Genomic DNA, 126,882 nt, shown 5'->3' with positions numbered 1-126,882 from the left:
TCTCTGATGCGTACCGCGCCCTCCTGTGCTCTTCTAACCACCCTGTTGTCTGGCTGCGCGTAACCAGCAGCCAGGCGATTCGCCTCAACCTCCCACCCCGCCATAAACGTCTCCCCCTTACTCTCACAGATATTGTGGAGCACACAGCAAGCAGTAATAACAGTGGGAATATTGGTTTCGCTGAGGTCTAAGCGAGTCAGTAAACTGCGCCAGCGCGCCTTTAAACGTCCAAATGCACATTCTACCACCATTCTGCACTTGCTCAGCCTGTAGTTGAACAGCTCCTGACTACTGTCCAGGCTGCCTGGGTATGGCTTCATGAGCCATGGCATTAAGGGGTAGGCTGTGTCCCTAAGGATACATATAGGCATTTCAACATCCCCAACAGTTATTTTCTGGTCTGGGAATAAAGTCCCTTCCTGCAGCTTTTGAAACAGACCAGAGTTCCTGAAGATGCGAGCGTCATGCACCTTTCCCGGCCATCCCACGTTGATGTTGGTGAAACGTCCCTTGTGATCCACCAGAGCTTGCAGCACTATCAAAAAGTGCCCCTTGCGGTTTATGTACTCGGCGGCTTGGTGCTCCGGTGCCAAGATAGGGATATGGGTTCCGTCTATGGCCCCACCACAGTTGGGGAATCCCATTGCAGCAAAGCCATCCACTATGACCTGCACATTTCCCAGGGTCACTACCCTTGATATCAGCAGATCTTTGATTGCGTGGGCTACTTGCATTACAGCAGCCCCCACAGTAGATTTGCCCACTCCAAATTGATTCCCAACTGACCGGTAGCTGTCTGGCGTTGCAAGCTTCCACAGGGCTATCGCCACTCGCTTCTCAACTGTGAGGGCTGCTCTCATCTTGGTATTCATGCGCCTCAGGGCAGGGGAAAGCAAGTCACAAAGTTCCATGAAAGTGCCCTTACGCATGCGAAAGTTTCGCAGCCACTGGGAATCGTCCCAGACCTGCAACACTATGCGGTCCCACCAGTCTGTGCTTGTTTCCCGAGCCCAGAATCGGCGTTCCACAGCATGAACCTGCCCCATTAGCACCATGATGCATGCATTGGCAGGGCCCATGCTTTCAGAGAAATCTGTGTCCATGTCCTGATCACTCACGTGACCGCGCTGACGTCACCTCCTCGCCCGGTATCGCTTTGCCAGGTTCTGGTGCTGCATATACTGCTGGATAATGCATGTGGTGTTTAATGTGCTCCTAATTGCCAAAGTGAGCTGAGCGGCCTCCATGCTTGCCTTGGTATGGCGTCTGCACAGAAAAAAGGCGCGGAACGATTGTCTGCCGTTGCTCTGACGGAGGGAGGGGCGACTGACGACACGGCTTACAGGGTTGGCTTCAGGGAGCTAAAATCAACAAAGGGGGCGTCTTTACATCAAGGAGTATTTCAGGCAGGACTTCACGGAGGGTTCCAATAAGAAATGGTGCACCTAAGTTATCGTTCTTATTGGAACAAGGAGGTTAGCCTGGCCTCTGATTGATACATGGCTAGATTTACCTCGCTGCACCTTCTCTGTGAGTGACTGCAGTGTGACCTAGAGGACTGAGTCCCCTAGACAGGGGAGGAGGCAAATGAGTACAAAACAAATCTGGTCTATTTCTTGTTTTGATCCACTCCATCTATCTTTTACATCTTTGGCTGGCAGCAGACGGTGCAGAAGGACTGCATGCCATCCACATCTCTTGCCTGCCTGGCAGAAGATGGTACAGTACGACGGCTAGCCATCCTCATCTCATGGCTGCTCGGCAGAAGATGGTACAGTACGACTGCTAGCAATCCGTATCGCCTGCCTGCTCACCATAAGACGGTTCAATAGGACTGACTGCAGGACTAAAGAGAATGACCTGGTCAAGTCACTCCAAATTTAGTCCCTGCGCCCATGTCTGCCCAGGGGCTCCCAGCCGACGTGGCCAGGAGCACCTCAGACACGACGAGGACAACTACCAGTCGTACTGCACCGTCTGCTGCCAGAAGGCAAGGGGTTGCTGCTACTGTGTAGCAAAGCCGTACCGCGTCTGCCAGCACCCAGGAGACAGAGGGTGACAGTTACCTGAGTGGGCTCCATGCTTGCCGTGATATGGCGTCTGCACAGGTAACTCAGGAAAAAAGGCACGAAACAATTGTCTGCCCTTGCTTTCACGGAGGGAGGGAGGGAACGGGGGCCTGACGATATGTACCCAGAACCACCCGCGACAATGTTTTAGCCCCATCAGGCATTGGGATCTCAACCCAGAATTCCAATGGGCAGCGGAGACTGCGGGAACTGTGGGAGAGCTATCCACAGTGCAAAGCTCCAGAAGTCGACTCTAGCCTCGGTACTGTGGAAGCACTCCGCCGAGTTAATGCACTTAATGCACTTAGAGCATTTTCTGTGGGGACACACACACTTGAATATATAAAACCGATTTCTAAAAAACTGACTTCTATAAATTTGACCTTATTCCGTAGTGTAGACATACCCTTAGAGAATGGGCAACCATGACTGTCCAAATTTGCATATTTATCTTGTGTTATCCAGAAGTGGGAGTTCCGCTGTCAAAACAAACTAAACCTACATTCCTGCAGTAAAATGGAATTATAGGGGGTACTTGTGTAATCAAAGTTTAGATGAATGTGTAACCCACTAATGAAGGCAAGAAGTGATCAATGTTCTGTTCTAACTGGATTTAATTATCTTGATGACCTGTCTTCCCCAAGTCAAAGCTTGGTTTTAAATCAAGAACGTTTTTTTGAATTACAGTTAAGAACAAATCAAAATTTCATCCAGAGCCACAACAAAAAATGGTGGAAAAGATTGATTCCTAGATCAATATTTGCACAAATATATTTTTGGAATGAAGTTCAAAAGGCCTATTTGGGGACAAGCATGCATGCAAGAATCTGCAAGACTCGTTCGTTGCCTCTCTCTCTCTCTCACACCTACACACACCCTATAATTCCACAACAGAACTTTCACTTCTAACACTAAACCTCTACAAATGTTCAAATCCAAATAATCAGGATCTCCCTCTCTGAATCCTCAACACAGCCCCACTCCCTTCCTCCCCACGGCACAGCTCTGTTCCAACAATATGCGCAGCACACAGCTAATCAGTCAGGTGGTATCAGAAAATGGAAGCAGCCTGTGAAACTCAGTTCTGTCACTTACTCTTGGCATACTAGAATAATTTATGCCAAATGAAGGAAATTTGAGAAATGGCCAACTTGTGAGATATTATCAGACTGTGAAGTCGAGTTCAGTTATTTAGCTAAAAAGGAAAAAAAAAGTGAGATTCGCCAAACCAAACTTTTAAAAGGGAGCATTTTAGATATTTTGTCAGCCAAAGTTAATCAGTTACTGGAAAAAGAGAGAATTTACTTGTCCTAGGAAGACCTAATCTGTAAAACTAAATTCAATCATTAAAATGTGAAAAGCAGGGATTTTAGTCCTGCTTCAAGTGTAAATCTCAAACTTAACTATGGAGTTACTACTGCCACGTCCATAACACTCCTCTAAATTATAGAACCTCAGAGGACTCAACTGTTAATCTTTTGTCCTGTGGAGTATTAGCCACAGGAGAATTATTCCTGTTTCTTCTGTCTTTTAGCCATTGCCTAACCCAGAACAGAATTTTCTTTTACTTCATGACCACTTAATTGTGTAATCTGTGTCTGTTTCAATTTGAAACACTCTTTACAGTATATATGTCAGAATCCTCTGTTTCATTTTTTGCCTTCCCTAATTTTGGGAAAATAAAATAATTTCATAGTTTCTGGGTGGAGGGGACGTTATATCTGTTAATCAAATGACAGTTCGCAAAGCTGTATTTTCAGATGGGCTCCTGCTAAAATAAGCAGATTAATGGAATCTGAAGAGTCACAAAACTGAAACACAACCAAATGCATTTTGGGGGCTTGATTTTTGCCATCCAGTATGTCATGCATCATTACATATTTTGGAAAGTCTATGTTGCAGAGACTGACATACTGTATGCCCCCAAGTTGTGCTCTCCGCAAGCCAGATTGGACTGGGATTCATCCTTTACCATACGTGATAATGTTGAATAAGGTATTTCATTCAAGTAACCCGCGGTAGCCATTGTTCAGTGTTATAATTAGTGCTATCCATGGTTTTATAGGGTGATATTTAGTAACATTATAAACTTAAGTCAAGATTCAGCAAAGCACTGAAGTATATGCTTTAGTGCTTTGCTGAATAGGGATGGGTTTATTCAGGCACTTAAAATTAAGCACATGCTTAAATGATTTGCTGATTTGGGGGCCTCACTGCAATCAAAATTCCTATATTCCCATCCTTGCTGTGCAGCAGAGGGAACAAAATTTCCTGTCTTCCACACAGTCAATTTACTGTCCTCCAGAATATATCAGCATGGCACATTAGCTGTTGAGAAAATATTCACGTATCAAGGATTGAGGAGCGGAGCCTGAATCAGCAGCATGCTCCATCCAGAACTGTGGAAAATCTGCTGTAAACTCAGATTTGCTGCTCTGCAGTTTCCCTCCAGAGGGGTCACAGAGCACAGGCATACCAATGGCAAGGTCAAGTGTTGAGGTTAAGCAAAAGGAGGCCTTCTGTAGCTGGCTCCCTCCACATCTCTGCCAGCATTTAGGCTCTATCTATTGTAGGAAACTGAACAAATATTGACGATGTTTGTCAGCAAAGGGTTGCCTCCATCTGGTATTGAAAATCATTTATCTAATAGTGTATATGGGATGTTAACACCATTATAAACTTGATGGAAGCAACTCTCATTAACACTTAATGTAGGTTCCCCCTCCCCATCTACATTAGAGGTTAACAATTTTCAGTATCAGTTGCTGAAGAAACCATTCTGAATCTCATTATCAGCAGTAGCACAATTTCATAGTGTAAACACGATATGAACAGTATTCCACAGGATTTCACTGGCCACTGGAGTCTAAGAGGTTTAGTTCCATCAGTCCAAATAAAATGTTTTCCCTGATTTCTAAGAACAAAACACAAAGATTGTGATTATCTAAATAATCAATGCTTTTCTATATCATGTCTAATGATCTGTATTCAGATTTTGAAGATTTATTGCTACGGAGTGCCCATGTGAATGTGTGACACCAGAGTGTTTCACTTACATACAGGTGACACTGAAGAAGCACATTAGATGGGTGTTTCTGGTACAGTGGTCAGCAGTGAAATGAGTAAGTATGTTGGCATTTAAGTGGCATAATTAGGCTTCAATATGTATCTCAAAGTGTTGCTAGCTGTGAAAAGTCACACTTATCTTGCTCCTATTGTTTTTTAGCCTACCTGGGGTATAAGGTCAACAAGACAACATAGGTCACAATATGGCTTTGAATGTGGATTGTCTAGAGATTTGTTCTGATTGGCGGTTTGGATATCTCTGGTGAGGTCTTGTACATTTATTGAATTCAGTTTATAAAATATATGTATCCCCAAATTCTAAGCATATATTCCCAGATTAAAAAAAAATACATAAATGTGGAGGTACTGTTGAGTACATATCAATAATTTAAGGGTAAAAATACAGGGAAGTTGTAATTATCCCACAAATAAGCATTATAAACCCAGAAAATTCAGCGTTTAAGGTTAAATTTAAAATAAATCCAAACAAGTTAAGATATGGAAATACCCAGTGAGGGCACCCAAACAACCTTAACTCTGCCTGGTATCGATGCTATGAAATAACTGTGTACAATTATGATTAGCACATAATGCAGAATCTAGTTCCAAATTAACTTAAACTTATCTTTAAAGACACATTAGATCTTTTTTTATTTGCTCATTTTCATTTTTCCTGAACAGGGGCTAATTAATATTCTTCAGAGATTTCCATGAAGAACTGCCCTCTTTCAAAATGGCTGCCATCGCCTATTGTTCTCAGTGGAAAGGAGGCTACATGCTGTCTTAACAAAGTGCTATTTTTCAACATGACCACAGTTTCCTCCTGTTCCCAGTGGTGGTAGTTTGAACATTAGACACCTTTTTAAAGGTGTCAAAATATAGATTTAAGTACCTAATTTTAAGCACCTAAATTTGAACACGTAAAGCCTCACCCCTCTCCACAATTATTCCAAATAGCTCTGAAAGGCACTAGCTTGGCCCTTCTATTCTAATCTTTTATGCACCTGTGGTTCCCAGAATCCCCTCCATGAATAAGAATATTCCTAGTTTGCAATTCATGCCTACATGATAGATTTATACTTCCAAGAACCCACAAATCTTAAATTAATTCTAGATTGTATGTCTCTGTGAATAGCAATATGCACAAAAAATATTCATGGGCAATAGGGTCAAGTTATGAATGTTAATTCAACTCCTAAAGATACTCATATTGATTACCTCTTATGAATTGGCATATATAGACAGAACTCTTCTGTAATTCCACACTCTCAGTGCCTTTCAACAGAATTTGAAGAGAGGCTTGAGAGCTGCTTGGATTCCAGGGAGGTTTCTTGCAGACTTAAGGACTTAGTTTTAAAATAATTTCTAATAAGTCACTAGAAGAGATTATGGGCTAAGGGTTTTTGCAGGATATTGAGAATTATACCATTTGTTCCACCGCTATCTGCGAATCCTGCTGATGTGATAAATATCTTTAGAGTTAACAAAAGATAGGGTGCAACACATGTCCTTGCAAATCAGAAGAGGTCTGTTTTCAAAACCGTGAGGTAGTGAGAGCTACAGTTGTTATAATGCTGTTAATGGGCAACAGTATGCTAATTAGTCAGATTAACTAAGCGGGTGAGTCATGCAGTAACTCTTCTTGAAAGAAAGTGCCCATTTTGAGATGCTAAATGAGAACATAAATGCAGTCAGGCATAGAATTCTTGAAAGATAAAAGGAGTGCAGACCTGCTTGTTAATGTAGCCAGCGAAATTAAATTTTTCTTTTTGGGAGAAGGGTGCATTTTTTCATATCCAGGGATCATTTTAATGGAGAAGGGTTCAAAACCTTCCAAGATAGACAATGTTTCATTCAAGTCTATGCAGTTTTAGTGATCTAATCTTGGAGCTATTTTTCTGGTACTCTTTGCTATGTTTGTACCTTAGGAAAGACTTTTTTAAATTAGAGGCATTCAAATATTTAAAGGAAGATCAAGCTATAATATACTGAAAATTATGGAGCATCTCATCTATATTTTGTGTAAAAAGATTACAAATGTTTACTGCAAATTCTGAAGTTGTCCTATTAAAATATTAGTCTCATATTTATAGAATGAGACTAATTTTTTAATAGGACAAGGATCACATCAGAAGGGCTCTCATTGGCACAGCACAGAGTAAGGAGAAGAGCTGAGATGGCACATGCCAGGTGGGACAGTGGGAGCTGTTTTGGGGAGCAAAGCTCTGCAATTTTTTTCAGTTCATTGATGGCTGCCTTCTTCGTACATTTTAATCTATTTTAAACCTCTTTCTCCTCAGGAGTTAGACGATATTGTATATTAGACAATATCCTTTATTAGTGAGGACTCTTATTTGTTCTATGCGCTCTCCCAAATTTATACAGTAGAAACCATTCTTAGGTCAAGGTAAAAAAAGAAAGCAATGAAAATAAATCCCAAGCCATGCAGTGGTTCCTTTGCACCACCAGAGTAGTGCAAAGGAGTCCTACAGGCTGCCAAACTGAGCAAGTGAGGATTCCCCTGGTGCTGAGGAATTCCCGAATGGTGTGGCTGGTTCTGCACAACCCTGGTGTAGGAAGCATGTTGGGGAAGTGTCTGGGAGAGGGGTTGTGGTTGGAGCACTGACATTCTTGCCACTCCTGGCTGGCCTAACAAGCCCAAAGGCTTCTCAAACTTTCACTGGGAATTGAATTGGTCCCTGGCAGTCCAAGGACCAGGGAAGTGCAAATGTGGTGGTATCACCCTTTCCACATCCTTCCCTCCAATTAGGGTCCTGTGCCAAATACAGCTTAGACAGGCTGCACAATCAGAGCCACAGTATGAAATATATAACATAGGGGCCAGCTCTCCAAGAACCCAAAGCTGATTTGCACCTGCAAAACATGCAGATGCACAAATACTTCTGTTAATACACATTAAGTAGAGAGACAATATATTTTATTGAACAAAAGATATTATCTCACCTGCCGTGTGTGTGTGTTCTCTTTTGGGACCAATGTGGCCACAAACACTACCATCCAGTAGTCACACACATAAATAATTGGCCTATGTCAGTACCTATGTGTACCTGTGCATACATAGCCTTGTGCACGCAGGGGCTTTTGCAGATCAGGGGTGCTGGAACAATTTGTACAGTGGGGGTGCTGAGAGCCATTGACCCAAACTGTAAACCCTGTATATGATGGAAACCAGTTCAAGCCAGGGGGTGTGGCAGCACCCTAGCACCCTGAGTTCCAGCCCCTTTCGTGATTAAAAATATGCCTGTGTATCCAGACAGTTAGACAATGACTCAAATGTTAGAGAATGCTATACAAATATGCAGAGATCTTGATAAGAGTGAAGCTTAAGAGGTTTACATCAGGATGCTGAGAAGAGGAATTTAGCCTTACTCACAGCTTTCATGTATATTGAATTCACAAAATATTCTTTTACATGCTTATATTTGGTTACATTCAATTTAGTCAACATTTGTACTAAACAGTCATTTTAAAAAACATGTTAATATACTTCCAGCTGATTCCAAGGCAGTTATGGAACAGCTCCTAGGTAGCAGGATTCTTAAAAGACAATGGATACAATATTCTTCATCACTTTCCGACCCTAAAGAGTTTTCAGTGGCATTTTATGGCTACCATGTCCAACCCAGAAGTGACTGCTTGTAGGCAGTGGGTGATGTGAACTGTATACATATATATAATTCATAATTCCGTAAAGTGCTTTGAAGCTTGCAAAAGGCACTCTATAAATCAAACAACAACAACATCAGAGGTCATTCAGCCAATCAGAATACAATTTAGTTTAATGAGAGATAAATAAAAGACAGAGAGAGCTATACACAGAGCCAGACTGTGAATGATATTTCTCAGGCTCATCAAAAGAATTTTCATAAACATAGAAAATAGTCGTGTCACTGCCATTTCTCAGGCCAGTGTAATATCTATTACTGGTTTTGATGTCTTACTTAGCTTTGTACCAGTATGATTTTAGGAAGAGTGTACCTTATTTTCATGAAAACAAATATGAGCATGAGGAAGCATTTTCCCCTTGCGTGCAATTCCTACTAAAGAATTTACATTCTTCTAATTTACTGGTTTACTGCACCACTTAGTACACTCCGAAGATGTGCAGAATGTCCTCGCAGTTAAGAATGTGAAGATGAAATTTACCCTTTTTGAACTGAATCACTCACTTTCCCTGAAGTCACCATGTTCTTTCTTCCCTCGAATTCTCCATTAGCCATTCCCATAAAATAGTTTTTTGAACACTTACAGAATGGATCAAGAACTGTTAGTTAAAATTTTGTTTTGAATGTACAACAGTTGTATATTTTAAATTAATTTGGTTAAAGTCTTGTACATTGTACTCAACCTCTTTCCCTTCACACTGATTTATACAGATAGGTAATGTCAAAATAGACTCGGGGGCTCAGAAACACAAACTGTGTGGCATCCTGCCTATGAAAAGTCACACTTCATAAGTTGTCAGAGGGAGAAGCAGGCCTGGCCAAAAGACCCACTAATCCAAGGGCCAGCTGTGCAGAGTATTATCTATGATAATATGCATCAGGGTGGAGAGAGGGGGTTTGTGTTCAACTACTACATGCACTCAAATTGCCAAGCCTACTGCTGTCCTAGATTAGCTGGTCACATAGATGGCGGAAGAGCGTGGTATGTATGTATCCAGAACAAAAGATTCTGGAATTGATCTTACCTGTAGGATTCCACATAAGCAGGCTGATCAGTGCTAGGGAATGTTGACTTGGTCACCATTAACTTGCACTCAAAGTCTAGCCTCAACTTATGCATCTTTCCATGAGGAACATGTCCCATACGGGGTTATTTTACCCTGTCCAAGCCCTCAGGGCAGCACTAGATGTGATATCTTCCTACATCTTGTGCTGCTGCCCTTTCATTTCATATTTAGCAACAGAAGTATGCCACTCAGGGGTTTCTGAGCCATGCCCTTAGAGGGATTGTGGTAATGGTCTATAGTAAATTTCTTCCTGCCATGGCAGGTAATAGAGGGAAGCAACTAGCCCTAAATATTTTGCTGGAATATTGAATAGTATGTGATTATTTGCAAACTACATTTGTTTTTATTCTTGTAAATGAAATACTACCTAACTGGCCCAGGGGTGAAAGTAAGTCAGGACACTTACTGGTACGGGGCTGGGGCAGGACCTCAGGCAGAAGGGGCAGGGCTGTGGGTCAGCATCCCCCAGCCAGCCCTTCCAGGCCGCCTAGCCTGTGCCGCCCGGGGCTCCTGTGTTGATTTAAAGGATGCAGGGCTCTGGGCGCCGCTGCTCCCTTTGCACCCCCTGGCCCATCAGCAGCTGGAGCGGGAGGCAAAAGGGGCAGGGACATTAAAGCGCTGCTGGGTCCTTTAACATTGCTGTGCCCCCCGCCCCCGCGCTTTAATGTCCCTGCCCCTTTTGCCTCCCCCGTCAGCAGCCCTGCCAGAACGGACCCTACCAGCAGGGGCGCCGACAGGGGAGGCAAAAGGGGCAGGGACATTAAAGTGCTGCTGTACATGGGCCATGCTATACAGCAGCAAGAAAAACACAAATGAAGAAACCATAACCATCCGGTCACAGCTCACCCATCAGCTGTACTTCCCTCAGGTGCTATGTTGAACTGGAGAATCTCCTCCATGTTTGGGCCTTCACCAGCTCCTCCCAGGCCAATGTGTCTGTGCTTCAGCCAAGCGGACTCTGGTTTCTGGGATCCTATGAGAGGGGCTGTCAACGCCAGGGGTGGCTCTAGTAATTTTGCCGCCCCAAGCAGCTGCCACCGAATTGCCACCGCGCCAAGAGCAGCAGAGCTGCTGCCCAAAAGCCACCGCAGCGGGAAAAGCGGCAGAGCTGCCGCTGAGGGACACGGGCGGCTGCCCCATTCTAATTGCCGCCCCAAGCACCTGCTTGGAAAGGTGGTACCTGGAGCCGGCCCTGCTCAATGCTTTCACCTGGCCTCAGGCCCCTTGAAAGTACACGGGCCTTTTAAGAGCTTGTTCTTTTAGCCTTTCCTTCAGCTCCTGCTGATCTCAAAACCTTATGTCAGACTCCTCACAGGCTTGGTAGAAGGATCCTAGGGAGTCCAGTCTTGCTCTACTCATGGAGAGTAGAAGGGAAACCTGTTTAGGATTTCCCCCCACAGCAATCTCACCTCACTCCTCAGGGAATTTTCGGTCCTGCTTCTTGAGCAGTTTGCTGCTGACACAGGGTATTCCTGCGCCTCTCTCTGCAGCGTCCCCTTCTCTCCTGGGCTACAGCTTCTCTTCTCAGCTCTTGCTGGTCAACCAATTAGCTGCAGCTGGGGAGGCAGCTACTCTGTCCCACAATCCCTTACTGGCTATTTATACACCCCATCACACATGCCTTTGGCCAGGTGGAGTTGACATCACTCCTCCCCCCAAATTCATAGGATAAAATAAGGGCTACAATATATGACTCTATATTTTCTGAAGGACTACAGCCTAGCCTTCCTTTTCGTGTGCAGTGTGACTCCCTTACAATTACATCTGTAATTAATTTGGCCAGGTGTATTTCTACCCTCTGTTATAGCTCTCACTGCAAATGAAATTAAGTATCATGTTGACCGCTCTCATGACAGAGATTGCGGGCTACCCCGAATTGTACATAATCAGTGTTTGTCGTCTTTTTTCAAAATGACAGTTGCAATACTGATCACTATGGTAATCTCCAATCACCTGATAAATCAATTAGAAATTAATCTTATCTGGGAAAAGCAGAGGACAGTTCATTCTCTAATTAGACCCACACAAGTAAGGCGACCAAATTAGGATTCTTTTTCAGTATGAGTTCCAGATATCAATCTGAAATTCTTCAGCCCTCTGCCCAGTAGAAAACGATGGAACTGTCACAGGTGAAATCTGAAACCTAGGCTCTGAAATGCAAGGTGCAGTTCAGGAATGAACTGACAACATAAACTGATCATAAGTAAAATTCTGGAAAGGTATGAGAGAAAACACTTGTGAATTCCCTCAGCCTCAATAGATTAGCTGAACTATCAGTTTTGTTGATGAGAACCTATGTTAGTTTGAGACTTCATTCTTCACCATTTTGGGGCTAGAATGTGTTTATGTGACATATGACTTATTTTTGCCTGGCCCCCTTTCAGGCCTTGAACCTTAGGACCATATTAACCTTTCACTTCTGCAGGCCTGGGACATAATCTTTTGGGTTGCAAGAGAAAAGGAGCTCATAGGTTCACCTTAGCACCACTTCCAAATGCCCAGCCAACACATCAGGCACTCTTTGCTCAAGAGAGGCTAAAGGCTGCAATAACAGAGTTTTGCAATTGAACTCTGGACTGCAGGGCCACTGATGTGTAGGAAGCTTGCACAGCCGCTAGCTTCATTAAACCTGTAGTAATTAATCCATGGCACTTGTCCTTCCCTTTCCTGGGCATGAAGCTCACCCCCAACAGTTTTTGCAAAGGAAGAGAAAACACAAACAAAGGTATTCCTCACGTGATGAGAACGCAACGTAGAAAATGGAAAAAACTGATACAACATTATGATTGAGAGATAGGAAATTCAGTTTTAATTCCCCCAGAAACTGTAACACAGCAGTGTGGGCCCGATCCAGCTCCCATTGAAGTCAATGGGCAAACTCCCTCTGACTGCAATGGTGCAGAATCATGCTTTATATTAACATAACAGGTCAGATTTACCCCCTGAACCAGAGACCCACTGTACCCTGAGGGACTCCACTGTTCCTGTCACTGCTCTCACTAAGGGACGGGAGGTCAGTGTAAGGTTTTGCTGGGGGCTGCATAGGAGGTCTGCCAAGGAAGGCTGCAGAATCAGCACATCTCCTGGCTACACATCCTTCCTAACTAACATTTCCCACTTGGTAGGGAGTGTGCTGGTCCCTGGTTGGCTGGTCCCAATGTAGAAGGAAGGTTGTGGATGCCTTGCGCCATTACAATCTCCTCCACTCTAATGTAAACCAAGGCTGAACTAAGCACAGCCCCTTAATCTATATGTGTGGAATATGGTTTATAGCCGGACATCCACATTTTGGTCTATTGTTAAAAGCAAGAGGGCACATGATTTTCAAATACATATTATTATTTCCCAGACAATTTTTTGATACCTTAAAAAAACATGAATTCCTCACTGAGAGCTGAGCTGCTCGCATGCCAAGTCCAGAACCTTTAAAATGAAACATTTCAGTGTTGTTGGAATACAAACATTTTTGAAAACTTTGAATTTATTTATTTATTTATTTTACATTTGGCTACTTCACAAACTGCAAGACAGACTTCTTCAGACTTTTCTAAAAATGTTTTCCATTGGTGGAGAATCAACATGTGACCTAGCAGAGCCCTCCTTCAATATTTATTTTGGAATGTTGCAAGCTCTTGATAATACATAGGGCCCTAGCCTGCAAACCTTTACTACTAGGGATAGTTGTATTAGATTCAAGAGAAGATACTGGATAGCGCCAATGCCTGAAATTAAAAGACAAAAATCATAACATTTATTTGTCTTTTCATTTCAGGGTATTGGGGCAATCCAGCAGCTCTTGAAATCGCTGGAATATGTGATGGCAAAGCAAAAGCGAATGCACAGAGCACATTTTAGTGACAGACATAACTATTCACAAATGTGCTTCATCTTACTCTAGTAAGAGAAGCAAAAGAGCTTAAATGCCCATGCACTGAAAAAACTGTCACTTTCTGACAACAGATCAGATCCGTATTCATTTGTGTGAATAAACACTATTGACATAAGTAAAGTTTGTGGGTCTGAGAATACTGGATATCTGGATTTCAGCTTTATTCCTCACCTTTGATGGGAAACCTGACATGCCTATTAAGAAGTGAATATATCACTTATTGAAAAATGCTGAAATATCTGTCCCAATCAGCTGTAGACTGGGCAAGTTATATGAAGACCTAAATAGGATGGAAATAAAGAACTTTAAATCTGAGTCTGAGGATTTAGTTCTTCCCTGAAGCTAATCATTCTATCATGATTTCAACCTACAGTGTAATGTGGTCTCCTACTATGGTTATATACAGCCTCCTTGTGGTTATGCTCGCAGCTGTGACTAATAGGAACTTCAGAAACTAGAGTGTGATTTCTCAGAAAGAGTTTCAAAGAGCTTCACTATAACCCATAAGTTTACAGTATTGAAAAAAATGGGTACAGTGGCCCTACAAACCTTATATATACAAAATAAAGCTCTATGCATCTTTGTTTGGTTATTCATACACCAATAGACCAGTATTTGGGATGTATGTAACCATAGTAGGATAGCACAAATACGCATGGACACACACACAAAATTTGGATACCCGTAATTACATCACAAGCAAAAAGAAAATTTGTTCCTTGAGCCAAGTGATACAGCTCAGCAGTCTAAGGAGTCAATGTTCACAATCCAAACAAGTTTGGTATGTATTTATTCAGTTAACGTGAAGTGTCCTTAATTGGCCAAAGGTTTTTTTGAAAAAGAGTTCTATGGAATTACTTTGCACAAATGTAAACGAAAACTGAAGCAAATGGCAAACCATTAGAAACTGCACAAAACACACACAAATGAGATGCAAAGCAAGAGAGCCATGAGTGCAATTCTTCCAGTGTGTTTATTCTAGATTATATTTGTTTTTATTTTTTGCTGTGAATTTAGTGCTAATGAAATGGACTGAATGAAGGAGAAGTTGTGTTGTCCACTGAATATGCAAACATGGGCAGCTGGAGCTGCCCTATGCTGCATCATCAGTGTTACTCAGCACTTTTTAGAGGAAGTCACTTCTAGAGGAGAAGGGAGTGTTCCATCTCTATGCCCATTCAAACCTTGGCTGTGATGGTTGATTTATTAGTACTAGCAATGACGGTGGTTTCTGTGAGGTGGCTACCTCTCCTCTGGAAACTGAATGGAAAACACCAAACTCAATGCACATTGTGCACCGAACAGCTACCAGATAAGAATGTTGTTATTGCCAATCTGTTTGGGGACGGGGTGTTGGAACAATTTGTACAGTGGGGGTGCTGAAAGCCATTGAACAAAACTGCAAACCCTGTATAATATGGAAACCACTTCAAGTTGGGGGTGCTGTTGCAGCCTCCAGCATCCCTAGTTCCAGCACCTATGTTTGGGGACCTAAGATGCTACTGCAATAATAACCACCAGTGTCCAAGAAGCAAAAGGCTCCACAGTCCATTACCAATCTGATGTAGACTGTCCTATGTAAATTGTAATGATATGCATTACATGGGTAATTTCTTGGTGAAAGTAGCTCTGGATTTGCACAATCCTGAGTACACTGACAGTGCTTAACAACAATAACTATCCCTTGAAGCGAGGAGTTTCTGGTTTTCCAGGTTTTTGCTTTACTTATGACAGACTACAGATAATTACTGCTGTCATTGCCTTAAGAAATATCAACATGTATTTCCTTTGAATTCTTGCATTTTTAAAGCCACAGTTATTGTGAACTCCTCAAACAGGTAAAAATAACTTTGGAATTGCCCCATATTAGGTTTGTGGGATTCTGACACATTTATAATAGCATGGGAAAGAAAATAAGGCAATTCAAAATTGAAGGAGTTAGAGAGAAATTTGCAAGATTCTTGTAGCTAATTCACCTCAGCCATTAATAAACATTTCTTCTGTTACCATTGTGATGATTAATTGCAGTTTTCTGAACCGAAGAACAGAATCCCAAGTCTGATGATGCTACTTTCCATAAATCCAACTGATTGCTCTTTCAATGTTGATGGAGAACAATAATTTGAAAGAGAGAAAGCAAAATTTGTTAAAAAACAACTAAGTAGTTTCCCCTGTATCTGTTCATATCCATTTGGTTTTATTTCTAAGGCCATTCAAATACAAGATCAATGAATCCTAAGTGAATGGTGCTAGTAGAACAAGAATTCTAATATGGGTCCAAGCACAGCGAGGTAGAATATACTAACAACAAAGAAATCTGGGTTAGCTAAGGGTTAGGCTCCTGCATTCATTGCCAGTGATCCCATAGAGGTGATGAGTGGAGTCACTGTTGGAAGCATGCTAGTGACTCTGTACTTAGTCACCATATTGGCTGGTAAGACGGTGACTTTCTTTGTTCTTCAAAGAAGCAGTAAAGTGATACAATAATAGATTGCAGTTGAAGGGGAAAACAGAACAATTAGGAAATCAGTATTTGTATTCAGTCCCTTACAATTAAAATAACACATTGGTTGACCACATCTCTTCTAAGTGTACACACTTGCCTTTAGCGTCAGTAAGGGATACAAATATAACAGCCCCACAAGTCTCCTCTAGTTTTATTTTGTAATTCATTGATGCTTTATTAATCAACATAAGATGCATTCATTGAACTGGATTAATCCTGCATAAGTAATTTTGAAATTTCCTGCTGAAGTTATTTTTCATTTCTGTGAACAAATCATTTATTTGGATTTTCATATATCAGGATCACAGAGATTTGCCACAGTCAGATTTTAATTTTAGCTACATCTGAGCTGGCTTATATATTAGGGCACATAGTTTTGCATGAGAGCATCTTCTAAAATCTGTAATTGGTGTGGAACGCTGACATGCACAGAATACATCTGACAAGGTCCAGGGAGTTAGGTTCAGTTCCACTGATCAACATCTATGCTGCAGATTAACTGAATCTTTTATGGCATTACAAGCCCTCTAGAATTCATTATTGTAGTTTCCCTTACCACTAATCACTCTGACCTCCAGCTACTTCTTTGGTCCGACTGTTAAAGGCTTAAACACACCAGAGGGCAAACCATCTCCTCTTCTATTGCTGGTATATATTAGAAAACAGGATCTGTATCTTCAATTGTACAGCAGAATATATTTTGATAACTTAAGGCGAGTGCTCTTTTATTGCCACTTGTTTGCAGTTTCTGTCTCCACTCACATTCACCCAGCATGCTCAGTTTAAGGAGGGTCTGTAAAATGAACTGACCCTTTCAACAAAGAGAACTACAGTACTAACATTGGTGAGTCAGTCAGATTCAATCCTTTGTGAGGTAGTGCATGAATTTTCCTCATAGGTTGGCCCTGAGAGCCAGGTAGACCATTCAGGCCTGCATTTTAATAGCAGGAATATACAAAATAAATAAATGCTAATAATAGCCTTACATTCGGCTTCCTACACAAAACTTCAGGGTTTCATTTTTCAGTGGAAGTTGTGGGTGCTTAGCACCTTTCAGGATGCCAATTAGCTGGTGGAAGACATGTCCCCGAAAGAGCAGATCACGTCCCCTTTCAGGATATGTGTGTGGGCTGACAGGTTAGCAAGCCTCTCCTCTTGTGCTTCCTGAGCACCATGGAAAGATACTACCCTGCTTGCACACAGAGGGGAAAAACTCTCAACTTCCCTTCTCTGCCCCCCCCCCCACTATGGTACAGGATTTTGTCCTTTTGTGACTCATAGCTATAGCTTTTTAAATGAATTGGCTTTGGAAAGCAGAACGGCAGCTGTCACAATCTGCTCAGATTACTTCATTTCTCTCCTTTTCCCTTTGCTTCTCCTCCACTCTGTTCTTCATTCCTCGTATCCTCCAGTTTGTAACTTGGAACCCCAATCCCCTTCCTTTCTTGTCATCCCATCTCATCAGTTTCTCCTCTGACCCTGATCCAGGAGACCCTGTCCCCTTCTAAACCTCCCTTCTTACTTTTCCTCTGACTAGTGTCTTTCTCCTCTCTCAGGACTTTCTATTTTTTCCTTTCATTCCTATGTGCTCCTCCTAGCCCGTTCCTTCTTTTCTGTGTCTGTCCCATCTCTCCTCTTTGTTTCCAGTTTCTCTTATGTTTTGCTTTTTCTCCCACATAAAATATAAGAATAAAATCACCTCCTCACTCTCCTTTTTCTTCCCTTCTCCTTTGTCACATTCTCTACTCAACATATACACTTAAAAAAAATCCTCCCCATTGTGTCTTTCAGTCCATCTTCTTGGCTGCCACCTCTCTTCCCTTCTGTGCTGAAGATTTTTACAGGCTTCCACCTCCTCTTTAGAATAGGGATTTAAAAATCTCACTGTGCCCCTCAGCCCTCTAACAACACCACGATTGCTGCTGATTCGATAGCACCACGCACGGCAAGATCCATCCCTTCCCTCCTCCTACCAGCCCAAGGCTATCACCTGTCCCAGCTCCTTAACCTCTCACCTTCATTAGTGCTTCTAGGCTAATGACTGAAATACACATAATCAGAAGTCTGTTGGCACCTTAAAGACTAACAGATTTATTTGGGCATAAGCTTTCGTGGGTAAAAAATATGTCAGTGTCATCTGTCAGTATAATAATGCCAGCATCTGTAATTTTCACTCCATGCATCTGAACAAGTGGGCTTTTTACCCATGAAAGCTTATGCCCAAATAAATCTGTTAGTCTTTAAGTCTTGTTGTTGTTTTTGTGGATACAGACTAACACAGCTACCCCATGGTACTTGATAATCAAAAGTATTAATCACAGTTTTAGGGAAATTTTGAAGAGGGACAAAAAAATCCCCATGAGTACAAATGAGAGTTTGAATTTAATTTAATGAGGCTCATAGAATCATAGAATATCAGGGTTGGAAGGAACCTCAGGAGGTCATCGAGTCCAACCCCCTGCTCAAAGCAGGACCAATCCCCGACTAAATCATCCTAGCCAGGGCTTTGTCAAGATTCCACCACCTCCCTAGGTAACCCATTCCAGTGCTTCACCACCCTCCTAGTGAAATAGTGTTTCCTAATATCCAACCTAACCCTCCCCCACTGCAACTTGAGACCATTACTCCTTATTCTGTCATCTGGTACCACTGAGAACAGTCTGCATCCATCCTCTTTGGAACCCCCTTTCAGGTAGTTGAAAGCAGCTATCAAATCCCCTCTCATTCTTCTCTTCTGCAGATTAAACAATCCCAGTTCCCTCAGCCTCTCCTCATAAATCATGTGCTCCAGCCCCCTAATTATTTTTGTTGCCCTCCGCTGGACTCTTTCCAATTTTTTCACATCCTTCTTGTAGTGTGGGGCCCAAAACTGGACACAGTACTCCAGATGAGGCCTCACCAATGCAGAATAGAGGGGAATGATCACGTCCCTCGATCTGCTGGCAGTGCTCTTACTTATACAGCCCAAAATGTCATTAGCCTTCTTGGCAACAAGGGCACACTGACTCATATCCAGCTTCTGGTCCACTGTAACCTCTACGCCCTCTTCTGCTAGAACTGCTGCCTAGTCACTTGGTCCCTATTCTGTAGCGGTGCATGGGATTCTTCCGTCCTAAGTGCAGGACTCTGCACTTGTCCTTGTTGAACCTCATCAGATTTCTTTTGGCCCAATCCTCTAATTTGTCTTGGTCCCTCTGTATCCTATCCCTACCCTCCAGTGTATCTACCACTCCTCCCAGTTTAGTATCATCTGCAAACTTGCTAAGGGTGCAGTCCACGGCATCCTCCAGATCATTAATGAAGATATTGAACAAAACTGGCCCCACGACCGACCCTCGGGGCACTCCGCTTGATACTGGCTTGCCAACTAGACATCGAGCCACTGATCACTACCTGTTGAGCCCGATGATCTAGCCAGCTTTCTATCCACCTTATAGTCCATTCATCCAGCCCATACTTCTTTAACTTGCTGGCAAGAATACTGTGGGAGACCATACCAAAAGCTTTGCTAAAGTCAAGGAATAACACGTCCACTGCTTTCCCCTCATCCACAGAGCCAGTTGTCTCATCATAGAAGGCAATTAGGTTAGTCAGGCATGACTTGCCCTTGGTGAATCCATACTGTCTGTTCCTGATCACTTTCCTCTCTAAGGGCTTCAGAATTGATTCCTTGAGGACCTGCTCCATGATTTTTCCAGGGACTGAGGTGAGGCTGACTGGCCTGTAGTTCCCTGGATCCCCCTTCTTCCCTTTTTTGAAGATGGGCACTACATTAACCTTTTTCCAGTCGTCCGGGACCTCCCCCGATCGCCATGAGTTTTCAGAGATAATGGCCAATGGCTCTGCCAACTCCTTTAGCACCCTTGGATGCGGCACATCCGGCCCCATGGCTTTGTGCTCGTCCAGCTTTTCTAAATAGTCCCGAACCATTTCTTTCTCAGCAGAGGGCTGGTCACCTCCTCCCCATGCTGTGCTGTCCAGTGCAGTAGTCTGGGAGCTGACCTTGTTCGTGAAGACAGAGGCAAAAAACAGCATTGAGTACATTAGCTTTTTCCACATCCTCTGACACTAGGTTGCCTCCCTCATTCAGTAAGGGGCCCCCACTTTCTGTGACCTTCTTGTTGCTAACGTACCTGAAGAAACCCTTCTTGTTACTCTTAACATCTCTTGCTAGCTGCAACTCCAAGTGTGATTTGGCCTTCCTGATTTCACTCCTGCACGCCTGAGTAATATTTTTATGCTCCTCCCTGGTCATTTGTCCAATCTTCCACTTCTTGTAAGCTTCTTTTTTGTGTTTAAGATCAGCGAGGATTTCACTGTTAAGCCAAGGTGGTCGCCTGCCATATTTACCATTCTTTCTACACATCGGGATGGTTTGTTCCTGCAACCTCAATAAGGATTCTTTAAAATACAGCCAACTCTCCTGGACTCCTTTCCCCTTCATGTTTTTCTCCCAGGGGATCCTGCCCATCGGTTCCCTGAGGGAGTCAAAGTCTGCTTTTCTGAAGTCCAGGGTCCGTATTCTGCTGCTCTCCTTTCTTCCTTGTGTCAGGATCCTAAATTCAATTATCTCATGGTCACTGCCTCCCACTACCTCCTTTTCATTTAATTTATTATGAAATGGATGATAGTTAATTTTTCCTTTCCCAATGGGCAGAGTAAGTGACTCTCAAAGACCTGAAGAAGTGTATTTCAGAAATGTGCAATAGAATTTGTATTTTCCTGGGGTCAAATTCTGCCCTCAGACATGAATGTGGGGCTTTCACTGAATTAAACATAGGCCAAGCATGTCCATTCAAGGGAAGAATTTGATTAATTACATTTACAGCATAGAGTATATTGCTTTTGGAGAACAGTGAAACAGTTATGCATATCTGCAAAATAAAAATGTTTACGCATCTACGTGATAAAAAACTTCCAAAGAATTTAATGTAGATATTATTTATACATATACTTTATAAGTAGGAATATGGCAGACAGCTGAATTAGTACATAAAGTTTTATTTAAAGTTTTCGCCCTACAAGCAAGCTTCATTTACACATTCTAATATTGTACAAAATTTACATTCTTTTTGACTTATTCAGTTAGCACTTTCCTTGGTCATGCCTTTCTGAAACGTAAAGATTTACATACAAGCCTCATAAATCTTTAAATTATCTTGGTAAAAAAAGAACCATTTAAAAGGACAACAAATACCCTTTTAAAATGGTACATTTTAGTAGAGACAGGTAACAGTCAGTGGTTTATGGCAGACCTTATCCTGATCTTAAATGTCATTCTAGGTTTCCTCGTTTAATATTGTAACATGTTTCCTTTTCATATATATTTATATACTTTAAACAGAAAAGAAAAAAGTCATGATTGCACCAAATATATTTTACAAGGGATCCCTTGGATATGAACAATACAAATAAATACAAAACCAACTAAAATTGCACTATACAGTAGAAATGGTTTGAGATTTCAGGGTATACACTCTACCTTTATGAGTTCCTTAATGATGCTATCTGTGGCTTTCGAAAATAATTTGTTTAAACAACTTTTTCTGCATGGGCAGCTGCCTCACCAATTCCTTTATTGCATTTGTACAGCCTCAGTCTCTACTGAATTACTCCAGTTTTACTTCAGTGTAATTCTGTTACATGCAAGAGAGTTACACTGTCATAAAACTGGAGTGATGCCATGGAAAAACAGTCCCACGGTATTTATTCTCCATTGTTTATATCACTCTCTTGGAAGCCTGAATGTATAGTTTAATTTCCAACCAAATTCGTTCTTTTTCTATTTCTATATCTGTAAAAAACACAATGATTTCCCCCCTCTGTCTATTCCTACTGCAGCAGAAGCTAACATACAGTGGCTGTTTGCTTCTTGTTTATGTATCATCATCATCAATTTATATCAACAGAAATATGCACAGCTTTGGAAATACTCAGCCCGATCCCTACTGCCTTTCACAGTGTAAACATTTACAACTTTACAAATGAAGGGCCAGATCTTCAGCTGGTGTAAACTGGAGTGCCTTAACTGATTTTCATGGAACAAAGCCAATTTACATCGGCCGAGGAGCTGGCCTGAGTGCAAAGTGGACGTAAAACACCAGTGATCCAGACTGGAAAAAAGATTACTAACTTCCCATAACTGTTGTTCTTTGAGATGTGTTGCTCATGTCCATTCCATTGCAGGTGTGTGTGCTCACCACATGCACTGGTGCTGGAAGTATTTTTCCCTCACTGGTATCTGTAGGGGACTGGCTCTGGTGCCCTCTGGAGTGGCGTGCCAGGATAAGGGATACCGCCGGTTCCTCCCCGCCTCAGTTCCTTCTTGCTGGAACTCCAACAGAGGGGAAGGAGGGCGGGTCATGGAATAGACATGAGAAACGCATCTCGAAGAACAACTGTTACGGAAGGTTAGTAACCATTTTTAATTCTTCTTCAAGTGCTTGCTCATGTCCATGTTAGGTGACTCCCAAGCAGTATCTCCGGAGGCAGGTAGGAGTTCATGGATGTGTTGATTGCAACACAGTTCTGCCAAAGCCAGCATCATCTCTGGCCTGCTGGGTAATGGCGTAGTGGGTTGTGAAGGTGTGTACCGATGACCATGTTGCAGCCCTGCAGATATCCTGTATAGGGACTTGTGCCAGGAAGGCTGCTGAGATGCCTGAGCTCTAGCTGAATGGACCGTCACTATCGGTGGAGGTACAACCTGCGCCAGCTCATAGCAAGTATGGATGCAGGTAGTAATCCAAGATGAAAGCCTCTGAGAAGACACTGGGAAACCTTTCATCCTATCAGCTACTGCGACAAAGAGTTGAGTCAATCTGCGAAAGGGCTTGGTATGCTCTAAGTAGAACACCAGAGCCCGTCTGATATCCAGGGTGTGCAAATGCTTCTCCTCATTGGATGCGTGAGACTTCAGGCAGAACACCGGGAGGAAAATGTCCTGGTTAACGTGGAAAGGCAACACCACCTTTGGCAGGAAGGCAGGGTGGGGACGCAACTGAACCGTGTCCTTGTAGAACATTGTACATGGGAGCTCTGACATAAGGGCTTTAATCTTGGAGACTTGCCTCACTGAAGTGATATCCACAAGGAACACAACCTTCCATGACAGATGCAAAAGAGAACAGGAGGCCAGAGGTTCAAAGGGAGGGCCAGTGAGCCTAGAGAGGACTAGGTTAAGGTCCCAGAGGGGCACCAGGCCCCAGACTGGTGGAAAAAGCCTTTCAAGGTTCTTAAGAAACCTGATAGTCATCTCATGCACGAATACTGATCTGTCCTGGACGTGGGGATGGAAGGCTGAGATGGCTGCCAGGTGCACCTTGATTGAGGAGAAAGCTAGGCCCTGATGTTTCAAGTCAAGCAGGTAGTCCATAATGGACTGCAGAGAATACTGAGTAGGGGTGATCCCCTGCTCCAACACCCAGCAGGAGAAGCGCTTCCACTTTGCCATGTAAGTCGCTCTAGTGGAGGGTTTTCTACTCTCCAACAGAATACGCTGGACTTGACTGGAGCAGGCCTGGTCCTCTGGGTTCAGACGTGCAGCGTCCATGCTGTGAGGTGGAGAGAGGTGAGGTTTGGGTGCAGCAACCTCCCGTGATCCTGAGAGAGTAGATCTGAGTGGTTGGGAAGTGTCCATGGGGGTGATGTTGCCAAGTCCAGGAGCATGCTGAACAAATGCCGGTGTGGCCATGCTGGGGTGATCATGATGACCTTGGCTTTGTCCCTTTTGATTTTTAGGAGGGTTCTGCTGATAAGTGGGATCGGAAGGAAGGGTACATCATGTCACGTGCCCAAGAAATGAGAAAAGTGTCGGAGAGTGATCTGCTGTTGAGCCCTTGGAGGGAGCAGAACCAATGGCACTTCCTGTTTCATCTGGTGGCAAACAGGTCCACTTGGGGAGTTCCCCATGTGAGCAGAGTCAGGATGAGCTCTACCCTGACATCTGGTTGTGAGTTGTGGAAAAGAACTTCAGGGGCTGATCTCATTTGCATAGGCACACCTACCCTGCCTAGATGGTCACTTTGGCTGCTGTGGGATCCCCAGTTTCTCTGTTACTGGGGCAGGAAGAATAAAGTGTTATTATCCTGATTATGTGAATCAAGGACAGTGGAACTGTACTTGGCTTTTTGTTATGATGGAGGGACTTGCCATCAACTAAGTACCACTTGCTAGGCAAGGGATATGGGTTCCAGTGAAAGGAGAGAGATTGGGCATAGGCATTTGTACCTTGCGGTATTGGGCCCCTTCTGAGGGTCCTAAATGCCAACTGCACCTCCTTCTCTCCTCACTGTGTAGTAGCAGAGCTAATTTTGATTCCATTAGGAGTCTGGTTACAGATTGCAGAATTGACTTCACTTTAGGCTAATGGTGCACCAGCACTGGGGCTCCCCTACTATGAGCTGAAATCACTAAAGAGCTGAAATCACTGAGTACTGTGTTAGGTATCAGGGAACCTGAAGATATATTGGTGAACGGCTTGCAGGATGGCTACCGGAGACGAGCAGCTGGTGGAGCAGGCTCACAGGCCGGCTATCAGGGAGGAGCAGCTGGCGGAGTGGCTTGCAGGACGTCTACTGGAGAGGAGCGGCTGGCGGTGAAGGCTACAGCAGAAACCCACGGAGATGAGGGGCAGTCGGAGCACATAAGGTGCCCCTTTACTCTTCCCCCCCCATTTCCACACAGGCTGGGCGGGGTTAAAACTCTGCAGATGAACTTTTGAACTCTGGACTCACCAAGGACAGAGACAGAGACTTTTGGGGTTTTGGGTGACTTTTGGGTTGCTGGACTCAAGAACCAAAGGGAAAGGACAGGCCCAATTTGCTTGGGGTGAGTTTTTGCTCATGGTTTGTGTTATGAATCCTGTTGGTGGTGTTTCCCCAACATAATGCCACATTGTTTCTCTCTGTTATTAAAAGGCTTTTGCTACACTCAGATTCTGTGCTTGTGAGAGGGGAAGTATTGCCTTTTAGAGGCGCCTGGGGGGGTGTGGTATATATTTGTCCCAGGTCACTGGGTGTGGGCTCGAGCCAGTTTTGCATTGTGTTATTGGAACGGAACCCCTAGATACTGAACCCAGCCCTTGTTGCTGCCCACTCTGATGGGCAGAAGGGTTACATTTTCCTCTGGAAGATCATTCTGGCAATCTCCAAGTGGAGGCACCACTCATGGTGAGAACAGAACGACCTGCTGAGGTGGTCTGCCAGCGTGTATCGGATGCTGGGAAGATGTAGAGCCTCGATGTGTATGACATGCTGGATATAGAATTCCCACAGTTGGAGGGCTTCTTGACAGAGAACTGAGGACCGTGCGCCTCCTTCCCTGTTGACATAGAACATGGAGGCTGTATTGTCCATCAACACCTGAACTGCCTGATGGGATAGTTGCAGGAGGAACACTTCACAAGCCGAACAGATGGCCCTGAGCTCCCTGACATTAATGTGCAGTGACAACTCTTCCTGGGACAACTCCTGGGTCCTTAGCAATCCGAGGTAGGCTCCCCAGCCAAGATTGGACACGTTTGACACTGGCACCAGTGTGGTTTTCAGGGTTGCAAAGGGTATTCCTTCAGACATGTTTACTGGGTTGGACCACCATTCCAGAGCAGTAAGTACTCACGGCAGAATCGTAAGGATTCTGTCCAGGTGGTGCCTGGGAGGGGTGTAGACTGACGCCAGCCACATCTGGAGGGGTCTGAGCCTCAATTGCGTGTCTCAAACTACATAAGGGCACGCTGCCATGTGCCCTAGCAGTCTGAGGCATACCCTGGCTGTGGTGATAGGATGGCTCGTGAGTTGAGCGATGAGACCAGACATTGTCTTGAATCTGGGTTCCGAGAGAGAGGCCTTGATTCGGATAGTGTCCAGAACTGCCCCAATGAACTCTATTCTTTGCACTGGGACCAATGCGTATTTTTGTTCGTTTATCAAGGCACCCAGTGCTTGGCACGTGGCTTGCACCACCTGAACGCTGCGATGGACTCGTACCTGTGAACAACCCTTGATGAGCCAATTGTTGAGGTGTGGGTAGATTTGAATGCCCTGGCACCTGTGGTAGGCTGCAACCATTACCATGCATTTTGTGAACACTCATGAGGCTTTCGCCAGGCTGAATGGAAGCACCATGAACTGGTAGTGGGATTGCCCCACACAAACTGCAGGAACCTTCTGTGCCCTTGGAAAACGGCAATACGCGTCCTTCAAGTCGAGGGCGGTGTACCAGTCTCCAGGATCCAGGGAGGGGATAATGGAGGCCGAGGGACCATGCAGAACTTCAACTTCTTGAGATACTTGGGGAGGCCTTGCAGGTCCAATATGGGGCACAGATGTCCCTTGGCCTTCGGAATGAGAAAATACCAAAAGTAAAACACTTTCCTTCTTAGGTGTAAGGGGTCTTCTACGGCCCCAACTTGCAGGAGGCTTGCACCTCTTGGGCAAGAAGTTGCTCGTGAGAAGGGTCCCTGAAGAGGGACAGGGAAGAGGGATGGTAGTGGGGGGTAGAAATAAATTGTAGGGTATACCCCCCTGCCACAGTGTTGAGGACCCACCGGTCCAATATTATAGCAGCCCAAATGGAGAGGAAAGGAAAAAGGCGGTTTGAAAACAAGAAGGGTGCAGGATCCTGGCTGCAGACTGGGAGATCGCCCTTGGGCATACCCTCAAAATGCCTGCTTGTTATCAGGCGGGTAGTGGGAGAAGCCCGAGTGGGAAGAAGGGGCTGGTTGTTGGCCTTGACTGCACTTATAGCCCTTGCCCTTCCTATGGTAGGGCTCCGGTCAGGCCCGACCGCTTGGTCTTTGAGGTTGCAGTTGTCTGAACTTCTTTCTAGCGGGGGTCGGTGTTTAGAGACCCAGGGAATGTAGAGTAGCCCTAGAGTCCATGTAATCTCGTGTCTCTTTGTTCTGCAAACAGGGCTAGGCCATCAAAGGGGAGGTTGTGGATTGATTGCTGAGCCTCTGTCGATAGCCCGGAAGACATCAACCACGATGCTCGTCTCATTGACATGGCCATTGTGATGGACCTGGCAGCTGAGTCCACCGCATTGGAGGCAGCCCGAAGGGAGGCCTTTGCCACATTTCTCCCTTCATCCAAAATGGCCAGGAACTCTTGACTGGTGTCTTCCGGCAACGAGTCTGCAAACTTGGCCACAGACTGCCACACATTGAAATCATACCTCCCGAGTAAGGCCTGGTGGTTTGCCATCATAATTGGAGGTTGGCAGATGAATAATTTTTCTGCCAATTAAGTCCAGCCTCTTGCCATCCTTGTTTTTGGGAATTGGGCTGGGTTTCCCCTGCCTGTTCCTCTTCGTTGGCTGCAGAGACCACTAAAGAGTTTGGGTCTGGGTGGGAATACAGGTATTCAAACCCTTTAGCAGGGACACAATACTTTCTCTCTGCCTGCTTGGAAATGGGCAGGAGAGAAGACTGGGTCTGCCGTAAGGCTTTTACCAGCCTTACTACCCCTTCATGTACCGGGAGCGCCACTCTAGATGGGGCTACTGCAGCCAGAATGTTGAATAAAGTGTCAGAGCATTCTGCCAACTCCTCTGCTTCCAATCCCAAGTTTGCTGCCACCCTCTTCAGCAGCTCCTGGTGTGCCTTGGCATCATCCTGTGGCACTGTCTTGGACAGTCCTGCCACTGCCTTGTCGGGTGAGGATGACGAGGAGGCGAGGGTGGGAGAGGGGCTTCCTCAGGGTCCCTTGCATGTGTGGTCTCCACTGAGACCGGAGGGTGCTTCTGGGCCCCTTGATCAGACCCCTTTTCTGATTCCAGGGGAGGGCGGGAGACTGTTCCCGACCTCCTCTCTGATGCCCCTGATACTGAGCGTTGCATCTGAGTCTCTGATGCTTGCGGGACCCCGCATGGGTTCCAAAAGTACCATGGGGCTGGCCATTGGCCCTGAGGCCATGCACTGGCTGGTGGTGTGGGAGGAGCCCCCCCGAGATCTGGTTGTGTGCAGCGGGACTGAGGGACCCGCTATCTCCTCAGCCTCTGAGCCCGAGGAGGAAAGTTTCTGCCGCGGGGACCAATGTAGTGCCGATGCTGCATCCATGACCCCTCCATGCCTGCTATCCCGGTGACTGTGGCTGGAGGACAGGTACTGGGGTTCCGGGTCCTGGTGCCATCTCTCCGGGGACTGACAGCGGAGCTTGGCAGATTGGCAACAGTACACCAGCAATCGACGTCTAGAGCGCTGGGACCACAGAGATAAGTGCTGTGAGTCCAGCGATCTGTGTCTCGGTGCCAGGGACCGGTCTTATGGTCCCGGCGATTGGCGTCACGGTCCTGGTGGACTTCATTGCCCTGAGGAGTGATGCCCACGCTCCAGCGACCGGTGCCAGGATTCCAGGTACTGGTGGCATGCTACGGATCTGCATCGACCATAAGGCAAGCAATGCCACACTTTAGGGAACCACTGCTGAGAGTCCAGCGACCAGTGCTAGGAACTCTGGTCCATATAAGCAGGTTGGAAGCGCCTCCTGGGGGATCCCTGCTTCAGTGTCGCCACGGTGCTGTGGAGAAATGCCGCACATATGGAGACAATTGCACAGACCCCAGTGCCAGCTTCACTCTAAAGCAGGGGTTCCCAAACTTGGTGCGCAGCTTGTTCAGGGTAAGCCCCTGGCAGGCCACGAGACACTTTGTTAACCTGACCATCCGCAGGTAGGACCGCTCGCAGCTCCCAGTGACCGCGATTTGCCGTTCCCAGCCAATGGGAGCTGCGGAAAATGGTGGCCCGGCCTGTGCTGCTTCCTGCAGCTCCCATTGGCCGGGAACGGCAAACCGCGGCCACTGGGAGCTGCGAACGCCCATACCTGAGGATGGTCAGGCAAACAAAGCGTTTTGCGGCCTGCCAGGGGCTTACCCTGAACAAGCCACGAACCAAGTTTGGGAATCCCTGCTCTAGAGACAACTAAGTCTTGATGGGGCATAGGTGGCACCAGCAAAGACATGATATCTTTTGCAGCCTGGAAGGCCTCCGGCACGGATGGAACCTCCAGGTGCCGGGAACCTCTGCCACTACCTGGGATGGCTCCCTAGGAGGGCTGGGTTGCCTAGCCAGCAATGTAGGTGCCTGGCTGGGCTCCAGAGACATGCTGTCCCTTACGGGCCTACGCTCCTCTCCGGACTTTTCCTTTTCAGTATGGGATGTCGGGGAACGCCCTATCCCGGTGTGCTTCCTTTACATTTTAGTAGGTACTGGGGACTGGGACCGGCATTGGGATACTGGTGCTGGTGGCACACTTCACACTGATGATGCTGTGCTCGGAGCGGAGTCTGATCTCAGTGGCTTGGAAACCGGCGCGAGGGCCGACTCCTTGAGGAGCGCTCTCAGTCTTATATCCCGCTCCTTTTTAGTTCTTCGCTTGACACTCTTGCAAATGCGACACTTATCGCTAACATGGGTTTCCCCCAGACATTTCAAGCAGCTTTGATGAGGGTTGCTGATCGGCATAGGCTTTTTGCAGCAATCACAATGCTTGAAGCCCGGAGACCGAGGCATGCCCCATCCCTGGGCTAAGTCCCTTTAACTACAGTACTATTAAGAGAACAAAATAACTACTTATCTAAGAACTATTTACGTACTAAACAATAGGAAGAACATTGGGTAAGAGTGCTTGCCGAAGAAAGGAGATGTTCCAGCACCCTCACTGGCAGTAAGAAGGAACTGAGGGGGCCGGTGGTGCCCCTTATACCACCATACGCACGCCACTCCAGAGGGCACCAAAGCTGGTCCCCTACAGATACCACTGAGGGAAAAACTTCCGGCACTGGTGCATGTGGTGAGCACGCACACCATGAGCAAGCACTCAAAGAAGAAGTATTTTATATGCATTGTGTACAGGTCAAAATCCTTATGCAAGCCAAGAGGAAGTAGAGAACCAGGCACAGTGTTTGTAAGTCAATTACTGCTGCAAAAGGAAGACATAAGCATAAAAACACATAGGGCCTGATTTGCCACTGCCTTGCACCCCATCAAGTACAACTGTGTAAAGTGGGTGTAACATGTGACTGTTCTGATCTGGTAGCATTTTGCACTCACTTTACCAGATGTAAACAACTAAACAAGGTATAAGGCAGTGGAAAATCCAGCCCTGTATTCTTCTGGATCAACAGGGAAAACCTTTCAAATTATGAACATCTGAAGGTAAATCAGAGACGAGGATTTTAGCCACTTACCAGAGTCCCTGCAAATCTATGCATACTAATTTAAAAGTCCAAAGAGGTACCATTATGCTTAAATTCAGTGTTCTTGTCTTTGAAAGCAAATAGCAAGTGTGTTCACTTCTAATGTTAGTGAAAATGAAGAAGAATTCTTGTATGTTTACTGTATCAATGGACTGTGTTGTCTTTTAACTGCTTATGAGAAAAACTTACTTCGTAAACCCAGAATTTGAGGTTTAGGCCAAGATTTTAGTCACACTAGCTATAAAAACATTCATTCCATTGATTTTAGTGGCATGCCTCTGCAGTGTAACTAAGAGCAGAATTTGTTCCTAATCCTTAAAACCACTATTGCAAGAAGTGCTCTGTAAAGCATCACTTTCATTGTAGTCTGCTCTTCACTACACTTACATAATGGGGACTTTGAAGGCAGAGTGTAAGAGAAGCCAAGTTGTGCAAAAATGGAATGACATTTCTTTACCTTTTATGATCTTTTGATGCTGTGTTGCTTGCAGAGCATATGAAGTAGCTGTAGGTTAGGATTACATAGGAGGAGACAGTTCTGCAATGCAGAGTGAGCTTTTCGGTATCTAGGTTTTGAAGCATTCATGAACACAACATCCTCATGACTTCACATAGATCACATGCAGGTAGAATACAATGCACAAAACTGATCTTGTCTTTTCAGGCTGTATTTGGACATTTAGCCTTCATTTTTAAAAGTTAAAATCCATGTGAAGAATATTTCTGTAGCGGGAAAAAAGTTAAAATCAGTCTGAAATGGCGGTCTGTCAGCATGTAATGTTCGGTGTGTTCTAGCTACTTGCTTCACAAGACACCGGAATCTATCTGAGATGAGACTTTTTGTTCCTAGTTTGCTTTTAAAGCATAAATCTGAAATAAGGGGTCAATTACGGTAGTTTTATTTTGCCAGGAATTCTGTTCTATTAAAATATTTACGTCACCCGTCATTACTTTCCAGAATGTAATATTGTTCATTTCAGTGCTTCTGGAATATTATTTGTTGTACGGTACACAGGCTGGCAGTATGACAGTCGAACATGCAGGACCTGCAAGTGGCTCAGCTACATCTCCTTCTAGTTCTGTCCAGGTTCCTTTCTCAGGACTGTAGCAAATAGTAGAAGATTTGTAGGCTCCCTAGAATAGAACAAAATCTTATTGGAACATTGTGAGAGTAAAACTCAAATGGCAAATTTGATGTAAAGATAAAAGGCCAAGATTTTCAAAAACGAGTGATTTTTGGATGCCCAACTTGAGACACATTAAAGAGGCTCAATTGTCATAAAGTGCTGAACACTCACCCTCTCAAAATCAAGTTCCTCTAAAGTATCAGAGGGGTAGCCATGTTAATCCACAAAAACAACTCCTCATTGTTCCTCTAAAAGTGTCTTTGGTGAGTTATACAAGTATTGAGGGACACAAAATCACTACTCAATTTTTCCAAACTACACCCTTCTTTTGTACCACTGCACCTCGTACAAATTAAAATAATTTATTCTAAACTATCTTATCTTAAAAGGAAATTGAAATAATGAAAAAATGCTAAAAGTTCCCTACAAATGACTGATGCTCAGATTTAAAAAAACCTGAAGCTGTCTTAAACCCATCCATGTCCTCTTCCCCAACTTCATTAGTGCATATACTCATGTACATCATGCAAATAACATTACCAAAGTTTTGCTTCATTTTTTCTAAAGTCAACTATAGAGGGGCTGATCTTCCTCTTACCTGGCAGTAAATCAGAGGTCAACAGAGCTACCGTGCTGTACAGCTAGTGTAAGTTTGAGGAGAACCAGGCTCAATGTGTTCGTAAAAATATTTCAGTCCAAGTCAATGGGACTATTCATGTAAGTAAGGGAAGCAAGGTCTCAAACATACGTTAAAATTATGCTTGTTTAATAATGTCAAAATGTACATGTAGGGCTACATTTTCAAAACAATTGCATGTACTGTAACTTATAAAAACGTACATGGGTGCCAAAAGGCAATTGTGCAGGCAGATACACACTTGCAAATAGGCACTTTACACAGAAAGTTCAATCAATAACACTTAATTTTATGTAGTACTTTATGGTACTGTACCACTGACATCAATCCTGACTTCAAAACACTGTATGACATCAATTAAACCACACAATAACAGAATAAAACAGGTAGGTAAGTACTAATAGTCCCCTTTGGGGAACTTAGAATGTGAAGTGACTTGTGCCATGCCAGGCCATGCAGGGAGCCAGCAGAAGAGCTGAGATTATAACCCCAGACCTTTTGATACCTGACAAGTGTGCTAAATCCTTTAGACTACAATATTTCACAGCTCCTGTTTTGCATGCCCAATCCCCAGGGGTCAGTGCAGCTTCTTGTTTTAAATGTATGTGTGTATTTTATGGATGTAACGTAAGCAACTGCCTTTGCAGGCTAAGGCCCAGAGTTTTAAAGCGATTTAAGCCTTGCTGCTCTCAGCGTTGCAACGCCTAATTGATTTAAGAGCTTAAGTCCCATTTTCAAAAGTGAGTTAGGCACTTAGTCATTGAAATCCCACTGTTGGTTAATGTCCTAATTGCCTAAATCACTTCTGTAAATGAGGCGTAGGCTCCTAAGTCAGTTTGGCAGTGCAACACTAAGTGGAGCAAAACCTATATAACTTTAAAAATCTGGGACTCAGCCCTTAATCTATATTTTCATAATAAAATAAAATTGGAAATGAAATAAGATTATTTCCATCAGAAAATCAATAAGTAATGCCAGCTTTACTAACCAAGCTGTAAATCAGCCTTAAGAACATTTTCAATGCATCCAAGATTCTGACAGCCCTTGATTTATATTTTCAGCATTTTTTAGAAGAAAAAAAGAACAGGCACAACTTTTTTCAGACAGTAACTAAAAACTGCCTCAGGAGCCATTTTCAGAAAACAGGTACACACCATACTCCAGCTGTAGCCTCCAACAAGGTAAATACTGTCATCAAGAACTGCGCATCCAGGGCCACTGCGACCTTCCAAAATAGGAGTCTGAAGAATATTCCACTGGTCACCTTTTGGATCATAGCATTCCACAAGCATGACATCAAGATGGGAGAAACCTGAATAAAATATTTAAAAAATAACTTAAAGCAGGCTTCTTTAAGTTTCTAGATCCTTTTTAAAAGGCACATTTATTTATAAAGAACAACTGCAGCCACCTCTAATAGGTACCTGATGAATGGTAATAGTTAATAGGAATTTTCTAAAAAATATGAAAGTCATATTTTTGAAATATATATATGAAAGATATATGCCTGAGGTGCAAAGTCTGGATCTGAAATTCTGCGGTGAATTTGTATGCAGTGTTTTGGTTTGGGCCCATACCTATTTTTAAAAAGTGTGAAAATACACAGTAACAGTTCCAATACCAGCCTTAACTCTCCAACCACTATCCTGCATTTAATTTCCACGATCACCTACTATCCAGGAATAAAGATACCGTACTGGCCTATGAGTTACAAAACTATCCACTCCCCATCACAGAGATCTCCCATAGGCCTGCGACCGCATTGTCTTACATTACCCTCCACCAATAGGCCACGCACAACAACTATAGATGGAGCCCAATTTTACGCTATTAACCTTACTTATATAGTTCAGAAGCCCCATGCCACCAAAACCAGAGGTCAGCTTTTTCCACATCCACCCTGATTGTATGATGAAAGACTCCAAATAGCCTACCCTTACAATAAAAGCCTAAAATATACCTATACTTGATACAGGCCAGCAGGATACCTGCAGATGCTATCATAATGCAACAATCTAAGTTATTCAGGGAAAACTGGCATTTATTCCATATGGCCACTAGTGAGGGTCTTCCACCTATAACTGGAGGAGTGAGGGTAAAGGGACAGAAAGATAAAGCTAGTGATGGAAAATGTTCTGAGTATTTTGAGACTTTCCAGTGTTTAGGTTTTTGAAAAACTAAAATTTCTTAATTTTCAGTTGTTTGTTTTTAAACCTTAACTTAGAACTTCCTGACTTCAGATGTTTGGAGTTTTTGCTTTTTAAAAATATTTTATTTACAACAACTGTTTTAAATTAATAAATATTTAGATAGAGCCTTAGCACTTTCTCAATAAATCTTTTTAATGAGGAAATTTCTCTATTATTAAAAAAAAATAAAAATAAAATTTTTCTATTTCTTCCTAACACTAGTAAGTTTAGAAAAAGTCATTTTAGAAAAGAATGATGAAAAATCTTACCCCAATATACAGATATGTAAGCAAACTCCTCCAATGTTTATTTCTTTAACTATTTCAATTTATACTAACTCTTTAAAAAGCACCTAACCCAAGGACTCCCGGGCCTCTGTCATGAATCAAAAATACAACTGCATAACAAACAGAACCAAACCAGAGGCTTCTCTTCATCCCAAACTAGAAAGTAACTAAGAAATGATGAAAGCAGACCCCAAGTTAAGAAATGATGAAAGCAGACCCCCAAGCAATATTCCTCCTCACTAACCAATTATCCTACCCCAGAAGTGGGGGCAGTGTTCCCTGAAGATCAACAGATCCAAGCTATTCTGGACAAACATGGGATGGGGAATAAGTTTCAAAGTTTAGATTTCCTCAAGTAGAATGTCTTGCTAGTAGCTACTATTTTATATAGATGGGGTTCCAGCTTGCGCATCAATGCTGACTTCTTCTGCAGCAATAATGCATGGTGAGAAGCTATCCCTAAAGTAGACAGGTTCCAAGCCATTTAGGATTCTGTCATTCATAATCAACATCTTAAACCTCACCCAGAAACCACAGATAGGCAATGCAGAAGCACTGGTGTCATATGCTTCCAGAATGATATTCTGCTTAATAAGCAGGCTGCCATATTCTGAACAAGCTTCAGTTTCCCGCTGATTTAAGGTGTAGCCTCATTAGTGCATTGCAGCAGTCATGAAGGGACAAAGACATGGATTATGGTGACACAGACCAAATCCACAAAAAGAATGGTCACCCTCTCCTGACTGAGATGGAAAAAAGCCATCCTGGTCACTGCTGCTATAAAATCATTAAACAGCAGCTGGGATGCAACGACGCCCCCAGATTGTGAAAAGGTGGGTACAAGTCTTCCAAGCAAGAGGTAGATATAAACGCGCGTTCTCTCTCTCTCTCTCTCTCTCGTTGCTTCCTGCAACCAACCAGTATCACCTCAGTCTTATCGGCATTGATCTCAGCCAGTGAGACCTCATCCATGCCCCAATCTCACCCAGACATTGAGTAAAGCATGCAATAGCACTGGCTGGATCAGACAAGATAGCGAAGGAGAGATGGGTATCATCAACAAAATGAACATACTGCAGCCCATGCCTCCTCATTAACCCTCCTACTGGCCCCATACACAAGAATGGAAACAGGGAGGGAGACAAGATGGAGCCCTGTGGAACACCACATATGAGCTCCCTTAGAGATGATGAGTAATTGCTTGAAGTTACCATCAGGGAATGCTCAGTAAGGAAAGAATGAAGAAGCCACATAAGAGAAGTCTTATGATACCGCTCTTGTCAAGAGAAGAACACCTACCAATGCCACCACCACTGTTGTACTTGTGCCAATTGCAGGTCTGTATCCAGATTGTCAAGGAGATCTGAGGCATCTAGGTTCTCTGAGATTGATTCTCCACTGCCTTGTGGAATCATTTACAATTGTGCAAAGTAGATGCAAAGATATTGTAAAACTCCATCAAATCGGAATGGTAGCACAAAGATACAAGCACAATGGGAGAATTAAGATCCGTATGTGGAAGCCTACGGACAATATATATGTAAACAAAGAATTAGGTACTCAAAAAAGGCAAAACTAGATCTGTGCTCCAGCTTTCATTGCGGCTCAATGCATCACACAATTCTGAGATCTTCACGTTAAGCCATTTTGAGTTATGAGTGGACAAAAGAAGTTAGAATAATTTTTTTAAAGTGTAAATCCACTCTTTTTTGATAACAGCTTGTTAGACTGGCAACAATAACTTCTCTTCTTTCAGAGATCAAGTCTGAATTTTTTAGAAGGGGTCAAAATGTGGTTTAGAATTGGCACCATCTTACAGTCTAGATTGTGGAGTCTATTATGATTCTATCATTCTCATAATGCCCCTCTGAGGTAAACTGTATTACTGCCACTTTACAGATGGGTAAATTGAGGCCCAGAGACATTAAATGATTTGCCAAGTTCACACAGGTATTGAGTTGATCAGCTAGAAATAGAAAACAGGAGTCCATGCTCCCATTACATGTGCTATCCTTTAGACAACATTTCCTCTTATCAAATACCTTAAATCTCAAGAGAGCCCAAACAATTTTGTTCTTAGGAACATTGCAATAAAATTACAGCAAGATGATCTGTTTTATATTTCTATCTTCTTTCTCATCAAAGGGAACAGAAAACAGAAAAGAGAAGGAGAATTTAAGACTTTCTGTGAAAGGGCATTTGGTGATATGGGTAGCCCATAACAATGATGCTTGCAAAATTATTAGTTTATGTCAGGAACGAACAGGTGTGATGAAATGATTTTGTATCACAGCAGAATTTTCAAGGGACCATAATGAGGCCAATCCAGTGCGCGCAGAATCTGTCAAAGATCCCCACCCCTAAAAATTGTAGTTATACCCACAATTAGTTATGATGAGGTAAAGACACTGACATTAGTAGAGATCCAGCTTCATAAAAGAGTTCTTTACTACCCCAAGTCAATGCAGTATTTGTTGAAGAATCCACACTACAATCCACTCTCCCATCCCTTCGCTTACAGTTCTTCTTTGAGCTCCTCATCACAGGGCAAATAAGAAGAAATGTTTTCCAAAGAATTCTTTCTCAAAACAACAGACTGCATTTTGGTAGCAAAGATGGCAAATACCCCACAACAGAGAGCAACTCAGCCATGGCTGAAGCATGTGACCAGAACTCTGGTCACAACTTCCTGAGTAAAGAGACCTTACTAAACTGTGTATTACAGTTCCATTTAATTTTAATCAGCACATGTTCAAATGTACTTTAATCAACATTTAATATACTTTAATATACATTTAATCAACTTTAATATACTTTAATCAACATTTTGCTACTATATGGAACATATGAGTCAGGGAACACAAAGCACGTTGTTTACAACCCCCACATTGAGTAGGCCAGATCTTAAGGCCGAATCCTTAGCTGGTATATATCCGTGCTAGTCTAATGGTACCCTCTATTTATTAAACTGAGGATCTGACCCTCTATTTATAAAACATTAAGAGTCCAATGCAGAAGGACTTCTGGGAGCAATATGAAAAATATGGAAATGCACTCTCTTTAGTTAAATGTACATAGTGTTGCAGTAAATAAGATGCAGTAAATAAGTCCCTTTACTTATTGCTTTTCTCTGTTGCAGGGAAGGACAAAATAGAGCCTAGAAGAAGAAATGAAGAGGAGAACATTTCCAGTTTTTACATACCTCTTAATTTTGTTATTCCAATAGAAAAAAGAATGGTGGAGCTCTGTGGGAATAAGACTAAGATGAGCAGCTTCAGCGCTTGTGTAGACATGACAGCGACAGCACGGATGCTCCCATCACTGTAGTTAATCCACCTCCCTGAGAGGCAGTAGCTAGATTGGCAGAAGACTTCTTCCATCAACCTAGTGCTGTCTACACCAGGGGTTAGATTGGCTTAACTACGTCTCTCAGGGTCTCACATCCCCGACAAAAGTAGCAGGGTCAACCTCACTTTTTAGTGTAGAACTGTTTCAAAGAGCAACATTTCAAAGAACTCAAAAGACTAATATTTTCAAACTTGGCACCTAAAAGTGGCCTTTTCAGGCGTGCAGTATACAGATAGCTTCTACTCCTTCTTTCTTTTGGCCTGTCCCACCTTGAAATGCTCCTGTAGGCTGCACAAAACTGGCTAAACCAGTTCTGCACTTGGCATAGAGGCACTATCTGCCACAATGCTATTTACTGAGAGGACTTTATGCTTCCCTATGGTCCCTATATGTACCAGCTAAGGTGCTTCAGCCAACTATGAATACAGGGGAAAATTTTCCAAAGTGCATGAGGCTATGTTTACAAACAAAGATATGATTGTATCACAGGTAGTCATACCCTTGTTGACATTAATCTAGCTAGCACATGTAACAATAGCAGTGTAGATGGAGTGGCATGGGCCTTAGCACAGGCTAGCAACCAGAGTATGTACCCAAGCTCCCTACAGGGACTGTACTCTTGTTGCTAGCCATGCTGAAGCTTGCGTCATCATAACAGGGTTGTCCATAACCGGGTCATAGCAGTACAGCCAGGGGACATATGCTCAATCATGAACTCCCCTTACAAAGGAAATATACCTTCATTAATGAAATGTAAATGAAGATATCGCCTTGCAACAGCAATTTGCCTGTGAAATTTTGTATGTCTACACTGTTATGCTACATTTACACTACAACCTAGTGATGCAATTCCCCTGCTCATATACACATGCTAAAACGGGTGGGTATGTAGTTGGCATGGCTCAGCTGTGCTTCTGCAGCCCATGCTATTGTGGCTATATTGCTATTTTATACTCACACTATTTCGATGACAGGTAACTTGAGTATGTGTAAACAAGCAGGGGAATCCCACTCCTCGCTCATAGTGTACACATAGCTCTATTTTTTCCATATTAGCTTGATTAAAGCTATGCATGCTACAATCATACCTTCACTTGTAATGCAGACATACCCCAAGTGTCTCATTGGGACTTAGGCTCCTAAGTCATTTAGGCACTTTTGAAAATTTTACCCATAGTCATTTTCATTGCTTCTCCTGCATTGTCAGTTAGTTTCCCCTTTTGTCTGTGTGGCTCTTTCATGCTGCAACAGGGGAGACAAAACAAACACATTTGATTATAAAATGACAGACATTGTCAGGCAGACACAGGGGCAGGAGAGGTGCATGAAACTTCTTTAAACTCATTTTTTAAACTGTCTAGATTAGACAGCATCCTTTTAACATTAATGGGAGTGGCATGTATGTATTGAAAAAAGAACACTGGATGCCTATACACTAGTCATTAAAGAAAAGCTTTTAAAAGATGAAAACAAGAAACCTTTAAATAGAATTAATAAAGAATTAAAATTCACAGGCTACATTTAATATTAAAAAGGGATTTTAAGTCTCTAGTCCTAATAGTTAATGGATGGTTTTTCATTAAACCAAGGGTTTGTTTCTCTGTGCAGCTCTGAATAAAACTCTTACTTCACATCTTAGAAAATGATTAGGAGGGAAATATTGCTGTTACATTTGGGCCAAAGAATAGTCTGTTTGTTTCACTGAATTCATGGTAATGACAAATTGTCCATGCTTTTGAGTAATGGAAGCTCCTGTTTTTTTTTATTATCCAAAGCATTCATTACTCATATATTTAATGTACTGTTATAATTTTGAAATAATTTGCATAAGATGTTTTTAAAACTGCTGGCTCAAGCATCCCGTTAAATTGTGTTTCAGGGTTTTTAAACTTAGTTTAACAATGACTAGCTAACAGAAATGCCCTCTGTCCAGAGACAGGACATTGAAATGTTGTTTTGCTATAAAAAGGTGACCTTTCAAATGGTTTCCTCCAATTGCATACAGTCGATCATTCATTACAGCCAAAGTGTGGATAGCTCGCTTTGTGTTCATGTCTTGTTTTCGGGCCCAGACGTCCATTACAGGGTCATAGCAGTACAGCCAGGGGACATATTCTCCATTATGAACACCCCCTACAAAGGAAAAATACCTTCATTAATTAAATGTAAATAAAGATGTTGCCTTGCAACAAGAATTTGCCTGTGAAGTTTTGTATGTAGCAGTAATTGGAAAAGAGACTTGCCTGAAATATATATCTTGCCATTGTGCACTGCTCCTGCATGCGCTGCTAAAGGTTGCGGTAAAGAAGATACATAACGCCATTCGTTTGTCTCTAAATTATAGCATTCCACGCTGGACAAGTAGCCAGCTTCATTTCTTCCACCAATCACATACAAGTTCTTATCAAGCCGACATGCATAGAAACTGGCTCTCCTAGAGTAAATAAATCAATAAATAAAAATCATAATCCAATTAGTTACTAAGACAATTCTTTCGTTCTACTCTTTGAACTAAATTAGCTGCTACTTCAAGTTCTACTTCAAAAAGGAGTGTCTGTAGGTTTCAAATGTTTAGGGCCATTTAAAGATTGGATCTGGTTTGCTATGAAATATGTGCTCTGCATCAAATGAATACTTTGTTTTTCGTGTCAAAACAATTAACACACATACATCTGGTGAGGAATACCTTTTTCTCCAAAGCTGTTTGTTGCTTTTAACGCCACGGAAGGATAAAAAGGTGCTTATTAATGTTTGGGGCATTTGGTACTTTGTAAGGATATAACAACTTAGTAAGACAAAGTGAAAAATGAGGTAGATAATGTAACAATAATAAATTATCTTGACATTCACTTTCTTTATGGTCCTTCAAGGGTCATTGTTCCCAATTTACTAAGAGAACCACATCATCAAAATTTTTCTTCAATTATCCTTTTTTTCTTCTTTCTGCAGTACTGCAAATAGAACAACTTTCCTTAAGCTAGGCACGGTATTACATTTCTGCCCTTTAACTCACAAAGATCCAAGTAACTAACTCCGAACAAGTTTTAGCTATCTGTGTGGAATCACATGCAACTCAGGTACACAGGAAGCTAATCATTGTTTCTGGTCAGGGCTGTGTGCTGACAGAACTTTTCCTACAGTTTGCTTTCCTGGGTCCTTCAAAATTAATGTTAAGTGTTTACCACAGAAATAAAAATAGAGTATTGGAGGTCTTTTGAGATTTTCCTAGTTTGGGCCAATCCTTACTTATGGAAGACTCTCCTGATGTTAATGGGAGATTTCCCAGAGTAAGAATGGCAACATCAGGCCCTTTAGTTGTAAAAAGCATCAGTATGAGGAAGAAAAAAGCAGCGCTGAATAGCTGTACATTAGGACTAGCACATAGTTTAGATGATAAGACTTAGAGGGCCCAATCCTCCAATCTTTACTTTTGCAACGTTCCCAAGGGAATCCCCCAGACTGATACTGGTGTTTTAGACACTACAAGGTACAGTTCTAATTACTCAGGATAACTGACATACTATATCCAATTCATAACTTGCGAGTGTAGCATCTATAGAAAGCAACTGGACAAATTTTTCAAATTTGCGTAGCTAATATAAGACACCTAAATTGATATCTAAGCAACCAAGTTTGAAAAGGGGAGCCTTTGTCTATTACACAGCCAGTCTTCTGAATCACAAAATAAAGTTCCTTAAGGCATCACACGGATTGTCAAGTTTTACTTAGGCCTTGATCCTGCAAGTCTTTGCAAGGAGCAAAGCAGTGAGCACAAGATGAGCTGAGGCTATGTGTGGATGTTAGTAAGGCTAAACAGTAGGCATAATACTCCACACTGAACTGAAATGTTAAATCATGTGTTGCCACTCCCTTGCAGAGTCGGTCAAGGGAGTAGAATGACCAAGTCTGATGCGGTCTAGCTGCTTCCAACCATGACCTTATTCTTACTATGAGGCAGGAGAGATTTGGTGCCCAGGAAGCAGGGCTCTTGCTTATGAGGAATTGGGTTGTTCTAAACTTTCTGTGCTGCCTTTTATTTTTATCTTGTGGGTACATGGGCAACCTCAAACATACAGGATCAAGCTCTTAGGTGCAAGACCTAAATACTACAGGAATGGCAATGCTATCAGAGGGAACAAGGCTCACAGCTAATACCAAAAGAGAACACAGCAGAAGATGGCTGAGGAATGGCTCTGGACATAGCTCCTGGCCTCAGCAAGAGCTGTTAAAATAAATTATGACCATTTCATCCATCAATCAGTGGTCAGCTAGAAGTTGCTGCCATGTATCCTCTGCATTATCAGGTAGCACATCATACACATTTTGTACCCTATCAGTTTATTCTCAGACCGGTTAACTAAACATTTATAAACTTGACTCTCCCGTCTTTTCTTAGTACTGGCTATTTACAGGACATTTTAATAAAATCTACGTCCCCTATTGTTTTCCTACATAGCTACATTCAGCTAAGACACTTTTTTTGTGAGTATGGTCGGACTGTATGGTGGGGGGTGGGTTATTGAGGGTTTGTTGCCAGTTTTGGAGTTTATGGAAATTTATTGGGCCATGTTGCCTTTTGGTATATATTTAATATTTTGTTAATAATCATAGCCATTTTAGTATGTGGCAACTTATAAATTATATGTTTTTGTTGCCAAAAATATTTTACATCCTCCTTCTATATGATAGCTTTGGTGGCCTGCACAATATTTACTAGATGTAGGAGGCATGTGATTGTCCAATAAAATGTAAAGTATATCTTAATGAACAACTTTCTTTGTGCAAAAGTGTGTATGTGAATTAGTTATTTACATAGTGTCAGCAAAACACAAGGTGCTTAGACATTACAATTTGACATCAATAATATAAACATCTACATAATTGGCAGTCTCTTTAACTTTTGTTCAGTCTCAATATACAGCACTAGTTACAAGTGGCAGATCTTACTATTTTAACAAAAAATAAATAAATCTTAATATTGTCCTGTATGTGTACTCCTAGTTTCATCCACAGAGTGTCACTGTTAGGAGCAAAAATAAAAACGCGTGCTTCAGTCTTCTGATTAAATGTGTGTGTGTTTGTGTGTGTGTGTATATATATATATATATATATATGCAGAAACTCCAACGGCAAGGATTTCAAGTTTCCCTCATCTTTTTTCTCCACAAAATACTTTATAAGAGCACTGTGTAAAAGCAGTGCATAGTTAAAAGTCTTTTAATTGCTGTAAAATGTGCTCCAGACTACAATATAATATGAAAAGTCTCAGCCGTAGGAATTTCCCCCCAGCAAAACTGGGAAGAGACTGTCCACTCTAGTAAGAAAAATTATACTGGACTCTTTTTGTGGATCAGAGTATTGGTCCTGCATTTTGCCACCAGCAGTAGCCAATACCTGATGCTTCAGTAGACAGTGAAAAAGACCCCATAATGAACTTAGCTACATTTTACAATGCTGTACATGAGAAAGGAGGACAAAATTCCTTCCTGATCCTCACAGGCAATGAAACATTAAATCTGATAACCAATCTTAGGTTGAATAGCTACTAATGTTATTAGTGGTCATAAGAAAGTCTGGATCTTTTAAAAGAATACTATCAGATTATTTTTGGAGGAAAAGGTTTTTTTTTCTTACGTTTAGTTTACTTACTAATAAATCCATAGATTAAAATTATTTTTAAATTACTTTATTTGTCTCCAAAATACTGTTTACTTTCTCATTTCACTTGGCTTTGGACAGTAAAACAAGGCTGGCAGTTTCCAGACAGCTTCACTTTCTGTTTCTCAAGCACTGGTACAATGTTGTATTTTTTAGGTTATAAACAATGCAGAGGAATCTTTAAATAAAAGCTTTTAACTGAAAAAATTCAAATATCATGGAAATGTTTTGAATGATACAAGTTTTGTAACCTGTAATTCTGGACTGAAACTACTCGATGGTTTCTCTTCAGATCTAGGAATATCATTTGAGTCTGACATTTAGCAGCAGTGAATTCCATAGGTTGGGCAATATGACTGCTATAATGATATTTCCTTTTAATGGCCTTATTAGTTTAAATGCAATGCTCTTCAAAAAGTACCCCATTGTGCTTGGACCAGAATATTGGTTCATCTACCGTTACTGGATGGAGTAAGAAGGCAGGACTGATCAATTTTTACTTAATGTAATATCTAACAAGTTATTTAATATTCTCATAAAGTGTTATACACAATAAATATTAAGTATTAACTCAAGCAAACTGCACAAAATAATTGGCTTTAAAGAAAAAGCAAAACATGCTGCTGTGGCATTGAGTCCACAACGGGAATTAGATATTTGAATATTTTTTTATAACTCAAAAATAAAATCAGTCTAATATGGATTTCAGCATATGAGATAAAAGTTCATCTGTCACAGATTTTACACAGATTTTTAATTTAAGAATTTACTGCATGTGCACAAGACCCACATTTACCAGACAGGCATTTTAAAGGAACCATTATAGTTAATCTGGTTGATTAGTCTCAGACTAAAATCCCTTCATAGGTCTTGACTTTATGGACCATAATGAGTCAAAAGGATCCACTAAACAGACTGTATTGTCAATGGTGCCTGCATTGTGCCAACAGACATAGGGCTTAATCCTGCACTCCTTACTTGGGAAAAAAAGCGTATTGACTTTGAAGAAGAGCACTGTGTAAGCTCAAAAGCTCTCTCACCAGCAGAAGTTGGTCCAATAAAAAGTATTACCTCACCCACCTAGTCTGTCTGTTGACTTTACCAGGCATTTTGTATGAGTAAGGAGTGGAGGTGGGATTGCTTTACAGTTTTGTAATTAGATATATTGTCTCCTAAAAACTGTCATGTTAGACCTTGATGCAAAATGCTGTAACACCTCTGAGGAAGTCATTACAGGCTAGGAAGTAACATTACACATTTTAAAGAAATTCCTAATCACATTTTTCAGCAAATTCCCCATCCTTAGAGGCTCTATCCAGAGATAACTGACCACTGCCTGAATTATGTATCCTGAGTAGAAGGGGTGAAGGTTAATTGTCTCATTCTAAAGCCCCCCAGCAAAAGGAACTATTATGATTAGAACATTACAACAAAATTTTGTAATATTTTAAGTTACTAACCATTTTGAACAGTGATTTATCACCAGGCAGAGTAATGGGGAAATGCTGAGCAGTCACAAGGCTTCAGAGGATTTCTAGTTCTTGGTAGAAACCCACCAGATACTAAAGCTGACTTTCACTAGGGGCTTTGATCCAATGCCCATTGAAGCAAATGGCAGTCTTCCAAATGACTTCCATGGATGCTGTATCAGGCCCTAAAAGCATCTATAGTATGTTAGGTTTCAGAGTAGCAGCCGTGTTAGTCTGTATCCGCAAAAAGAACAGGAGTACTTGTGGCACCTTAGAGACTACCAAATTTATTTGAGCATGAGCTTTTGTGAGCTACAGCCCACTTCGTCAGATGCATACAATGGAACACATAGTAAGAAGATATATATACATACAGAGAACATGAAAAGGTGGAATATATATATCTTCTTACTATATGTTCCATTCTATGCATCTGATGAAGTGGGCTGTAGCCCACGAAAGCTCATGCTCAGATAAATTTGTTAGTCTCTAAGGTGCCACAAGTACTCTTGTTCTTTTTGTAGTATGGAATTACTACACTCTACCACTGGGATAACTAGCAAAGAAAATACTCTCCGGGTTTGTTGAAGAGATGGGTCAAATCCAGAATCTTGAGGCCAAGGAACAGCTTCAAGTTTTCAGATGGTTCAAATCTGAAACCCATACCTAATCGAGATCCAAACATCACCTCTTCTGATCATCTGTAGTTTATTTCACTCTCTTCTATATCACAAATAAAATGAGTATAGCACAGACCCACCAGGCATATTGTTTGACACAACACACAAAGTGAAGGTCACACTAATGCACACACAAATATAAACTTTCTCCACTGTTTCTAGTGCTACTGAGCTGGCCATCACATGTCCTACTATTGTCTCCCTTCCCCCCTCCACCCTTCTTCTTTCTGAGTTGTGAGGAGCCTCTTTTCTAATCGAAATAAGCCTCACTTGCTGCCATTCCTTAAGTCTGGATAAGCATGTAAGAGAGGACATCCTGCCCATCCTCTTTACAGGGCTTTTGCTCCCGTAAGATCTAGTGAGGATTTAGATCAGACTTACTTCAAATTCCCTAAGAATAGTAGCCAATTTCTAAGTTCACTGGCTGATCTACATACACCCAAGCACTTCTTACATGACTATTATGGTGTTAGCTGCAGTGTATGAGGTGTTTCTGCCAAAAAAGTATCCTTGCTGATCCCATAAAGTGTTTATACACCCCATCACATAATTGTTAGTTTGTCTGTATTAAATTTCATACAATTCCCAGAAACCAAACCCTTATTAAAGTAGAGTTAAAGTTGAAAATATAGTATGTGTAAAAATAGCTTAAGAGGGAAGCCCTTAATAGAACACGGCTGTTCTAATAACCTTAAAGGCAGAAAAAAGAATCCCAGATATTTGTAAGCATGGAAATGCAGTGTTAAGGTACTCCAGAACAGTCCAGATTCTGTCCTTACATCCTGACAAACTACAGTGTATTTGGCTATGACAAGTATGATACCCACTGGAGCTGGGTGAAATTTTTTGACCAAAACTTTTCGTCTAAAAATGCAGATTCATGTTGATTTCACTTGATTGTTTTGATTGAAAACAAACAAAATTTCCAAAAATACTGAAATGTTTCATTTCAACCTTTTCAAAACAAAACTTTTTGTTTTTTCAATTAGAGATGACTTTCCATTTTGAAATTTCCTTTTATTTTATTTTTTAAAAAATTAAAAATACACAAATTGCTGGAAATGAGTGCAAAATGTTTTGTTTGATCTGAAATGATTCCGTCCACCTGAATTTTCGTTTTGATGAAAAGTTTTAAAAGAATTTTATTTCAGGTGGACCCAGAAAAACTACATTAAAAAAAATTTTTTTTTAATTGCCAGCAACCAAACAATCCATCATTCACGCAGCTCTAAGTGTCACTATTAGCAAATTGGTTAGAAGCCCTTACAGCTGGAGCTCTCTTAAAACCTATATTGTTTGACGTTTCACCTGTGGCCATCTTAATGTCCATAGTGATGGTATACACTGCCTAGCAGAGTTTAAGGTGTCCATAGAGGCAGGGAGCCTGACTGCAGCAGATAGTTAAGAGTAAACAGAGTTGTAACATTTCCAGCACCTGGAATTAGGGAATTCTCTTAGGAAGGTGGAATGGTAGCTGGTCAGGTCTTTGTACAAAGTGTAAGAGGAGAGATTTTGGTGAACTGGAGGATACTCTTTTGAATTTTTTTCATAAAACGTAAGTATAAACTTAGATTTCCTGGCTTTCAGATATTTATTTTCAAACCTACAACATTCCACTGAGGTTTCCCCCCCTAGGGATAGGATGCAGGGGTATGGTGCAGAGGTAGGTTTAAGGAACCTTTACATTCCTCTGATCCTGGTGCTGTTCTGGTGCCAGGCCATTCTCCAGTACAAAAGAAGAGTAGCACAAATGCTGCTCTAATTTGTGCAGCCTGCCAGCAACTCCTGCTGGCAGACCAAGATCACAGAGTGGGACTGCTCTGGCCAGCTAAGTCAAGTTTAGAATATCTTTGAACTGCTGCAGTGGCAAAAAAATATATCCTCACAGAGGAGGACTGGGGTCTCAATGTTTCTGTTGTTTATAACTGACACTACTGTAACTGTCCTGTCCCTACTGCACACTCTCTGTGACGTTCGGCTCATGCAACATGCCTTGGAGGTGACAACCAAACATTAAGAAAATGAAAAAGACAAACTCTGCAGCACATTTTGGAGACTTCAGAAAAGGACGCAACCCTGCAGTCCTTACTTAGGCAACCCTCCCCCATGAAGTTAATCGGAATTTTGCAAGAGTTAGCACTACAGGATTTGGCCCCTCGATTTTTGAATTTGGAATGCTTCAAAAAAAAATTAGAAGCATAAAGAGAAACAACAGTACACTGAGATTTTATCTTCAACATCTTTACTAATTCTACAGCATTCCCTTTTCCCAGAATTAAGCCAACCCTCAGCTCCTCTTAGGACAACAAAAGAAATAGTGAAAAATTTGTAGCAGGTTTTTACCTCTCTTGCATGGGTGGAAGTTGTATCCAGCTGTTAAACCTGGGATCATATCGGCTGACAAAGTTTGTACTGTGTTTCCCTGTAAAGATAGATTATTTTGACACTCAACTTTTATTTCATGTACTTAACATCACCATTTAATATATCAAATATATTTCACATGTTGGCAATTTTTATAAAGAGTCCCCTTTTTATAACAATGTATGAACTCAGCACATGTTGTTATTCAATAAATGGGGCACTACAGTATTTGAGTTAGCAAATATCAATGGTATAAATAAAAACATAAGGAATATTATTTTCTTCTGTCATAAGAACTTGGAAATTTGTATTTAAAAACAGAAGTCCTGGTATTTTCAAATCCACCATAAATAAATTTGTCATGACACAACAGAAAATTATTGCTCAAGATGGGGCTTCTTCATGGCATTTTTATGACTAGAGTACTTTGTGGCAGTTTGAAAAATCACAGGAATAACATGTACTTTCCTTCCTCTCCACTTCATTTCTGTTTGGAGCAGGGTGAGAAAGATTGTTTAAATAACCAGGAGTTACACAGACCATTAACACATGTTGTGCGACCGCTACACTATTTTATTTTTATTCTACTATTCACCTTCGGTGTAAGTTAGCAGGAGTTATACGTGTGCACTGGGGGGAGAATATACTCTTAGAGTCTTATTCCAAGTGTGTTAGCTAAAATGAGAAACATGAACAACATAAGCTAGTTAACTAGCTTATCCCTGCTGTCAAACCCCAGAACTGTATGCATGCCTTCATGATATTAAGACTGCACCTTATTTTACATACAGATTGACATCAAAGCAAGAAGACTGAAGCAAAAGAGTGTATTGCAATTTCTGTGTAACACCTGAGACTTCAACACATGAGGGTCTCTGAAAAAGAAACCTTTGTTTATGTATGTGTGACTAAAAAATTGAATTAGAGGCTCCAAAAGACAGCAGGATAACCCAACCGTATACGTCACAGTTAAATAAATGATCAGAGCGTATTCTGCAAGGTGAATATTTGACATTGTCAGAGCATCTAAAGGATTGGTCCCCCTTGCCTCTTGTTTTGTACACAAACCCCAGGATGCATTTGTAAACATCAAACTCATAGATAAGAACAATGGTCCAGCCATAGTTTTTATCTGTAATTTAAGAACGTGTTCTACAAGGATTTAGAGAAAGGAACATGTTGTTTTCTACTTCTGGAGGTAAATTTATCCTCTGTACTCTGTGTGAGCATGTTGCTTGCAGAGTTGGATGTGGTAGGTGACTGCTGAAAAGTGCAGTATTTTCTGCCACATCCAGCATATCCCTAAATCAGGATTGAGGCCCCATTTTGCTGGGTACTACACAAATATATCTGAAAAGAGAGAGTGAGATGCTGCCCTGTTGAAGGCAATGGGAGTTCAGCCATTGACTTCAGTGAGGCCAGGATTTCACCCATGGTCCCTGCCTCAAAGAGATTACAATCTGTAAAAACGATGAAGATTGGGGCAACAGATACAACATACAAGAAAAGCAATTGGGTTGGCAGTAGGCAGGCACACATCATGTTAATTCCAGGTCTTTTTTAAAATCTGTTTATATATATTTATATTATAAAAAGTAGATTTACAGAACAGTTCATGGGCAAGTACTGAATACAAGCTTGAATTCTGGGATGGTTCTAATGCTGCTATTGATACTACACACCAAAGATCTCACAGTTTATTATGCCCTCAGAACTCCTTGGCGGTATAACAGCTTTTTAACTGTTGTTACTCTACACACCTCTGATTTTGTGGTCCTACACTTCATAACACATTATGCATTGGTGCTAGCACAGGAGTTTCCAAACTGCCCAGCACAACAGGCTTTAATGTGGATCCTCCAATTTATTCTTGGAATTCAGTTTGAAAGAAAATTGCATGCACCACTTTGCTTGCACATCAGCCTGGAAGTGCACGTGAGGAAGTATTTCTCACTATGTAGATACTTTGACCGTCATTTGAAAATAAAGGGGCTGCTGTTCCTGTCCAGTGAAGTGAGCACAGGGGGAGTCAGATTAGGCAAATCTGTGCAAGGTGAATGGGAGCTGTAGCTTGTTCCCCCTCCCCCAAATCCTGCAAGAAGACCTTCTGCCTCAATTCTGCAGAGTCAGGGCTCTGCGAGGCAGTGCTAGGTGTTGCCAGGGAGTAGCTGCATTCTGCAATGTACTCCCTTACAGATCCCACAGATATCCAGTGCTGCTCTTGGCAGCATTCACCCCCACCGAGTCCCTTTCATGGCTGGTACTGCATAGCCATGAGAGGAGGCAGCAAACGACACAATGGCTCTCAGGCTGCCAGGGTAGATAAGAAGTCCAAAATATGTCCTGGAGGGTCCAGGTGCTCTCTCTAGAGGTTCCAAGTTGTATGCCCCTTACCCCTAGTTTCTCTCATCCCTATGAGAACCTCCATCCAATGAACATAGAAGCAGCAATAAAGGCCCGATTTTGATTCACATAAACAAAGAAACGAACAATGAATTCTCATTTACACTACACACCATTTACACTGCTCTGACAGGTCAGTTACATTCACACCCATTTTAGCCCCCACTCTCCTTTAAACTGCCAGAGTTGTATAAAAGGGCCTTAATGTAAATGATATTGGGCCTAGTGCGTGTTGTGATGACATGCTTTATTTAGTCTAAATAGAGTATAGAGGAAGTCCAGAAATAAGTGGACAACGTATAGTGGATGATATTCATGTCCAATTTTTTGTAATGTATCAGATCCATCTCTATTGTGGTATATGTGTACAGTGATGACCAATATCAGTAGTGCTCCTGTCCCAGATCCATTCTGTTCACACACTGCTTTTATCTGGTATTTACAAAATTTGAAAAACTTGATCCAGTGAGCCAGTTTCTTACATGGAAGTTGTTTTACTCCTAGGGGGAGTGTGTTCAACTAACAGAATGAACTTCAGTCTCTAATAGTTGATTTGGATGCCTTTGCACTTAAGATATTAAGAAGGATGGACTGGTGGACCATCTGGTCAGGAAAGCTGGGTTCAATTCCTGCCACTGCCACAGACTTCCTGTAGGACCTTGCTCAAATCACTTAATCCCAGTTTCCCCATCTGTAAAATGTGAATACTTATACTTCCTTTCTCAAACCTTTAGTCTGTCTTGACTACTTAACTGTAAACACTTTGGTGTAGGGTCTGTTTCTTACTTTGTGTATGTACATCGCCTAGCACAATGGAGCACCAAACAACACCCGGGGAGCCTGGGAACTACCCAATACTAATAATAATCATAATGAAACAACATGTACAAGCTCCTGCTTAGAATATCGGAGATTCAACAACAGAGATGAAGGGTTTATCTCTCAAGACATTTAGTGATGTTTTGAACTGCGCCGGAAATATGCTTATAGAGTGGACTGGATTGTTTGTCTCAGATTTTAGGAAGTGAACAGATGTAACAATTTTCTATAATTTGGTTTAGTGCAGATGCTGAAATGGGCCATTCACAATAAAATATATGCAGTATATGTAATTTCAGCTGGATCTTCTGGTGTTTTAAAGTAAAAATGTGTACCTGCAAGCTGTTTTATGGTTTCTCAGTCATAATTATCTCTGTTACACAGACTGCTACAACTACAACTCGTCCTTCATGTGCAAGCTTTCTAACAATGTCTTGACAATTTTGTGAATTTTGCAAAGCACAGTGTTCTCCTTTTGCTTTGCTCAGAAGCCTGTTAAATTGTTTAATTTCTCTTTGCAGTAAATTTATGAAGTAATCAAATCAAAAGAAGGTAGCAGCACATAATCTATATGGAAAGCTTTTGTACGAGACTAGAAAAAGGACCAGTTTAAGAGTCTTGAGACTCTAGATAATTAACACATTAACAACTTTAGCTGCAAGTGTCTGGTTAGACATTGGAAAGAGAGCATTCATTGACTGCAACAGCATTATTGTATTATGACTGGAAGGAAACCGGAAACGAGGGTTAAAATTTTTAACTGCTGCTGCCTGATGCCTTCACTTGAAAGAGTCTGTTCTGATGCCTGTGGCATTTCCCAAGGGACGGGACCTGAGGAGTGGTGGAGAAACTAAAGCTCCAGATATTTATTATGTCACTGCTAGGACATAAGTGATCTTAACCAGTTCAATAACTCGATCAGAATCATTCACTGCCTACTGCATCACTTGAAGTGATAGATTAGAATCTGTGCATGCTCTCTTTTAATGTTGTGTACATACCATTCGGGTTCCACTGGTCTTCTCCTCCCAAAACAAACAAGAAGTTTTCTACTTCCACAACACAGTGATGGGCACTATTATATGGCATAACTGCAAATAAAACAAAGTATTCTTTATCAATCTCTATCTTAGCACTCTGGTTATTTAAAAATATTTACTTTAGCAAAGTTACAAAACATGACTCTACAAAATCTGGAACTGGATATGTAGGTAATGCATAGCTCTAAAATGTATGTGCAGTGAATTAGCAACAGCCAAAATCCAATCGATTAGCAATAATTTCAAATAAGAGTATCCTGCAAATTACTGAAGACTAACCATGTTACATGAATTATGGTTACTAAGACCACCCACACCTGTCTGATTGACATCTATGGGCATTCTAAAAATAAGAGACACACGAAAATGGATCAAGATGTCTGATATTTCTCCAAAAATAAGACAGAAAATGCTAGGACACATTAAAAAAGCCTCATCCCAGCTTTGTTCTGTTGGCAATGCTTCCACAGCAAGAGTCAGTGTGTTCAGTAGCTTTCTATTACACAGCAATGAACAAGCTGCATTTCCATACAGTTTTAAGTTTTTAAATTAAGGTCCTGCTGATTTAATGCTTTCTCCAAATGTATACGCTTAATTTCCTGTACAATGTCATTAGCAGACAACCACACATTTTCTATTCATCTAATCAGGAAGTCCTTCATTAACAAAGATCAAAACTGTGGTATTAGGTTTGCAATATCCTTTTTTTGGAGGTGTTTTTAGGATTGGGTAAAACCATCAGATTGGCTAAAACCATCAGACTCTATTTTTCTTTTCATTTACATTTTCCACAGCAAGAGCTAAGGTATAAAACCAGAATGCTTATAGACCATAACGTGTGCTGATCTGTGCTATACAGCACTATTGTAATATCGTAAGGTAAATGTAAACTAACATGGTATTAGTTATCATACCACATGCAGTAGTTTTGGCCCAGTGACACCAGTAGGAAAAATGATGTCCTTGTTCAGCTCATCATATGGGCACCTTAAATCTAGGTGAGGACAAATGGGGAGGTGATGTGCATGTACAGGCAGGGAACTTATTGCTTGACACGGATCAACAGAGCACTTAGGAAACCACTGTAGTGGGAAATCAATATGACTCAGGGCCAGCTCTTACTTTGTGCTCTTTTGCCAATGCAAAAAAAAAAAAAAAAAGCAGCCTATCTCACACTTGGATTATTTTGGGTGATATATCTCTCATTTCATTTGTTTTATTATCTTTTATTTTTCTCAGAATGCAGTTGTGCAGTATAGCATATGCAAATAATAATAAGAAGAAATATGCATAGCTTTGTTATTTAGGACACATTTTCTTAAAGATCAAGTGGGCTCATTTAAGCTTCTTACTTGAGGTTTTTGCAAGGCAATGATGAATATGCAAGGTGCATTTTTAGTTTTTAGTAAAGGTCGAATATTGTTTTCATAGTCTGTGCTCTTACAAGCCATATAAGTGAAGCAATTCTTAAATTACGCAGCCTGGTTTAGTGGAAATGCATTAATGAAGGTTATTTGCTACTGGTAAATTTTATACAACCATGAAGTAACTGGGACTAGACACTCTATAGGGCTTTTTACTATATATAGGTTGCTAGCATGCTGAACAAATTTAAACACCAGAGGTTTTGATATCTTATTAGTCAATGCACAGTGTTTCTCCCAAATGCAAAATATTTTTCCCATTCTTTAAATCTCAGTCGCTTTTCCCATTTTGTAAACCTTATCTTATAAACTGGACCTTAGCTATTTTTAATGTAGCTTGCGTTGCAAGATGAGATGGTATTCCATAGGACAACAGTGTTTCTTTCTCTACTTGCCAGTAAGGGACTCTCCAGCCCCAGCAATCAGAGCCACCAACTAATATCTACACAGCTACTCTGTTATTTTGTAAAATTAGGATCAAGCCAATGACTTGTACCCATATCCAATCTCAGTCTTGTTCTCCTTTAGTCAATTCCTGAAAGATCTTGCATTTACCAAAAAACAAAATGCACACGATACATCACACACAAATATTTGTTCCCCATTGTGTTTGCATTACTTTGTTTACTCCCCCACATTGGTACAGAAAGAGTCAACAGAGGAAGAAATTATATTTTAAGTTTTTCAGCCACTGCCATGCACATAAATGATCATGTATCCAAGAGTCCCATGCTTATGAAGACAACTAAACCTTGAAAACTAAGGGCTTAATCCTGCTCCCACTGAACTAAATGCCAAAATTCTCACTGACTTAATTGGTGCAGGATTGGACTTTAATGGCCCAAACCTTTAGTTGTTGCTCAGGTAGAACGCCTAATAAAGTTAATGGGAAGTATACCTAAGTAAGGGCTGTAGGATTGGGCCTTAAGAGAAGAGGTGACTATGACATGAGTCTACACTAGCTTTGCTTAGTTTCCTGTAACATTATAGGCAACATTTTCTACTCAGCGCTACATGAATCTCAACTGTGATATTGTGCTCTGCAAGCTCTGAAGGAGGCAGAATATCAGTTAGTATCTGAGAGGACCTTCTTGCCCTGAAATTGCAATATCCCAAAAGCTACATTTTTAACACCTAAGCATTTTCAGTGTCCTTCATAATTCTGAATGAGTTATGAATGAAAATTATGAGAATGCACGGATTTTATAGCTCTAAAAATGCCCTTTAAAAGAGAAAAACCCTCTAGTTCTAAAATGTAACTTTTTGAAAACAGGTGTCTTAGTTTTGCACACAGCCTAACTTTTCATACTGTATAATCAAAATGTATGGGTGGGACAAACCAAAAGATAAATTCAGGCTCCAATAGCATTGGTGGAATCTATTGATGTCATTCACGTTACAAGGGTGTAACTGGAGCAGAATTTGGCCACCACATGGTCTGGCCGTACAGACCAACACTCTCATTAATGTTCTATCTGTCCCTTTGTCTGCTGATTTATTTTAATAACATGAATCTCAGACTCTCATTTTTAGATTTCAACTCAGGTGAACACCTGCCTGCCCCACGAAAAAGGTATTTGAAGAGAAGTTTGTATGCCATGCTCAAACACAGCCCAGTGTGAGTTTTTAGCGTGTCAGTCAGTGAGTTAGAGGGAAAGGGTAAAGAGAAGCTAATCAGGATGAAATGAGATTAAAGGCTGTCTAATTTTACAGCAACTGTGATCCATCAGCCACTGTGAAAGTGACAGTGGAAATGAATGATGGAGACAGACAGGTGGGGCTGTACATTTCACTGATTTATCCTCAAATGCACTGGGCCTTATTTTATTGAGTGAACATGACCGCATTTATCATGACTGTCATCTAAACCCACTTCCCTCCATTTAAAAAGGTCACTTTACTAGGAAGGAGTAGGATAGAGGCACTTTCAAAACAGATTTAAAATCTAATAACACATGTTTATAAAGCCCTGTGCAAGAATTTTCAACTTTATTAAATGAACTAGTAGAGTTAAAAGAAAGGGAAAAAGACCACTAAGTAAAAAAAGAAGAAGGGCCCTGGTTATTTGAGGAATACTAAGGTGATAAATGCCTTAGAAATACTCTAGACAGACAGACAGATACAGATTATATAAAATAAGCAGACATCACCGCTTCCAATCCTCCCTCTCTTCAAAACTCTTGGAGCCTAAGATCTAACAACTCAGGCTCCATTAGACCAAAAGTGGAACCCAGGAGGCTAAGCTGGCCTGAAGGGTGAATGACAACTTCTCAGGTAGTTAGGTACTGAGCTTTTTAGGTCAAAACCAATACCTTGAATTATAACAGAAAGTGACCCGGGAATCAGTGTAGATACTTGTGGAATGAGCTGCCTGCGAAACACCCCACTAAACAAATGATCTGCTGCATTCTGCTTGAGCTGATGCTCCTGGATGCTCTTCTGCTATAGGCCCATGTAGAAGACATTCCAGGAATATACACATGTAGTAATGTGTCCCCTGCAGAACTCATTAGAGAAGGCCATATTTGAGATGACAAAAGGCATAGATAACTGTACCAACGCCTACATCCAAAAACAAAGGCTACAACCTTATAGCCAAGGACTAATAGAAAAAAAAAAAGCACTTCTTGGTCAATACTGCTACATGTCTATCCAGAAGCAGTGGGGATCCAACAGCACACCCAGTCTCCAAACCTGTGTCACAGCGGGCATACTCCCCTGGTACACAGCTGGCCAGGCTTTGCACTGCTCCCACAATTCAGTTTTGTTAGATTAAGTCTCAGCCAACTCTCTCTGTAATCCTAGGCACAATCTCTGATGGGCCCCAGAAAGTCCCCAGCCATACAAAAACTCCTCTTGCTTCTCCCACTCCAGATATCCCCTGGCTGGCTTGTCCTCATTTCAGCACCAACCAATGAGCATGTGGAAAGAACAGGTGTGGCACGCCCCACGTCATGGGGGACTACAATGGGGATCTTTCTTCCTGCTTCCACCAAAGGAGGAGAGCTGTGACAGAGACGCACATGCCTCCCTCGCTTTTACCCCTCCTCAGCTACCAAGAGCTCAGACAACACAGCCTGAATCTGAGCAATCTTATCTGCCAAAAATCATCTGAAAAACTATACCCGACTCTGGTCTTTGATGTAAACAAATTAGATAAGTAGATTTTTCACTGCCTAGAACAGTTTATCTGACTGGGATTTTGCAGGGGCTGTGCGGGAGGTAAAGAAACCTTTCTTCACTGCCCAGCCACAGCATAGCATTTCAAAACTCTATATGCCCCAGTCATGCTTGTCATCTGTTGTAGATCCTCAGTATACCATCATGACCTGTGAAGATGAAGTAGGGCAAGAGAGTGTTTTAATGGTCACTATGTCAATAAGAGAGGACAAAAGGAGAGGATAATGCCTTTTCGGGATGTCAATATTGTGGTCTCGGGGCTGGATAATTTTCATTTCCTGAGTAACCTGAATCCAGATAGTTCCATTAGCCTTGGAGAAGCAGACCAATAAAGTAGGCCCTTTAGTCCAACAAGTCAGGTACCTGCAAACTCAAAAATGCAGGAGACTGTGGTTATCTCATCGCAAAGATATAATATTCATCCCCCTGACCTGCAAACCTACCCCCAAAACAAGATCCAGAGTTCAGCTGGTTGAATTATTTGTTGCGAATAAATGACCAGATATGGTTAACCTTTTCTTCTGTTCACAAATCATTTACATAAAGACGGTTTTTACTAATGTATTTGCTATTTGTTTTTATTCAACAAAGAGTTTATACAAATAAATGCCAACTTAGGAGTTTTTGGTGAACTGTTCACTTTGAAGGTTAACTATTTATTATTTGTGGTGCATGACTGATCATGTAAAGCACCTGGTGTGAAATTCTAGCCCAGTGAAGTCTGAAGTCAATGAGAGTTTTACCATTGACTTCAATGGAGCAAGGATTTCACCCATTAGCATTTTCTGATCATCAGAAGATGAATGAAACTTCAACCAGGAGAATAATGAATGGCAAACAGTGAATAACAAAGACCTTTGTTCTCATGTAGGTGTGGTCGAACTGATCAGCTATTTCAAATTTGAGCAAATATTTGTGAACTCTGTTTTTCCAGTATTAGAACAGCTCCAATATAGAGTGTGGATGAGCTGAGCCAGAAACCACTTGGGACAGTCCAATACTAATCGCACCAGGTCCTAAATTGATCAAGACAAGTCCCTGTTCCCATAGATGTTGAAGTCATCTACTAGGCTAAGTCTCAGAGACTCCAGCAACAAATAACTCTATCAGCTCAGCTAATGACTCAGCAGTCTCTCCGCTACTTGGTGGCCTCTACATCATCACCAGCCCTGTCTTACCTCCATTATAACACTCACACACAAGATGGACACACGCTATTAAATCTACATTGGGGTAGAGGTCCTCATTCAACTGAGGTTGGAAGTAACCAACATAACTTCACCTCTCAACATGTCCCCTCAATTCAATCTAAACAGAGTATCAAGTAGGAGGCATCTGGGCAAATAAAAGTCATAGGAGTCACCCAACGCATATTATATTATAGAATAATATATTATATATTTTGTTTTCTATTTAGTAACATACTCTATTTTAATGAAAATATAAACAATAGTCAGCATTTAAAAGTAAGTTACTAACGGTTGTTAATTATTTTGTTTCTCTTTTTGGAATAATACTAGCAAGATTTGTCCAGCATGGTTCTCAGTTTAAAAAAATCTCCACTGATTAAATTTTTCAAGAGTGAATGCCTAAAATAAACACCTAAATCCAATTTAAGCACCTAAACAGGCGATTTGATTTTCAAAGGTATCAAGCACCGATAGCTCTCACTGAAATCAAGTACTTTAAAGTGCTTCGAATGTGAGTTCTTCAGGGCAGAGACCTGTCTTCTTACATGGGTGAAATTTTCCCCTGTGCAGAAAGCGTTAGTGGAAACGTAAGTGGTGATAAGCCTTGTGATGGCTGTTTTGCCCATATATTTGTAAAGGTCCTAGCATACTTTTTGGCCCAACATAAATAACAAAATACAGTTATACACCTGGACTTACATCTGCAGTGCCCAGATACAGCAGGAGGATGCTGAGTTTACATTCTTGTACTTACTGGCTCCTGTGCATCTACATGCTGACGTTATTGTAGTCAGATACTGCTCGGAAAGCACCCGTGGACTTCTCTTTGCACTCCTTAAAGAGATTTTATTCAGTGCGCCAAACTGCCACTACATTTTCTGAGATGCGAAGGTACAGAAATGTGCCAATCTTATTGTTATGAAGTACAGTAGTGAGATTTAATGTACATTATTATGGAAATGTTAATAGTGACTCCTTTGGGACCCAGGAATATTTTCTCTTGTGTTGTTTTTCTCTACTTACACATGCCACCTGCCATCACTGCCAAAAACTCTTTACTGAGTCCATACCATCTAGAGGCCGACAGTTCATCAGGCAACATTTTGTTCACAACAGTGAACTATGCAATATTACATCAGTGATGTTTTGTCCCCAATAGCATGTACTGTATACACACTCAGGCCTGGATTTATGATCTCTAAATTAGAGCCCAACATATATTACTAGGGATGACATCTCGTCACAACTAATAGTCTTATGATGAAACACTCATGCGCGACATTTTGCACAATAAAATCTCATCATAGAAGAAATGATGAATGGTCCCTGACGAGATGAAGCCACAGCAAAACCACCAAAGCTCCAGAAAGAAATACTGTGCCATCCCATGAGAGGCGGCTGGATCCTCCAAGATAGCTGTTTGAGGACAAACATTCCCTCTTCTAGTGGCACTGAATCAAAAGCAGACGCCCCACACCCATGACAAGCAATTAACGCCCAATTGCTTGCTCTCAGTAGATCTCTTTTCTGTGTCTGTTCTTGGCTCCATCTCTGCCTGAGAATAAGATTCACTGACTTCAAAGGTCACCGTGCTGTTCCCTGAAGCACACCTTTCCAACCCAAACCAACCACAAACTTTACCTTGTGGCTCCCCAGCAATCTCAGATCCCTAACAGATCCTATCCCAGCCCCAGTGATTAAAAAGTTTCCACAGGAAGGCTAAACTAAGAGTCTTCTTTCATTGAGTCCCCGTTTCTCGCAAGGCTTGGTCTTTCATCCGCTTAACTCTCAATCCTGTAGTTTCAAACCGTGGCCTCTACTTACCTCCTGACTCCTAGTAACAAGTTTTCTCCAGAGGAACCCAATGCTGCTATTTCTCCCATCAGCACTGAAATCTTTCTAGGAGAGGCCAAAAATGTGACTTTTGCACTAAGGAGGATCTTCATGGGGATGGCAGGTGCCAGAACTCCATCACATAGTGAAAGCATATTTTGAGAGTGGTCTTTATAAAGATATATGACATTATATATTACAGTATTCTTCTGTTATGTTCCAAAATACAACTTTTATAATTGTGTTGCTATGACGTTTTGGACTATTATCACTGAATACTGTAGTATTTTTAATAAAAGGGAATCTTCCAGCATGGCTCTACTCCACCAGCAGCAGAAACACAGCAGAGGGGAGAGGAAGAAACCCAGTAATGGCTTACTTTCTCCCCCAGTAAAGGTACACCATGGAAAGAAGCCTGATGCAATTTCTGAGTGTCCAAAACTTCCAGTGTGATCAAGAACACGGAGTGGGCCCATGGACGTGCATTTTCTGGCATAGTTACACTGATGTGCCTATATTGCCTAAATATTGTTTGAGTTGCTGAGGGTCCCTGACAGTGGAAAGTCCATCAAGGCAAATTTCAGTGGCACAAGATGGCCACAAGTTTCTCCTGAGGGCAACCCACATGCAGTCAACACAGCTCCCAAAGGGAGTGGTGCTGGCTGAGAAGATCCTGTGGCCAGGGCTTCCAGGTGATTCACTGATTTATCACATCCCTACTGCAGCCTTTACAGATGGGGCTCCTACAGATACCATGGCATGTAACAGGATGGTCTGCCCCGTTAAAGACCACAGGCCTGGGGCCAGCCAGCCCTATTCATTAATCTGGCACATCTGAGGAGAGGAGAGATGTTCCCTATAAAAAGCAAGCTATCAGTAAGGAAGGGGGCCAGGAGCAGTAGGGGCAGTAAATTGCCTGGGAGAGGCTGCCAGAGTCCACTGGGAGGGGAGGCATAGATTCATAGATATCAAGGTCAGAAGGGACCATTATGATCATCTAGTATGACCTCCTGCACAATGCAGGCCACAGAAATTCACCCACCCACTTCTGCAATAAACCTCTCACCTATGTCTGAGCTATTGAAGTCCTCTAATCATGGTTTAAAGACTTCAAGGAGCAGAGAATCCTCCAGCAAGTGACCCGTGCCCCATGCTACAGAGGAAGGCGAAAAACCTCCAGGGCCTCTTCCAATCTGCCCTGGAGGAAAATTCCTTCCCAACCCCAAATATGGTGATCAGCTGAACCTTGAGCATATGGGCAAGATTCACCAGCCAGATACCCAGGAAAGAATTCTCTGTAGTAACTCAGATCCCACCCCATCTAACATCCCATCACAGGCCATTGGGCCTATTTACCATGCATATTTAAAGATCAAGGCAGTGGGAACCTGAGGGGAAAAGTGCCTTCAAGAGCCCTGGGAGGTGATGGCCGGTTAAAATAGCCAAGAAGAGTCCTGCAGTAGTCCCTGAAGCAGGAGGGACTGAAAAAGACAAAGGGGAAAATCTCCTTGGAGCTGTAGCACTGGGTGAGCTAAGGAACTATTTTTATGTTTCCCCTATGTTTGGAAAATAAAACTGTGCCTGGAAAGAGACTCTGGATGTAACAGTGGGTCCTCTGTAGACTAGGCACAAGACAGCACCTTACACAGAGCTTGAAACGTCCTCTCCTGGAATTCCTTAGAGGAGTGGTGGTGCTGCAAATAACAGCTACCAGGGCTTGTGTACATGGCATCTCTCTGAGCCAGGCTGAGTGAATCTGGCCCAACAGTTTGTTCCCACACAAAATGGACAATAAAAGTGAATTTTGAAAATGTGCTAGCTACGGTGCAAACTCTTATAGAATTCAACGTTCTGAGTGAGACTTTAGGGCAGGTCGACACCAAAAATGCTGCATTGGCACAGCTGCACTGATACAACTGTGCTGCTATAGCACTTAGGGATATGGGGGGAGGGATAGCTCAGTGGGTTGAGCATTGGCCTGCTAAACTCAGGGTTGTGAGTTCAATCCTTGAGGGGGCCATTTAGGGATCTGGGGCAAAAACTGGGGATTGGCCCTGCTTTGAGCAGGGGGTTGGACTAGATGACCTCCTGAGAGTCTATGATTAAGTGAAGATGCTCCTATGCTGATAGGAGAGAGCTCTCTCACTGATGTAGTTAATTCATCTCTGCAAGGTAGCTATGTGGATGGGAGACTCTCTCTTGCAGACATAGTGCTACCTACAAGGGTGGGTTACGGTTGGTACAACGACATCATTCAGGGGTGTGGATTTTTCACACCCTGAACGACGCAATTATACCGACATAGTGTAGACCTGGCCTTACTCACTCATAAGCTAGGGAATGCAAAATTCAGTTTCCCAGAAGGAAACTCCAGAAGGAGGAAGTGGGACAGGTGGCAGTTCTCTTAGTACCCATTCTAGAAATGGGCTCACTGGGCAGGGAAATGGACTGTCCCATAGGCACTTCCTCAAGCTTTGGGGAAAGAAATTTGATATGTTCAGCACAATAGATGACTTATGCAAAACCTGCCTGAATTACTTACTGAGTGGATCTACACATAGGGGTAATTTGAGGACATTTGTTTGAATAAAAACCACAAATCCGTTTTGACAATATTTGCATCCCCTTTTATTTGCTTTCTATGAATAATGGTATGAGAAAGTGTCACAAACACTGAGGCAAATATGTATTCACATGAGCATTCATGCCGGAAGTTTTGCATTACCATCTTGAAAACTCTTTGTGGGTTTGGGACTCATCCAGTCAGGAAACAAACAATGCCATGTTTCTTAAGTGAGCAATCACACAGCATAAGTATCAAACTACAGATAGTTATTACTTGATAACAGTTTCTCAGCAATACACAGGCTGACATAGTCCATATAAAATCTTTCATGAATAATTTCAAATAATTAACTCATTCATAAACATTAATGTCTGTTCATAGATAACTCACAAGCAGAATAAAGAGCTAAATTTATGGAAATCAATGTCCATGGTGGTTCACCCAACTGTTGAACATGCGCAGTATCTCCCCCAAATTAGTAACTTACAGTTATCTGTTACATTTATGCACAAGCTTGTAACTTCAACAGCTAGTACTTTACATATGTAACTGTTTTTTCCCAAAATTGTCTTATTGAACATTCCTTCCTGAAAATCACTATTATGCCAAAAATGAAGTTTATAATGTTATCGGTCTGATTTATCAAAGTGTACAAAAAGTTACTTATCAAAATTTAAAGCAGTTATATTTTATGTTTATTTACTGTAACTGAAAAACTACTCAACAAATTTCGCCCCACAAAATGAAAAACAACTTTGTCCTTTGAGACAGTTATGGGTATAGTTGTGTGAACTCTTTTCAAAGAAATTCAGCATATGCAAAATATGAACACTTTCACAATTCATTATGAATTCAAGTTCAAAACTGAGTCCTGTTTTAGCAAACTGTTGATACCAAAGTATACCTACATCTGAGCAAATCTGTTTTCATTATAGCAACATGCAACACTGAAACGATTTGACGTGTTTTCAAAGTAAATTAACATTTTTGAGAAACTCAATGAAAACTTAAAATTTCAGGGCATGTAAGTGAATAAAACAAATCTGGAAAATTTCACAAAAAAGGCCACAGATTTATGCAGCCCCAACTGTCAATGACTGCAAGTACGAGTTGAGAGTGGAAGTGCGTTTATAACCTTAACTACAGCGCTCATTACAATGCATTTATACAAAACAACAGAATGAGTTTTACTAAGAATGGAATTAATTTAATGTGTCTTTAATTTTGATAGATAGCTAGTGATCTCCGTATCCATGTTTGTGGCCACATACTGCATTTATTTTGGCGTTTCTTGATCATCCACATAAATGCTGTAGGAACTCCAAAGTCTGTCAAGTTAATTGCAATAGTTGCGGTAGCCTGTTGTCGCATTCCTTTCTTACCATTCTTCATAAATTGCAGTTCCATACTAAGCCACTAGATGGTGCACATTGTTCTCAGCTCCCTCCCACCCCCCTCTCAGAAAATCATTTAAATTATACTTAAGCTTTGTTTTTGGTTGGCTGCAAAAGGAAAAGAGGTAAAATGCAACATAAAAAAAGACAAAACCAGTTTCTTCCCAAGCAGTTCACTTCTGTTTGTTCCTCATGTTCAGTTTGAAAGGAGAGAAATCAAACGTAGTGCACAAAAAACAAAAGCACTAGGCACAAATCCTGAGAGGTGCAAAGCCAAAGCCCCTATAATTTCCTTTGAGAAACTGCCCACTGACTGCAGTGGGAGTTGCAAGTGCTCAGCAATGCTCAGGATTTGGCACAGTATCAGTTATACCTGCTTTGTCTTATCTGGTCTCAGTTCCCCGAACCCAAACTGCACAAGAATCAGTCAGTGATTCCTCTGGCAGTCCACACACATCTACTTTTCTACTCCACACTTCAGTCCCAGTGAAATATATCAGGCACAGTTCCCTTCCTCACCAATACATGGCAAAAACTCCCTCTTATAATAATGTTGAGGAACCTGGATAAAAACAATGTGCCTGTCTTTGTCAAGGAGAGTAGTTCATCATTATGGGAATCAGGATGGGTAGGGAGGATCTGAGGGAACTGTGGTAAAAAACAGAAACTTCCAGAAAAAGTATTCTAAAATACCCACTTCTTTTCAAAGGAAACACTGTACTTTACTCAGCGTTAGTGAACTTGCTGGATGGAATAAGGTCAGACATATTACAGCTGTCTTCTTCCTCTTTCCCTGAAGAAAGTCATCATGGCTAAGGCAGTAGAGTCTTGGAAGCATGCCCAGGCTTTCAGAAGTATACAAGGGATTTACTACTGCTGACTTCTCCATTCTCAAACCTCTTCCCTTTTCCCACCACTTCAGGCCCAGGGTCACAGCCGGAGGAAGGATGCAATGTTAGATCAGTTGGAGCAGGAGATTTTGGAGCTGGAAAGGTGACTGGCATCTTGCCCTGGGGATCCATCCCTCTGCAGAGTGTCAGGAGAAGCAGAACATGCTCTGGGCTCTCTATCACCATCAGGCCCAGGGAACTTTCGTTCGATCCTGCATCCATCTCCTTTGGGAGATGGATTGCGGTCCCTCATTCTTTGAACCCAGAGAAATATAGGAGTGCCAAATGTGTATTACATGTTTCCTTGTGGAGGACAGCACTCCTCTCGTAAATCTGGTGGAGATGTGGGGAAGGGACAGGGCCTGGATCCGACTGACCATGATTCCTGTGGGGTCCTGTGGGATGAACTCACTACAATCAGCAAGGGCGACCAGGAAAGAGTAGAGCAACCCCTCACTCTGGCTGAGTTCTTGGAAGCCCTCTGTCTGATGCCCACCAACAAATCTCAGGGCATCAAAGGGCTGATCATGGAGTTCGACTGTGCATTGTCCTTAGCCCAGACCGTGCCACCGTGGGCCAAGTCCAGGGGGAGCAGGGTTCTCCCCCATCACTCAGGTTGGCAATGCTTGCCCTGCTGCCTAAAAACAGGGACCTCTGTGACCTAAAGAATTGGTGCCCCATTTTGCCCTTCAGCATGGACAACAAAGTCATTGCAAAAGCCATCTCACTGCAGCCTGTGCTGGTGGACATGATCCATCCCGACCAGACCACTCCATCCAGGGCCGGACCATCTTCGATAACCTCTATCTGGTCCATCTAGCATTTAGGGAGGGTCTGTCATTCAGTCTCCTGTCCCTGCAGCAGGAAAATGTGTTTGACAGGATGGATTACAGGTATTTCATGGGCACCCTGTGGGCTTTTGGCTTCAGGGTTTCTCCAGGTGGTCTATGGGGTGGTCAAGCTCAACTGGGCCTTGACCAAACCTGTCACTTTCAGTCAAGGGGTTCATCAGGGCTGCCCATTGTCTGGACAGCCCTATATCATCATTATCAAGCCCTTTCTTTGTCTCCTTCACAAGAGGAGGGTTGGTGCTTCAGGAACCAGACTTGTGGATGGTCCTGTTGGTGTACGCTGATGACATGTTCCTTGTGGCCCAGGACCTGAGAGACCTGGTGCAGATGGAGGCTTGCCAAGCCTTCTATTTGATGGTTTCCTCCACTGCAGTCAACTGGGTCAAGAGCTCTCACCTGATGTGAGGTCAGTTGGCAAGCAGGCTCCCTTCCACCTGCTTTATCTGGGCATGTACCTTTCTGCCATTGATCTCTCCCTCCTGGAGAATTACATCAATCTAGAGGCCAGGGTGTCTGACTGGTTTCGGAAGTGGATGGGGCTGCTCCGGTACCTTTCCCTTTGGGGGAGGGCACCGGTGTCAACCAGCTGGTCCTGTCCATGCTCTGGCACTATTCAACACCCTGAGCCCATCCCGGGGACCCTGGACAGCCTCCAGAAGATCCTGGAATTTTTCTGGCCAGGACTGCACTTGGTCTCTGAGGATGTCCTGAGCTGTCCCCGAGGGAGGCGGGACAAGGACTGGTCCATGCCTTCCACCTTCTGCGCTGCAGAGACTCCTTTACAGTGCAGATAATCCGGCATGCAGCATGCTAGCACATACCTTCCTCCACTGCCTACAATACAACCAGCAGCTCTTTTATCTTCACCCAAGAGGTCTTCTCCAAACCCCTCTGAGCTGCTGTTCTTTTACCAGGACCTCTTCAGGACCTGGAAGGTAGTTTCAGTTACCAGGTCCGTAGCAGCCGCTGACTACATGAACCTCCTCGCAGAACCCCTACGTGTGAAGGTGGTGGTGTCCCCCTTATTGCTCCGGAGGTTGATCCTGGCTGGTGCTACAAGACTCAGAGACCTCCTGGACTATGATCAGAGGTACTGGGTGGATGCCACAGTGCTCTGCCCTGTTGTGTGCTCCAGGAGGTGAGGGCAGCCTTGCCTCCCGCTTCTCCCCAGCTGCTCCTAACATGCCAGTCGAGCTGGCTGCACAATATCCAGCTGGTCTGCCTCCAAACCAGGCCCAGAGAACATCTGTACATGATCATGGTTCATACCATCCATTTCCTTGCCTTTGTGTCCCACCCTGACACTAAGTGGCAGAACTTGTTGCCACCCCAGGAAAGCGAATAATCCTGATGGGCCAGCCTGTATTCCACTCTGGCTCCACAGCCCACCAGGAATATTAGCTGGCCACTCCTCCCTGGAGCCATGAGCATGGGAATATACCTGGTGTGGCTCAAAACTCCCCTTACACCTGTTCCTTTTGCAGTCAGAAGGAGAAGCTGTCGTATATCTATGTAGAGTGCGTCACATTGTAACCCCTCTTCCGGATCCTCCAGAACCTCTTACTGAGGTTCTGGCTGCACTAGTTCCCGCACCTCCTCATTTATGCACACCCCATCTGTGGCCCCACAAAGCCTCAGGTCCTCCTCGTCAGCCTCTTCCTGGTGCTGGCCAAGATGGCCATCCATCATTCTAGGAGGAGGAAGCTGGATGGGGGGGTGCTCTGCAACTGTGGGTTTATTTCCGTTCCCTTGTTCAGTCATGTTTCCAGGCAAAGTTCCTTTGTGCAGTACCCACTGACTGCCTAGACACCTTTGAGGAGCATGGGTACTGTTGGGGTTTCTCTGCTCAGTGTGCCCTACTGATTCCCTGATTTTTTTACCTTTGACCTCACTCCTGTACCTTTTTTTCATTTGTTGGCCCCAGAAATCAATTGTAGCCTGGTCTTAGTGGTTCTTCCCCCTTAATTGAGGGTGCAGGCTTGTAGTTACGGGTGGGCCTAGACTCACCTGCCCTAGAGCTACAAATAGATAGATAGATAGATAGATAGATAGATAGATAGATAGATAGATAGATAGATAGATATAAAGTATGTATAGAAAGATACATATAGATATATAAAACAATTTTGCACCCTCACTCAAAACATGGTCTCACCCAGCCTCCCTATTACACACATATCTCACCTGAGGCCCACATCCAGATTGCTCTCTCTGCAGACACTGTGGGATTCTCTTCCTCTCTCAATTGGCCCAGGGAGGGAAGGAGAGAGCAGCAGCAAGGGATCTTTTCCTCTGGTCCCCTTTTTGAGAGCAGGGCTGCTTCCTTTCCTCTTGGCTGGCAGTGGGGACGAAGCACTGTCCTCCTGCCTTTTCTGTCTCCCAAAGAGGTAGATTTAGAGGTTCTGCAGGTGCCAGAAAGGGAGCACTTCAGCGCAGATGCAGCCTGGGTCTTTCTCTCTCTCTGCCTGAGACCAAGGCTCCCCCCTGCCAACCGGTATCATGCTGGGTGGCAAGGGGGAACAACATAGGATGGGAATTTCAGGTGCCCCCTGCTGCTGCTGTGTGGAAACACCAGGAACAGTTTTAAACAGCTGCTCAGGCAGCTTAGTCAGCCAGCTCCTGGCTTTGTTTCCACCTATCCTCCCTGAGCAGCATCCCTGTCCATGAGACAGAGATGGATGCTCCACTTATGCTGATGCCTAATGTGGTGTGCAAAGGAGGAGTAAGGAGTGGACTAAGCACGCACACAACTCCTCTCCCAGCACAGGGTCTCCTGCCACCCTGGTTCTGCAGCCTGTCAGAAATGGCCCTACCCCTTGTATGGAGGGAGGACCAAACCATAACAATGGAGTCTGATCTAGGAATGAACAAAGTAGGATTGGCTAATAACAAACACTCCCACACAGCCTGTATTTGAAACTTAACATAAGCTTCCTTGTTACTGAGTTTGAATTCTAGTTAGAAAGGAATGAAAAAAGGGCAGAAAGGGAAGAGAAAAAAAATCTAGTGAAAAGAAGGTGAGAAATGGAATAGAGAAAATCATGGAGAATGTGATAAAAGCTGCACAGAGGTAGAGAAAATTATTTTCTTTATTATGTATAAAGCACAGACAATTTGCTCAGTGCCATACAAAACACAAAATACAAACTGTCCCTCCCTGAAGAACTTACAGTCTTGCAAATGAAAAAAATAAACACAGGACACAGATATCTAATCCAGGGTACTTGGTCAGCACAGATTTATTCTAACACATAGCACAGCTCTGCATATAGCTAGAAGAAAAATATTTAAAAAAATAAATTGCCCTTGAAAACAATTTAAGTTTAAATTACAGGTAAATAAAATCTCAAAATTCAAACAAATTCTGCAAATGCCAAAAATGCAGTAACCTGAGATATTTGCAAAGTCAAACCACAAGGTTAGATCACTCCTCATATGACTGTACTTTGCATGTGCAACACAGCTGCACTGAGTATTTTGCACTTACTGTGCATAGCCTAACAACTGCAGTCTGTTCTTTCTAGTAGAGAAATGCTTCATTAAAAGAACAAACTCCTTGTAGCTACACCCTTAGATACCTGGTCTGGACAGATAGCTGCACTATATGAGAGACCTGGAGTCAATTTCAAATAATATCTCTTCTGATTTAATACGTTTTCTGACATTTAGAAGTGGTTTTTAGTGTTAAAGCATTCCCCGCAATTGCTAGAATATGTAACTGATCACAAAATCTGTTTAGAACAATTGCTGAGGTCAGTATCACTTCCAGGTTTCAAAAATATATTCATTCACATCATATACGTACGCTGAAAATAGGTATAATTTTCATAAATATGTATACTAACCATTTGTATAGCAGTTTTCATCTCCTAAATTAAGGGCCTAATTACAAACACTAAGGGCCTAATAATTCACTCAGAGTGCATGACTGCCAACCTCAAGTGTTCAGACCCCAAAAGATCATCTGATTTGCTTAAAAAAATTATATTAAAACATAAAAAAAGGAGCCTGGCGTTCTTGTATTAGCCTTCAGGTGTACACGTGGGCAACAATTTCAACAAGCTTTTCTCTCAACGAGGGCTAGAAACTTATTTTTTTATAAATGAAAGTAATTACTTTGGCGTAGGAGTGGGAGGAACTTTTAGTAAAACGTCAAATGTAGTGGGAGGTGAGATAAAATCACAACAGCAATCAAAATCAGGGACTAACTAAGGGCTAAATTGTGAGTTTACTCCCAGACCCATGGCAAGGGGAAGCTTGTCGCTACGTTGCCCCAGGACTTGGAGCAGACCGGGGATGGAACTATGACTCAGAGACACAATTCCCTCCCTGGCTTCCCCTTTCCTCCAGAGGAAAAGCAATCTGCTGCTGGTCTACCACAGTAACTGATTACTTCTTCTGCCGCACTGACTCAGCTGTGATGGCCAGCATGTTGGAAGGGTAGAGTTGAGGCCATTCTCTGCCTCTACATGTCCATTCTCCACTGAAGAGGCTGCTCTCCCCATGACAGTGTCATGTGATGCCAGCGAGTGAGGCACAATCTTACCCTAATTAAGTCTCTCACACAATCCTGGGGTGTTATTCTCATAAGAGTAAACCTCATTAATTCCGATGGGAGTTACTTGTATAGTAAGTTCAACTGCAGTAGAGCCCAGAGGCCCCCCATAAGGAGCAGGGCCCTATGCAGCTGGGCAGTGAGGGATGGTTCTGTATCAAAATGCTTACGGACAAAGTAAAAACAAAGGGAGAGTACTACTTGGAACTGTGTCCCTTTCACTTGCATATACACACTCTCTCTCACTCTCTTTTTTCCAAGGCCAGAGAAAGGGAGCTAGTAGAGGAGTTTTCCCTACAACAGAAGGACTAAGGTCAAGTCTCACTGAAAATAACAAAGAAACGATTTTGGGCAGAAATAGTCAAAACAAACCAGTCTGATGAAAGTTAGAACAAAGATACAAGGCATGAGCATGCTTTCAAAACTGGAAATCTCCTTTGTCATTTTCAGTGAGACAATGAAGTCAGATTCTCTCTCTTTATGCTGGCTAGCCGGGAAAGCACCCCTCTCCCCTGCCTTCCGGTGCTGGCTTGTGTGTGTGTGAGTGAGAGAGAAACAAGGCAGGTGAAGTAATATATTTTACTGAACTTACTCCTGTTGGTGAGAGAGACAAGCTTTCATGCTTACCGAGAGCTCTTGAGAGATAGACAGAGACAGGGAGCTTCCATGTAGATAAAGGGTAAGTAATTTAGAAAGGCACTTTCTGAGAGAGAATGCAGGGCTGCATACAATCTAACTTAATATACTAACACCAGACTCACTTCAATGCACTAACTTCAGCCTATCAAACTGAACTTCCTTCTCATCGCTAATGGCTACTTCATAACAGGGAGATGGTACATTTACAGGGAGGTTTGAAAAAGTTTTCTGGAAGTAAATTAGTATCTACTATCTTTGATTATTAACCCAGAAGGAGTCCCTGGTGCAGTGGAGTCTAATACCTGAAGTGAACTGTGAAGAAACTGAAGACACTCCTTTGTTACAAAATTTGGTTCATCTATACTACACAAAAACAGTCCCAAGACTTCCAGAAGATTGATATGAATGTCCATGGTATATGGAGAGGCAGGCAAAGTGCTGGATCATCAGCTTCAGGACTTCAAGAATGCCACTAATGTAAAGTAGTGTTGAATAGGAACCATTCAGGTTTCTAATAGACTGAAGTTGCCCTTTGCACATTGATTTCAATGCAGTGACACCAGGGGTAACTGTCTCTCATTAAACTGAATATAGTTCCATTAACCCTTTCAGTCATGGGTGGCGGGTGAAGCGTCCCCTGGGGGAAGCTAGCTCCCTGTCCCGCCTCCTCCACCCTTGGTCCTGCCCAGACTCCACCCCTGCCCTGCCTCCGCTTGGCTCCCGCCCCACTCAGCCCCCCCGCTGCCAAGTCCCTCCTCATCCCCCCGACCCATGGCAAGACTCCCCCGCCTCATCCTCCTCAGGTCCCCGCGCCACGAGACGCCCCTTCCTGCCATTTTCTGCGTCCCTCCTCACTCCCCCGACAGATATGCCCCCCGCTGCAAGACCCCCTTGCCTGCCACTGGCTCACTGGATCCCTCTTCACTCCCCCACTGGCTTTGAGACCCCCACCCACCGCCTCACCCCCCTGCCCTCCTGCTGCTCGCCTCCTCACCCCGGCGGTTGCCCACTGCTTGCCTCCTCACCCTCCGCCAGACCTCCCCCGCCTCCAGCAAGACCCCCACCAGCCCACCACTTGCCTCCTTACCCCCCAACCCACCCACCACTCCCCTCCTCACCCCCGCGCCTGCCCGTCGCTTGGCTCCTCACTCCCATGCCTGCCCGTCGCTCAGCTCCTCCCCCGCCTGTCCGCCGCTCGCCTCCTCACCCCCTGCCAGACCTCCCTTGCCTGCAGTGAGACTCCCGCCAGCCGCCACTCGCCTCCTCACCCCCCTGCCCACCCACCACTCACCTCCTCACCCCCGCGCCTGCCTGCCGCTTGCCTCCTCACTCCCACACCTGCCCGCCGCTCGCCTCTTCATCCCTCCACCCGCAGCAAGACCCACGCCGCTTGCCTCCTCACCCCCCCGCCCGCTGCTGGCTCGCCACGTCAGTCCTCAGCCCTCCACCCCCACGGGGAAGCGGAGTGAGGAGGGACACTGCAAGCGGCTGGAACCTCTGGAGTGAAGGGGGTGGAGTGGAGGAGAGGAGGAAGACTTACTAAGCAGGCAGCAGCAGCAGGTGGTGGGGACCTTGGGGAAAGGGCGGAACAGGGAGGGGAAGAAGCGGGGCCACCACAGCCCAGGTGTCCGGTTGCGAGTCAGCGGCAGCTTAGCCTTCCCTGGTCTGTTATACCTGCCGCCCATCCTTTCAGTGCTTATCAGTAAATGAAGTCTATTTTCAGCACATCAGCCTTTCCAACTGGTGAAGAATACAGCCTTTCTGGGTTTAAACTATGTACTCACAAACAGTAACTCTCTTTTGTTATAATGGCTCTGATCAAGACCAGGACTCAGCTATGCTAGGTGCTGTACGAACACATAGCAAGAGACAGTCCCGGTTCCAAAGGCTTTACAAAACATCCTCCAAAACTGTTAGTCAAAGTGGCTCTTTCCAGGCCTCCAGCTATTTATCCTGGTGAAACTCCCATGAATCATCAGAAAGCACTGCTAAGTTGCATAGGGTCAAACGCTTCCCCTCTCTTACCAACGAAGGGCTTTGTTTTACTCCGACTGAAGTAACTGAGAGTCTTGCTCTAGTGCAGTATTCGTTAGCTAATATTTTCTACTGTGACACTCATATTCTGGATCAGCATTTCCTGCCTACTCAGAATTAATTCTAGCTGTTGCCTTGCAAAGAAAGGGGTAACTTTCACTTCTTTCAGTTTTTCATATCTCCCTTAGACATTCAAAAACCAGACACAAGTTTATTATAACTGAATGTGTCATGTAATTCTGAGTCATATTTAGACCCTTTACTGTGTTGGTGTGGTGTTACAGCTTTGCTTACACAATACGGGTACTTTAGGCTTAGTCAGAGAGATCATGTTCGCCCTGCCCTCAGATCCACAGGTACTGGAATCGGAGCCACTGATGGCATAGGGTCCCTACATGGACAGCTCCAGCATCCCACTGATCCCAGAGGAACTGCACCCCACAACTCCATGTAATGACTGGGGAACTCTGCAATGATCCTCCCCCTCCCATGCTATCCAGTCTTTTATATGACTAAAGCATTCTATATTTGACAAAGGGTAACGGATGACTTTGCGTGACAAACACAAGCAAATACCCTCAGTGCTATATGATTAAGGGACCAACCCTTAGGGAAAATTTCTATAGAAATTACTAGAAGATGAGGATTTTTCTATAGAAAATTGTTTTCTATTAAATTCTATAGGATGATTAAAAATCTATGGAAAGATTAGCATTATCTAATCAATTCTGTAATTTTTTTAAAGAACTATTCTAATTTCTACAGAACATTATTGATTTTATGCCTATGTAATTCTGCAGGACTTTTCCATAAGAGATTATAGATTATCATTGTGTTTCCTATATTAAAAATCTCAAGTGAGAGCTCTTAAACAGCTGCCACCATTTCAAGCAGGCTGTATTATAGGAAGAAAGCCTACCATAGCGGTCCTTTCTCTGTGAGCGAAGGCCTGGCTGTGGAAATGAAGCAGCTGGGGTGAAGCCAAACAATTCCCCCAGACAAGGGGACACTAAGGAAGGGCTTTATTGCCATTACAAATCTCTGAGTTAAGCAAAATCTAATTTCAGAACATTTAAATGTTCATTCTTGGGAGTTCTGTGGCTTGGCTAAAAACATTCTGTGAACAGAGGGGAGAATGATTGCTGCTGCTGCTTCTATTATGGTGGTTTTCTTAACCTGGGGATAAGCAGAGATCTTCCGGGGGTGGGGGTGGGGGGGGGACATCAACTCATCTAGATATCTCCCTAGTTTTACAAGACATAAAAAGCACTAGTGAAATCGATACAAACAAAAATTTCATACAGACAATAAGTTGTTTATACTGCTCTATATACTATACACTGAAATGTTAGTATAATATTTATATTCCAATTGATTTATAATTATATGGTAAAAATGAGTAAGTAAGCCATTTTTCAGTAATAGTGTGCTGTGACATTTTGGATTTTTATGTTTGATTTTGTAAGCAAGTAGTTTTTAAGTGAGGTGAAACTGGGGGTATGCAAGACAAATCAGACTCCAGAAAGTGGTATAGTAGTCTGGAAAGGCTGAGAGCCACTGTTCTATCTGTTTTCAATCGATGAAATTCCCCCCCCCCCCCTGCAAAAGGCCCACAAAACACTAAAGGCTTAAGTGCTACACAGGGCCTTGTATGGGCCTTTTGCAAAGGGGTGTAAGTTCTCTGCTCAAGCAGAAATTGATGGGCGCCAGTAACAGCACTATTTATTCCAACAATTATAATTCTGCTGAATAAAATGAAGTTTAAATGAGCTTGTGCATACATCAGGGGTAATATAGCTGGGAGACAGTGCTGTAGCATTGGCTACCATGTCGTTTTTTAAAAAACAATTTCAGTCATCTGGGGGTAATGCAGATAAACTCTGTCCTATCTAAATGCACAATGGCATACATACAATTATAGACCTCTATTTAGCGAAGTACTTAAGCTGTGTTTAAGTAGCCATGGACTGAGGCACAACTGGGGCCATCGTGCACAAACATTTTTCTGCTCTCACACCTTTTGGTTATATATGGTTTTATGTTTTAGTAATAAAGATTTCCTTTCAATTTTACCTCAACCATAAGATAAGCTCATGAGTCAAATTCTGCCATCAGTTACATGCACACAATGCCATTGACTTCAGTGAGGTTGCATGGGTATGACTGAGGACAGAAAATGGTTCCATGGCCTTTGGATATTTTTTCCAATAGTCCGTAGCTATTCAACCAGAAAGCCAATCTTTTTGGATCTGGCAAAGGTCTGAAGTCATGTAAAATAACTTTCATGTTTTTCAATGGGAAATGAAAAGCACATTTTAAATAATAGCATCTGAATATATTTTAACAAACTATTCCTGGACATCATCCTCTGAACCTGCTGATCCAGAAACAGTGCTCTTCCAACTTCCTCCTTTCTTGCTTGACCCAAATCAGGGCATTTGCAATTTTTCCAGTTTACTTTTTTGAAGAAAAACCATTTGAACATTCTAAATAAAGGTTTAGGTGTAGGTGAGAAGCTATTGGAAGCTGCAGCCATCTCAATATTTTCACTTAAAATATTCACTTTTTTACCTTACAATACTATAAATGCGATTTGCTTAATAGTGCTTAACCCTTACCCATCTCACGTTTACTTTTTCAATGAAAGCCAAAGCATGTGAATTAAATATTTTATTTGTTATAAAAAGGGAAATTTTAGAACACTGCATTCATAGATAAATGGCTACTGAAAGCTGAAGCCACACAGAAAGTCATTAGTAGTTTATGGCTATTTGGTGGGCTAAGTGAAACATGTTGGTATTCTAAGGCTAATTCCTAGTGGTCAGGAGTTCACATAACCCTCTCCCCTCCTCTTCTCCCTTCCCCCCCAAATACCACAATTATCCTTAATTGGCATTCTTGTTGACAGACTCAGACAAACCCCAAGGACTGATGGCCTAGCCAGGGGTAATCAATTATTTTTTTGTCAAGGTCCAAATTTCTTGGTCAAGGTACAGTCAAGGTCCAGACTCCAAAGAAACATTTTTCACACCACAATAACAATAATGATAAGAATAAGTAAATAAAAAGACTTTGTAGTTCATTCAAAAGCATCTGGCAGTCCAGATTTGTCCCATGGTCTACTTATTGACTACCCCTTGCCTAATCCAAAGGCTGCTGAAGTCAATGAAAAGACTCCCAAATGACTTCAGTGGACACTTTGGCCAGCACAGCATGTCTGACTTGGGAGGAACTGGAATAAACTATACTGGCAAAAGCACAGCTTTGCCCATATAAGTTGCATCCACATTGGGGGGCTTTACATTGGCAAAGCGCTTCTATTGTATACCTGGGCCTATTCACAAAGAAGGTGAGTCACATTACAAGGACAGCGTAGGAAGCTTGCACTCCAACCACCTTTGCTATTTCTGTTCTGTGCATGAAATGAGGACTTCAGTCTCCTATGCAGTCAGGCTGGCACATTTCCAAAGCAATGGGGAAAAAAAGAAAAAAAAAGAAAAAAAGACTGTGGTCAGGCCAACAGCTGGACCTTTTCTAGTGGTCTGGCTGGTTTTAAACAACTAAAGTCATGGGACTTCCATTATTTCCCAAGGGAAACGATTCTACAATCTAATAGATATCAGTGTCAGAGTGATCTTCCTGATATTCAGATGTAATTCATATACATGAATTATGAGCTCCTGTCGACATCACATCCATTGTGGCATTCTTAGGGCCTGGCTCGTTTAAAATTATATGCTCTAGTTATGCAGGGTTTCTGTGCGCTAGGGCAAAATGCCTTTTTAAGGTTAATACATTATAATTCAGTTCATTAACACTTTTTTCTCAGTGAGAGTGGACACCTCTCAGTTACACACCCCACAGGTGCACAATCCCAAATGGGAGTGGAGTCAGAAAAAGAATGATGAGTACACGAAAATAAAGCTGCCCGGAGAAAAACAGGTTAACTCTTTTATGCAGATATTTACACTGGTATTCAGATAAAAAAGTAATAATTGATATAACATTTGGTACAACACATTATGCTTATGACGTCATTCTTCTTATAGAAATAAACCCTCACACGTGTATTTTTAAGGCTTTTGTTTTCAGTTTTTACTGATTTTTACAAAAAAATGCTGGGGTTTTAAAAAAGCTATTATTCATTTTATACTGATTTTCACCTGAATTTTGGACCACTCAAATACATGAAAATACTGATTATGTTAAGAAAATCCAATATATTAATAGACAGATGTGTTTACGTTAATAAATTAATCTAACTGCAAATGTGAGGCTGTCTCTTTAAGTAAGACAATACAGTTGAATACACACACACACCAATGCATGTACATAATAATGTTAATGTACAGTTCATGAAATAAACCACAGCATTAAATTGCTTTTACTTTCAATACTTTTACTTTTCCCTATTTGTGGCTTTTTTTCTGTCCTCTGGTCTCTCAATATTTATTTACGCAGAAAACTGTGAAGTTAATTTCTGGTACTGATTTTCACCTGTTTTTTTAATGTTTGTAATAAACACCAATAAGTTCCCTGGAAATTTTAAAACAAAATGATAATCAAAAACAAAGGGCCTTGTATATTTGATAACATTTCAGACCTGACCTAAATAGAAATCAACAAAATAAAAATATGAATCTTAACAAAAATGATCCTGAACAAGAAAAAGAAGAGAGCTACATTCCACATATGATAACCCAGCAGAGTCAAACAAGGAACAGGACCAATGAAGAAGACAACAATGGCTGGGAATTTAATATTTTCACCTTTCACCATTAATGCTATCTGTGAAACTAAAAAAAGCTAAGACAAGTTATCAAAATCCACTTTGCAAATGTTGTGTATTAAAATGACAGTTTCCCACCCTTCAAAAGGAAGCTGTCTTTTGTTTTATGAAAAAAATGTTGAAAAAAGTCTGAATAGTGTTTCACTGTCTTGAAAAAATGTGATTATTTTGGTGAGAGTTTCTTGTGATGAAAATATTTTTGCTCAGCTACAGGAACTTCACCATCCTGTCTGTAACCCATTTGTACAAAATCAAAAATATCACAATAGATACAGAAACAAAAGGAATACTTTTTGAAGCAAACAACCAGAAACACACTAGAGTTCATTTTCATCTCAATACATGCCTCACTCCCATTAATGCTACGTGAATTCCAGTGCAACTAGATAAGAATAAACACATTAATTTTACCTGAAGTCATGCAAGAAACCAAAAACCATGTTTGCAGTGAGGATACTATTCATTCAATACAACACAATTTTGCAAGAAGGCTGTTCCAGATAGCTGGAACTGCAGAGAAGATGCTCCCACAAGCAGCATCCAGACTGTTAAAGAGAACCGAGTGCTAGATGAGTAAATGGAGTTGGAAGCATATCAGGTCTGTGAGGCTGGAGATAGTCCAAGAAGGATTTTACAACAAGGGTCTTGATTTACTTCCAGGCAGATAGCAGTACCTCCAGGAGTCAGCAGCTTTAAATTTTGAACAAGGCTCCATAGAAGCCTGCCAACAGAGCCTACCGTGGAAACATGCTAAATAAGCATACCTCCTGATTGTCTAAGACCCATCCACCTACCAGCTGGATCACCTCACTTTCTGGGCTGCGCCAGTCATCTCTGAGTTCCTCGTCTCTACCAATTAAGGAAAGATTGCAAGCAGATTGTGTCCTTAACTCTGCTCCAGATTGACTTTCCACCACTCAGGGCTTGACAATTCATGGCTGAGCGTAGGCAGTGCGTCTGACCCAAGGATAGTCATTTTGAATTATATCTTGAAATGATGAGATGGCAGGGGAATTTCTGCGTATGGAGGTGGTTCACACTTCTTTGTACATCTGAGAAGGAAAGCAGCAGCATTCCATACATGCTGGAGTCTGGAGGGCTAGGAGTTCAGAAGGCAATAGAGAAGGGGGATATAGTAATCAAGAGGAGATGAAACCATAGATAGAGATGGAGTTGCAGCAATGGTATATATAGGCAATGTTGTAGAGGTGGTGACAGCAAGATATGATGACACATGGAATATGGGAAGAGATGGAAAGTCCAGAGTCAAGGATAGTGCCAAGATTATGAATAGGGGAGACAAACAGAAGGTCTGAGTCAAGAAGATAAGTAGAGGGAACTGAGTTATTGGAGGATGCTTTGCTTGCCTAAGAGAAGCATTTTTGTCTTTGAGGCTTTTAGCTGACAGAAGATGAAATGAAGCCACAAGGTTACTTGGTCAAGCCAGGCACTATCTGTTCAAGATAAGAACAGGTGAATACCATCAGTGTAAAAGTGGTAGCTAAGAATAGTATAATCAAAAAGACAAATACCTAGGCTGAAGGAAGAGTGCTGACATTTCTTGGAAATTATTTCAAATGGTACTGCAGGAGAGAAAAATATTTAATATACAAATAGAGCATGCATTTTGACAACTTGCTGTATTTTCACTCATTCTCAGAGCTCCATATTGCTCTTAGATATGCAGGCATGCATCATTAATGGGAGTTGCATGGTTGAATTCCCATGCATCATGCTCAGAATGAGAGTTGTGTGGCTAACCTATCACACAAAAAAATTACTCCTGACTGTCTTCATGCTTCTCACAGCTATATTGTCACTTGCCCATGTGGTATAAACCTCTCACCTGTTGGAAATTTGCTTGGTCACATTAAATAAGACTCCCAAATTCAGACATATTACTATACATTTGTTCCCCTCATATGAGCTTTTCTAAGTATTTGTGTCTCTTCTTTCATGTTTGTGCTCTGCTGTTTTGAACCTTTTAAAAATGAGCTAAATATATGAATGGAACAAACAGAAGGAATTTATACTAAAACAGTGGCATTTAATGTAATTATTGCATTTATTTATTGAGGAGAGACAGTGTGTGTGTGTTTGTGGAAGGATGGTCACTACGTCTATAGATCTCCAAAGCATTTATTAAATCCATCGAGCAGGGAGTGTCAAGGCTTCTGCCTTCGTAATGTGCCAATGCTTGCTCAAGCTTTTCAATGCAGTGCTGAAACCAACCTCGACACAGCACTGAAGCAGAAGCCCTGGTGCCTGAGACTACGGAATGAATGGAGTAAGGTATTTGAAATTTATCAGGGCTGCCAAGAATTGCTCAGCAAGCTAAATTTTTGATGTACACATGTGTATGATTTACGCATGTAAATGATAAATACAAACTTGAGGACATGTCAAGAGATTTAGTTCATCCCCGCTCCCCACCACCTTTTATTGTTTTTTTTCAATTATAAATCAAGTGGGGGGGGGGCCCTCTGGCAAAAAGAAGTCCTCAAAACTGCTCTAATCTTATTTTTTAAAAAGCAAAACCTCTATAGTGGATGAATTCATTTATTTATGGGGTGGGGGCTTAAAGGCACAAATGGCATTTCAACAATTAAAAATGTCTCCCAAGAATCTTAAATGAAGAGACAAATGCACAACTGATGTTATAGAAGTGATCAACATGGGCAAGGAAAAACAAAAGAGGGGTTTTCAGGAATGGATAAGAAAAGGTGGCCAAATGTTTACAAATATGTCAAGGGCCAAGAAACTCTTTTAGTGACCCCTCAGATAGAAGGCTTACCATGGGAATCAACACTTCAAATCCACTCCAAAAGAGTAGAAGGCTGGAGAATGCCGTGCTTAGTGAGTCCAGGAAGGAAAAAATACTGTCATGAGTGGGAAAAGTTGGTGCAACGAAATATCTGTGAGCTGCCATGGAACATAGAAGGGAAGGGAAAGCAGCACAGTCCAACGGACATGGCACAGGTTGGGGAGTGAGGAGACCTGGGTTCTCTAATGCTGACTTTTGCCGTGTGAACTTGGGCAAGTCATTTAACTGCCCTTTGCCTCAGCTTCCCTCTTCATAAAATAGAGAAATAATAATGCTCGTGCAGCTTTAAAAAGTGGATTTAGAACCACTGACATGGACTAAAAGAGGCTATATAATTGCAAAGTACTATTATTTAAGATCCAAGGAGGTTTATAGTAAAGGAGACATATTTAAATTATATTCTGAATGAGCCAGAGTGGCAGATGCAAAAAGGGGTTGGACTGTGGAGGCAAATGGCCAAGGAGAGCCTGCTAGGTCAAAATATGGTAAAAACCCATACCATATTACTTGAAGCATGGGTTACCTCACTGATGACATAACCTGGAGTGGAATTGAAAACAGCAGAGTGGAATTGATCTGGTGAAAGATGGAGAAGAAAGGCTACTTTTATATGAGTACACAGAATGAACTAAGTGATTAGTTGTGTATCATTATCAGTGAGTCATAGACATAGAGGAGAACAAATGTACAACACCCTCTAGATGTTGTGTGATTGGCTGTTGGAATAAGGGAGAGTGGGTTCAGTCAGCACAGAGCAGGATATTCAAAAGTTCCCAGTCCATCACTTCTCTGTGTATAATGGTCCAAACATTGCAACCCTAAACAAGTAAGTCTATCAAACGGTAGGGCAGAAAACAGAAGGGTAATTAAAATAAGGATGAGGTAATAAGAAAGAAAGGACTGGTCCTTTCGAAAAAGAGAGAGAAATAAAACTCTCCAATCCAATGTCTTTCTGAATACTTCACTGTCACCCTTTCTTACATTCACCTACGTTACTACTCTGGTTGGACAAAGGATGTTGGTTATTAAATTGTTTTAAAACCCAAACTGGTATACTTATTGAGCACAAATGTTTTATCGCCCACAGATGTATTTGCCACTACTTTCAGTGCTTATCAAATCCCCTTTGTGATTTTAACTGTATGATGTGTTCCTATGAAAGTTCCAGTTAGCATGCTATTGAAGAAAGAAGTACTGATGTGAAAGAAAGACCTGCTGCAGTTTAATACCGAATGGAATATGCCCTCTAAGCTTTCAGAAACATTTGCTAATATTGTAGCCATTCATGTTTTAAAGAAGAAAATCCTGCATTGAAAGGGAGGATTCACTGTATATCCAGAAATCTGTAAGATACCATCTTCTCATCACTTCTCATCATGCAGATGAATATATTGCTATTCAAGAAATACCGAAAGTAAAAATAAAAACAATGACTGCATCATTTTTTAATCTCTTATAGTCTATGTTCAGGTAGCAAGAAATTTAATTCCAGTTGGACCAGAGTCTTGTGATCTTTTTTTCTTTCATCTAAGATTTTTTTTTAAATGCTAAGCGGTATTACAATAGAAAAGCATGTATTTTTGCCCTGGTTTACACCCATCATCCTTACCATTACAACAAGACAAAAGCATTAAAGAAAAATTAATCATGTCAAAAGATTTTAGCAAAAACAAGTGAGACCATGCATAAAGCATCGCTTTGTCTAGTGTGAAGTCACGCTCTGATTAAAAACATATAATGAAAGTGAAAGTAATACATCATTGCCTTAGCAGTAGGGTTTTTTGGAAGTGCTATGCAAGTCTGAACACAAAAAAATCTTTATAGATTCTGGCTTTTGAAACTTAAAATTAAACTACAATAATTGTAACAAATGAAACATTGGATATTTTTAAAAATTCAATCAATCTTAAATGTTACAGTTACAAAGAAAAAGTAAGGTGTTAGGCTTAAACAAGGGGACTCCTGGCAGGTTTTATGGTTGATAATTAAAATATAAGCAGCAGCCGCAGCAGGCATGGGGATGTGATACTGAAAGAATCATCTTCAGTGCCCACCAGGTAGTTTACTCAGTTTAAAGGAGTATTGAGAGGGTAGTAAGTGATGAAGCACAAGCAGCAGGGCAATGCTTCTGTTGCTAATTGGGGCCACCGAACACCTGTCAGTTCCAGATTAACTAGAGCTACTGGCAGCAGTAGTAGCCTATTGCATGTGAGAATCTGGGTGACTCAGCAAAGAATAGTTTAGTGTATTAAATGTGTTCACTACACATTATCATGTAGCTTGTAAAATCTTTTACTGTGCTTGGACACGAATGTGCAATAACAAATACTTCAAGATATATAGCATTGTGCATCCATTTATCTCAAATTAGAATTGAGCCCATTGAAGGTAAAATTCGATGCCAATATATTCTTTTAAAACGCCACACTTCCCTCTCTCTCCTTTGTTCCTAAGCCTAAGAAACAGCCACTCTGAGAAGAGTACAAGCAGGGAAAGGAGGAAAATACACAATAATACTGGACTGTAAAAAGTCTAATGAGCCCATGAGCCATAACATTCTTGCTTATAAAGGATGACATTAAAATGGGAAATGGGTGCATGTCTCCCCTCCTTTTCTGGTCCTATGAAAAAGGTAAGTTATTTTCCTGATACCTTCAGAATTACTCCCATTAGTCCTGATGCATTAGTTGCTTTGCGAAGCTGGGAACAGACAAGAGGGCAGAATCCTTGCCAACAGATCTAGTCATCTAGCGTGAACAAAGCAAAATTTTTATTTTGCAAAGCTCTCATGCTCAACACCTGTGGTGCTCAACCTGCAACTCTTTTCATACCCCTGAGTATCATGGTTTTTGTGTGGTCTGTGGTTTCCAATGGGTGATATTCTTGCTCTACTTGTATCTCACATAAGGCATCTCATGGAGCACTGAGCAAATGGACTGGTGCAAAAGCCACTCAGTGTCTGAGAGGTAAGGGTAACCACCTCTCTCTAACGGGTTAACAGGCCCAGTTCAAGAATATCTGGGGCTCCTTCCTGAGTCATTTGATATAGTCTCCCAGTTGCAGGATTTCATTTGCTATCTTCTCTTCCCACCCTCACCTGCCCCATGCTCCGATGACACACCACCTGTAGGAGTGAAGGGAGAGGAGGGGAGAATAAGTAATATGGACAAACCAGGGTCCAGATTCTGTGCATATTTATAGCAGTGTAAATCCAAAGTGACTCTACAGAAGTCAGTGGCATTTCTTAAGATTTACACTGGTGTAAATGAGCATGGAATTTGGCCTCTGGTGAGTGGATGAGGGATGTTAGGAAAACCGCTGATGGGGTTTTCTGTTAAGGAAGAACATCCATTGTATCTCAGTCATTGATGAGATAAACAGGTAGAAATCCTGAATCTCCATGAGGCTTATCACAGCACTCTGTCAGCATGATGCAGCTCATGCTCCACCCTATGGTTCACTGCAGAATGAGCAGTAAATTTTTCACTTCAATTGATGGTGTCATGACTTGGGGGTGCCCTGTAGCTCTGGGATGGGCAGCATTGTCTGAACTGGTCCTGTTGGTAAGACAGAAACAGAAGAGGACTCTCTCCTCCCTCCCTAACAGTCAGGAATTGGGGTAAAAATAGGAAAACTTTTTTTCAGACACTATGCACTAGGACGGGGTGGGAGAGAGAGCCAGAGAAATATTTCGTTTTTAAGAACCCAGATTATGGGTTACGAATAAAAGACATATTACAACAGAAAATAAAGATGGCACAGTGTACTGGAACTGCACTGCAATATTTGTCTCCTGCTACTTCTGCAACAAATATAGGTTGGCACTATCTTGTGATAACTAAACACCCCGACACATGCTGATGCAATGCCATGACTGCAATGCAATGTCAGGGTGCTGTGCTGTGATTACTTTCTGATTCTCTCTAAATCCATTCACTGGTGATATTCCTCTCCTGCTCTTCAAGTTTATGTACCACTGTTCTGTAGTGTTAGTTTGTGTTTTAATGGAGAGAACTGGAAAAAAATTCTACTCACATTTCCTTGTTTCCCTGGGTTCCTGTGTTGCTTTGTGGTGAACTAGGTAATGGTGGTGTTGGTGGTGGGTTATAGAATTTTAAACAGCTTAATGGCTATTTCAACCTTTCAAAAGGGTTTTAAATTGTTACCTTTCATTATTTAGGGGGTATGTGTAATATGTTCTAAGAAGATATCCCTGTTGCATTTGAATGTTTCCACTGTGCAAATATTGATTTTTGTGTGTGTCCCCAATATGACAGAAGGTGTGTCTTCACAGCACAGTTAGCTTGAGTTATAACTTGAGTGTTACCCCTAATTTGACACCTGTCCACATACACAAATCTCTACCTCAAGTTAAGTAGTGCTTTAAAGCTCAAGGTAGATCAGTTGCTGGGGGATGTGGGGAGGGGGGGAACAGGACTGATGCTTGAGCTAGCAACGCAGTGGGGATGCAACAGCTGAGTTACAACTCATCAGTAGTAATCCAATCACTCTGCTAATCCGATCACTCTGTGTTGCTAATCAAATCACTCTGTGTAACTCCAGTTTTGTTTTACAGTCTGGTTGCTCTCACCAAACTAGATTTCAGAAAGTACTAGGCGAGCATGCACTAGGGAACTTTGAATTCACACCAGCAGGGTCTACACAGACCAGTTATTGTGGATCACATGAGTACGCACTGCTACTCCATGTAGACAAGCCCTCAGATAACTGCTTGCTAGAGGGCAATGGAAAGAATATGCTTTATTTTGGTAAGATGCACAAAAATACTCTTTAAAAACTTCTTGAAGTTCAGAATGATACTTTTTTTAAAAATAGATACTAGTCCAAATTCATCCATGGCGTAACTCAAATTCAGTCATTTCAATTACATTGTGTGTGAACTGGGGCCAATTAATTTAGAATCTGAACAATGTTCTTTACCGGAACATACATATAATGTTAGTATGGTTCAATTTTCCCCCAAAACTAATGGATAGTATCCATTTAAATAATCAGCTGTCAAATTTCATTCCTATAAAAAGAAAAGGAGTACTTGTGGCACCTTAGAGACTAACAAATTTATTTGAGCATAAGCTTTTGTGAGCTACAGCTCACTTCATCGGATGCATTCAGTCCATCCATTATCGGGGATAGTGTTCTTGACAGCTTATAGTAATGTCACGGCTAACCTGGTGGCTGAACTTTGTGACTTTGTCCTTACCCATAACTATTTTACATTTGGGGACAATGTATACCTTCAGATCAGCGGCACTGCTATGGGTACCCGCATGGCCCCACAGTATGCCAACATTTTTATGGCTGATTTAGAACAACGCTTCCTCAGCTCTCGTCTCCTAACGCCCCTACTCTACTTGTGCTATATTGATGACATCTTCATCATCTGGACCCATGGAAAAGAAGTCCTTGAGGAATTCCACCATGATTTCAACAATTTCCATCCCACCATCAACCTCAGCCTGGTCCAGTCCACACAAGAGATCCACTTCCTGGACACTACAGTGCTAATAAACAATGGTCACATAAACACCACCCTATACCGGAAACCTACTGACCGCTATTCCTACCTACATGCCTCCAGCTTTCACCCTGACCACACCACACGATCCATTGTCTACAGCCAAGCTCTGCGATACAACCGCATTTGCTCCAACCCCTCAGACAGAGACAAACACCTACAAGATCTCTATCAAGCATTCTTACAACTACAATACCCACCTGCAGAAGTGAAGAAACAGATTGATAGAGCCAGAAGAGTTCCCAGAAGTCACCTATTACAGGACAGGCCTAACAAAGAAAATAACAGAACGCCACTAGCCATCACCTTCAGCCCTCAACTAAAACCCCTCCAACGCATTATTAAGGATCTACAACCTATCCTGAAGGATGACCCAACACTCTCACAAATCTTGGGAGACAGGCAGTCCTTGCCTACAGACAGCCCCCCAACCTGAAGCAAATACTCACCAGCAACCACATACCACACAACAGAACCACTAACCCAGGAACCTATCCTTGCAACAAAGCCCGTTGCCAACTGTGCCCACATATCTATTCAGGGGACACCATCACAGGGCCTAATAACATCAGCCACACTAGCAGAGGCTCGTTCACCTGCACATCCACCAATGTGATATATGCCATCATGTGCCAGCAATGCCCCTCTACCATGTACATTGGTCAAACTGGACAGTCTCTACGTAAAAGAATAAATGGACACAAATCAGATGTCAAGAATTATAACATTCATAAACCAGTCGGAGAACACTTCAATCTCTCTGGTCACGCAATTACAGACATGAAGGTCGCTATCTTAAGACAAAAAAACTTCAAATCCAGACTCCAGCGAGAAACTGCTGAATTGGAATTCATTTGCAAATTGGATACTATTAATTTAGGCTTAAATAGAGACTGGGAGTGGCTAAGCCATTATGCAAGGTAGTCTATTTCTCCTTGTTTTTTCCTACCCCCCCGCAGACGTTCTGGTTAAACTTGAATTTATGCTGGAAATGGCTCACCTTGATTTTCATACACATTGTAAGGAGAATGGTCACTTTGGATAAGCTATTACCAGCAGGAGAGTGAGTTTGTGTGTGTGGTTTTTGGAAAAAAAAAAAGGGGGGTGGGGTGAGAAAACCTGGATATGTGCTGGAAATGGCCCACCTTGATTATCATATACATTGTAAAGAGAGTGGTCACTTTGGATGAGCTATTACCAGCAGGAGAGTGAGTTTGTGTGTGGGGGCCGGAGGGTGAGAAAACCTGGATTTGTGCTGGAAATGGCCCAACTTGATTATCATACACATTGTAAGGAGAGTGATCACTTTAGATAAGCTATTACCAGCAGGAGAGTGGGGTGGGAGGAGGTATTGTTTCATGGTCTCTGTGTATATAATGTCTTCTGCAGTTTCCACAGTATGCATCCGATGAAGTGAGCTGTAGCTCACGAAAGCTTATGCTCAAATAAATTGGTTAGTCTCTAAGGTGCCACAAGTACTCCTTTTCTTTTTGTGAACACAGACTAACACGGCTCTTACTCTGAAACCTGATTTGATTCCATGACCAAGTTAGTTTGGGAATTGTAACCAATATAACAATACATTCCAAATCTCAATGCTCAAGGCAAACACTTGTGGGGTGAAAAATTCTGTATATAAAGCCTCTAAGCACTATTTACTGTAGCTGATACATACCACTAATATGCTATAAGCAATGGATGTAGAGGACAATGGGGGAAACTACCTTTAATGACAATGGACAAGACATAAAGGCTGAAGAGGGAAACAAAAGTGCAAAACACAACAGAAAATGTGTTCTAAAAGGCCAGAGATCTGAATCTGAGAAATTGCCTCCAACTTCACATTATTTTTTAAAAATACGAGCTTATATGTGTCGCGATATGAAAGCTTTGCAAGTTTACTTTAAAAACTTACAGGAATGATTTTAAGCCAGTTTTAATTTAGGCCTATTCCATTACAAAATTAGCATCTTCTGCAATCTCAATTTATTGCTCCATTGTGAAACCTCTTGTGATACATAAACAAATCTCTGAAGGGAAACAAATCAATAAAATGTCTAATTTAATTAACCATGGTTTTAGATTCATCAAGACAACTCTACAAAAAATAAACCGCTTACTTGTCAGTATTTTCCATGTCTTCTTTTCATCATCATAATACTGAACCAAATTGCTGGGTAGCCGGTCAGGTCCGGGAGGCAATCCTCCGACTAATAACAGCATTTTCTTATTGGAGCGAATTCTTCACCCAAAACAAGAGAAAAGATGAATAACTATATTATTGTAGAGTATTTTTAGTGGCAACAAAATCACAACCATCAAAAGAATGTTCACTGCTTGCAGTTTTCTATTTCATTTTTTGCATTTCTTTCCCCAATCATGTCTCAACAATTTTTGAACCAAGCAGAAAAATGATCAGAAAAGCTGCATATCCCTCTACTCATGGAATAAGCAGCTTCCTTTATGCAATTTGTTAGAGGTTCATTCTAGAACGACCTTTTTCTTATATTATCCCTTTAAATCATCACTCTTTACAGCTGAATACACATGAAATGCTCTGGAGTTGTACTAAGGTTAAGCATTAAAGTTGCATGTCAAAAATCGTATTACTCAAAATCATTATTATAAGCCATTCTACACTCAAAGAACCTTGAAAAAATTAAGGTTATGCAGAGAGTTTGTGAGCCAACTCTTTAATCACACACTGAACTTCCAGTACTACAGTTTAGTACAATTAGTAGCACCAGGCAAACTGTTATGGGTTAAACGCTAACTTACAAGTACTTTTTTGTTTGTTTAATTTAGCCCAGACTCCTGCTTTCCCATTCCCTCCTCTCCATCCCCCCATTTTCTTTGCTCTCCCCCTGTGCACCACTGGCTATAGCAACACCAATTGGTAAAAATGAGACTGTGATGTTGTTGTGAGCCTCCCCAGAGTGGAGCCCTGCCAATGCTTGCTACTGATCCAGCGGCATGAACCTGCTCGACTGTGCAAAGTCACTCTAATTCCCTCTCTCTGTTTTTCTACCTTCTCCCCCAGGGGGCAACCACTGAAAGGAGTGACTACCCACCCATCAAGAACTGGCAATTCGCTGCTATTAACCGTGACCGTGATTCCCAATCTGCTTGGCAGTTCTTAAGAATAGGACTGCAATGTCTCATATGCAGTAAAAGCGGTTATATGCACCCTGGACTCCACCACTATACCTGATGAACGTACATTTCTTTGCAATGTTAATGGATTTAGCACAATTGTATGTGAAGAGGGGAAGGAAGTCCTAGACCCCCAGATGAGTCCTGATGCTTTAATAGAAATTCAAGTATATGTTAAGTGACTATCAGTCACCCTAAGCCTGAAAATGATAAATAAAGAACCCTGATATAACAATTCATTCTATATATGATGGTGATATAGCATTTTAAAATACATCCATACTATTTATTGTCCATAAGGGACAGCATGTTTGCCATAATACACCCTTGCTATACACCAGTGCTTTGTTGAGTAGAATGGTGTTATTGGCACTAATTTAGATATTTTTAATGAACATTCCTTGCAAGGAAAGCCAGAGAACTCCATTAATCAAGCTCCATTATCACTAAATTTTGTACTCACAACAACAGGGTGAACTCTCTGCACAGAAACCCCATTATCAGTAATACACTCCAGTAGAGGGAGCCTTATCACTGATGTCCATAGACTATTTTTTTAAAATACAGTTTACATTATTATTTGGCAAGACTGTGATTGTCTGAGAGACTAATTTACACTTATGTTCATACTGCACCCTATTTAAAATTTGTGCACAATAAACTCTAGCAAGTTTTGATTTTCTTTCAATATTCGTTGCCTTTAGATATGTGCTATCCCACCTGATCTTAATCAGAGAGAGAATGTACAATGGGAGATTCCATCTACTTTAAGGTTACGAATCAAACCTTTCGGATGGTACTGTGATATGTTGCTACACAGAGTACAATTATAGTTCTAGATATTTGGGAAATACAACAACATCAGAAAGACAGATAGGGGATGCTATAACAGATAAATTAATTTCAGAATAAATAAAGCTAAGGCTTTTGTAAATTGCCGAACTGACAGCTTAGGAAATGGAAACCCTCATTTTATGTACAGAATTTATATAGCAGGGACAGTGACAGAGCAAGATTCTCCACTGTCTTACCAATGTGCCTGAACCCTGATTTGGAGGGAGTCATTCCGTCTTCCTGACGATTCAGTCTTTGGCCTATGCGCCAAAACTTCTATTTATTGTCAGATGATGGTTGTTACCAGTCTGCTAGACTCCATATGTAAGTAAGATCAGAAGTTGGCTCACAGTCATTGCCAGAATGGACCGGATTCAAACTATAACTTAGCTGTCAAAGCTTCCATATATATTACTAATTCCTTGAGATATTCAGTTCTTCCAAAGAAAGATGTTTAATGAAAGTATGGTAGACAGAAAATATGCAACATAAGAGAATGCTAAACTCTTTTTTTTTGTGACTGCACATGTAACTAGTGGCACAGAAAACTGGAGACATAAGTTAGTTATGCATGATCATCCCTAATGATAGAGAATAAATTGTTTATTCCAACCCTCTTGTGTTATATGTTATAGTTATCTCACGATCAATTCTACTTGTATTATAAAAATTTGAATGCTCTTGTAAGATCTAGTTGATAAAGGAACATATTTCAGTTTTCAACTTTCATCTAATAAACTCCTTTCTCCTCAAAGCATGGTGAAAATCCAATGAACAAATAAGGCTTAATGGCTAAGGTGCAAAATGAAATCACAGAATCACAGAATATGTCAGACTTAACTTTGAATTTCAAGACTTTGGCACCATGCAATCCACCCTCAATTTTATTTAAACAAAACCCAACTTGTATATTTACAGTATCCTGAAGAGGGAGTGACACATCTATAAAAGAAATGTTTTTTTAAAATGTTTTAGTCAATGAGGTAAATAAGAATAGCTTTATAAAAGTTCGTATGAATTCAGTAGCCATGATCTTTTTGAGGGAAAGCATCTGGATCTTTCAGATAATTACTATGTTTTTTATCTAAAACGTGCACTATTTAATTGATTTATGTTCAGAAACATTCCAATGTATCGGGTAAATACAAGTGTCGATATTTCTTTATAAAGCATGCTTTATTGGCTTGGTAGACTAGATCCAAAGGTGCTTTTCTTATCTTTGGAGTAAATGCATCTAGTCTAGGTTTTGAAATATGTATTTTTATTTACTGGATCATACTTTAACTGTGTTTGATATTACATCCAGTGACAGTACTACAGCAGAATGTTAACCTACACGCACATGAGACGTGAAACATCTCACTGTTCATAGGCAGTAACCTATTTTCAAACATTAATGTAATTAAATAAAAACAGGAAGATAAAAGCAGAGTCTAAAGCTCATGTGATTGCTAGCAGAACCCTAAGAGAGATATTTTCCCTATTACATTGCTACTGATTTGTTATTTTGATAATATGCAATTATCATCTGAAACACTTCAGGTTGCAACTGAAACTTTCTTTTTATAGTCTATATTTCATAGTATTGTATGTCACATGACATATTAATAGGATGTGATTCACATTCACACTCATATGGCTATTTATATTCGCTGATACTTAGTTAATACTAGTAGATCCCAACCTGGGGCCGTTGAAATGTTGTTGACCGTAGCAGACATGCTTGTGTAGTATTAAAAGCTGATATGTGCTACTCTAAGTAACTTTTCCTGTAAACGGTTTTTTGATACCCAGGCTCCACGGGGTCTATTCCACCCAATGCAGACACATACTCCTGTTAATTATTATTATTATTATTATTATTTTCACAGAGATGGCTGCTTCTATATGAAAATCTCAAAAAAATTAATAAACCTTAATTAAGACTCACCGAACCCCAAGCCATGTGGAATTTATTTTACCTATTTCAGGGTGTGTAAAGTCTAGCAAAAATATTTTAAGGCCAAAATTTTAAAACTTGGATGTCTCAAGTCAGGCACAAAAACCTATATCTTTAAACACCTATATGAGTGGACTGATTTTCAAAGATGCTGAATTCCCGTAACTCCTACTGACGTCAAAGGAAGCTGTAAGTGCTCAGCATCTCTGAAAACCTGGCCACTGATTTAGTAGTCTAAGCTAACTTTACGTTCACGGGTTGAAAATTTTAGCCGAAAGGCATGCCTACACGGCATTCTTCTTTTGGCGGCGTGTTCCGTAGCCACCCTAGCACAGGTATAACTGCAGTGGAGCTGGTGACACACAACTTAGGCGAGTACAACCAAGACACGCCTGATGGGTGTGGATATGCACATGAGTACATACCCTTCATGGCTCAACTAAGCCATACCTTCCCATCTACACTGCTATTTTTAGCAGTGTAGTGTCCTGCTGCCTCCTTGCTGCTAGAACCTTTCCCCTCCACAGGAACAGACTTCACCAGTAGGGAAAGACTGTGGCAGGAGGAAGGCAGGGAAAAAGGCTCAGTAGCTCCCTGCTACTGAGCCTTTCCTTGATGCAGGTAAAGACTCTGGCAGCAGTGAAAAGCTTTGGCAGGGGGGTTTCCCCAGTGCCTCCTCCCTGCCAGACCGTTTCCTTGCTGCAGTGAAAGATTTTGCCAGCAGGAAGCTACTGAAGCCTTTCCCTGCTGCCTGAGTATTTCACTGACACGTGTAGCTATCCACCGCATTGTGGACGCTTCTTGCTTTTCACAACAGCATGAAGTTTCACATATCCTACATGCTGCCCTGCCAGTGGTGTGTAAAATAGATATAGTCTAAATGACTTGCTCATCATTATGCAGTGGTAGAGACAGGCACAGAACTCAGAAGTCCTGACATAAAGTCCCCATCCAAAGCAAGTATGCAGTCCTGCCATCCCCATGTTAAAGTAAAACAATACCAGGGAAAATATCTTCCTTGCTGATTTAATTTTTTCTGATTAACCACCCCCTGCTGGGCTTTCCTCATCTCTGTAGCTACTCATAGCAGTTCAGAAGCCTCTCTGTTGGGGAAGGAAGGAAAACCCCACCTATTCCAGGTCTGAAAGATTCCAAACTGAATATGAAAACATCATATTAATGTTTAAAGAATAGATTGGAATAAAATCCAGAAATATCAATCTTAACTCTTTACACATATTTTATATGCTATTAAAAGTAATTAAGAAAAATGCAGTTTAGGGGGGATCCAGATTGGTGGTTATGTCAATCAAAGAACAGAAATTAGTAGCTAAAAAATGTGACCCCCAGTTCAGTAAGCCACGATCACCTTTTTGCACATGTTTAAATGCCATTGAAGTCAATTATGTACTTTTCTGAATGGGGCCTATATAGGCCAACCTAGCACTGTTCAAAATAATAAGTAGTAAGAGTCCTAAGAAATGATACTGGCAGAATGAGCTGGGTTAGTTACCAGTATAAACAAATAATTGCTTTAAGGCTCAGATTTGACCTAAAAGTTAAAAATACAGCCTCATTCAGCCCATGTGTTATTAGTCCATTAGTTTAAATGAAGTCACACCAGGGTTTAGTTTGGCCCACTGTGTCCATGACAGTTCTTGGAAAACTTTTTTCCCAAAAGATGCATCTGAATGGAACAGTGTCCAGTTCATAGTGCCTAACAAAAGTCCGAACAGAGAATCAGATTGCTGCACTGCAAATTTCTTCTGCTGCTGTGGCCATCCTCTTGGATGAGGGTATTGGTCTTGCAGAATTTGCTATAAATCCCTAAAGAACCACCTTGCCAAGTTCTATACAGCCTCTTTTAATGCAAGATATGAGCCATCTGAAGATTGTTTACTTTGATGCTTTTTGTCTTTTGCAGTTTAGATACAAAACCAAAATAAGTTCAGAGGCTTCATCCATCTCTTTTTTACTCTTTATGGGCATTTTGAGAACTCTTTTCACAGCACATTTACACCACAGCTTTCCTTTTTCATGCTCCGGTTTAGGGCTGAAATTTGGGAAGACAGTCTCTTGTGGCTGGTGAATTGACATTGGACATAAGTGGCGGGGATGTTTTAAGAACTACCTTAATGCTGTGGGAATGCAATATAAGGTCTTCTAAGGCTAACATACCCCGTGCTGACCCTCTCATTTCACAGGTAAACATGACTAGAAACATTCATTTAACAGACAGAAGATACCAGGATACAGAGGTTCAAATGTGGGCTTACTGACGGTTTGGAACACCAAATTTAAGTTTCGGTTTGGACACAATTTTATTGATAGGCTTTATTAGATTCAGAAACTAACTGGGGATGTATATGTATCTAGGATCTTTTATCTGACCCTAACATAACTGAGAGACAAGGTGGGCGAGGTAATATCTTTTATTGGACCAACTTCTGTCGGTAAGATAGACAAGCTTTGGAGCTACACAGAGCTCTTCTTCAACTGGCAGAGCAAGGGTCTAAACTTTTAGAGTACTCAAAGTGTGCCCTAAGGGCACGCCCTTCTGTAGGAAGTCTGGGATGTGGGGAATATTTTTTTCTTAGGGTCACAGTTCTTGTCTCAATACCAATATATGAATTTTAGTCAAATCCTGAAGTGTGCTCTATAGGTTCCTTACACAACAATATCCCATAAATGATTTGGTTAGAACAATTTTTTTTTCCAACATATTCCTTTCCTTAGGAGGAGGCATCTATGAGGAACTGAATGGTGGTCCCACTGATGTCATCACTGAGTCTAAGAAACAGAGTCTTCTCATTCAGTTTGATGCCATGAAGATGGTAGATATTCTTTCTGATTTTATTCTCTGTATAGGCCTGCTTAGCAGAGTACCCAGAGACAATATACCGTATATACTGTAGTAGAATTAATAGCTACATCTGTCTAAGCCTGCATTTGATGACTCCAAGAAATAACCTTTTCGCCATTCATTTCCTTGGGAGAGGAAGGGTTGATTGGGGATTGACCTGCAGACTATTTGAGGGCTTGGGGATCTGGGACAGGAAATGGTGTATGACATTGGGTAGAGGTTGGGGGCAGTTAAGAACAACAAGCTGGGGGAGTAAACTGTTGTGGGGACTGATGTCTGTTTGTGATCCTCTTGATCTATTGAAATGATTTCATTTTTGTCCAGCACACAGAGCACTGGATAAGTACTTCATAAATAAATAAGAGATAAGATACTCATTCCTAGAAAAAAAAATTAATCTTTGTCTTGTGATTGACCTTGGAAGCAGAAGTCTAACTTGAGGTTGACTGTATCAATGAGAAATATGATTGAAGATTTCATGATTAAAGCACTGTTGATGAGGTTGCCTGCTAACCAGTATGCTTTTTTAAAATGTTTGTTTTCTTTTATGTACATTTCCTATATGATTGTCAATATGGAATTTCCACCCAGTCTATTAAGACTAATGATTCCTGAGGTGACCCGGAGTTCTGAATACCTTTCAGACTTTTTTACTAATGCAATCACTGCTTGGTTTCATGTTGTTACTAACTTGTGATGGTTTCTGAGTTGATTCTGAAAAGTTAAGATAGCAGGCTTCTCTGTTCTTAGTTCCAGGACACTCAGATTGAATATCTTCTCATTTGGCGGCTAGATCCCCTGTGTTGTTATATGAACTAAGTATGGGCTGCTGTCCTTGAAGGTTGGCCTCCATTATTACTGTTTCTGTCAGAGGAACATCCAATAATGACCTTTTCATCATTGTCTCCTTGCATTACTAGCTTATTATTCATGTTGACTAGAGATTGGTACCAGCTCTTCATAAAGAATCTTTGTAGTTATCGCATATGGAATCTTGCCAAGGTTGTTATATCAGTACCTGAAACCACTGTTCCTTGTAGCTTGAGACAGACACTAATATATGCTTTCTTTGCCCGTGTTCCATTGTGAATGGCCAGCCAAACTTATCTTCTTGAATCTTTTCTCTGTCAAAGGCATCTCTCATCTTGTGTCAATGACTATGTTGAAACCAGCTTCTTTTTGTGGAAATGTATTATGAATCCATGTTTCTGTATTTCTGTCGCTGCTGAGTTAGTCACTTCCTATACTTGCTCCTATACTCCTATGATTATATCCACACTAGAAAGTCATCCAAGCACCAGTATCTGTAAATTCACTGAGACCTGAGCTTTGCAACCGTGTCTACTAACAACCCAATGAATCCCTGAGGAACTCAATCTGATCTCAGTGGAAGGAACTTATACTCACAATGTTTAGCTTAGTAAGTGAATAATAGAATCCTTCCGTGCCAGTCTTATTGGCATGTAGACCTTTAAAAGATCTATCAATGTTATTAAGTTTCCTGATGATATGGGCCTTTGCTTGATTACAATGTTGGAAGTATGTGTCAGGGTCCCCACAGCTGAACCCAGACCCAGCTCATTGCCTTCAGACACACCCTTAAACCCTGCAGCAGGGGAGGGTCCCTGGCTGCTTAATAGTGTTCCATGCCTGCAGCCATTTTTCTGGTCCTGCTCCCTACTCTCAGCTCCTTCCCTGCTCCTGCCTCTTGCTCTGTGTTCCTAGATCCACCCCTGGTTTTCTCCCCCTGGCTCAGAGTTCCAGATTCCTGCTCCTGTACCTGCTCCAGCTAATAATCTGGTTCTGATGCTTGACTACTGATTCCTAGCTCTTGACAATGGTTCACTACCTGGACTTGGTATCTCAGCTCCTGATTTGGGCTCTTGCCACTAGACTTGGTCACCTCTCCTCCACTAGGCCAATCTCCTGCCCTGACCATTAAGTAAGACTGACTACAGCCTGATTCATAACAGTATGTGGCTGTTGGGGTACTCTACCTCAATTTATTCTTTCTTGCTATCTATGGTTCCTTTTCATTAGGAAGCTGGTCTTAGGAAATGAGAATTACTGCTGTTATCTGAGTAGAAGTGATCTTGGCTTGATTTGTCTCCTCCATTGCCTCTGATCCTAAACGTGTTTCTCTTGTATCCTGAGCTCTTTCTAAAATTTCTCCCCGAGTCCCACAGGAGCTCTAAAAGAGCTGTCTGTTCCTTTAAGGTTAGTTATCTACTTTTCCTCTCAGGTTTCTGAAGGAAAGACATTTTTATTTATTTATATTTTTTTGTCTGCTGCATCAGCTTCTACTTTTCCCAGCTTCTCCCTGAACAGTCTGCTTCTTTCAAACTTGGCAGGTGATAATATTTCTTCAAAGTTGGCTGTCTGCCTTCCAAGGACACAGCAAGAGATATCTACTAGCGACAATACTGGGTGCTATGGTCCTTAAGGGAAGTTACAGGATCCAGTGATTATCTCAGCTACGAAAAATGATGCCAAGAAGTATTTTGGATGATAGATTTTAACTTCCTATCCTTTGAAACTTCTATATATTTTATTTTGTTACAGGAGCTGGATGGGCAAAGCCAGTGGTGGATGTAAGAAGGAGCTGGATGGGCAAAGCCAGTGGTGAGTAGAGCTAGATGGGAAATGGCTTACCAGACAGATTTCAAGATTGTTCCCACCCTGAATATGGACAAAAAGTCAAACTTGAAATTTTTTAGTGAGTTATAAATAATAAATTATTATTAGTTATTAGTTTTATAATAATAAATTATAAATTAGTTATAAAATAAATAATGTAATAATAAAAAAATCGGTTCAGGTCAATTGAAACATTTCATTTTGATCTTTTTGAAATCTTTGTTTAGAGAATATCAAAATATTTTGTTTTGATAAATTCTGATTTTAAGTGAAGTTGCCTTAAATGGAGTGGATTTATGAGTGACGAAATTAATTGAAACTAACCCACTCCTGCAAAAAGTTTTGGTTTCAACAAATTAGCATTTTTCAGAGAAAAAACATTTTGCTGAAAAATTCCCAACCAGCTCTACAGTGGACTCCAGCCCAAAATTTCTCCTAAGGGGCCCCTCTAACTTCCCATATGTTTCTTCTTTTGGGAGAATATCTTGCTGTGCAAGAATAATCATGACTTTTGTCAGGGATGAAGCTGCATTCACTTTTTGGGATAGAGAGGGACTTCACTCCATTTTCTAAGACTTATCTGAACTATCAAATAGTGATCTTATTTTTACTGGGATTTTCCCTCAATGTGTGTTTTACAGAACTCAGATCTCTTTCTTGGGGAAAAAAACATTAGATGTTGATTTTATTTTCTATCTTCAGCTTTTCCTCACAAATATCCAGGCTGGTTATCACTCTTGAATATGGAGTTGAATGATTCTACTGAGGCAGACTTTTCATTTACAATAGCCAATAATTACAGATTCAGAATTTCAGAGTTCTCCTTCCTTCCTTGAGGAACTTCTCTGCCTTCAAGATCCATGTGCAGGAAGAAACACGTGCATGAGGCTATCCTCCTTCAGCCATCCTTACCTCTACCCTCCATGGGATTGGGATGCATGTTGGGGAAAGGGCAGCAGAAGAATGGATTTCGGGGGGATTCCCACTCAGAACACCAGTACAACTGGGAGACATGCATAGCCTCCTCCCTCTGGCTCCATAGTACTAACATGTAAAAGATAATACAGCCTGCCTCTGCTTGTTCCATGAAGCCTCCTTACTGATGGGGCTCCTCCTTTAGGTGAATTTCTGGGGCAACTGCAGTTAGAGCAGTGTTCTGAAGGAGTGGGCCACTGTGGGGAGAAGGTCTCATTGAATGCTCAGGTGGATCTCCTAGGAATCCCCAAAGTTTGTGAGCGGGCCTGTAGCCCATAGAGCACTCACCGCTGTGGTGCCTCCTGCTGGTTGTCCAAGAATTAACTCAATTCCAGCACTTGGAGCGCCTCCTCCTGGCCAGTGTCTCTCCTACCTCAGGCCCTGTGTCCATCCCAGACCCCAGTGCCCCATTCCTTGGGGTGCTGCCTACACCAGTACCCCCACACTCTGGGTCTCCCCTTCCAAGGGAACTCCAAACCCCTATATCCACCTTGCCTCAGTGGCTACTGCCAGTCATCATCTAGCCCCCTTTCTCTGAGGCAGACTAAAGTTTGTAATGGCCACTCGTCACCAGCAAGGGGGTTGGACTTGCTGCCCTTCTTGGCCCAGCTGTCTCCCTGCAGCCCCAGTACCTCCTTTGGCCTTCAGCAAGGCCTCAGCCTGGGGACTCACCAGGCCAGAGCTGAGCTGAGCTGAGCTCTGCTCTGCTCTGCTCTGCTCTGCTCTGCTCTGCTCTGCTCTGCTCCCAGGCAGCTACATACTCCCCACTCCAAGGCTGGAGTGAGACTTACCCAGCTACTCCCTAGAAGCCCTTCTTATACTGGCCCAGCTAGGCCCTGATTGGCTGCCTCAAGCCTTGGCTGCTGGTGGGTGCAGAGCACCCACTAATTTTTTCCCTTAAGTACCTGCCTGAACCAGGGCCTACATCAGGAGCAAAGAAGTCAGAGAAGTGACCAGCGCAAAATCAGTAAAAGGGATATCAGAATAAAGTTAAGCATGTGCTTAAGTGCTCTGCTGAATCACAGCCTGATTATTCAGCACCTTGCAGGATCAAGCCTCTGGCATACCACAGTGTTTAATGGGAATATTACTCTTAAACTTTCTTTAAAATTACAGTTTAGTTGTAGTCTGAAAGGTAACTTTGGAAAAAAGTCATTATGGGAGGTTCCATCTTTATTGTCTCTGTGGCTTCCAGAAAGAATCTGCTTGGTTTATAGGTGGAAATCTGTTTTCTTTTACTAACTGAGACTCCTGAAAATCCAACATGAATGTCAAACTGGACTCATTCCCTTTTCCATAGCTATATTGGCTCTGCAGTGCCGAAAAGAGTGAAAACTTATTTTAGGCAGTAAAGTAAATAGATATGACTCAGAATACATTCAAGGGACAGCTCTATTAAGTAAGATGGTACCATTTTTATGTAGCTACTTTTGAAAGCAAAACAACCATATGTTAAGCTTTCTGACATTTACTCTTTCTACTTGGTGAGAATTTAAGAAATGTGACTAGGTCAAATTCCAAAGTAGTTGTGTGCTATAATTTTCAAGTAGTACATTAGAGACAAAGGTGTTGTTTTAAGTAAGGAAGAAAGTTATCAGGTGAATTTTTAGTGTGTGTGGGATCTTCCCGATTTCTTCTATGCTTACCAAGCAGATGTCTATGTCACTGTGCTGTTTACTTCTCAGTAATTAAAAACTTTAGTGTACATAGGGAGTAACTTATCTCTTAAAGACCCATGAATCCTTTTTGAATAACCTTTGTTATCATTTTTTTTGAAGTTCTAATCTATTAAGATTATTATTGCTCCCAGGAAACCATAGTGAACTTTGACAATCCTACAAATATTTTTTCCATCCATTTATTTTACTGTTCAGTAATTTTTAGATATTATTTTTCAAATTCATAATTCCAGAAAATGTTGCCATATCTTTTTTCTTAAAAATAACATGTTCACTGAATGTTAAGCCTATCAGATATCATAGTTTTAGCAAAACTATATCTAGCAGACAGCAAAAGCTTGTCTGGATAGGTGTATAAGTTTGTCCTTGTTTATTTCTTTCATTTCACTAGGTACAATAGTACTTCTTATGCAATAGACCAGTGCTTTGTATGTATTCTGAGTCATATTTAGTCAGTAAAGTAAGTAGATAAGTTTTCACTCTTGTCAGAACTTCAGAGCCAGTATAGCTAAGAGAGAGGGATCTGGATTTTTAAAGGCATGTGTGGATCAGTACAATCTGATGGAACAATGAGGTGACCTTAAGATCATCAAGACACAACAATGGATCTTGACTGAGCATTATCAATTCTGTGCTCTGCAATCCAGTCCCAAATATGAAAATACACAAAATGCATTCTGTATCCTAGTTTGTTTTGGTACTTTAATATTTAACACTTCATGAAAGGTTGTATGTATGTTTGTAAAATTAGATTTAAAATGTTTTAGACATACCACTTGTGATTCTCAAAACAAAACAGAAGCTAGTTACAATACTGTTTCTAAACATATGTTAAAGTTGAGAATGTTACAGTGTGTTATTCACCTTTTAAAGTTAATATAAGGATGTCTGGAATATTATCAACAATACCCAGACCTATTCTAAATTAAAAAAATGATTTTCATAGTCTCTCTTAGCCAATTAAACGACTGCCATTTAGGAGCCAATTTAAGTCTGTTAAGTACAATCCTTTATGTACTTTCCTGCTTTAAGTAAAAGACCGCTTCCAGCACCAGGAGTATCTGATTCTTACAGCATCCATGACACTTGTAAGCAGTCAGTGGTCAGAACACCACTACATATCCTTCAAATGATATGGACCAGTGAAGCTGGAAGGTATCTTCACTGAACCAAACAGCCTGGTATCTCAGCAATCCACCAGGACATGAGCCCCAGCATGCCCCAGGGTTGTGTGTGGAATCTAGACTGAAAAAGGTAGTGGATTTTCCATTTTGAAAGTCAACTGTTCTGAATGTTGAAATCTAAGGATATTTACCAGAAATAATTTTTGCTACAAGTGTTTGTATTCTTTTTTTATTCCAATATTTACCAATGGGAATCATTTAGATACTTTGGTGATGGGTGCAAAAAATCCCTAAAACAGACAAACAGAGATAATAAAAGAAGGCACTTGTAGTATTTCTAAAGCTAAATCATTTGGGTACATACTAAAATTAGATTTTCAAAAAATAGTCTGCATTAACAGTAAAATATCATGTCATTTAAAATCTTAATATTATACCACTCTTTCCTATGAATACCAGGTATTAATAATAGTCCACTTAATATTAATAATAGTTAAAATGCAGAGCAAAATCTTCTAAACATGCTTTGATTTTTGTAATACTGTGTCACCGTATTTGCTTTATATCATTCAATTTTTTGAACAAAATGAAGTATACATGTAAGGGAAGAAAAATTAAACCCCTCAAATATCCTTTTAATTTAGTTTCTATTTACTAACTACTCATTAAACTATATGGAATGCTTTCACCTCCTGACACTAACCTCACATTGTCAGTCTTTTACATCAGGATTCATTACCTCATTAACACGAAAATAACTGAGATGTCATAGATATAAACATTATGAAGTCACAAGTTTTGATGCATAATATGGAATTTATCTGAACATCAATAATATCAGAACAAGTATAACTGCAATTCTTCTTACAAAAATCAATTAATAGGATTTAAATATATGTATTATAGTTTAAAACGTATTGTACTGAAGATGCATCCCCTTCTTTAAAGAGATAGAATTGGGGGGAAATGGCCTATAATAATTACAAGAAGTTCTCAAGTTATGAATCTTTACATGCACAGTCAAATCTAACGTTTACACTTTAAGGCTATGGATTAGGCGTGATATCTTATGGAGTTGTGGTGATTACCACAATAGAAAGATGGGAAGCTGACAAGATACTAACTCCTAATGCAAACAGCCCTGGGAGCTCATAATAGGATTTAAAACTGATGCTAGTAAATCATGGCTGTTTGCCCATACAGTCTTCTTCCCACATTATATTTTAAGAGGCAGCTACTAAATCGTAATCCTGTTTGCAATACACACCTCTAAAAATAGTTTTGTAAATACCAAACTATAGGGTGTTGTAGTGTCTGGAAAACAGCATAGTATCTTTTCCACTTTGCTGTATTTCCAACCACCCAGTACTGACAGTGGTATGCAGTGAGAAATTACCCCTCCCTCTCTTTACCCTAGTCAGTTTCCCGTCAGACGTGTCCTAGCTTCATAAATGAATGGAGAGATTTTAAAAGACAGAAGCATTTTGCTCTCAGATATTAGACAGATCAGCATCAACTTCGGCATCAAAGCAACTTCTCTGATCACTGAGAAAAGGGGAGGGAACAAAACAAAGTTTGTTTGGCAGGGCTGGGGGAAAAGGGTAGCACCGCAATCGTTCATGTCCATCTTTGTCTGGTTTGTACTAAACAAGATGACACTGAAGACATGTGACACTTCATTAATCAAAAGTCCTTTTCCGGAGTCGAAGGTAGGTTAAAATATTACAAAGAGGTACAGCTAGCTAGGGCTATAGCAAAACCTTCTAGAAACGTTAGTTGCACAGCACAATCACTCCATATCAAACTGACCGCACAGATCATAACTAATGGGTCAACAACACTACCCACGTTTTTGTTCCTTTCGGGTGTAACACACTTGGCATTTTTCTAATGCGCTTGTGGGTTTTATATCCGATACCTGTGGCTGTGTCTGCCCCCCGCCCCCAGCTCAGTGTGTGGGTGTGCTAGAGGGGGCTCCCTCCTCCCCGCTGCATGCCCCTCACCCCACCTCACCCCACCTCTCTTCCTTTGTTGGATCTTTTCAGGTTGAACTCAACTTTTACCCCTCCAGGCATTTATTGAAAACCACTAAGTTCGTGGCTGAATCACCCCCTCCCACCTGCCAGCCACTGTCCTCCATACAGCTTCCCCAGCTCCCCCTTCCTTACCTGCTGGCCAGGCTCTGCCTGCAGTGCTGCCTGAAGGGCATCAGGTGGTAGTTCATGGCGTCCAGCAGCAGCTTCTGGCAGACGGGATCGGTGCGCATGAAATCCACGGACTGGACCCGCTCCACCAGCTCCGGGGCCGGAATGAGGGCGAAGCGGAGCCGCTTCATGAGGTCCGGGGCGTATTGCATGCGGGTCTCCCGGTCGTGCTCCAGCCAGAGCACGGACATTTGGAAGAGCGCCAGCTCCGATTCCACAGGGGGAGGCAGCGAGTCGAGCAGGGCGCGCATCTCCTCGAAGTTGAGCAGCAGCACGTCCTCCACCAGGTACTTGTTGGCCAGCTTCTTGGTCTCCTCCAGGCCGTGCAGGGCGGCGATCTTGCACACCTGCTTGTAGTTCTGCACCGAGATCTGGTCGTTGAGGAACTGCACGCACAGCTTGGTGACCTGCGGGATGTGCAGGATCTTGCTGACCGACAGCACCTCCTCCACCGTGTCCAGGGACAGGGTCACGTTGGCCGTGTACAGGTACTCCAGCACCAGGCGCAGCCCGATGGACGAGCAGCCTTGCAACACCAGGTTGTTGATGGCTCTGGGACTGGCCAGCAGCTTGTCCTCGGGGGAGGAAGAAGGGGTGCCCGGCTCCTCCTGCTGCTGCTCCTTGGGGGGTGCCCCCAGGCCCAGCCCGTCCTGAGCGCCCGGCCCCAGCGCCAGGGGTTGGGGGTGGCCGCCACCGCCGCTGCTGGAGAAGAGGGATCGGAAGTACTGGGAGCAGGAGGCCAGCACGGCCTTGTGGCAGTGGAACTGCTGGCCCTGGGCCGTCAGGGTCACGTCGCAGAAGAGCTGCTTCCTCCACAGCAGGTTGAGGCCATGCAGCAGGTTGTCGCTGTGGCTGGGGTCGAAGGTGGAGGTCCTGTCCCCGGATCTGGACATGGCGAGCAGCCTCAACGCACCTGCCTTTAAACCCTCCTCCAAGCTGGGCAAAGGAGGCAGGGGAAGGGAAGGGGACAACAATAAACACAGAGCTTTACAGCAGGCCTGGAGCACTCATCATTGCTAGATGTGCATGTTTGCAACGCAAGAGCCACTCCACTCAGCCGCCCCCTCCCCAGAGCAAGGACCCTAAAGCCATGCACAGCAGCAGCAAGCTGGCGCCGGGTGCATCTGGGAGCTGGACCCTGCACAAGCTCCTGGGGCCGGTGCCTGGCGCGGGGGCTTTGTCCTCCATGCACAGGGCTTGTGTAACTAGGGAGCAGAGGGAAGCAGAGGGGCAGGGAGGCGCGCGGCTTGGGGACCCCCCCACACCCCCGCGCCACACACACAGTTTGCAAATCGTGCTTGTTTCCAGGGGAGGAGCGAGGAGTTGGGGGCTGTTTTCAAATGTGAAAACTCTGCGATGCGCCGAGAAACTAGCCACGGGCTGGCTGAGAAAAAACCCTTCCCCCCGCGTCAGCCCAGCGCGGCAATACAGCCTCGGCGGCCCCCTGCCCAGCCTGTTGCTCTCCCTCCCTTCTGCTGCTCGCGGCTCTATAGCGCCGGGCTCCGCTTAGCCCCGCTGCAGCCCGCGCGCGCGCGCGTCTGTGGCCCGGGGGCCGGCGCTGCCCCGCGCTCCCGCCGCTCCACTTGCGCGGCTTGGCAGCCCGGCGCCGGGCAGGCGGAGGAGGGTTGGCGGGGGCGGGGGGAGCCGGGGCTTGTCCGGCCCTCCGGTTTCTTCGCCTCTGGGCAGGAGGCGCCGCCGCTTTTTAACTCCGCGAACTGTGGGAAGTTCAAGTTGGGGGGGGGGGAGCCCGGGGGGAGCCGCTGGCATCTGCCCCGCCACTCCCGGAGACACCCCGCTGCGCCGGGAGGCGCCGCCTGGGGCCGGGGCTCGAGCGCCGAGTGGGACCCTGATACGGCACCTTCGCGGGCTGGAGAGACGGGGACCGGGGCTGGCCGCATCCCGCCTCCGAGAGAGCCGAGCCCGCCACTGCTCTTCCCGCTCCTCGGCGGGACCCTCCCGGGCCCGGCTCCTTCCATTGCAGCGCGGCCGCTCACTCCTCACTCTGAAACCTGCTTTCCTTATATTTTCCCCTATTTACTGGGGGGGAGGAAGAGGTCGCCCGAGCCACTTTCCCTGCCCCGCTCCGGCTGAACACCGCCCCCCCCCTTTGCCTTTCCAGCATGGGTTTAAGAAATCTCCACAAGCCTCTCCCTTTAAGTGGACCCGGTCATTTCTCCCCCGCCCGCCCCCCCCCAACCACACACACACACAAACACACACACACACACACACTCCTCCTCCTCCTTTTCCCTCCCCTTCTTTCTTCCTCGTTTGCCCATTTCTTGCAATGGGAGTTTATTCTCCAAAGGCGTTTGTTACACAACTCCCCCCCCCCCCACTCCCCGCCAGCACACACACAAATACACCCCGCTCCTCCCCACCAACAAACAAACCAGAAGACACAAGAAAATACACACAGACGGCTAGACACAAGGCCAGAAACTTACCTGCTCCACAACCAGCGGCCAAAGTAAAGGTTCACTTAAGCTCCCCCCCAAAAAAATCAATTGTCCTTCCTTTTTAAAGGTTTGATCGCTCCTTCCAAAAAAACCCCAACCTTCTGGTTCCCAACTCGGAGCAGTCACTCTTTACAATTTATTTTGTCGTACATCATTTGATCACCATGAATTAGCAACAGCAAGAAAATGTAGGAGAGGGAGAAGGAGAGAGAGAGAGAAAGAGAGAGAGAGCGCAGAGCTTTCTGCAAGAGAAGAAGAAGAAAAAATGTACGTGTGACAAATTATGCTACCAAGAAACAACACATCATTATCCTTGGGCCTGGGGCTCAGTGAGTCGTAACGAGAGTAATAGGAAATCCACGGTTGGGGAGAGAAACGGTCGTGCATGGCCAGTGGAGAGAGACCATACAGGGGGATGGATGCTGGAGAGACTCGCAAAATTATGGCTCAAGGCTATTGTAAAAATTGTCGAGCGTAAATGACTGCGATTTCAAACATCTTTGGAAGAAAGAAGGGGAAAAAGCTAGCCCCCCCCCTCCTCTCTGCCTCCCTCCCTCTCTCCCTCTCTCTCTATAAAGAACCGTCAAGTTTTAGTGCGCATTGCTAATTAGTCAATTTCTCTCTGCCTTCACAGGCTGGCGACTTTGCTGCTGAGCTGAAACTGCTAATTTCTGTGACCAGCTTTTTTCTTAGCTGTGATCTGGATGAATGAGTAGCTGTCTCACAGAGATGACAAAAATAAACTCTAATCCCCCCAAAAATTTCCACTACATCTTTCTCATGCATAGATTTATGATCTTCAAGCGCCCTGTGCAATATGCAAACTTTTTGTGTGTGTGTCTGTGTATATACCGTTGTATTCAGGTTGCACTATATTTGTATTCTGCCTTCCCCCTGGCTGGGAAGGAAATAACGTGTGATCTTAATACACAAAATACTCACTTTCTGTCTCCCCCAACGTTGCATTTATGTTATTGGTTTGACAGGTTACAGCCTCTGTCCTTGCATGTGTGATGGGGCTGGGGTTGAGGTAGACAGGAGAGGAGGAAAGTGAGGCTAGTAAATGGTATTAGTGGTAAATCGTTCCCTTTACATTTGTTCCCCTGCACTATTCAAGATTTATGATCTTGTTTGAAGGCATATTTTCTCTATCATTTTGTGTGGTTAGACAACCGTCTCTGAACTTCACTGTCAGCTCTTCAACAGATAAGGGTTCAGAAGTCACATTTTTTTTATTGGAAGATTAGCATATTGTCAGATTTGTCTTTCGGTTTGGAGACTTTGCAATGCAGAAACCTGAATCAAATGGCAGGAAAGCAGCTGCTATTTCACAAACATAACCTTTCAACTTTCTGCCAGATCTGATGCCTTAGGAACGTGCACAGCTCATGGTTTTTTGACTCTTTTGTAGAATTAACAATTGGAGGGAGTTCTCTTTTTGGCATTTTTTGCTTTTTTCTTACACCAAGGGGCATTTTGGCAGAGGACCTGTTCTTCACACTTTATCTCATGATATACTGCACCCTCACATTTATAGCTCTGTTCTTCTGTTGTCAAGTCTCCAATTTGGGGGAGGGGGAGCAAGAGGGGGCACAGGAAGGTATGTCCTTGAATGAAATGTACATGAAAGGAGACTGAAGAGCACTTATAGAAAGTTTTAGCTGGTGTGACATCCATAAGCACCACTCTTTCCAGCTAATAACAGGACTCTTATCATTAAAATAAATGCTAGGGGTGTTTCCTTGAAAGGCAGCCCTCATTGTCTCTCTCCTTAACTTGCAAAAAGATACCAAGCAGGAAGTCAGATTGTTCAGGATTTGGAAAGTCTCATCTTGAAATGCTGGAACTGAAAGAAGCCAGACTGTAACTTCTAGGACAGTTCTCACTTTAACTTGCTCTTTTGGTGACCCAAAAGAAAAACAGACTGTGCCATATCTTTTCAGTTTTTTCTTATCAAAAAGCTCCCTCCTTTTAGAGCGAGGATCTCCTTCCTCCTCCCTACAGTGCTATCTTCCCTTATTCACATTAATGTAAAAGAGTTACAGTAGAAATAAATAATGAAATAGTTAGCATTATAGAAGATGGTATTTGGGTTCACATTATTTTATGCTTCCGCTAACACCATTTTCTTTGTGTCCTTCCTTTAGTGTCTTTTCCTTACACGGTGTCCCAGATTCGGGCTCTTAGCACCCTTGAAAGAAGTATGATTCTTAAGACTCCTCCACTTCAATAGCAGCTACAGTTATCAAGGATGTGAAGTGTCACTAAATTGTGGTAGATGGGAAGAGCAATTTTTATATCATCTTTGTGCTGTTAAACTTTACTGTATTACTGCTGTAATGGCTGTAAATAATCCCAGTAGGGTTTTGTATAGTTTTTCATTAAATGATGTGTCACAAAGATGTCTTTGAAGGTTTTGACTGACCCAGCCAACATCTTTCAGATTTCTATCACTAACACATTGAAATGCTTTGCTCAGTGGAAAACACCATGGTTTGTTGTTTTGTTTTTCACTTTGCTACCCAAACCAATATCAAAATGAAGCTTAATCTTATTTCCATAAATGAGCTTTGGCCACTTACACATTATAAATGTGTACCCTTCTCTCATGCTGTCTGAAGTGGCTCACAAACTGGGTGGATGTTCTGTAATTAGATTTCACCAACCCAATAAAAAATGTGAACTCTTAAACCACTATAACAGTATGGAGTCACAGATGCCCACAGTCCCTTTGGGCATTCCAGTCTATCTTGCTACCCAGGCAAGGTGGACTATGTGATAGATGGTCACTTTACACCAAAAACCACAATATTCAGGTTACTTCCAGTCCCAAAGGACTGGTCACTTACCTGAGGCCATTTGTGCTCAGATTTCAAACCAAAGAAAATGCCTGTAATAAACTAACTAAAGATTGATTAACTAGGAAAAATAAATTAGAGGTTTTTTGCAAGGTTAGAACAGGAAACATACATACAAATGAGTTACATCTTAGATTTAAAAAGGTAATAAGCATCTGCAATAAGCAGCTTTGTATATCCTTTAGGATATATGGCATGGGGATCTCTTGCTTATGTTTAGGAATCTTTGCCCCAGTTTTCTCCTTGTCAAGGATTTTTATTCCCCTCACCTCAGAATCCAAACTGATGGGATGAGTTCATGTGCAGGCTTCCCCTTCCTAGAGAGAGTGAGTTAACAGTTAGCAATTAACAAGGTCTCTGTCTTTTGATGCTGTACAATGCCTTATTTGCCTTCAGTGGACCATCTTGTATGCAGGACAAGCACTTTCCCTGAATTAATGCTTCTTTTCCTGTTTGGTGAGTTACACAATTAAAGAGGTTTACAATGCAAACATGCAACATAACTTTATACCATGCAATGCAGCTATTGTAAGTAGGATTAATACATGAAGCAGCCTACTAGCAGTCCATAAAATCTAAACATTGAACATATTCCTATAACATGAATATCTATTTTTAACTATACTAGCCCACAGAAAAGCCAGACTGGTTTCCAGCTATGCATTTGTCAGTGTTCACTGAAGCCAGGGGCCTTGGCATGAACTGGCACCTGGTCTGCCAGCATCATACCTTCAGCAATCAAAGTCTTTGCAAGAGACAAAACTGAGTTAAACCAAATTTGATAAAATTTTTAAAAGTCAAGAGAAATTTAGGCTCCTAAATGGTGTAGGTGTTTTTAAAGTTTTACCCCTCATGTCTATGAAATATAAAGTTATTGTTTGTCTCTTTGGGCAAGACTGCCTCCTCCCATGGAAAATCCTGCAGAAAGTGGCAGAGGGGGGAAACTGATTCTTGTGGGGTTTCTCCTAAACTTTGAACAAGCCAAACTGCTGACGTGTTCCAAAAAGGGGGAGTTCTCCTTACCCACTGGAATGAGCAGGGGAGTGGCCATCCAGAACTTACAGATCTCCTGAGAACATTACAGATTTCAGAGAATTTACTGAAGGTCAAGTTCATCTACATGCAGGCTCTGAGCTTCCACACTAGCTCTTGAGCCCTCTTGCCAACAACTGGGGAGTGCCATGATCCTGCATGGGAGTTGCACAGAATGGAGGGCTCTGCCTCAGGCTGTTATTTTTCAGCAGATTTGCTGCTGGTTGCTGAAGGGAGGTTAATACATGTTGTCCACCAACCTCTGTTCCTCCATTTCACCTCATTCCTCACACATGGGTTCCTGAACCCATGGAGGATTCTCTGACAGTCTTGTGAAAGGGAAGATCGTGCTGCAGAGGCAGCTGAACCCTGCATCACCACCACCAGTTTCCACCAACTGTATGGGAAGAAGGAGATCTTCATAAGCAGTAACATGACAAAATAGGGCCCTGTCTTTAAACTCCCAATTAACAATAAACTCAATAACTGAGCAGGGTAAATATTTTCAACACAAATTCAGTTAAAGAGTATGGTTTTTAAAATTCCCTGTAACATGTATATGTGTAAACTGAATCATACCTCTATATTCAGTTTGTGCTCAGTTTTTTTAATTTTTACATATTTTGTTGCTGTAGTAGACTCATGCCCTGATAGACACCATCATACAGATCAGAAGTCAGCAGGTGCTCTTTGCACAGGATCTTAATAAAGAACAAAGGCAAGTATCAATCTGAAACACCTGTCTGTGAGTTGTAAAAGCTGGTGGTGGTAACTGAATTTTAGCTTACTTCATTGTTCCATGTACAGAACTTGCCTTTGTGCAATTGATCCAGGCTGCTGAGCACTATCAGCAACTTGCATCTCTACCACTATTACTTTGAAAATGGCAGGACAGACATGACTAGTTGGTAGCACTCAGAAGCATCAACCCCATGTAGATGTGATTTCTCATTATAGGAAACTAAAATTCACCCCCTCCAATCTTAAATAAACAGACCTTTCAATTCTCAGGGCAGGGATCGTGTCATATCGTATGTTTGGACAGTGCCTAGCACAACAGCATGGAAGATGCGTTCTTGATAATATTACCGCTTATTCTAGATAACTTTATATAATACACCATTTTGTGCATTTTTACACAAGAGTTAAATTGTGATTGTGAAAATATATCTGATATGACACTCCTCATCTGTCTATGTGTAGAGACATTTTTATAGGTCTATACACAGGCAAACCTTGTTAATCCACTTTCAAATAATGGCACCTTAAAAACGTATGGAAGGAAGAAGTGTTGTTCAGCGGTTAGAGCAGGGGACTGGCAGTTCAGATATCTGGATTCTGTTCTTGACACGGACTCGTTGCCTGACCAAAGGTGAATCATTTAGCAGCTCCATGCTCACTTTGTTCATGTTTAAAGGGGATAATAATACTCTACAGCATTTTACAGGGGTATTATAAGGCTTAGTTAATTAATGTTTGTCAAGTGCTTTGAGATCCTTCAGGAAAAGGTGCTGAACATTATAAATACATATTTAAGTAGCAAAGTATTGTTTTTATAACTGAATATATACAGAGCAAAAATATTGATAACATATTACAAAGAATCATGATATCATCAAGTACTCAGTCTTCTATTTCTGTGTCTCCAAAGCTCAAATTGAAGTCTAGGGGAGCTGTGGGTGCACCAGGACTGGTTCTGACCTTAAAAAGCAGTGAATTGCGCAAAAGTCAACCACAGATTTCCCTCCCACTAGCCTTTAGAGCAAGTCAGACAAAAATTAGTCACTCATGTGAGATTACACTGATCTGCAATCAAGATGGAGCAAATAAAGTGTTTTAAGTGAATAAAGCTTTTAGAGAACCAATAGGTTTTGAAAAACAATTTAGATTTATTGCATCTAAAAGTTGTCATAGTTTTTGGGGCAGAACTCAGAACTGTTAAAGGAAGCAACTAAGCTTGGGGAAATTACAGTCAAAAGGCAAGGTAGGTTAAGCAAGTCCTTTTGTACAGAGCCATGCTGTAACTAAAACCCTCTAACCATTTCTCCTTTACATGTTGTGTACCAGATGACTGGGAGCTCATACACTCAGGTACATAATAGAAGTTTTAGTGATTGCATCTGCACTATGGCCCCATTTCAGGGAAACATGACTGTGCTTAAGTCTCTATTCTGAAAAACATTTAAGTACATGCCTAACTTTAAGCACATTCTTAAGTGCTTTCCTGAATAAGGCTACTTTCCTGAACTAGAACCTGTATGTACATTTACCCAGGACTGATTAAAACTTGCACTGGGTTCATTGCAAAACTGGAGAAGGGATTCTTTAGTGGTATGTGGCAGAGTCTCTTAAGCGGTTGTCTCAAAGTCCCGTCAGGAATCCAGGGCATATCCCCAGAATATTACAATGTCCTTTCTCAGTTGCTTTATTTCCTGCTGCAACTTCATGGCAGGACAGTGCTTATGATGCGTGATGGAGGAGGTGCTTGTAGACCAGGGGTAGGCTCTAGAAGTTGCGGAAACAGCTGGATTGCAGTAGCTGTTCTTGGGATGAATCTTCCTACTGGAATTGTATTTATTTCTTAGATTTAAAGTGGTTCTCAGTCTATTGATCACACCCCCAAGGGAATGCTAACAGTTATTTGTGAGGGGATTGCATACCTGTTTCCATTCCTTATCTCTCAACCTCCATTGACAATGATTTTCAGAGTCAGATGGCAGGAACACCACAATTGTACCACTTCCCACTGTGCCTCATTTGAATTGGTTGGCCCTCCTCTGAGATCTAGCACAGAGAATTGGTTGACTTCTGATTGACTTTTCAGGATATAAAATAAAATGTAGCAATAACTTTGATCACTAAGATTTTATTCATTAACACAGTGATGGAGGCATAAGTTAAATATAAGCATAAAAAAAAAGAAAATGCAAGTTAAGCCTTATACTCTATCCATAATTTCTCATATAATTACATGGTCAGCACACTAATCTGACTGCCTTTCTACAGGGCAGTGTTTAAATACCACAACCTCATTCCACTGGCAGAGGGACGAGCTCTGTTGACTGAGATTATATATCATTACTTTCCCAGCAGTCTTGAAGCACTGTTAGGCTAGGTCTTTACTGCCAATGCTTGCTGAGGTCAACACTGTAACCTCACCTGGGAGTTCACCTTGACTAGCTATAGTGAGATAAAAACTACCTGGACCTTGTCTCCACTAGGATTTTACAGTGAGATTGGTAACTTGAGTTAGCTATTTCACTTCAAAAATGCACCTTTTTGTCAGTGAAGACAGTCTTAGTCAGTGGCGCACTGAATGAGGTGAGAACATGAGTGGAAGGAGAAAAATAAGTCACTTGTCTGTTAAGGTTTTTGTGCCACTCAGAAATGTGGGGGATTAACAAGGAAATTAGCTTTTTTTGGTCCTGGTGGAGCATTCCACTTTAGGTAGAATGTTCTGTCTTAAAAAAAATTAGATAGAAAAACAAAATTGCAGGGGGGACCGGATGTTTTATGTGATTGATGGTGGACACAGAGCCTTTCAAGCTAGGTGGCTGGTTCAAATCTGGCCCAAGTCAGTAGAGACTAAAAGCAATTACAGCCTGATAGCTGACAGGGGCCTATGTGAGATGAATTGGTTGTCTAAGTCCAGTTTCTAGTTCATGTAACAGAGAAAACTATCACATTTGGCATTAATTGACATCCTGCTGGAGTATAAATACAGAGCCCAAGGTCTGATTTGGCATGGAGATTCTACTACTCTCTCATCTTTAGAAGGTGTCCTGCCAGATCTTTCCAATGGTTCCTCACAGGATTCAGTGGGGAGTGGAGAGTATTTTATACAGCTCTGCTTGTGTTATACCACTGGATACACTTTGGTCTTATGCATTGCCAGCAATCTGGCATCATTCATAAGCAGTGAATTCAACTAAAAATGAGAACAAAAGCAAACAAAAAAGTAAGTATTTTAGAATGTAAATTCTAAAAAGCATAGATGTATAATAAAATGATACATGCTGTCAGGGCTCTCGCTAATAGTATCAGAGTGTCATCTCATTTTTGATTTGGCTGCCAGAACCACTCAGGTGCACTTGGTGCAGATTTTCTGACCCACACCACCTATGAGACAATATTCTTGTTCCACAAGATCTTCCCTGATGGCATGTGTTTATTTACCTATAACAATAAGTAAAACTTCCAAATGCCTTGGGGCTGAGAACTGACACTGGACAAAATGAATTGACTTGTAACTTCAGCCACGTATGGCTAACTGAGAGACAACTGCTAATTTCACTGGTAGTGTCCAGGTTACAACCCTATTGACTTACATGGAGTTGTGCCCACCCCCAGCAGCTATGAATCTAGCCAATCATATTTTACTAACAGTATAATGGAGAGATAAGAAGAATGAAGAACAGCCCTTTGCTAGGGAATTTCATTTTCTAAATTAGACATATTTTAGTTCTAGGAGCCTGTAAAAGTGCTTAAAATGATAAAATGTAAGGCTTTCTGACCTCCTTTATCTTAAGAACAGCTACAAGGATTTACAATGAATATGATTAAAAGCAAATGTATATATTGCAGCTGGTTTCAGATTTTGGTTTCAGACCTGAATGGATTTTAACTGCTGAGCGACAAACCCTTGAAAATGGAATTAATAATGGAAATTCAGGCATGTTTTTAACTTAAGAGGTGTTGCTATAACACGTAGGGCTCTATACTGCCCTAGGTCTACTCACAGATCTCCTAGTGACAGTTATAGGCTAAAGATACAGCAGTGACCCAAGTTGGAAGTTACAGTTCAACATATCGTAAGATTTCATGCAGTAGCTCCATGAACTAAAATGAATTTACCACATGGAATCTCACAACATATTGTGCGGTAACTCAGAAAATAACTTGGCTCACCACTGCATATATATATATATATATATATATATATATATATATATATATAAATAAAATATGCATTAACAGCATTTATAGACCCTGATCTATTAAGTCATTTTCCTACAATACCTTCAGACCTTTGGTATGAAGCAGAAAAAAAAAACATTAAAGCTATGGTTTGCCAGACAATTACTTTGTCAAATCTCAAGAAATTGCATAATAAATTGTATACATGCATCAAACATGAATAGCAGAGGGGTATAACAAGCTGTGTATTTCCAGTCCACTTGTTCTTTCATCTAAACAGTAGCTTTTGTTTTGAAGAGCAAACCCATACTCTTTTCAAAGCCATGCATAAAATGTGCATATACATTTATCTATTAAACTAAGTAGAAATAATTGAAACACTTAACATGCACAGTAATAAGGAAACGCACGAACAACTTCATTATTAATGTCTATTGATTATTTATGTTTTCAAATAGGCAAATGTAGCTACTAATATTTTATCATGTTAGTCTATATGTTCATTTTGGCTTTACCTGTTTATTGGCAAATTTACTATACACATTATGAGGTGTTTTTATTGCTGTACACTCATTTGCTATGTGCATAGCTGAGGTCAGTTTACGAACTGACTAGTGTTTACTCAATTTGATTACTATGTAGCACTGCTGAGACTATTCCCCCTTTGGAAAATTAACTGTACAAGGAAGCCCAGTAAATCTTTACTTAAAAATTCCAAACTTTAGATTGATTTCAGCAGTGGGTCTATATTGATCTAAAAAGCTTTGCGTTCCTAACTAAAAACTAATCTTTATTTCACCCTTTAGTGACTGCAGCCATAAATATGTTCACTCGTACTGGAGTTTAGTGGATTAATGGTTATTGGAGATTGTGGCTTCCAACTGAGGTTGGTAAACCTTAACCTTTGGAGGACAACATGAAGGCATTTACCCCATGTCATCTATAATAGCTAGGTCCATTTTTGACAGTTACCCAAGTGTTAAAGAGGAGACCGAGCAGGAGCTAGGAAATAGAGTGCCAGCAGCTCACTTTAGCTATTAATCACTTATTAGACTGACTACTGTATCTGACTCTTTCTGATGCAAAAGCATTGAAATGAATCAGTTTCTTTCATGATATCATGTAGGAATTTTCAATTTTTTTGAGCACAATATCTTGTAGCCAAATTAGTTAGGTCTTAAAATTAAGACACAATGAATGTATCTTTTTCCCCCTCATATTTTCATACTAATTGTGAGAGATGCTTTATGCGAATTAATGCAGCTTCTCTCAATGTGCCTGATAGACGATTTTTGAAGGCAGCTTGCAGGGAGCTTTACATTATAGTCAACTACAATAATGTATCACTGAAAACAGAATTATATCAATTGTTACAAAAACATTAATTGCATTAAAGCTTTAAAGTAAGGTTTATTCCTCAACATCATTTTCAGAAATGGATGTCAATGAGAATGTGTTTAAGCTATGAAGGATCTGGTCCTGCAAACCCTCATTCAAACAGCTTATTCTTACTCAAGAAAGAAATTCAATTGAAATCATGTGAGCAGCAATTATTCCTATGAGTAAGATTTGCTAGGCCTAACTTTTCATTAAATGTAACAGTGATAATTGAAAATGTAAAATGTTTGTTCACAACCAAGAAAGAAGGTTTCAGTAGAATATGGAACACACAATATGGTAGATAACCATGACAAAGGTAATGGGCACAATTCAATATTCCTTGTTAAAAAAAAATCCATTGACTTCAATGGGAGATTTTCTTGTGAAAGTAGTACTGAACTTGGGCCAAATTCAGTGCAGTATTTAATTTTAATTTAATTTTTGTGATCTTACAACTCTTACTCCTGCAAGTATTCCCGTTTGACTTCAATGGGACTACTCATGTGAGAAAAAGTTTGCAAGACTGGATCCTTAGTTTGGATAGGAGTCTTAGATCAGGTCTACCAGGGTAAATCAATCTAAATTACGCTACTTCAGCTACATAAATAATGTACCTGAAGTCAATGTAGCTAGATCCACTTCCCACGGTGTCTACCTTACTCTTCTCAGGGACATGGAGAACAGAAATTGATGGGAGAGTGCTCTTCCATCGACTTAGCATGTCTTCACCAGACCTGCTAAATTGATGCCACTGCATTGATTGCAGCAGCCCCGATTTAGCTCCCTAGTGAAGACGTGCCCCTAGTTTAATGTCATTCTTCTTGTCTTTGTCAGTTCTTTTATTTTTGTAAATCATATTCTTGGGAAGGGAGATTGCTTGTGTAATGCTGAAGAATTGCAGTTATTGGCAGCTGTTGAAAACAATTCTAGTCAATACAAGTCCCCCAGGACATTTGCCCAAAATCAAGGTAATCAGGGCTGGTGGGATATGACCTGGGAACAATTTCTACAACAGATTTCTAATCTTGGACCAAAAATCACAATGCCAGAAGACATGCTGATGGCTTACTGTGCCTTGACATTCTCTCCAAATATCTTCTTGTAATTTTGCATTTGTTTGGTTTATTAACTATGTGAAGTGGTTCAAACAAACAAAGATAAGGGGATTATAGGAATACGGAATATCTGGTAGGGGCATGTAGGCTATCCTTATTCAGCAATTTAATTCGTTTTGTGTTTATCCTCATAATGTTATTCCCCCCTCCCTTATTTTCTTGTTTAAAATTGCTGAATAAGTCACCAAGAAAGACTAATAAAACAGATATATGGTGTCACAGGTGTGACTAGAATTTAACTGTATACTGTCCTCAGTGGGGGGATTTGTGGAGGCTCACACAAGCCCCTTGTTAACAGAGCCAACTGTAGGGCTCTGTAAAGGATAGTCTCAGTTTTAATAATAAAGGAAGCCTCTTTGCAAAGTTAGCCTTTAAGATGCAAACCAATTGCAGAGAGCAGAAGGAATATGCTGCTGCACTCCACTTCTACAGCAGGAGGCTGTGGGCACTAAATCGTTCTCACACACATATTTTACGTATGAGCCAGCTAAGTTTCTGGGCTATCCTAAAAAATCAGCTCACTAATCTTTACTTAAAGCCTTACGCCCGGTGCATAGTGGTGCAATAATCAGAACAGACAGAAATTGGTTACATTTGGGAGGAAGACAGCAAAAAACTATTTTACAACTCACCTGTTGCAGTGCGGGACTCACCCCTGCGGCACCTCCTGCTGATCTCTCAGGGAATTAGCTCTTCCAGTCCCCAGAGCACCCTCTGCAGGCCACTTGCTGCTGGCTCCCCGTGTCCCTCCCGGACCCTAGTGCCCCTTTTACCCAGGGTGTGCCCCCTGGCAGTACCCCCACAGTCTCTGGGGTCTCCCCTGCCCAGGAACCCCCACTCACTATCCCCACCTCACCTCAGTATATGGCTACTACCGAGTCACCATCTAGCTGTTCACTTGGGGGGGGGTTTGGACCTGCTGTCTCTGCCTACCTGTGGGCTGCCCCCTGCAACCCCAGTACCTATCTTGGGCCATCTGCCAGGCCTGCAGCTTTTCCACTCTGGCCTTCCCCAGCCCTGCTTCACCTTTGGTACACTCCCCAGCAGCCAGTCCCTTCTCCCGAGAGAGAGTGAGTGAGTCCTTTTTGGCTTCTGGCCCACTGCCCTCTTATAAGGGCCAGCTGGGCCTTAATTAAGCTGGCCACAGCTGTGGTCAGCTACTCACTCAGATTCCCTAGCTGTTCTTAATCCCCTTATTTCCAGCCACAGCCCTCTCCCGGGCTGCTTTAACCCCTTCAGGGCCAGAGAGGGGTGACCACTCTGCTACATCACCCCAAAGTGCTGAGGCCAACCCTAGTTGTTAAAATGTTCAGCCCCCCCTCTGAATGCATGTTATTGATGCAACTGTGCAAGTCTCTCGACGGGGAACTCTCTTCTTGCCTCTTCTGCTACTACCTCCAGGTATGCATGGCAGGGAGACACCTCATAGAATCATAGAATATCAGTGTTGGAAGGGACCTCAGGAGGTCATCTAGTCCAACCCCCTGCTCAAAAGCAGGACCAATCCCCAATTAAATCATCCCAGCCAGAGCTTTGTCAAGCCTGACCTTAAAAACTTCTAAGGAAGGAGATTCCACCACCTCCCTAGGCAACGCATTCCAGTGTTTCACCACCCTCCTAGTGAAAAAGTTTTTCCTAATATCCAACCTAAACCTCTCCCACTGCAACTTGAGACCATTACTCCTTGTCCTGTCCTCTTCTACCACTGAGAATAGTCTAGAACCATTCTCTCTGGAACCACCTCTCAGGTAGTTGAAAGCAGCTATCAAATCCCCCCTCATTCTTCTCTTCTGCAGACTAAACAATCCCAGTTCCCTCAGCCTCTCCTCATAAGTCATGTGTTCCAGACCCCTAATCATTTTTGTTGCCCTTCGCTGGACTCTCTCCAATTTATCCACATCCTTCTTGTAGTGTGGGGCCTAAAACTGGACACAGTACTCCAGATGAGGCCTCACCAATGTCGAATAGAGGGGGACGATCACGTTCCTCGATCTGCTCGCTATGCCCCTACTTATACATCCCAAAATGCCATTGGTCTTCTTGGCAACAAGGGCACACTGCTGACTCATATCCAGCTTCTCGTCCACTGTCACCCCTAGGTCCTTTTCCGCAGAACTGCTGCCTAGCCATTCGGTCCCTAGTCTGTAGCTGTGCATTGGGTTCTTCCATCCTAAGTGCAGGACCCTGCACTTATCCTTATTGAACCTCATCAGATTTCTTTTGGCCCAATCCTCCAATTTGTCTAGGTCCCTCTGTATCCTATCCCTGCCCTCCAGCGTATCTACCACTCCTCCCAGTTTAGTATCATCCGCAAATTTGCTGAGAGTGCAATCCACACCATCCTCCAGATCATTTATGAAGATATTGAACAAAACCGGCCCCAGGACCGACCCCTGGGGCACTCCACTTGACACCGGCTGCCAACTAGACATGGAGCCATTGATCACTACCCGTTGAGCCCGACAATCTAGCCAACTTTCTACCCACCTTATAGTGCATTCATCCAGCCCATACTTCTTTAACTTGCTGACAAGAATACTGTGGGAGACTTTAGCTTTGCTAAAGTCAAGAAACAATACATCCAGTGCTTTCCCTTCATCCACAGAACCAGTAATCTCATCATAGAAGGCGATTAGATTAGTCAGACATGACCTTCCCTTGGTGAATCCATGCTGACTGTTCCTGATCACTTTCCTCTCATGTAAGTGCTTCAGGATTGATTCTTTGAGGACCTGCTCCATGATTTTTCCGGGGACTGAAGTGAGGCTGACTGGCCTTTAGTTCCCAGGATCCTCCTTCTTCCCTTTTTTAAAGATTGGCACTACATTAGCCTTTTTCCAGTCATCCGGGACTTCCCCCGTTCGCCACGAGTTTTCAAAGATAATGGCCAAAAGCTTTTGACACGGTCTCCCACAGTATTCTTGTCAGCAAGTTAAGGAAGTATGGGCTGGATGAATGCACTACAAGGTGGGTAGAAAGCTGGCTAGATTGTCGGGCTCAACGGGTAGTTATCAATGGCTCCATGTCTAGTTGGCAGCCGGTATCAAGTGGAGTGCCCCAAGGGTCGGTCCTGGGGCCGGTTTTGTTCAATATCTTCATAAATGATCTGGAGGATGGTGTGGATTGCACTCTCAGCAAATTTGCGGATGATACTAAACTGGGAGGAGTGGTAGATACGCTGGAGGGCAGGGATAGGATACAGAGGGACCTAGACAAATTGGAGGATTGGGCCAAAAGAAATCTGATGAGGTTCAACAAGGATAAGTGCAGGGTCCTGCACTTAGGACGGAAGAACCCAATGCACAGCTACAGACTAGGGACCGAATGGCTAGGCAGCAGTTCTGCGGAAAAGGACCTAGGGGTGACAGTGGACGAGAAGCTGGATATGAGTCAGCAGTGTGCCCTTGTTGCCAAGAAGGCCAATGGCATTTTGGGATGTATAAGTAGGGGCATAGCGAGCAGATCGAGGGACGTGATCGTTCCCCTCTATTCGACATTGGTGAGGCCTCATCTGGAGTACTGTGTCCAGTTTTGGGCCCCACACTTCAAGAAGGATGTGGATAAATTGGAGAGAGTCCAGCGAAGGGCAACAAAAATGATTAGGGGCCTGGAACACATGAGTTATGAGGAGAGGCTGAGGGAGCTGGGATTGTTTAGCCTCCAGAAGAGAAGAATGAGGGGGGATTTGATAGCTGCTTTCAACTACCTGAAAGGGGGTTCCAAAGAGGATGGCTCTAGACTCTTCTCAATGGTATCAGATGACAGAACGAGGAGTAATGGTCTCAAGCTGCAGTGGGGGAGGTTTAGATTGGATATTAGGAAAAACTTTTTCACTAAGAGGGTGGTGAAACACTGGAATGCGTTACCTAGGGAGGTGGTAGAGTCTCCTTCCTTAGAGGTTTTTAAGGTCAGGCTTGACAAAGCCCTGGCTGGGCTGATTTAACTGGGAATTGGTCCTGCTTCGAGCAGGGGGTTGGACTAGATGACCTTCTGGGGTCCCTTCCAACCCTTAGATTCTATGATTCTATGATTCTGCAATCACAGCCGCCAGTTCCTTTAGCACTCTCGGATGCAACTCGTCCAGCCCCATGGACTTGTGCACGTCCAGCTTTTCTAAATAGTCCCTAACCACCTCTTTCTCCACAGAGGGCTGGCTATCTATTCCCCATTTGTGATGCCCAGTGCAGCAGTCTGGGAGCTGACCTTGTTAGTGAAGACAGAGGCAAAAAAAGCATTGAGTACATTAGCTTTTTCCACATCATCTGTCACTAGGTTGCCTCCCTCATTCATTAAGGGGCCCACACTTTCCTTGGCTTTCTTCTTGTTGCCAACATACCTGAAGAAACCCTTCTTGTTACTCTTAACATCTCTCGCTAGCTGCAGCTCCAGGTGCGATTTGGCCTTCCTGATTTCTTTCCTACATGCCCGAGCAATATTTTTATACTCTTCCCTGGTCATATGTCCAACGTTCCACTTCTTGTAAGCTTCTTTTTTATGTTTAAGATCTGCTAGGATTTCACCGTTAAGCCAAGCTGGTCGCCTGCCATATTTACTATTCTTTCGACACATCGGGATGGTTTGTCCCTGTAACCTCAACAGGGATTCCTTGAAATACAGCCAGCTCTCCTGGACTCCTTTCCCCTTCATGTTAGTCCCCCAGGGGATCCTACCCATCCGTTCCCTGAGGGAGTCGAAGTCTGCATTCCTGAAGTCCCGGGTCCGTATCCTGCTGCTTACCTTTCTTCCCTGGGTCAGGATCCTGAACTCAACCAACTCATGGTCACTGCCTCCCAGATTCCCATCCACTTTTGCTTCCCCTACTAATTCTTCCCGGTTTGTGAGCAGCAGGTCAAGAAAAGCTCCCCCCCAGTTGGCTCCTCTAGCACTTATGTCTGCAGGCTATGTCTGCACTTACAGTGGTGTGTAGCATACATACACTGCACGTTGCCGTAGCATGGGTACAAACAGCACTGCAGATGGTGAGGCAATGCTTAGGTGAGTGGAGTAAAGACACTCTGGAATCTTAATAGTCCTCTCAACACCTTCCCCGCATCCCTCCACTCCAGCAGCATACAAGGAGCAGCTGGGGAAGAAAAGGGGCCAAGTTGTTGTTGCAGTCATTGGGAATCCTGTAGCCATGGTAGCCCATCTGTACTTCCACCAGAATTTGTTTGCTCAGCCCCAGTCTGCAGAAAGAAAAGCCTGTCACCCATGCGCCACTCAGGAGAGATCCCCTAGCATGATCCTGAGGATACCCAGGCCCCACTTTTGACATCAGTTGGAAAGAGCTTCAGCACTCAAGTGAAAACTGCCAAACTCATGAATCCAAGGTGACCGGTTCTCACTCTCCACCTGACCATCACGCAGCCAGAGTCTTCAGGATGACTAGCCTGCCACTACTGCTTGTTGCAAAAGTCACAAGACACTTGCATGCCAATGCTCCTGTAGCTTTGAAGAACAGCTGCCTGGAAGGGAAGTCAGTTCCTAGACTCATACATTTTAAGGCCAGAAGGGACCATCGTGATCAGCTAGTCTGACCTCCTGCACATTGCAGGCCACAGAATCTCACCCCTCACTCCTGTAATAGACTGACTGACTTTGGGCTGAATTACTGAAGTCCTCAAATCATGATTTAAAGCCTTCAAGTTACAAAGAATCCACCATTTACACTAGTTTAAACCTGCAAGTGACCCATGCCCCATGCTGCAGAGGAAGGGAAAAAATCCCCAGGGTCTTCACCAATCTGATCTGAGGGGAATCCTTCCCAACCCCAAATGTGGCAAATGTGACCCTGAGTATGTGGGCAAGACCCATCAGCCAGACACCTGGGAGCCCCAATGAGTTACTGGGGATAGGGAAGCACAATGGATCAGAGAGGTGGATCACAGGTGTGTTGGGGGAAGAGTAAGAAATTGATGGGTTTTGGGGGAAAAGAAGTATGGAATTGATACATTTTTGTAGTGTGGAGAAAAAGGAGGAGAGAATTTTGTCCAGGTAACATCATGTGTACCACTGAGTGAGGCAGAAAATTTTGTGGGAGCCTCTTATTAAAACTGTGGCAGCACATCACTCATTGTATTGTAGCCAAGATCTAAGTGCTGTCACGCTGAGTAATAATGCCACCTCCTTTGAGAATGCAACACAGCTTAGAGTATTATAGGCAAAATACAAAGAAATTAAAAATGACCAAATTATTTCACATGGGCTTGATGTGCATTGAGCAGCAACAAAATTGATTTGATCAACAGAAAGAGCTGCTTCTAAGCTAATATGATTTATTGAGTTAAAAATCCTCTTTTTCACATTGCTTAAATCTGGATCTACATGATGACAAATCCAAACGTGCCATTTAAGTTTATCATGTAAATAATAATGAGTTTTCAAAATTAGAATGCAGATCAAAATAGGTCTTTAAATTGCAATGGTCTCTTGGGTCAAAAATGCACTTATTGAATAGTTCACAAATACGAACTGCTTAGATTGTGAGCTTCTATTTATTAAGGCCCATGTGAGTAACTTACACATTTGAGTAGTACTGTTGAACTCAGTAGGATTACTCAGATGTGTAAAGTTACTTACAGGCATAAGTGCTTGCAGTGCTTAGATTGTTAGCGTCTCAGTCTAGGGACTATTTTTTCTTGTACAGTACCAAGCACTTTATCAGCACTTCGATTATACTATTTATTATCAGGAAAATAATATTTCTACCAAACCACATGCAGTGTGATATTTTTTATTTTGTTTTGTAATGCAGTATTCTACTGCAAAAAATGTAAACAAAGTGATTAGGGACCATTTTTTATGTGTGGGCTGGTGAGTACACCTTTAAAAATTATGGGCCCCACTCCCTGCACCTGCATTTGCACCCCTAAATCAGCAAATAACAAATTGCCAGTTTGTATGGACAAAATTTGCATGCAGAAATGTGGGATTCTGTGGGAGTACTGGTTGCCCCTGGGTTTGACATTTTGGCCTTTAATGTTAAACAGCAAAGTTAGTCTTCTAATTGTTCAGCAGAAGGGAAATGTTTTCCTCTTTGACACAGTTCTCTGAACCGGCAGTGATTCCATGGGTAAAACTCAGCCCTGTACAGAGGGCCAACACAAAATCTCTGTACCATTTAAGTCCCACTTAACCTCTCAAAAAAGCCAAAATAGCCCTATTTTGAGGGCTTGAGTGGGGTTTAGGTGGCCCATAGGCCTTGTACCGGCCCTCTGTAACAAGACAAGGTGTAAAAATAACCAAAGTCAACTGTTTGAAGGACAAAAGAAATAATCAAGGGCAGATTAGGCAAAATCAGCATCTTTTCCCACTCTGCACCCATCTCATTCTGTATAGACAGAATCCATTTCTTCCTACTTCCTTTGAGTTAATTGTAACTTGCATTGAGTAGTATCATGGAGAGAGGCATAAAAAGCAGCAACAGTAATAGTGCTCAAGGGGAATTAGCAGCTCTACTGCAGAACAGAAATCTCTGAGTAAATGTCCTAGCAATAACTGAGCCAGTTTGATACCAGTCAAAGTCCACACACAGAATACCCCTCTTATAGTACTGTCAAGAATTTGAGTCTGGTAAGCCTCAGGGCACAATGGGAGCTCATTTATAGTGTTCAGCATTTAGCTGATTTTTTTGTTTATTTAGTTTTTTTTATAGTTATTTTTTGTTTTGGCAGATAAATACTCATGGCCAAATAGTGCTTTTGCAGCATTGGCACCTGTAGGGGGCAATGTAGAGTCCCCCACCTACACCCCAGGGGAGCACCAGCAGGTATTATGCTTCAAAGAGAAGAGTGGGCACCATGTCTTTCAGATGAGGATCTAAAACTGTAGTAAGAACATCTTTCAGTGATTTACTTAAACTTTATTCAAGAGTTCTTGTTCCTGATGGCTAAAGTGGTGCTTGTAAAATGCACTGCAACATCATCAGTCATTTCACGCTGTACCCTATATTTTTTCTCCTCTAGGCAAACAAAAGTGATGCTATCATAATTAGAACAATATCATGGCAATTATCTCAGTGACAGAACCTGTGATTGAGGTTTTTATTTCTCACAAGACACATTTATATAAAGATGGGTCTGAACCAAAACCCTAGATCCAAACAGCTCACAGTCATAGGGAAAATCAGATCCGAGTATGAATGTTGTGGCTGGCCCCTAGCACAATAATAGGCTGACAGTAAATACTGGATCCAAACGCTGGAGAAATTAAGATCCAGAACCAAATTTTACAGCTCAAGGTCTGAATTGATTTGGTCAGACTGGCTGTGTTCAGGGTACCCCACCTTTGCAATGCAGTGGAGATGCTAGCTGGCTCCTTGGAAAGGCTGTACTCTGTCCTCTTGAGCACAGTGAAGATATTGGCGGGCTTTGTAGACCCATTGGAGAGTCTGTGCCCATTTGTCTGTGTTTCCTTTCCCCCATGTAAGGAGGTGAAGATTTTTTGCTGATCTCTACAGGTCTCCCCTGTGAGAATAAAGACATCCAAGCCGGTCCCTGCAAGACAATGTAAACATCCCACAGTGAAGATGGGTTTACCCAAAGAAAGGGAGGCCCAGGAATCAGTACTGAACATGCATGCTGGAAAAGGTAGGGAGAAAAAAAACCCAAGATCTGTCACAAATGTTAATTAAATCCATGTCTGAATCAAAATTTACTCTGATTCACCATTAATATTTTTCCAAACAAACTCAAATTTTTGCTCACTAGTGGGTCTTCTCCAAAATGTTTGTGGAAAATAAACAGACTTTCTTTAAGATTCCATAGAGCAGGTATCAGATATGGAGCGCTCCCTTCCCCCCATCACCCTTCTGCACCACAGCAAAGACTTAATGATTTACACTGTTTGAAGAGTCATTCAAGCAATTCCACCTGGTCAGTAGCACAGGGTACTTCCTATATGAGCTGGTGCAAGAGACATTTTGCAGCTAAAACTCTTAGGATGTGTTAAGAGCTACACAGGAATGACCGAGGTGACTGCAGACTCGCAGTGCAATGACCTGCATGTTTTGTGTATTTTTTGTGAGTGTCTGGAAAATTATATAGAATCAAATTAAGGCAGCATGCAAAATGAACATGCAGCACATTAACACAGTCTCCATCCTTAATGGCATATGTTACGTAGCTCTCCATTATCAGATGAAAGAAACTCAGGAGACAGAGATCAAAGGGTTCGCTTCCAAGTGATCTTGTCATGCAGCTTCTTAAATGATAATGTAAAGGTTTTAAAAAACATTTAGCATAATTTCTACTAAGTGTCACAGCCTAGTGAACCATTAAGAGTGAACTAGTTCATTGAACCGAACTGAAGTGAACAGATGGAATTCCACCCTCAGTATGCTTGAGAGACTCCATGAACAATACAAAGTCTCCTTTTAAATCTCCTCCTCTGAGCTCGTTACCAGTGCAAATATGTGGTGGGCTCTACAGTCACAAAGGCTGTGGCTCCCTCCTCTAGAAAGCCATGCTGTACTGTATGATTTTTAAAAAATGTACCTTAATTTAGTTTTGCT

The 126,882-nt window shown here is 42.1% G+C and overlaps 1 protein-coding gene across 2 annotated transcripts; it reads right to left on the bottom strand.

Annotated features, from left to right (window-relative positions):
• Positions 1–21,268: 21,268 nt before the first annotated feature.
• On the bottom strand, positions 21,269–106,227 carry KLHL14 (kelch like family member 14). 2 transcript variants are annotated; one of them, XM_048840553.2, is made up of 9 exons: positions 106,058–106,227; positions 103,575–104,546; positions 88,323–88,444; positions 52,459–52,548; positions 48,215–48,293; positions 40,308–40,498; positions 40,039–40,197; positions 33,395–33,552; positions 21,269–31,610 (listed from the first exon to the last, which is right to left on the bottom strand). In XM_048840553.2, exons 2-9 carry the CDS (start codon positions 104,501–104,503, stop codon positions 31,470–31,472), a joined length of 1,869 nt encoding a protein of 622 aa, XP_048696510.1. In that variant the 5' UTR covers positions 104,504–104,546; positions 106,058–106,227; the 3' UTR covers positions 21,269–31,469. The 2 variants fall into 2 exon arrangements, with proteins under 2 accessions (XP_048696510.1, XP_048696509.1); XM_048840552.2 differs by lacking the exon at positions 106,058–106,227 and adding an exon at positions 105,469–105,630.
• Positions 106,228–126,882: the final 20,655 nt, after the last annotated feature.

The sequence above is a fragment of the Caretta caretta genome, chromosome 2, assembly GCF_965140235.1.
Source record: "Caretta caretta isolate rCarCar2 chromosome 2, rCarCar1.hap1, whole genome shotgun sequence".
Lineage (NCBI taxonomy): Eukaryota > Metazoa > Chordata > Testudines > Cheloniidae > Caretta > Caretta caretta.
This window is presented reverse-complemented; position numbering and strand designations above follow the sequence as displayed.

Coding starts and splice junctions, on each gene's coding strand:
- KLHL14 (XM_048840553.2), bottom strand. CDS start 104,503: ATGTCCAGATCCGGGGACAGGACCTCCACCTTCGACCCCAGCCACAGC. Junction 40,499..48,214: donor CTTCCACCCATGCAAGAGAG/GTAAAAACCTGC, acceptor TATTTACTCTAG/GAGAGCCAGTTTCTATGCAT. Junction 40,198..40,307: donor TGGCAAGATATATATTTCAG/GCAAGTCTCTTT, acceptor TTTCCTTTGTAG/GGGGTGTTCATAATGGAGAA.